Raw genomic sequence first — 144,179 nt, forward strand, 5'->3', positions numbered from 1 at the left:
GAAAGCTAAATAACAATATTCATAGCAATTTGGAAGTCTAAGTCAGGTGATGACTTTAGTTTCTAAAGATGATTTTCTGTCTTGTTCTTGCTGCTGCTCTGAATATGAGAAGTTACATTAGGGGAAAAAGAGTTCACCAGTTTTTGATATATAAACGGAAAAACTGAAATATCTTATGGTGAATCCATAAAAGAATTCTAATATTAACTGAGCAAACAAAGCTCATGGGTATGAGCCTCTGTTAGTGTTTAAATGATCATTATGTTTCAGTGTTTTAATAAGTGGAAGACGCTTCACAATGTACCTACTGTGTGAGTTAACTGTTCCAAATCTTTTTCCTGATTCAAATCAATTAAGAATATAGTGTATCAGTGAATATAATTGTGTACTTATAAATACAGTTGCAGTCTCCCTCTAGAGGGTGTATACATTAGAAGAGAAATTTTCTTGAAGGAATAGACAAAATAGAACTGGAGGGCAAGAAATTACTAGCACAGTGTTGAAAAAGTGTTTCCTACATGGAAAGTGTCTTAATTTGTATCATATCCAGTAATTATGCATTGCATTACTCAGCATGTCATGTACCTACTTGTTTTATTTCCTTATAATAAGTTGTGTTTCTATGTAATAGATTATAATTTTCTACTGGTCAAGATGAGAAAACGGGGGGAGTATAATAATATATATAAAACAAAAGTATTATTTACTTATACAGGAATGTTTCTTATCACTTATTTTTTAAAGGAGTCTCAGTGTTGGAGTGAGAGAAACCTATCTCATTATTTTAAAATCTTTTTCACATGCCTCTCAGCGTTGGAAAGAGCAGTGGATTCAAAGTAATCTTCATACTGGCTTTCGTATACAAGCAAAATATATTTAACAAGGAACATTACTCCTATTTTCTGTTGTGATTTTATTTAATGAATATTATTTTATCTGTGTACAGATGACATACTGGCTTGGGTTCATAATGTGTCTGTTATTGTGAATCCATTAACTTCAGGTGAGATACAGCGGTATGTACAAGCTGAAACCTGTTCTTTGAATCAGATTACACCCATGTGTAGCTTATTTGTATTTTTGTTAGTTTGGACCCTCTTCTCTTTCTCCTGTTTTCCCTTTCTTAAAAAAGTGAAGAAGCCTACCTAAATCTTAGAGGAAAGCTAATAAATATTATGTAAAAAACCAGTTATCTGGAAAGAAAGAAATCTGTGATACGGTTAATAGTTTTTCATCTACTTTGGATGAAAGACATGAAGTGACTGGTGCTCTCCTTGCCTTATTTGTTCTTCTGGAAGAAGCATAATAGGAGAAGGTGAGTCATTAGTATGTTATAGGAAAAATGCAGCTCAGTAGTACACTCTGTTTGTGAAGCAGACATACTGAAATGTGTACTGTTAGGAAAATACCATTGCATAGGCAGTGAAAGGTCTGAGAATACTTTTCCAGCCCCTAAATGATCAATTGTGTGTGTGTAAGTGATCGCCAATGTAGCTTTTAAGCTGAAAAGTTTTGACAGAGGTGTTCAAACGACTTCCGTGGAGCACTGCAAAGACAAATACCCTTTCTAATGTCATTGGGGGTTACAGATTGTTATTTGCTGAATGAAAATGAAAACGCTTTCACTCACACAGAACACAGAATTTCATCACATTCATATACCTCGAATAAGCTGTTGAAAAGGAAGATATTTACTGGAATTCAGAAAGAATTTTCTTGAGTTCTTATGCTGATAATAAGCCCTCTTTCTCTGATGCATCACTCAGCAGGTGTCAGCACTGAAAATGCGGGCCTAAAATTTTCGCGTGGAGTTCTCTCTGTTATATTATTACTTTTTAAGAATAATAAATAGTGTTTTTTGTTGAATCCAAGGGAGGACATTCCTTATGACTGTAGAATGTGATTCTGTAGAGGAACAATGTGTAGTAGCAAATAGCCAATGAATCATACTTTCCAAACAAAAAACAGTGTATAAAAAAGATCAAGATTTATTATGCCTCGCTTACTATCAAAGAAAAATGTACCAGCAGATGCAATGTTAGCAAATTCATGGTGCAGTGTTCACTTTTCCACATCCGATGAATGACTGTCATTGACAGACTGGTCAGACAGACGAGAACAAAATAATATTTATCTTTTACAGATCAAGGATTCACCTGCTTTCTTTTCCAAGAAAAACATGAAAGCTGGAATGAAGTTTTATTGGAAGTGATGCACCTTCATTGTCAATAGCAGGCAAATGAGTAGTGGAGTGACAGAAGGTAAGCTCAATGTTTGTGTTTAATATTTTAGAGCTAAAAGGCATGGAATTCTTCTGAGTCACTCATACTTTTAAGAGCAAGATTGAGCAAGACTCAGTGTTTAGTACCAAATGATGAGGTAAAATGATTTTGCAAAATTTACTGCGTGGAACAAAATCATTTAACTTCTCAGTATATCTCAGGGTGTGTGCCATGGAATACAGAAACTAACCGGGAGGTCGTCCTTCTACCTTCTTTTCTCCTTCTTTCTGGATGGTATTTTTCTCTATGGTATACCTAGTGACTCTTCATGGGTTTTTGAGGGACATTCCTCAGTGTGGTTAGAATAGTCTTGAAAACCACAGATTATCTTTGTACTTTAGAGAAGAAGAGCCATCCACATCGGTAGACAAGATCTTTGGTCCATGTGCCCTTCCCCCCAATTAAACTGTACCTTTTTAGTACAGGAGGAATGCCATAGTAAAATGTTAGAGTAAGGATAGTTTTTGTGGAGTTTGGTTGTCTTCCAATCCCTCATTTTCTTGACATAAAGTACCTTGCCTACATAATGTACTACTTCTAGTAGTACATCTAGATAGTACATTTACTACTGTAGTAGTAATTTACTACTGTAAAATTTGGAAACAAGGTAATTCCTAAAAAATAAATCTGAGAGTAAGGTCCCTGCTTTGGTTTGATTACAACAAAACGTTGAAAAAGATCTTTGTCTTTGAGTTCCTACCGTGCAGACTAACTCATTTCCTTGTTCACATTGGTGCATTTCTTTTATAATACTATATGTAAATAGGGGCTGGTGATAGCTCCAGTGGGTACTCACTATATTTATAGTAGGAAGAGGCAATAACTTAAAACTATGTGAAACAGCAGAAGATTAAGTTGACGGTCATATAAATCTAATTTTATCCAAAGATTTCCAATTCAAACAGGGACTTGCAGAAAAAAAACACTCTTTAAATAAATATCCATTATTCTTCAAAAAAAATTAGGGCACTTCAAAAAAAATTACAGAAAAAGGTTTTGTTTGCTGCTATGCTATCTAAAGTGCATGGCCTTTGCAATGAAGAAATCCAGTATAGAAAGCAACTTTTCTGATGAGAGCTGAATAAACAGTAAGCTAATTGTGTTTCATTTGCAGACTATTAAATTTGTGATAACCCTATTTAAACACTATGATTCTCTACTGTACTTATCTGATATAGTTCGTTCTTTGCAGTATGGCCATGTCCTTTCAATATATGTTGTTACATCTCTGACAGAATGGAGTTGAGAGTGATGACAAAACCAGAAACATCTGGGAAATGAAAACAGAAAAGCTAAGTGTCAGATAGCAATCAATGGATCACTTACGGCAATTACGCTCAGGAAGTGAAAGTAGTTCTATGATGTAATTTGCAGATGATCAGGCGGGTGAAGGGAGTCAGTGCTGCTTCCCTTAGGCTGTTACGGAGATGTCTGTGCAGATGTCTGTCCCAGAAATGCCACACATTCAGGAAAAGCTGTCAACTCCCTGAGGTACCCCCACTTCAGATGAGATAGAGGAGGGCATGTGCCCTGTGGCAGTGCCATCCATTAGAACAATCTGTGTGAGCTACACTGTAAAGAAAGGAGCAAACTGGAACAGAATGAAACATGAATTGTAAAGCATGGAGAAGTTCTTCTTCCAGTCGGTTTAAGCTTCCTGGCTCAGTCCAATCTCGACACCTTTCCAGTGACACGTAACTTACTCTGTTTTGCCAGGTCTGTCCTTTCCCATTTGTCCAAGTTTACTTTTTTTGTCATTTCAACTTAGCCCATTTTCCTTCTCTACATTTTCTAGTGCAATTAATTTAGTGATTTTGCTCCCTTCCTTTTAGCATCATGTCAACTAATCGCTTGCCTAAATTTCTCCTGCCTTGGCTAACATTTCTCCTATGCAAACATTCAGCTTTATGCTCCCCCTCCTCTTAGTCCCCCCCCCCTTATTATTTATTAATGGATTGCACAACTCTTCACCAAGAACCTTGACGTATCTTGAAGACATTCAATAATTAAGCCCCACAATAAGCCTATAAAGGATGCAATTATATTATCTGTTTACCAGATGGCTAACCAGGAACAGACAGAAGTTAGGTAAATTGCCCTGGGTTAAAAGTCGGGGAAAGGCAGCACTTGGAATAGAATCCAGAGTCAGTTGAGTTTCTTTGCCAAAAGCTTGTAGTACTACAAAGTACATACACCAGCTGTTCGGGAATCACTGTGCTGGCCCAGAATTGTCCTGTTCTAGCTTAGAGCTTAAGATCTATTATTGAATAGGTTTTCGAACTCAGTCCTTGCCCTTTTCTTTCCTAAGGGGACAACAGAAACATCTGAACTTGTAAAAAATGCCTGTGTTTTCAGGTCTTCTGTACTATAGTTGTGTAGATTGGTGAGGTCTATGCATAGCTGGATTTTTTTATTCGAAAATGTGTATTTACAGCAAAACTGTTTCAAGAAGAGAAGGTCATTGTCTGTCTGTCTATCTATCAATCTATCTATCTGCCTATCTATCTTAGTGTGAGCCAGTCAGACAGCCTGTCCATAGCATCAAAAAGCCAGGCTAGATTTGTTATCTGTGCAACCATCTGGGCTACATACTGAATTCTCTGTCACCATTAAACAGATGAATCACACTTTGTAAATAGTGACTTTAAGGGGTTTTTGCTAGAGCTACTTGTTTTGTGAGGCTGGCAAATTCTTAAGCAGTCCTTGTAAGATTAGGTCTTGATGTCCATGTTAATCCTATTATCATGTGTATGACCCTCTTCAATATGTAGAATATTGAACAGAATATAGCCTGTAGAATATTCCAGATGCAAGTTTGCAGCACGTTTACAGAAGCATTGACATGGCGCTCTAACTATTTTCATGAAATATTTTAGGATCATTTTAAGCCTTTTGGGGGGACAGTGTTACATTGCAGACTCATAGTCATTTCATGATCAGTTAATACACTGTGATCTTGAAATCTCATTTTAGAGTAGAGATTCTTAATTTTGATGCTGGGAATTAATCTACGAAGGATAATTCTTATGATGGACAAAAGGACTGATTCATTGCTGCAAGAGCTGCAGGCCAAAGCATGATCGCTTCTATAAGGTTGGTCCCATCACCAGGCATTGTGTCCCTGCTCTCACTGTCCTAAACTGCACCGCGCCTGTGGAGGCAGAGCTGGTGTGCAAAATATTGTTGTTATTCAGTTATAAGCATGAAGAAATGCCTTTTGGTCATTTTGCCTTTTGGTTTCTGGTGCCTGCCTTTTTGCGGGTTCCTGGAAGCTTTCCAGTATGAGCACTGAGGGCAGTAGTCTCCAAGCGTTTGGTATTCTCAGCACATTTCAAATTTACAGGAATTAGTACGTTCCAGTGCCCAAGGTGGCACCTTGCAGTAGGGCTAGTTGCAGTATCTTGCATAAACTCAGTGGAGTTGCAGAACATCTTTAGGGGCTGTTTGAGGTTTTGGCTTGAGAAAGATTGAATGCTGAAATATAGATTGCCTTTCTGTTTTGTGGAGGAAAAAAAAGCCCTTCCATATGAAATTGTGCTCATTACTGAGGAAAATAAATTCTTGTCTGTCAAGCAAATGTCCAGCCTTTAGAACTGGTTAGACTTGCACATCAATTACTAGGGAAAAACACCACCTGTGTACACTAATTATTTCTTTAATGGAAGGTTTTCAGATATAGGGTCAAATTCTCCACTTGCATCAATTGTATGCCAGAAAAATTCCATTGTTGTCAGTGGAATAGCTCCTGATTTACACTGGTAGGTGTTAGAGTAAATTAGGTGAATAGTATGTTATGGCACACAACAGGAGTGTCATCATAATAAGCGACAGCTTTAACTTTTAAATATATACTTTATATATTCTTACATGATCAATGTCCCTTTAAATACTGTTTGAGTTAAATTGAGTACAGTTTTGTTTCTTGTCTTTGTCTCATGTTTGTTGACTTTTTACTGTCCTTACTACTGTCAAAAACATTTTGACGCTATAAATAAGAGCATGGATTAAATACATTCTTTGTGACAAGCAATGTGCAGTGTATTCACTTTTTTCTTCTTGAAGATATATTATCTTTTTTATTATTTTGAATCTGCACTCTTCCATTATTCTGAAGATCAGTAGAAGTACATTTGAGACCCAGTTATGAAAAAATGATGCGTCTGTGTATATATATATACATATGTATATATTCTTCTTGTGACAGATATATGCTTGCACCTGAAAATATTCACAGTCATACAAACTACAAGTTGCAGGCTCTGTATTGTTGTTGTTTTTATTTACTAGAGTTGTTCCGTATGGTGCTGTGATACAAGATCTTGTGTTATGATGAGATTGCATATGATTGATAGGATAAATCAATTAGGCTTTAAGTATTCTTTCTGGCTAAAGTGTTAGGTGTACAAAGGATCAAAACTGGAGAGGTCATCATGCATTGGTCGTACCTCCCTGTGCCCAGGCACTTGAGGAGTTGTATCCTAATTCCTACCGCAGGCAAATATTCTGCAACATGTCTGATGTTCTGGCAGGTGTGTTTATGATTTATATGGATATGGCCAAATCTGTTGCAGGTGTAAGTTGACTTGAGTGAAACCGTGTTTGTTTGCATTAAAGGAAAATTTCACCTGTGATGTGCATTATAGCCATTGCACAGGGAGACTGATGCCTTTTAAAATCTGACCTTGTCATTCCCTGTGGTGCACAGTACAGTAGGAATTCACTTTAAATAAAACGCAGATACACACAGGAAGAACATCAAGGGCAATTAGGTATACATTTTAGGTGCAGACAGCAGACATTGTTATATATTTTCAGGTTGTATCTTTTCACTGAATACCATGTTAGGCCAGAGATTTGCAGGCAGGAGAAAGACAGAAAGACTCTTTCCCTGTGTAACTATCCTAGGGCTTGCAAAGTCCAGTGACTGTGAAGTCTAGTCTCATCTCAGGCAATTCTATTTTATATTTGTCTTCATTATTGAGCATGCTTCATATTCTCTTCCTCAGCTCACTGCCGTTTCATTTCTTCATTTTATGTATCAGGAAGCCGGACAAAGTCAGCTCAACTGGCAGCAGAATTTAGGCTTTTATTAAGCCAGATAGAAATCATCTCACTCAGTAATCTGGAAAGATGGTGAGAATTTGTGGGTTTGGCATGATGGTCTTTTTTAATTACTGTGGATTTCTGATCTTCTACATTTCCCTGCAGTTTAGCATGTAGTTGTGAACTTGCAACATGAATGTCGAACTCCCCTCTAGTGGTTGCTCTACACAGAGAATAAACATTAATTTAGCTTGATGACACGTATTTAACTCTGGACTAAAAAAGATGACAATTCATGTGAGATTCTGATGATTGTACATAGCAAAATTTATTTTTTGTCTGTCTTCCTCTTTTAATGATTTAGTTACTTCACATGTTGAAATACTGTAATTAAAACATGAATCATTGTCAAAGCAAACAAACAAACAAAAACAAACAAAAATAATTATGGCACTATACTCTGCAAAATGCGAATGTGCCACCTATTGGTGATGGCTTTGCACTTCTTGATCATTTGTTCCAATAGGTCAGCAGCAATGTCACGACAAACAATGCCATTTGTCCCACGCAACACAATAGAGCCACACACAGCTCTGTGCATAGTTGTATTAATGCAGTACTAGTGCTGCAATAATATAAAAGCAAGAATTGAGCAATAAGTGTGAAATAAAGAACCGAGTGTTAAAAATGTGCAAAGAATTGAGTGACTCATTAAGTGTCATTAAGATTAAAGAGTTCCATTTCTTGCTAACAGAGTTCTCAGCAGCAGATTGTGAAACCAGAAATATACTCTAGAAGGCAGAAGTTTTTTGCTATGTGTGAAGAGGAAAGATATGGTGAACTTGTATGTTTCTCAGCCATCTGAGCTGTAAATTTGCACCTCTACAATCCTCTTAGAGAATCTGTTAATAACTTTTTGGAAGCTATTCTGCTCGAATCTTTTATAAGGCAGTAAGATTGGACCCTGCCTGCACAGGGTCCGTGCATGGAAAGGAAAAAGCCTAGGGACATCTGACTTTGCAAGCTCTTTTGTGAAGGTTTTATTTCCCAGTTTTCAAAAGGAGCCTTCATTCATCTTTTATGCATATTCAGATTTATGTTTCTGTTGATTATATGTTTTACACGGGTACCTCTGGTCTTCTGTAGGCACCAGTAATTAACACTTGTGCATGCAGAAGTGGAGACTATATTTTAAAACTGTAGTTCTTCTAATTTAATTTTCTTATGGTTTATATAGCAGTTACCAATTTTGCCTCTTCTCTGGGATAATATTCAGTCACTGCTTATGGTACAGTACTACCTCTACTTCATTTTATTTAGTAGAAAAAAATTTAATAGTGATGTTATTAGTTTCCTCAGCCTCAAAAAGAGAAAGTGCTATCTAGTAAAAATTTTTGCTCATAATCTTGCTGCTTCCTCACAGCTTAGTTTTGGTGATGGTTGGGGTTTTTTGTTTGGTTGGGTTTTTTTTTTTGTGAGTGGTTCAGCTTAGTGAAAGGACAGAGTCGACCCTGACTGGCTGCAATAAGCTAAGCACTGGTGTGTGACATTAAATGTACACACTAGAATGTAAGATGTCAATGAAAACAAAACCAGTTCTGGAGAGATAAGGTAATAATGATAGCTAGCATACAGCAAGCATGATTAAAATATACCACAGTATAATATTTGACTAATCATCTAAAAATATTGTTTTTCCTTAAACTTGAGATTTGTCAAAATAACAAAACAACCCAGCAACCTAGATAAAGCTTGGAATGAAGAACCAAAAAAGTACATATGAAAATACGTGGTATGTTGTTATAGCCATAAAGATTGTAAAGCAATAGCTGTGTCAGGTCCTCTTAAAAATAATACGCTTTCATCTTATGTCTTAATGTAAGACCGTCTTTTATAGCAGATGTTCTGGGAGTGCTCCCTCCCTTACGCAATGACAGAAGCATACCAATGCTCCTAGAGAGGTTTACCTTTCAGAACTGACAAGTGTTAAAAGAAAAGGGGGGCGAGAACAGGTTTATAATCTACATCACAGATATGTGGGAAAGGGTTTTAAAATATACGGTGTAAGGGAGAGGAGAAAAACCAGACACATTAAATAAAATCTATATAAATAGTAACAGTGAAGTCATACAATGATCTTTAGCAAAATAAGCCCCGCTAAAGCAGGCCATGAGCAGTGAGAGCCTGCTATTTCTTATGGGATGCAGTGATAAAGAAATTACATACTTATTTGAGAGGAACATAAATAAAGATTAATAGGTTAATGAGTTATTTTCCTTTCATTACTATACTATTGTACTTTATTATAATTGCTTTGCACTCATTTAATTAAATTTGAACTAGGGCCAACACAAGATAATTTGTTTTCCCTGTACTAAACAATGAGTATGCAGATTGGAAGTACTGAAGCAGTAATCAGCCCTCTGTTTGCAACACTTTTCTACTCTGAGTAGACATTATAATTGATAATTTGATTGTTGCAGCACTCCGTGCAATATATTTTAAAGCAACATTAACATAATGGAAATTATGTTGTGTGCCTAATCCGAGCTTTTCACTGTGTAAGTATACGAATCCCATTCTGCAGTGAATTAGGGCACTATCCACTAAACATTTGTACAACCTTTACATGCCTCGTTTTGGAATAGAGCTATCTGCTTCTAGTCTCCATTCAATGTTTCCCTATCAAGTTATATCACTTAAGTTGTACACAAACAGAGCAAGAGTCACAAGCTAAAATAGCTAAGCTGAGCATTTCAGTAAAACCTGATTTGTTCTGACATAAATCTGTCATTAAAATTAAGTAGTTTTTGCATAGTCCCTGTGCAATTCTTGCATTGTTTCAAAGGAAGACGTTTATCCAGTCCATTAGAATTTATCTTTCCATTGTTTCTTTCCAGCTTCTGAAAACCTGGTAGCAATTGACCTAAGTAGCGAAACAATGGTGCGACTCAGATATCAAGGTAGGAATTTTCAATGTCTGTAATATAAACAAAATCACCTCAGGCTCTCTTTTTTACTTTTTTATATATATTGGACTTATTTAAGAAACAGAGAGTATCATATGTACATGTTCGACAAGAATAAAAAGAAAGGCTGGGCTTCTGTTTGATCTTTTCTTTATCCCAATCACATGCCCAAGGTGCACTTTTAATATGTTGCTTCTTGTTGCCCCCAGTACCTGCTGAGGAGTTAGCCTCTATATGTCCTGTCCGAATGAAGTCCTGAGAACTGTGGGACAGTCCTGAGCAGTTGTGTGTGACCTCAGCAGTCACCAAGGTTACCTTGCCTTTCAAGTTTGGGCCATGAAAAAGAAGTGGAAAAACAAAGTGAAGTGCGATGGCTTATAAAACTCTGCCAACATTGAACTTTATTTGTTTTCTGACAAAATAAGAGTGGCTTTGCTTGCGTAAATGTTTGAGTCACCTCACTTAATATTTGCCTATTTACTTTTATGGCCTGAAGTGTCCCTGTACTAAAAAGGTGAGTTATGGGTTTGCAAAATAAGTTCAACTTTTTTGAGGAAAGTGTTGTAGAGGAGAGTATTTCACTTGCTGTCTTTTAGGACTGAGGTTGCAAAGCCTCCTATGATCTTTCTTAGGCAAGGAATCCTACTGAAGAATAATATGATTCGTATTTCAGAGACAAGTCACGATGAGGTTAAATGTGCCTGTTCGTCTGATTGGAGAGCACTGCCAGTGAGTGTGGAGTGGTCCAGGTTGCTGCACAGGCTTCTTTTGTTCTGTACCATGTTTCCAAAGGAAGTTTTGGAAAGAGACAGGAGGCCTGACTGACAGGCTTGACTTCACTTTTTTTTTGTTCTAGCGTATCATTCTTTTTTCTTTTGCTAACAATTATGTAACTTTATTATAGAGCCCAATATGTTAGAAGAGATGCCACTATAATACTCCTGGAGCTGACAGAAATTAGAAGCAGGACAGGAGAAATGAATGGTGTTACATGTATTTAAAAAGGTGTCAGAGAATGCTCCCTGCATCACCAGCCGGCTCCAAAACGACTGATCCTCTGAGAGGTTCTCTCTGTCCCTTGCTATGATGTGAGACTACTTTGCCACACTTTGATCCTTTTGGCACCTCTACAGTTTTCCACCTACAGTGTAATAGGTGCTTGAGGAATCCTGCCCCAGATAGTCTCTCTCACATACTGAGTTTTCACTAATTTTGGTCCTCAAGATCTATTTAAAGTCCAGAAGTAATGAGGTGGACTTTGTGTCAGTGAAATGAGATGGAGCTGACTGCCCGTGGTGAGGCACTGTGCATTGGGAAGGAGCCTGGAAACCAGGCTTCCTTCTGTAAGCTGGGATGTAGGGAGCTCCTCTCTTCCTCACTCAAAGCCTGTAGACAGGTTTCTTTCCCACAGATAACAGCACAAAGCACAGGAGCCTTTGTAACTTGTCTACTGTTTGGCCTAACCAAAAAGTCTCCTGAGTCTTAATAAAGGTTGCAGTCATCCTCAGTGAAGTTCACTTCTGCAATAAAGGCTGGGGCATTTCAGCAGCTTTTGAGTTTCCCAGAGATAGGCTTTGCCTGAGCCGGGAGACATGGGATCCATGGAAGACAGGGCATCATTTAGTCTTCGTCTCGAGGAGTGGTGTGATTTTTCAACACCACCTTAGAATTTGTTACGGTGGGTTACGCCTTCAGAAAAACTCATTTGTATGTCTCAAGTAGAAAGTGGATTATAAGTGCTCTCTCTTTTTATACAAAGCCACTGCTATCAGCCCACAAGGCAAATCCAGGGAGGTTTCTGTTTTCCATTTACCGTACTTTTGGATTGATTGGTCAGTGGTGTGTATCCTTTTTCAGTTTCTTTATTCCCTCTCTTTCAGACTTGGAATATCATTGCCTGAAATCCTGAAGGTATCATTATAGATTTCTTTTTCTTTCACACAGAAACCTTTAAGCACACCACATACCTGAATTGCCCTTCCATCTAGCTTTAATTCAGTTTGGGTGTGTAGCCCAAATCACAGACTGAACACTATAATATTGGTTCTTTAGACAGTTTAAAAGGTTGGACTAAAACCAGAACAAGCCTTGTCATAGGTGTGCATAATAAATATAGCATGACTGGAGATGTAAGAATGGGACAATATCTTGATATGAGGTGTTATAACCAAGTTAGGTTTATAATTAAATCAAAAAGTGCATGAAGAAAGAAAAGCTCTAGAAAGCATGAGGATCAAGGAAAGGTACGGATGGAAAATAAAATTGGAGATTTTCAAAGCTAAAGTTTTGTAGCTAGAGAATTATACCTGCCATCCAATGTGGATATTTATTTGGGATAAATAAAATAGCAGTTGAGATATATGCTGAAATGCATATATCAATCATCTGTAAGTTCAAGCTGGTGGGGAAGATTGAAAGACAACAGAACAAAGGGAAGCGTGTAAGCAAAAGGAACAAAATAAAAGAAGTTTGTGCAAAGATAAATAAGAGATTTGCTGAATACAAAAGAAACAAGGTCACTGGAGAAAGCAGTAGAGTTTGAGACATTGCAAAGGTAACCTGCCTTTGGTTGAGAGAAATGTGTTATTCAGATGTTAAACGTTTTGACTCGGTTTTCTAAATGAAGATAAGGATAATACAAACAAGAGACAAAGAAACAGGAAAAGAATAAGGAATTAATATAGACTCCGAATACTGAGTCTGACTCAGTATCGGGTCTTCAAAATCCAGGACTTCAAAAAAATCGACCCAGTTTTCTGTGAGAAGTTAAAATACTCTGGAGGAGACATGAAGATGCTGAACATGTCATGGGAAATAGTGGCTGGCTGGAAATGCCTGATGAGTTGAAGTATAGTGAAAGACACTTAATTCTTGGCAGATTTTAGGTCATGACAGATGTTTTGGATAGTCTGTGGTTACAAAAGAATAGTTTTGCACATAGCACTTTCCGTTATCCTTGTGTACTACGTGCTTTTTTCTAGTTTGCTGTGGAGAGAAGGGCACCAAAATGGGACCAAGTTGAGGTTAGTGTGGAGGAGCAGTGATGAGAGGCCACATCCTCATTCTATTTGAGTAGGGTATTTAATGGTAAATTTAACAAGTAGAGCAGTCGAAGAGGAGAAAGTCTCCCAGTGCTTTGCTAGTGCTTGTGTTCTTCACACCATACATAATCTAGCCCAAATTCTTCTGTTATAAATACAGTAAGAAAAATTAGATATATGGAGTTTCTGTACAGGCAATTTTGGGTTGTATACGCTCTTAAATAATACGTATCCTATTCGTCATCATCCCATATAGTTCCAAACACTAGGTATATGTAAATCCTCCCTAGAAGGAGAAAACACAAAGATATGCAATGGCATTTTTAGATGGAAGTAGGGGTAATTTTCACAAGCTCACTTAAAAATCTTTTAAGACACAATGAACAGTACTTAGGAGAATAGAAAAGACCATAAGCTCGCAATCAGGTAAAGTATATATAAAATATGCTTTCAAAGACTGCGCAAACCAATGGACAGTAGTAAGGCTAAAGACTTTTCAACAACAGAAAAAGAATGAACAACAAAAAGAATCACAGCAAACTGTGAAATGCAAACACAGAGGCTTCATGTACTCTGATATCAGTGAGAGATGGCGGTATTATGGTAATGCTCAAAAGACCAGTCTCTGGTTTTAGTTATTTTTTTAAAAAGTTATTGTACAAACAGACAAGATTCAAAACCGATGCTAGTATGGTACAAGGGCAGAGAGACCTTAGTTATTTGTTAAAGTTAGAGAAAGCAGGTCTGTAGAAGAGAGGAAATTAAGAGGTCATCTATTGAGTCAGAGATCATTCTGAAGGGAATAGGTAGGATAAGTGCTACCAGGTTAGTTGAACTCTTCTGAGATGCAAGAACAAGGGAGTGTGAACTAAAAGAAATGGATGGCAAAAATATTTAGTTGGAATTTCTTACACAAATAGGGAGCAAGAGTATATATAAAATATTTCACTAATGACAGCAAGAGGAAGAAATAATTGAAACAATAATTTAAAGGGTTAGTGTGTCTAAGGTTTAAAAAATACAGACATTTAATATTAGCATTTACAGTGAGCTGTTCTCTTTGCAAATAATTACACATAATCTTTTTGCAAGGCAGCTTATTTTAATAAATAGCAAAAGAAGGCAGAAAAACTTTGAAATAAAATTTTAATTTAGAAGTGGTCATAATTCTAGTTATTGGAAAATTTTCTGCAGTGATTCCCCAGCAGCACAAGTGTGCTTTGTGGAAAGAGGGAGTAAAAATTACTCACTAAATACATTTTTGTGTCTACCATTTACCCTGTTTGAAAACATGTATAGCAGAAGGGATTGTGTGATGTATGGGTCATCAGAGGAGTTATTTGTTTCTTTTTTTCAAAAAAAAAAAAAATTTAATTTTACATCTGTGCAGAGGAGTACACAAATGCACACAGCAACTATAATGCAACTCAGGGATTTGCCTGTTGTAGCTCTGAAAAAAATTGTGAGAGCAATTCAGGGATGGGTGCTTTCCGAAAGCCTCCCTGTCTCACCAGCAGCTCCCCTTATGCTTCAGCCATGATCCTCTTCTGTAGCACAGCCCTTAATGGAAAAGTGCTAACTGAAATGTGAAGTTAAAGGGACACGTATGTGAATTTTTTAGGAGAGACAAACAGACTCCTGTTTAAATGGCAAAGTAGAGAATTCTGCCTGTAGGTGCCACAGACTAACATGTGCTCTATTTGTTGTTATAGGTAGGAGATGCTCAAAAGCTCAGATGAGGCTGTAGCCTGAAAAGGCTGCCTGGAAATGGAAGCCTTTCTGCCAGAGTGATGATGGATCATCAGATTCACTCTATCAGATAGAAATCTTAATCTTGAGTAACTGAAGCTCGGGTATCATGCAAGACCACTTCTATTCATCGAAAGATGACCGTCTGTACAGAAGCTGTCAGCAGAGGTCCCTATGGTCTGCCGAAACCTGGATCTTCCATTTTTCTTCGAGGATATGAAGATGGGCAAAAATGTAAGTTAACAGTAAGTGATGAAGCAAATTGAAGAGCAGAGAGTGGTGTATGATTGTAAAGATGATTGATTATTGAATTGCTGTACATTGAAGCAGTTAGGAACATTGATTACTGTGGATTTTAAATATTGGGGGGGGGCATCCACTATCCAGGACGTGTGCTTCTAGTACGTGTGCTTGAGAAATTGAAACATATGTGCGTAACTCTAAAAAAACCTATAGACTCAGAACCATTCCTGAAACATGCCTGGATTGGGTTTTGCTTCACTAAACTCGTAGAAAAGATATGATTCTCCCTCCTTCTCGGGCAAAGTGGGTCCCAAATTGGTTCAAATCCAGCCTGAAGATCAAAGTATTCCTGAAAAGAGGGGGTACGCTGTCTGCAGTACTGATCTGTGCCGGGGCTGCCGCTCTTACAGGCACACCCAAGCTGGCTTTAAATTAGGTTGCTCAGCTAGTAATGCAGCCACGGCAGCGCAGAGCCGGCATAGGGCAAGCTGTTTACCCAGTTTTTCAGCCATGGAACAACATTCACATCAGTGAATGCAGTGGAGACATACCCAGAATAAGAATGTGATTTATTCTTTCAACGTGAGAAGCAGCTATATGTTCAACAAAGGCTTTCCTTAGACTAATGGCCAAAGTAGGCCCCAGTGCAGCTCCTCTATAGACCGAGAAGAAAGGATTGTTTGTTGAGGCCTAACTGTCTCCAAAAACCAGTCTGCTGAGTGGATTCCGTCATGTATGAGTTCTCTGCTCGCTTCATTGTCCAAGGGTGTTTCCGCAAGCCTGCCATGCACAGCATAACTGGGGAATTTACTGCAGCAGTCGCTGATATAGCAAATAATTCAAAGTCCTGTCACAACTTGAAAAGAACAGATGACTACTGTAAACCAGTTTAATATATATAAGATGTTGTTTACCGATGGAATACGGGACAATGTGATTTTCTATAGAACCTCTCATTCTCAAGGAATGGCAAAGCATTTAATGAAGGAATGAGTTAGAGTTGTGGTTGTTCAGTCCAGAGCATGGCTGGTTTAGCGTTTCAATGCAAAACCATTATGTGCTCAGCAGTAGCTCACGGGGCCGTGGCCAGTAAGGGCTGTTGTGCTGAGACAGGGGACGCTGGCCCTGACACTTTGTCCTCTTGAACTGGTTGTGGTATTGCTTACCCTCTCCTCGGGTGGGAACCAGAGGAAGAAATAAGGAAACTTTTGTTAATTTGTAGCATCTCCCCAATGCTAGTGACAATAACTTTGACCGTGTGGCACCTTTAATAGTTAATTGCAAGGGCTGCGATTGAGTGAGCCCTCGTTTGTGTGTAGGAATCCTGTTCTCCATGACTATTTTCTTGGTCAGCGTGTGCCTCCTGTGAAACGAATATGTGCTCTCCTCTTGAGAGTGCGTAGCTACCCATCCTGAATAGTTGAAACAGCCAAGTAGTGAAGTACAGGATTTGCTTTCCGGGGCGGGGAAAGTGACTTCAGCTGAATTTGAAAGCCATTTATGCATCTAATTCATGTAAACTAATGCTCCTGAAAATGGCTGCTTTTTAAACCCAGTTTATAGTATCACTCATTTTGGACGCTACTCATTTCCAGCCTTTTGGAATACTGTTTTTGTTTGCATATCTCTAGCACTGATTTGTTTGCATATCTCTAGCACTGATTCTTGGATGTTACACTGCTGTGTTCTTTGCCTTTCTTAATATTCGGTTTAGGTTATCGCTGTGGAAAAGCAAGATCACTCTTCCCAGCAATGAGGTGTGTCTCACCAGTGTAATGCAAGAACATTCAAGCATGTGATGCAGAGCAAACGGTTGTGCTTGTACAGCTAGCTTGCATGTTTGAACTGCACATTAGCATGGTTTTGGTGCTTGCACAATTTGCAGTAAAGTTGGCTGGAAGTGTAGGGTGGGATAATTGCTCTAAAATAAAGGTGGCCAGCTGAAGGAGGCAGCTTAAGTCTGGGAAGCTTGCAGAAGAAGGGAAAAAATGTATGTATTTAGTTGTCTTAGGGTGAAGCTTGGTTATAAAGCACATGCTAGAGCAGAGACCAGTCCAAAAGGAGCTAGAGCTGAGCCAGAAGATCACACTGCTCATGTGACATGGAAAATGATTTTGCTCTGTTCTGCTGCCTGCCATCTCTGAATAGCCCATGCAAGTTTTCTATTAGTGGGGGAAATTTGTTTAGTTGGACTAATATTATTATTCTTCTGTCTGTAAATAATACCAAGATGGCGCTGAAATTACAGCTTTTAACCTTTGAGATCTATATGGCCTGAAAACAGTGGAAATAGCTTTTGTCCTATGCTGTTGTCATCAGGGACACTCAAATAGCTCTCCTTAGTCTGCAGCAGACTGTATAGTTTTTATAATACTCTGGGAACCTGAAGCACAGTGTGGGTTAAAGAAAGCCTACTAAAGCTTGCTGGGCAGATGCACAGCCTTGGATGTTGCAGGCAGTGTGGTTCATCTCTGAATTGCAAGTGCATCCTGAGCTTCGCTCTGTGGCAAATGAGGCAGAACTCGGTGTATCTGCCCATGGCTGGCCACACGGTATCCCTGTACGGGCACTTTGACTTTATGGTAGCAGCGTGCTGTAGGTAAATCTTGGGTTTCTGATGGAGGTAGCTGGAGGCAGAGTTTCATTCCAGAATGCCCTGCAGTTTCTCTTAGCGTGCAGCCCTGAGCACAGGCTGATGCCCAGCCTTTATGAGATTCTGACTTGTTTTTTGTCACATGCACGACATACTATGCAGGCCCCAGCAATGTGCAACTGGCAGGACACAAGGGTGCTGTGGAGCCATGGGCAGAAATAGATGAAATATGATGGCAAAATGCAAAAAATCTGGAAAGACCTGAGAGGATTTCTCAAGGGACAGAAAAGAGTTTATGGAAGTCACTAGCTACCTACATAGAATCATAGAATCATACAGGTTGGAAAAGACCTCTAAGATCATCGTGTCCAACCGTCAACCCAACACACCATGCCCACTACACCATGTCCCTAAGGGCCTCATCTACACGTCTTTTAAATACCTCCAGGGATGGTGCCTCAACCACTTCCCTGGGCAGCCTGTTCCAAGGCCTGACCACTCTTTCAGTAAAGAAATTTCTCCTAATGTTCAATCTAAACCTCCCTTGGTGCAACTTGAGGCCATTTCCTCTTGTCCTATCGCTAGTTACTTGGCAGAAGAGACCAACACCCACCTCGCTACAACCTCCTTTCAGGTAGTTGTAGAGCGCGATGAGGTCTCCCCTCAGCCTCCTCTTCTCCAGGCTAAACAACCCCAGTTCCCTCAGCCGTGCCTCATAAGGCTTGTGCTCCAGGCCCTTCACCAGCTTCGTTGCCCTCCTCTGGACACGCTCCAGCACCTCCATGTCCTTCTTGTAGTGAGGGGCCCAAAACTGAACGCAGTATTCGAGGTGCGGCCTCACCAGTGCTGAGTACAGGGGCACGATCACCTCCCTACTCCTGCTGGCCACACTATTTCTGATACAGGCCAGGATGCTGTTGGCCTTCTTGGCCACCTGGGCACACTGCCGGCTCATGTTCAGCCGGCTGTCAATCAGCACCCCCAGGTCCTTTTCCTCCGGGCAGCTTTCCAGCCACTCTTCCCCAAGCCTGTAGCGTTGCCTGGGGTTGTTGTGACCCAAGTGCAGGACCCGGCACTTGGCCTTGTTGAACCTCATACAGTTGGCCTTGGCCCATCGATCCAGCCTGTCCAGGTCCCTCTGCAGAGCCTTCCTACCCTCGAGTAGATCAACACTCCCGCCCAGCTTGGTGTCGTCTGCAAGTAACTACAGTAACTGCTTTGGAGCTGCCGGGGTCTTAGTGTGCATTATTAATGAGGGGCACTGAGTGCCTTTCTTCAGTGTCAATATTCTGGTAATTATTTAAATACAAATTAAAAAAAAAAAAGGGAAATTCTCCGTTCCAATTTTTCTAATATTTCCACTCGCTGATAGTTCAGGCAGCTTGCAGGTGTCTGGGAGCTTTGTCTTGAATAAATACATAACAATAGAATATTTGCAATACAGTTTTCCCCATTTAAGACATCATATATTGAGGTTGTAATAAAGCAAATGTGGGGGAGCTAATAGACTTTTCCTGAGAGCCCTGAATTTGCTCTGCCTGGAATGATACGCTTTTTAAGCTGAATTACCACAAATCCTTCAATGAGTGAGTTTCAGGACAAATATTAAACATGTGAATTTTAAGTTACTTGATGAAGAATATTCATCTAGAATTTATTCTGAGTGGATAGAAATGAGATTTTGCAGAAGTCTATCAATTATTTCCACTTATCCCTCACAAAGAAGAGGAACTATGCACACTGACTGCTGAAGCCAGTAAAAGCCAACAAAAGAAACCCAGTCTAGGCATTTCACAATAGTTATTCACAGAAATATTCACAATTTATAGGCCATTAAGGTCTCATGCTTGGAGCGTGAGACACGTTAATGGATCCCTAGCTTTGCTCTCCCTGTTCCAGCCCTTGCGTATCATGCGATGGTGGCTCAGCACGGAACCGCAGCCCCTCTCCAGCCCGGGTATTTGCTGGCCCACGCGTGGTGTGTGGAGCCCCAGAGCAGGACAGAGATCATGACTTCATGCTCCACAAAAGCCAAATTTCTTCTGGTTGGGCTCAGCTCTCAGAAGGCTGTTGTGCAGGTCTCAAATGTGGCTTGTTGTACAGGGCCTCACAGTATTTAGAAGTGCCAGTGGTCTGGTGTCAACCCGTGTGAGCAAATGCAGATTTATTGAGAAGACAATACTCTTAAGGGCTCTGATTCAATCAAACACTTAAGCATATCCCTACCTTCAGCCGTGTGAGCCATTTAGTTTTAATGATACATACCTTTGGAAAAACCACCGCCTGTTCGTGACACTTCATGAACAGGAAGGGGGGCGGTGTTCATCCACTTTTTTTCTGCTGGAAATTATTCATTCAGGTCAGCGTTTTACTGTAAAAGTATGGGAGCAGGAGTGAGTCATGGTGAATCCTTAAGGGGGTAGAGTTGCTCCATCGCATGGAGCATGTGGAAGAATCGGGGAGAGGGTGGGGAGGAAAAGGGCTGCTGCACCCTCACGCTCCTAACCCCAGAGCACTGCCGCGGTCGCAGGTCCTCCGTGTCGTGGCGTGGCGCGGGGTCTGCATTCCCGTGCTGGCCCAGCCCTGCTGCCTCCCGTGTGAGAGACTGATCTCGCAGTACCTCTCCGTGACTGCCTTCCCTCCACTGTCCCATGGCTTGGTGGCCCTGTGGGCCCTGCGGGTGGAGCTGCCCGCTCCGTCCCCGTCTCCCACTCCGTTCAGCTAGGCCGGAGAGAAACTTGCGGAGCTGAGGCCTTGACTGGCACGAAGGGCCTGGCAGTTACCTCAGCAGCGAGGTGGGTGTCACTGAAATCAAAGAAGGGAAAAACAACCAAACCCAGGTTAAGTTTTGGAAAAAAACCCTGTCGAACAATACCTGTCGTAGGAACTGCTTTCAGCGAGATACAAACGTGTTATCCTTCCATTTCTGCAACTCATTCTGAGTTGCTTCATTAATAACAGGCTTGTTTTGGAGAGTGACAGGATGGGGACCAGCACGGTAATTACACACTGCTCTTTTTGTGAGGACTGCCGTAAAAACAACTGTGTGTTCTCATTACCTCCAAAGACAAGCAGCGAAACAAATCTCTAACACCTTGCCCTCCGTTACAGCTGGACACTGTTCCAGACTGACATGAATCATTCAAAAGTGAAAATGTAACCCATAGAAACGTTATTCAGTAGACTCTGTACAAAAGAAAGCATTTCGACTTGCCTAATTAAAGGATAATGAAAAAAAATGTGTATTTGGGCAGTAGTTGTGGAAGTACATTGCTTTTTTCTCAGAAGTCAGATCATCACAGCACAACAATTTACAAAAGAAAAATGTTTCCTTTTCCTGGAGTTGGGTAATTAAAAACTTTCTCCCCGATCAATTCACTGAACACCGAAGGAGACATTCCGTGGCTCTTTAGTACCTGGAATTCCTTTTTCTTTTTTTTTTTTTTAGTTGAAAAACTGTAGTATAGTGAACTAATACACACATGGCTCACCTGTGCTCTTTAAATAAAGCGGTGATAATCTGTATCATTGCTCTCTTGACTTTGTTTCAACGTGCTTTTTAATGCAAATTTCCTAATCTAACTTGTAAAACATTTAATATTTAGAATATACTCCTTTAAGAGCCATCAAAAGAGGCAAAGCTGCATAACAATGCCTGGTGCTGGAGCATTGTGAGCCTGCTACAAAGGAATGAGGTGATTCTTTCTTTCAGGTCAGAAGGTCAGGCTTCACTGCATTAATTTTGCTGAGTCTCTTTTTTATTTATAACAAACAAGGTCATTTATTTTCATTTCCTTGTTTCTAATTGCATGCATCTCCTTTGGAGTATGAACTCGGTAAACAGGTGGCTGAAATGCTGGGGAAAATGCTTGAAGCTGTTCCAGAAAAAAGGGCATGTCCCACACTGGTAAAGCAATTTGATGAGTTAGAGATTTAGTCATAGCAGGATGTGCACCTGCTTGAAAGCAAACACGCTTCTCTTTGGCACGCACAGATACATGCAAATTAAAAGAGATTATTTCACTCTGAATGGTGGGTTGATATTTGATCAAATTTAACATTGTCTATTTTAAATAAAGCCTTGGTGTATATTAGTGAAATACAATCTCTTTTCAGCTGCTTTTGATTTTTTTCCACTTCTCCTTGATGAGTATTACAAATGAATGATATTTCTTCACTAGCTGAGCCTACAAAAAGAGTGTATCTCCGGAGAACTTTATCAGAGAATCTTTATGATGAGAACTACCTCCATGCACTGAAAAAAATGGAATAATGAAAAGCTAGGATGTTTGACTGACAAGGAATAAACCAGATCTTAAATTTTTAATTCTAAAATGAATTCCCACAAATTAAAGGGCATTCATTGGAGTGATTGTAATATGTCTTTTTAATCCAGTAAGACCCACGTTTCCAGGCAGCCCAAAAGAAACTCCTAAATATATTCATGGGCAGCTTTTGCATAGGTAGTTATTGAATTTGCATTTGAAAATACAGGCACTATATGCCTAAATCTGTGGCTGCTTTGTTCTGAAAGATGAGATGCATTATGGACTACCTTGATTTTAGGGGCAGTTCAGGACATAGCAGGAAGCAGTAATTGTCTGTCATGACTGAGCTGTTGTTGATGGTTGAGAACGGGTCCGGGGCTCAATCCATAAGGGAAAGAGAGGGAGCTTTTTTAGCAAGATCCTCTATTTCCCCAAGAATGGGAGGCACCATGACCTATGTCCATAGGCTCCGTGGAGAGCTCTGGGGCTTAAGAAACTGTCTCTGAGCAAGGGGAAAGTGTGGGAGGAAAGCTGGCGAGATGGACGTGCCATTCCAAGGGACAATTGTTTTGTCCATTTTCTAAGATTGGGCATATGGGGGGCATTTGGAGGAGGCTCTGCAAGGTCATGAATCCCCTGCTCTCCCTGTCATTTGTCTGCAGATTATTTCCTAAGAGTGGGGCAGGGAAGGCAATTTGGTTGTGAGGATTATGCTACAGCTTTCATTGTTTAGGATGCATACTGTAGCCTTTCTATGAGAAGATTACTGTCCCAGGCTTCTCTTTCCACGCATATGAAAATGCACTTTGTAATTTCAGGGAGAAAATAACTTTAAATGGTATGTTGGAGGAAAGAAAATATTTTGTATCTTTTTAAAAGATAAAAATCCAAAACCTTTCTGTAGGAAAATATTTGTTTCTTGAATGTAATTATAAATGTCATTGTACATTCTTCTTGACTTCAATGCTTATCTTGAAGAGTTCAGTGAAAATAAATTGTTTTCATGAAAGCAGAGAAGCCATTTGATAAACACACTGTCTCAGAAAATTGTTCCTGAAGCAGAGGTCGTTCTCTTACTTTAAAAGAAAGAGAATATGTTTTAGAAAACAAGCCAGGCAGCAGAAATAAGCATTTTTTGTTTCAGTCAATTCATTTTAAAAAGCAATGTGTAAATCACATGGAAAATTCTGCATTGATTATTTTGACTGCTGTAGAACCCTGGAATAAATGGAGTTGAAATGGACTTATATCAAAGAACATTGCATTTAGTAGCAAGTCGGAGTGTTATTTTAGTACTGATTTTTTAGATTTGGTTTTATGATCAGATGTTTTATTAAATATTAGCCATTCATGGAAATGAGGGCTGATTCTTTAAGAACAGCTTGGCACATACTGTTTATGAGCTTGGGGAAATAGTCTAGAGAACTGGATGCAATCTGTCTTCAACTTTTCAATGTTGAAAACTTGGCCCATTGAAGCATCGAGAGAGAGCTCAACTCTCTAAACTGAACGTAAGTCTCCTGAATGGAAGTATGGCAGTTCATTTTGGAGGTGCTACTGCGGTCCCTAGGTCACACTTCTAGAAACCTGTTTGATAATTTTTAATCTGATGAATTTATGTATGTGTCTATTACTATGTCCCAAACTTTATTGTACGAGTACTTATTAAAAAGTGTTTTATTTTTTTAATTCTCAACTAGAATTATGCTGCTATTAATACCAGAGTTATTAATATGCTCTCAGAAGACTACATCATTCATTAGGAGACCTAAAGGATAACTAATGAGTCCTTTGGAAGACTACTTCCAGTTATTGTATGGATCTGATCTATCCAAATAAAGCTGTAAGTCCTATCAAATGTGGATAAATTTTTGTATATCTTCACATATTCTCTAGCAACAGTCACTTCTTATTTTATGTTATAACCAGTGCTGGTAGAAGGTGATGTTAATATCGCGATAAGGCTCTGTACCATTTGAAAGGGACATGAGAACAAGCAACATTCTTAAATAATGATTTTTATTTTTAAGGCATGACTGTAAAACTATACATGGCTTTTTACCTTAAATCTTGGTAGTGTCTCGTCAAGTCCTTCAGTGGCTTCCAAGCGATGACCAAAAGCCCATTCTTTCCACACCCACCAACAAGAGATGTGCATTGTGGTCACTGAGAGTACGTACAACCACTTCCATGGCTTCTGGGGACAGCCAGGGCACTGCTTCCCACATCTCCCCGGGGTACCACGCAGGCTCTCAAGGGGAAGTGTGCCTTCTCTTTGGGGAAATACAGTATTATTGCATTAAACCCACAAAATCACAAGATATTTTCTTGATCACTCCAGGAACATCACCACATCCTTGTTTATAATGAAATGTATGCACCTGAAATATATCATATAGCTGTATGCTGTATATTTCTAATAATTACCTAATAGAACACTGGATGAAATTAAAATTGAAAAACATGTATGAGTGAATCTGGTGTAGATACAAGGATTAAATGTAACCTTTCTCACCTGGAAATATTCTTCACCATATCTCACTAAGACTTTTCAGCTATGTTTCATTAAAATAATTATTTCAGTAATTAGATTTGATTCTACTGTAAAATGAAAGTTTCTGCCTGACGAATTCCTTTAGACTAATAGAGAAATTTAAAGAAGTATTTGGATTGCTCATGATAAGCATGTTTTTCTTTCTGTAGACATTGTCCTTGTAAATTCCCTTAAAAAAGTAGATGCTAGCAGCTTTTTCCTCCCCTCTTTTAATAATTCTTTTAGTTTAAATTCAACAAATGTATGAATGTGGAGAGGGCCTGAGGGGGAAAACAAAGAAACAAACAGAAACATACCACACAGCTTCATAGCTTTACATCAACAGATGATATAAATGCAATATATATATACACACACACGCACGCACACAGAGAGCGCGCCATCTCTAACCAAGTTTTCCTATCTTGCTTTAAACTGGTATCCCTGGAAGAAAGGAATACATTGCAACAGTTTCTTAGTTTCAGTTAAAGCTTTTATTCTTTAATGCTATTCTAGAAACGACACTGTTCCAGTCATTGTTCTCTTAAAGAAGTTAATTTTTATATTACTGGACAGGTCCTTTTCTGTTTTCAGTACTGCAATCAGTTTGTTTTTCAACGTGGTCTTTATCTCACAATAACTGTATACTAGTATGTCAGGATACTGTAACGCTGCAGTCAATAGCAACAGGATATTCACTCTGCCAAAAAGTAATCCTATATTGTCCATTACACACAGGTTATTTTGGAGGGTTGTGGAATACTTTCTTTAAAGCGGCAGAAACCTTTTTGTTGTAACATAGTTCAACAGGATTAGTGGCTGTCTCTGCTCTGTAGACAACTTAAATAGTTGTTTTTCTGCTGGAATATGGTTAAAATTGTCGTATGTGGGTTGAGGTGGTAAAATACATCAGGTAAGATAAGATACTTCAGCAATCCACAGAAATACCAAAGCAGGCACACTGTTTGAAAAGTTTAATAATTTTGTTTTTCCCAGTTTCACAAAGTAATGCATTTCCTGACTTGGGCCTGAAAGAAATAGAATTTTCAGAAACTAAAAACTTCCAGTTGTGATTTTTTTTCCCTGCAACACTCCATACTTATATTTTGAAATAATGATTTGTATTTTTAAGGAATGACTATTAAAAAGACTTTTTTTTTTTAAAATCCTTTGATCTATAGTTTTCTAGATGCTGCAACTGAGACAAAGAGAAGGTAAATGATCATCTGCAGACAAGCACTAGATTCCAGCTCCGCCGATTATTTGGCTGCTCCCATCTGCTGGCTGACATTCCCTCCTTCACTGCAGGAAACATGGTCAGTGACTAGTAAGTGTTTGTTGATCTCTGCTTGAGATACTTGCTGAGAAATGTAGATATCAACACATATTTGATCTGAATTAATGCTAAGAACAAAAAGTTTTTTCTTTACTGCCTGATTTATGTAGGATATTCATGCCTGTACGATCACTTATAAATGCCAGCTGACTCTACAATCTGATGAGAAGGGGACTTCAGTGAGATAAACTCTCATGGATTAATATGCTGTTAATCGTACTTTTTCTTAGCCAAAAATTACCAGTGTAGTTGTTGCTTTGAGGGGTAAGTCAAAATATTATTGATTCTCAGCAGCTGTACTTGATAAGTAGAATATAGGTCTAATTCAAAGCCCATTGCAATCAATTAAAGGGATTTCCTATTGATTCTAGGAGGCTTTAGATTATTTTCTAAACCAGACCCGGTTGGTGCTCTGTCTTCCTTTTCTCCTCCTGTATTCCATCCGTTTTGTTTTGTGCCCTTTCGTCTTCTACATGGGGGGAAGGGGCTAAGGCACTATTCCTTAGCAGGTGACATCAGGGATGTTGTGTTCTCCCATCTCCTTTTGTTCCTCCCAGTTCCTATAGGAGCCAACAGATGCGGACCCTGCACCATGAAAATGAGTGTCAGGTCTTTTTTAATGTTGATGCTGCATCGTGAAACTGGAGCAAAGAGTCTCGGTCCAGCCTTAGTTTGTTCCACCCCTTCTTTCCTTTTTCCTCATTTTCCTGCCCCCTCTCATGTTTGTTGTCTTTGCCAGTGAGGGGACTGTCACGCCAGAGATGTGGGGGTTATTGAGTTGCAGTACTTGTGGAAGACTTGGCTGGCTATCTGAACATTTGGATGTTAGGGAGCCGGTGTGTCTGCTCTATCTCTGAGGTTTCTTCCTGACTCTGCTTTTTGTTGGAGTAAATCTCCTCCCAGTGCCTTTGACTTCTGCCTAGTAAAAAGAGAGAAAACGTTACTGAGCCTCTGGTACTGTGTCCATGTTACAGACTGGGAGACTGATGCAGGGTTTGCAAAGTAGTCTGCAGAGGCTGTAAGGGTACTACTTAAAGATAAAGCATATTAGCCGTAACCGTTAAAGACATTCCCTTGCTCTATGCTGGTACAAAGAAAAGGACTCACCAGGCTTGTGTGGGAATCAGCGTGGCCTGGAACATTAGTATTTACCTGTGGAGGCTGAAAGGTTTCTGGGCAGCAGTGAGAATTTGTGCATGCGCACTTTCGAGTTTGCATATGACTGATTCACTCCAATACAATTTCTGCTCTTACATCAGAAAAGCGGTTTGAGTGTTCTTAATGGCTTTTAAAATTGAATTGTGATGATGAGTCAGAAGAAAGTATAGCTGAAGATGCAACAAAGTCACGGTTTCTGTGCTACTGAATCATAATTGTTGGCATTGGTAGGCATACATTCAAATCTTTATGGAACAGTGCTTTTCAAAAAGTTTCTTCAAAATCAAGGCTACCCAGCACCAGGGAAAGTACTGAAGTACTCCACTTACTGTCGGTAGATGCTTACTTTTATTAAACCAGCAGAAAAGAAGGGAATACTTACTCAAAATTACAAATACTTTGTACTTCCAACTGTTCTGAAAGAAAAAAAAAATTAAAAGTAGAATTCCAAAGCCATAGTTTTACTGAAGGACCTTAAGGAGAATAGCTTGAGAGAAGAATTTGTTGGATTCCTTTCAAGCGGTATGTACAGAAAGATACAAATACTTTGGCTCATATTCCATCTTTAATGTACTCCTGAGATAAATACATTATTACTAACAAACGGGTTTGGTGTCATGTATATGGATTTTAAGTGTAGCAGAGATTACTCAAGTTTATTTATTTAATAAACTACATTGAAGAGGTATTGAGAAAGGAAAACACACACTTGCCTAATTTTTTAGTTTGTAAAATTCTTTCTGGCACAATATCACATAAAACGTAATATTTTGCTTAAAAAGAAGAACAAATTAGCATATATATCCCAGTTTCTCATCTGTTTTTCTTTAAATCACTCAGTAATTTCACTGCAGTCTTACTAGTTCTGCAAAAGACTTGGGCACTCAGTAGAGGTGCCAAAGCCAGGTTATAGTCAGAATTGCAATTTTTTTGGTTGGAAATATCACCAAATTTCTGTATTTCAGTTTCATAATTGTATAAATAGTATTTCAAAACTTTTCACCAAATAATATTTTGGAGATGTTTTGCCTATCTGGAATTTAATTTTTTTTTTTTTAATTCTGACTTTCTCCATTTCAATTTTATATTAACTTCCTGCATCAGTGATGTCAAGATGGAATATTTTGGGGTTTTCCTGTTGTGCCTCTTCTTTTATTTTCAGAAGAAACTATGTTGGAAACAGTATATTCCATCAGAGTACTTAAAATCATCATTATTTACACAACCATTACTTGTGTATCTTCTGAATTTAAGGCTTCTTGCCCAGAGGCGGTAGTTGCCCGCCCACCACAGCACCCCGTGTGCTTCCCGCCTGCCACCTCCTGGTCCGCAGGCCCGTGTTTCTGGCCCTGGAGCGGAGCCGTGGGACAGGGGAGGTGAGCTGGGCTGGTCACCTGGGGTGCGCCCCGTGGGCAGCCGCGCCGCCCCTTGCCAAGGCAGGGATTGCGCAGCAGCCACGGTGCTGCGTAGGCCACGTGCTGCCCAGGAGCCATTGTATACATTATATTGTATAGGTCTGCGGCCTTTCAGAGGCTCCTTTCAATATGACAACGGGACCAAATCCTAAACTTGGAATCATTTGCTCTTCCTCACTGAAGCAATTTCCCTCTGAATTCAATGGGAATATGCTTTCAGATTTCGTTCAAAGTGTAGAGAACCGGAGCAAGTCTGTAAATATCTGTATTTATAAGCAGAGCACCTCAGAAGTTGGTGCCAATGATCGGTTCCCATACCTGAGAATCGGCTTATTCTAACTTACACTGGGGTTTACAGAGATGTTTGTCACCCAGTGAATAAAACAAAGCAGGTATTACTTTATTAACCTCAGTTGAAATGTTGAAACGAGTTTGCTGTGCCTGTACACTACCACTTTTCCGTCACTGCTTTGGAGGAATGCTCTAATGCAATGTTGTGTTCTGAAACAGATTCAATGTCTTTTTTTTCCTGAACAATTTGTTTCTCTCAGGAGCATAAATAATTTTTGCCACAGGTATGGGGTTGTGCCAGTGTGAACATTCTGCGCTCTATGTTCCTCAACCATTTCTCTTCTAGGAACAGAGTAGATTTTGCAGTTTTTTCCCTTTGGTTAAAAATGGTTGACACAATTAATATGAAATTGGATTAAGTATTTGACAGAATATTCTGTTTTCTACTGAGGCATTTACCAGTTCATATACATTTTTCCTAGAAAGTTAAATTCTAAATACTTCATATAAATACCGATGTATATCTGTGCTATGTTTAATTCTGCTCTTAGTACAAAACGCCACTTTAGAGATTTTTCTTTGCTTCAAACTGTGGCACTTAAGGATCAATGCCCTGAATAAGGGTGATCCGGTGTCTCCTGTGCTAGCGGGAGCTACTTGTGCCACCATAAATATTGAAAGTAAGATTTCTAGGAATGGAGTTAGGAAGATGTTCCCTTTTTACATGTTGTCTCCCAATCTATCTAGGCAGTGCAAAGTCATGCCTGGGCACGGAGTGTGGGGCAGTAAGCCCCTGAGGCGCAGGCTTCAGGCAGAACTGGGGCTGCGGCGTAGGCCCAGGTTATCTGTCCTCGGCAGCCACAGCAGAGATGCGCAGACCTTTAGAGAAGGTCTTGCTGGTGTTGTACAGCTAAACCTTGTGTACTTGTGGTGTCATTCCTATTTTGCAACCAAATGGAGTAAACTAAAGACAGTCTGGAGTGTATTTCCAGTTGTGTTATAACTGCACAGCACTGGGCCCTAGACCTGAAGGGCAATTCTCTCCCTGTCATAGAAGCCTCGACCCACGGGCACATTTTCAACCTCCTTCTTCCTCACACCTTGCCTGCAGGGCACAGGTCATGAGGTTAAATGGCCTTTGCACTGCTTTAGTGTTTCCTCCAAAAGTTCTGGAGCGAGTTTTTGGGCCAGGAAAGCTCCACACAAGGGTAGCAGATACAGTAGCACGTATGACTGACTAAGCAAATTTGGATCGTTAGTGGATTGCTTTGAATCAGCATCCTGTGACTTTGAGAGTTCAAGAAGGTTTCTGTGGGGCAGGCTACTGTGTTTGAAAGTACTGCTCTTGACGGCACGTTAGAAAAATCTCCTTTCTTCTGCGACCAACCTCACGCAGCAAGGCAGCGGTGCCAATCACTGAAATGCATTACCAAAAAAAAAAAAGACGGAAAACTGGTGCAAGCGGTGAAAGTTTCTCACCTCGACCCTTGCAGGACAGAGGACAGCTAGGGGAAGGGCCGGCTCCCGGCCCGGGCGGGCGAGCGGCGGCGCGGCCCCGCACCGGCCGCCGGGGGCGGCAGCGGGCGGGCGGCGGGAGGGGCGGCGGCGGGGCGGGGAGGGGCGCGGGCCCCGGTCGCTCCTCCCGGGGAGCGGTGCCAGCGCGGCGCCGGCTCCTTCGGCACTTCGCCCCGGCCGGCGCAGCCCTGTTGCACCAACTCCGGGGCAGCTGCCCCCTCCCCGGCAGCCGCGGGGCGGCCGTGACAGCGCGGTGCCCCGCTCCCCGCGGGCAGGCGGCGGTGACGGGCCCCCCGCCCTTGGCGGCGGCGCGGGCAGGCTGCGGCGGGCAGCGGCGGTCGGTCCGTCCGTCCGCGCCGGGCGCGTGGCTCCTTTGTGTACAGCAGCTGCTCCTGAATGCGGAGGCAAAGCCCGTGGCTTGGCACCGAGCTTTCAAAAAACAACAGTCCTCCTTCCCTCCCTCCCTCCTCCCTCCCCTCCTCCCGCCGAGGCGGACGGGCACCCACCTGGGCTCCGCCGCCCGCCTCGCCTCTCCTCCTCTCCTCTCCTCTCCTCCGTGTTTACCTGCACTTTTCCGCCGCCTCTTTCCCTCGCTGTCCCCCGCCGCCTCCCGGCCCTCCTTCGTCCCCGCTCCTCGGGAAGGCTCGCCGCTCCGCAGCTCCGGTCCCTCGGCGGTTTGCCCGCGCCCCAGCCCCGGGGAAGGCACCTGAAGGTGGATCTATCAAACCTCCCGGCGGTTTCTCCAAGTGCACTTCTTGGACCAAAGCACCGGCATGGATGTAAGATTTTACCCGGCTGCGGCGGGCAGCTCGCTTCCCGGAGACCCCTCCAACCTGGACTTTGCCCAGTGTTTGGGTTACTACAACTACAACAAGGTGATTATTCCCGCGCGTGTTAATTCCCCGTGCCAGGGCCGGTTCCCCGCGAGCCGGAGCGCGGGCTCCCTCGGGGCGGGGAGCTCGGGGCTGGGGGTGCCCGAAAGCCCGAGGCGGCGGGGTCCGCCCGCGGGTCTCTGCGGGGCCCTGGGGCGCCCGTCCCCGCCAAGTTGGAGGCGGCGAGCGGCCGCGGGGCCGGCAGCGGGCGGGCCGGGCGCCCCGCGCCGCCTCCCTCCTCCTGCCGGCGGCCGCGGCGGGGCTGGCCCCGGGACCCGCCCGCCAGGCCGCGGCCGGCCGCCGCCTCGGCGCCGGTTCGGCCCGAAAGCCAGACGGACCCGCCGGGAACTTCGGGGTGCGAGCCGCTCTCCCCCGCGGTCGGGGAAGAAAAGACGGCTTTCCCGGCTCGGGCCGGGACTTGCTGAACTTTTCCCCGGGCTGGAGCCGCCGCGGCTGCCGGCGGGTCGGGCAGAGCCTGCGAGGGAGGGGAGGGGGCACCTCCCTCTGCCCCGCTCCTTCGGGTGATGCCGGCTCTGTTATGGCCAATCTCTAACTGAAGGATTGTACCAAGCAGGAGGTCTATCTGAAAGTACCTCAGCTGCCGGCACGGGAAGGTAACAAACGTTTTGATTTGACGAGGGTTGTCAGAGAAGTTGCAGTACCGCTTCTATCTATTCACACCTTCTCTGCGGCATGTGTAGTTTCTGGAGTTAGAAGCAATAGTCATTTCCCAGTGGCTACCTTCGTTTACAAAAATATGTTTTAATAACACGGGGATGATTTGTTTCACAAATTACCCAAATCTGGGAAAGGCAAAGTTAAGAATGACACTGTGACTCATGCTATTTTGAAAAAGACTTAGCTGTTTGCACTGTGATGTGTCAATAGCACATTGAGCTATTAGCACTGGGCCCTCACACATGCACATAAAGATCCCTTTCACACTGTGTTTTTCCTGGTGCTATGTTTGTCCAACCTCTGGGGCCTTTTGTGAGGCACTGTATGAGATGCTGGGGAAAAGAAGGGTGCTGCACGAAGTCTAAGCTTAGGTTAAAACCTGTTTTGTTTAGAATTCTTTCCAAATGAGTGGATAAAGTTTGATGAACTACGAAGATCACTTTAAGGGGGATGTTAGTAACGTGGGCTCAAATAAGGAGGTTCAGTAGCTGAAGAAAACTTTCTCCTAGAGAAATTGCTTCTAAATAGATCTCATGAGCGTACTTTTCTGTTGCTCTTTACGATAATCTCCATCTCGGCTGCTGCGATGTTCAAGTTTGTCGGTACTGATCTGGTGGCTGCCTCCCTTGTCGAGAGGCACAGATCTACTTTCACTGGAGATGCAGACCAGTGTTCCCGTGGAGCGAGCACAGCCCCTGCCTTGCGCATGCTCTCTGCGCTGAGGCTATTAGCATGCTGCTTTGTTAGTAGTTAATATAGAAAGACACAGGAGCATGAATTAAAGATGAAATGTCAACCTTAACTTTGAATGCTGCTAAGGACTTCAGGAGCTCTAAAATGCATAGTAAATGTTCACTGTTGTCTGATATGCCAACTAATTTTGGAAACTTGCAACGCTTACTGACAGACGGCATGCTTACTGTAAATTGCACTTATTCAGTAACTCTATTGTGTTATGCATGGTATGCTTTTTTTCAGGCTCTGTTACGGGTTACTGTACAGGTTCTTTTTAAACTTTTTTTTACGTCCGAAATCTTGACTGGCTTTTGAAAACCACTAGTTTATTATGTCCATTAAGTTGCCGCAAATGCGGCAGTTACATATAACCTTTCGACTGTATTTTCCTTCATCATACAATGGGAACAGAGCTCACATTCAGAAAAAGTCAAAAGTAACTAACTTTTGACCTATTCAAAAAAGCATTTCAGTTGCTGTGCTCCTGAACATAATTTTGGCAAGTATCTTGTAGGCCAGGCTTCCAATCTGCGGCAGAAAATATTTTAATTAACAGAGTACAGCTCATGATGCATGTGTCTTATAATAGATATCTTTGTGTGCAAAAGGCCTGATCCGGGTCGGACTGACACAGGCGAAGCTGTGTTGCTGTTGCTGTGAGCTCTTCTTTGGCTCGGCTGGGAAAGCAGCAACGTGGTGTACAGGTGTTTCAAGGACAGAAGAGGAATTTGTGAATGAGTTCCTAGAAAGGAGGATCTTAACTGTGTTAATCTAATCTCATTTTCCGTGTTGTTTATAATCTATAACTACAGGAATCATTGTAAGTCTCTTTTTTTTTTTTTTTTAATTATTCTGGAAAAAGAGTACATTTATTTTGAAATCTTTCCTCCCTCCCTCGCTTTCTATCCATTCTGTCCTTTTCCTTGTGTTCCTAGGGAAAAATAAATGATTACTCTGTTAGGCACTGTGATGACCAGAAGGCATAGAAAAAAAGAGTTGAAATATTTACTCTGCTGAAGTAAATGGGAGAACTGTTATTGATTTCACTGGGGACAGTATTTCACCTCGAGTCTTTCTGAAACTCATTTGAGTATCCTGCCCACCCATCCGTGCCTGCTTCATTGTTAGGAGCCGAATCCATATTCTCCTTGTGACAGTGACATTGCCTGTGACAACTGCCGGGAAGCAGGAAGCGTGATGGCAAGAGTAAACATGTTGCGTGGTTGTATGTATGTGGAAAAGCAGAATTATTTATGTGAAAATACTCTCAGGATCATTAAGACATAGGGTTGATGGCATACGGCCTACCTGTGGAAAACCGTATCTTATATCGCAATGTCTAAAAATACTGAACATAAAGCCTTTTAGTGTAAACGCATTGCACCCTGCGAGGCAATGCTGTCTTCCACCTGCATGCTTTAAGGAGGTTTTCACAGGACTGTAAGCTTTTTTCCTTTTTGTGGGTGCGGCGCTGGCAGACTGACCCAAGAGTGCCCAGGCAGGGCTGGGGACCTCGCGCTGCCCTGTCAGCAAGGGACTAGAGTGGGAGGGGGATTGCAGCGTGGGTCCTGGGCTTGTGACCATGCGTGCGTGGGAGCTGTCCTGGCCCGTACCTGCAGGTACCCTGCAGTGGGATTCCTCCTCCACAACTGCTTTTTAAGAGCAATGTCGTGCTTTTGAAATTGGTTCTGGATACTGGATAAGTAGACCTAAGGGTCAGAGATGTCATCTTGGGGTTTTTTTTGGGTGAGTTTTGAGTGTATGACAGGCATTTGAAAAGGGACTAAAGTACATAAATATTCCTGCCATTATTCGTAGTACAGCTGTTTCCAGAAGATTCCAGATTGGGATTATTTTTGTGAGATGGTGTGCAACATGGTAAACACATGTAAAGGGCAGAAGAGGAAACAAAGACACAGAAATACGGTGATTTGTCCAAGGTTACGCAGTCGGTCACTGACATAATCAGGGCCACAACCAAGGTATTCTGAGATTCAGTCCAGTGGTTTATGCTGAATCTCATTTACTCTAATAGGATTACTTACATGTTTAAAGTAAAGCATGTGCTTAAGTGCTTTGCTGGATCAGGGCCATATTTGATAAGTTTTCAGTGCTGGTGTGAGAGTACATAACTTGACCCTGCATGTGTCTGGCTGGTGGTGGTTTGGGATAACAGCGATCCACCTCTGCTTCAGGGAACTGCATGAGTGAAATCATGGTCTGCCTGCAGTGTACTAAAAAAAATTAACCAAAATATAGCTACAAAAATTACAGAAACTTGAAAGAGACCAGCTGTTGTAAAACCTTCTGCTTCTGTTTTGAGGCCTTTTACGGTTCTGCAGGTGGAGAATGATTTTGGACATTCGCTATAGTTAAGTAGTTTTTTCTAAACAAACTTTTTAACTTACTGATTAAATTACATGTCTTGTACTAAAAATATTTAGGGAATTACTATTCATCACAGTAAATACTTTTTTTTTTTTTTATTAAGGGAACCATAGTTCTTACAATGCAATTTGGAAAAGGGAAAAGAAATCTCCAAAACCTAAACACGTACAGCTCAGTGCTTGAGTTATCATTATATTAAATTCCAGAATCCTTACTTCATTATTTAGTTGTCTACGTTTTATAATGTTTATCTCTTCTACACAGATTGTCCTTGAAGGTTACAAATTTCAAACATACATACCTTAATTTAGGCACTAGCACACATATGTGAATGTCAGAGCTTGATGTTTTTGGCTGAAATATTTTGCGTTTTACAAAGGAAGCTCAGGAAGGTTATCTTGTTCTTCCAGAGGTAAAGCAAAGACAGCAGTAGTTCAGTAGCATGCTAAACTGGGGCTATAAGTCATTCCTGTTAGTGTGTGTTGTTAGGAAAAAATGGATTACAGTTATGCAAACGATTGAAAATTACTCTTCTTGCAAATCTAGTGTGGCTATATATGCATAGGTTTTTCTTTCATATAGCAGATGGTGAGAGACAATGGGTGCATGTCGGCTGTTAAGATAGAAAGCTCTATGCTCGCTCATCATCTGCCCTGCATATATGCTGGTTTTTTACGTCTGGCTCTGCTCTGATGTGGACAGGGCAGTCTCTGGTGACTGGAAGCTGATGTGTGCTGTGGTCATGCGGTACCTGCAGTCTGACCATGACAGAGGTGGCCCCAGGTGATGGGAGAGTGCCAGAAGGCACCCCAAGGAGCTCCCACAAAGTAGAGAGTAGAGATGCATAAGCAGAGACACAAGTATGAGTCTTGCTGGAGGCAATTTAAGTAAGGGATTGGGAACTTTCTGTTGCAGTATCAACTCCGTGGATGCCATTTTATCTTCAGTGTTTCCCGTTGATCCTCTGGCACTTGGGGCAACTGTGCTGAACTGCTGTTTTCCCAGAACAGCCTCCCCCCCCGCCTCTGGTATCTCAAAATCTCAGGTCTATACAGGCAACTACAGCTCGGGAGCAAAAAAGTTCTGAAAATATTTCGCTGTCCAATCCAGCACTAAAAATATTGGATATATGATTCCCAGTGCTTGGAAGAGGAGATGCAATGATCAGATGAGTATATCCACAAGAATACACATTATAATTTGTATCATCACCACGGCTTGCATTATGCTGTTTGTCAGGAGCAATCATCCCACAGGTTTCGTGACGTACTTGAAGAGCTAGCTGTGAAAGGAAACCCCTGTATGCCAAAGGCAGCAACTGTGCAAGAACCTATGTTGCTCAGAATGAGCATGTATAATGGTGATAATAATTGCATTGGGCAGTGTACCATTTTTCTGTTGCTCAAATAATGCAGCTCCTATACTGAATGTGCCATTTGTTATCAAGACATAAGGAGTTGGTTGTATACTAAGTAGAAGTCAATTTTTAAAAATATTTTTAGATGTTTTCATTACAATGGGTTACAATTGTATTAGTAAGATACTTGTAATAACGTATGGTAATATATGAAGAGTTTCAATTTAACGCTTAGAGGTAATCTGGAGTACTTATGGTATGTGTGGAAATGACTAGTGGGTGTGTTTTAAAATAATGGTAATTTGTAGCAATCACAACTCTAACGTGTGCATGCCATGGACATGGACACCCGCTACAACATCTGGTTCTAGAGTGAGGAAACACTGGCTAAATCCACTGGGATGACAAGAGCCTCATTCCCATAGCATCGCCTGCATCAAACGTTGTACTTCATGCAGAGGTACCGAGTCCAGCCTAACCCTGTAATGAATTATTATGAATTTCTAATAAAATCTAAAATAGAAACGTAGGAAATAGCAGCTTATATTCTTTGGCAGATACTTGAGATGAGAGTAGCTTGCGTCGACTGTAAGTTGTGTGACTCATTTGTTGCAGTTTTGTGCAGTGTCTGGCAAAGCGAGGCCAATCAAACTGTGACCTTTGGGTTGTGCTGCAGGCTTTTATTAAATTTACAGTTAATACATGCCTATATATTTGTTGAATTCTGACACTCCCTAAAAACCTAACTAATGCTATTGAATGATGATAATCTAATTTAAGAGGAGGAGAATTTGTACAGCACTAATCCTACCTTTTTATCTGTAATCACATTTCTACTGCCGTAAAATTGAGTGCTGTTACACAGACCTAATGGCAGGGTTGAATTTTCAAATGCTTCAAACTCTTATCTGATAGCCGTCTTCTAGACTGTTACCTGTCTGTGTGATGTATTTATAGAGTTCCAGTCACCATAGTATCTTTGCGATGATTGCTACCAAAATTGAGAACTCTGAGGTGAAAATCTAATCAGGACTTTAGATAACAATGTCACACAAGAGCCTTCTGGTCTTTGCCTCTATGCTCCGTTCAGATGAAGACTTTGATGAGATCACGCTTGCTGCCGCGTTATTCATTATTTATTTTTGTAACAAGATTTCTATTTCATATCTTTTCCACTGCATGTTAACACCTGCCAAACCAATCCAAATTCCGTTTTGAACGTATTCTCTCTGTTTGTACCTGAAACAATATATTGAAAAGCACAGTCATTACAGGGCTGCTGAACTAGCAAAACCAAAAGGGGAGACCGTCGTTATACAACTGCTTCTGCCACAGGTACCTCGGGTATCCGAACAGATGTTTTCATGAACTTTTTCAGACACTTCATGGTGATGGGCAGACAGGCTGAAAATACTATTTTCATCACATTAAAAATAACTCAGTTTTATGAGCAGAGTGCTGGAGGATATGATTGACCAGTGCTGCAGACTCGATTCTGTTGGAAAAGGTGTGCTACTAAAACTAGACAATATGAGTTTAGTATTGCAAATGAAAAGTGTTTTAAACAGTTAATCTAGTTTTCAGTTTGTTTGTACAGTTCATGTGCCAGCCATTTGGCATCACTGTTCTCTGTTTACTCCTGCATGGCCAGTTTGCCCAGCAGCCCGCATTTTGTTGAAAAGCCTTGTATAAGTACCAAGAGGAAAAAGAAAAGCAGTCCATTGTCAAAAATTGCAGGTTGAAAGTATCCCTTAATATCCCTTTAAGCTTGATTTAAAAAAAAATTATAAAAAATCATGGATAGAAGTCTACTATTCCCCCCCGGCACTTGTATCTCAGCTTTGTTTATGCTTATTGGAGACTGATTCAATGTGGGCATCTTTCACTTACTTATATGGGCATTAGATCAGGCCTGCCCTTGGCATTTCGTGGGAGAAATTGTTATCAATTCAATGTTTTATTTTTGCTGTTGTAAATTTATAGCTCTTCTTACTGTCTGGGTCACTACGACCATATATTATCATTCCTGGCCGAAGACTTGTGAGAGCTAAGACTAAATCTTATGGAAAAGAGTGGGCTGTGACATAGTGAAGTTAAAAATGAAGGGTGTGTTGGGATGAAATGCCAGGATTTGGACTGGCAACCTCTGAAGTAAGGGATCTGTTTGTCTTCTGCTTTTTTAAAATTTTTTTTTGGTGGTTGTTGGCATGACTTTATCTGCTACTGGCTGAGGTGAGAGCTGCAGAGGCAATAGCATGGATATCTCCTCACTTTCCTCATCTGCTTTACACAAAGTATGTAACTGATGATTATGTAAAATCATTATGTTAAAGCAGAATATTGCTTGAACAGATACATTTACATTTGGATTTTCTTTTCTCTGTATTTAATATTTTGAAGAGTTCTGATCAACTGGGCAACCTAACAAAGGCTGCAAATATGTAAAATTACCAGTATGGCAGGATTTGTGGAAAATGAAGTCTACATGCAGATGGTTTTGGTCACTTGAAGCGAGTTGTCTTCATCTCTCCGTTTGGTTTTCTTAACAAAATTTTCCGAGAGAAACTCTTCTGTGTTTAGCACTCAAAGTGGATATAGTTTACATTGTAATTCTGTAAACAGTTAATATGAGAGAAATTAGATAGGGATCTAAAAACTAAATAGTTTTAGATATGCAAATTAATAAAGTATTAGGTTGGGTTTGTTTTGTTTTGTTTGGGTTTTTTTTTTTTGGCAAGGAACCCATGCATGGAAACAACGTGAACTGTATGAATCATCCTTTCTATCCCAATGGGACAACTCCTATATAAAGGTTTGTAGGTTCAGGATATATTTAAACACTTTGGTATTGATTAACTGTCTCTCAATATTGATTAACAGTCTAATTTTGATATGAAAAATTGTGTTAAAACCGTGCAAAAACCAATTGCTGCGTAGTGGAGTAGCTTATTTTCAGAGCAGATCATATTTATCTGCTGGTTTTTTTATGCTACTCTTTATAGTCATATGGGTTATACAAATACTTGAATTTTGAATGGTTTAGGATACTGTATTTCAGTATTACTTTGTTATTAATAAAAGTGCTTTTGTTAAACTGTACTTTTATCAGTAAACTGTTTTACTGATAGAGGATTAGCAGTCCTCTTTTTTTTAAGCAATTTGCTTTCTTGAATAAATAAGAATTTGATTAGGCGTGGGAAAATAGTCATTCTGTTTGCTTTAGTAGGTTAATGCTGTTACTTTTGTGGGTTCTTGGTACGCGTGTGGATGAAATGATGATAATAATAGGCGGCCATGTAAATATGGGGATATCATGGTATTGATTTGTTCTAGTAAAAAACTTGATAGCTGTGGTTTCCTACCACAATCCAACATGGTTCTTTTTTCTCCTATTGTTTTGCTTGATATGGTTTGAAATACATTAACAAAAAAAAAAGCCTACTCTATACATGTGGCAAAATAAACAGAATTTTACAATGCATTTTCTGCTCTTTTTCACAGCAGAACTGTAAGTAAAAACAAGACTGATCTCAAGACTGAATGCATACCTCAAATGTAAATACCTTGTGAGGTACAAACACGGGAGCTTAAGGATTTTGCACTACAAAGTAATCATTAAAGTAAATAATGTTTATACCTATGTGAGACTCTGTGGTTTTCTGAGTGTGTCCAGTAACTGTATTTCAAATGATAAAATGAAGTAATTTGTATCAATTCATTTTGTCCTGCCAAATAATTTACAAGTGCAAGATATTATTAAGTAAAGGGATTTAACAGATGCTTCTTCTGTCCTTTCCTTCTGATGTTTTTAAAACCTACTTAGTTATCTTTATGCTCCTGTGGTGGTGCAGCTGAGACCCAAGGAGCACACGTGGAGTGGTAAATCAGACGTTATGTCCCACAAGTCAGCCTGGGTTCCTAAACGGTGGCTTGCATCGTTGCTTCCATGATAGAGATCTACCTGTTGTTTATGACATAGCAGAAGTGCTGGTAAGGAAAGCTGCCTTTGTTTTGTTCTCGTACCTTTGTCTAAGCGTTTTTTAATATAATAGCTTTGCACTGGGATCTTGGATGATGTTTGTAAGGTGCATAGGGTATTGTATGGCTTGTTGAAAATATGTAATCCTTGTTGTTTCAAGGATTTGACAAGCCGTACATGCATGCATTCTCAGTTCTGATGGTTGTCTTACCTTGGTCTTTTTAAAGTAATGTTTGAATCAGACGTGTGCATCAGTGGCTTCAGTGAAGTGTTTCGGTACCCCGTGCTCTCCCAGTCGTCATTCCTTTCGGAAATGATGACTTGCTGCCGAGATTTGGCCTTTGTGGAATCGGCTTTGTGGGTGCCTTTTCTGTGAAGGACCCTTGGAGCGTGCTCCATGTCAGCACATTCCGTGGCTTTCCCATGTCCCCTTGGCTCTGCTGCCTGCTTTGGCTTGGACTTGCTGGCTGATAGCACACAGCAAAACCCTGAAATTCTTGCAGCCACTCACAACTGGGACAGAATTTCAGTTAATGTGCAGCTCTGACTGAACAAGGTGAAAGGGACATGGTTTAGTGGGCATGGTAGGGTTGGGTAGACGGTTGGACTCGATGATCTTAGAGGTCTTTTCCAACCTTAACGATTCTATGATTCTATAAAGATTCTATGAAAGGCAGGCAGTGTAATCTAGGGCTAAATATATATATGATATAATCAAATATCATATGAAATGAAAACATAGTAGTTCTGTTCATTAAATACCTACTCAAGCAGGCAAACCAATAGCACTTCAGTATTTGTGGGATGTCCAGTGTACAGCTTAGAGATCAATCTTGCTCTTCTACCTATAATTCTTCTCAAAAAAAGCTATAAAATTGTATTGTGAGCTTCTATGTTTATTTTGCCTCAATCTGCAACTGTAGCTTGCCCAGTTTAAGTAGCAAACTGTTTTTCTAAATTTAGCCAGCAAACAACTTGTGATAGGATAGCAGCCTTTTTCTGTCTTCTCTGTTAGCAAGTGTTTGAGTAAGGATGGCGAAGATTGGCTTTGACTTCTATCAGCGCAAATATATTGCTGGCGATAACGTATCATACAAGTATGCTGCCTATCTTCCTGTGTTCTTGTCTCTAGTAAATAGCAGTTTTTCAAGGAAGGTCTCAGAATTTGCCCTTCTGTTAATAGTCTGGCAGAGAGTTTACATACCAGAAAAGAATCCCGATTCTTCACTTGATAATGTATTAAAGGGAGTTTTTTTTGAGCTTTGCGTTGGTTTTTGTAAAGAAAAATTGGCAGCTGTTAGTGGTAATACATGTCACTAATAAATGTTGAATCAAAAATGTGACTCTTGTATAGTCACACGTTTTTAAAACGCAAACAATGTGTATCGGTCTGCATCAGTTGTAACAATCTTCTACTGCTTGGAAAATGTGGGGAGAGGCTATTTGCTGCTGTACAGGACACATACGTCAGGATACGTACATCTTTGGAGATCACGGGGTTCCTTATCATTGCTTGTAGTTTTTGGATTGCTAATTAACTGAATTCCACTATAGTGCTCTCTGCATCTTATTCCATGTTATTTGTATGTTTATGCAGAATTATTTCTAAATAGAAGTTTTTAAGGTTGTTGCATCATGAGGCATAAGTGAGAGACGGTGATGATAAAGAGCTTGATTCATATTATGACTAACTGCAGGTGAACATTATGTTGTTATGCCTTGTACTCGGTGTTTCTGTGACTCAAAAATGATAATAAACTCCATTAAGATACTGTTACTTCAATAGAGTGAGTATTTAAAATGCGTATGAAAGGATAAATTCTAGAAATCATAAGAATATAATAGCTATCCATATAATTTTAGACTATATAAAGTAGTTGTAGATCTTCTGAGTTTCATTTTTTCTCTGCATGGGTGAGAACTGATACCAAGCATACATCTTGCTTTCTGCCCCCCAGACGTAACCTTTTTCTTTTAAAATAAGTGTGAAAGTAAAAAAGAAGGAACAATTTCCACGGAGGAAAATCAATTCTGGTCTTTCAGAATCATGAACTCGGATTGATACTTTGCAGCTACAGTGAGTACAAGCAATGCACCACAAATCTGGCACAGAATTTTGACAGCGAGAAATCTTCAATCTCCTCCTTCTTTTTAACTACAGTTTTTCCGTTTCTTCTTATTTTCTTGAGTCCTACTGTTTTACTTCATCTTTCACGCCGCTATGGTAGGAAGCAGTCATTACATTCTCTGTTGCCAAAGGAAATGGCCATTTGTTAATTTAGAAAAAGAAGAGAGAAGTGGCTGTGAAACACCTTAATGAGAGAGAGAGAATGGTGGCTAGGGAACATTGCTAAACATTTACAATTTGGGGATCAAGTATTTTCAGTCTACCTGAGTTCCTAAACTCCCTGCAGTTCTGGGTGTTGTTTGTTTGGGTTTTTTTTTGCTTGGGTTGTTTTTTTTGGAGGAGGGAGAAGAGGGTGAAAATACATGTTATTCACACTTAAAGATTTCCTATGCATTTTGGAGAACTGATCCTTGGTTCTCATTTGATCAAAAGAAAGAGACAGGTTCGTCTTTGCTTCTCCATTTGTTGGCTTATGGCACCCAAGCGAAGGAGCTCCTATCTGCAGCCTTCTTCCGAAACTGTAGTTGCCAGGAATCTGTGAATGTAGAAATAAGAGATAACAAGATTTTAGATGATGAATCTCAGTATGTATGCTTGAGCAAGGCCAGTTGCTTTATTGATCCCAACTACTGAAGTTTTCCCTGTGAAGATGATTTATGTTTATCTTAAAAAAAAAAAAAAAAAAAAAATCGATGAGACAAACAAACTGAACTTCATGTAAGAACTGATTTAAAACATACTCAACTTTTTCTTTCTCATCCTTACTTTCTAAAATCTTCTATGGATTCAAAAGAAATGGGTGCAATCTGCTCTTGCACTTGGTAGTATATCCTCTTTGAAGAAGAGAGATGTTTCTGCTTTTGAATTGAGCTTCATAAACTTGCTGGAAAAAATCCAGCTCGGAGGATGTATTTTGAAGTAGTAGTTTCTTGGGTACTGAACCGTTCATTTCCTAAAAGGATAAAGCCACTTCTTTACCTGCTGGCAAAACAAAGGCATCGGTACTGATAATATGTTACATGGGGACAGGCTGTGATGTTGGTAAGCGTTACTCTGGCTGCTGAATAGCACCGGTTCTATCTGGCCTCTCATCCTTACCAGAAGTAACACATCTGCCTCACTGGAAATCATAAAAATGGTCTCCAATTGGTTTTGTCTGCACTTTTACTAAATAAATGAATCATCATTATGTTTCCTCCAGCTTAGATACCAAATGAAAATGAAGCAAAATGCTACATTCAGCTGCTTCAAGTTGGGAAGGTCTAGATAATCTTCATCTCTGAAGTGTGAAAGAACTGACACACAAAATTGCAGGTCTGGCAGCAAAGATTTGTTTTTTTTTTTAAATAAGTACCTTACAGTTGGAGAATTGATTTTTCTTAAGAAAAGAAGACGTAAGAGACCCGAAGTATCTATGCTTTAACAGTAATACTGGAAACAGCAGGGTGAGAGAGAGGGGACGGTGTTGCTACAAACGTGGCTGGCTATGAGCTTAGACTGGGAATGAGAAGAAAGCCTTTGGCTTCCGGAGGAGCAAGGTGCTGGGGCACCTTCCTGTAACAGTGGGGACAAAGGAGCAGTTGTCACTTTTAAGGCTCTGATTTTATACTAGATATCATATACTGTGGTTGGCTGAAACAGGGACCATGGGGTTGATTGTACTTTTAATCTTGTTTAATGTGGTTCTTTTAGGCTTCATGTTTACATTCCCAAACATATGATATTGAAGTTTTGTTATGCACCCTGTGATCCCAAGTGAGTCTTTGATTTGGACAAGGCAACCATAGATGTGGTAGTTACTCACAGACTCAACAACAATTTTGGAGTTATGCATAAGAGCTAGTAAAGAAAACTCATGTCTGAAGTTTAATAGTGCAAAACTATTATAAATGAGATTTGTAGATGCTGGGGAGTTACCTAGTATCCGCGAACATGGAGGGATTACTTTGTTCTTGCTTCAGAAATGGTGTGCTTTTCCTTGGTGGTGGTGGGGAGGGAAAGGCCTTTAAGTCTCTGAAAGAGGTGATGGTAAAACCCACATCTTGTAGAAGTTTGACAGTCTGTAGAAGCGTGGTATCAAATTATTAGGTGGTTTGTCTTGATGTGGGTGTTTTGACAGTGCACATCAGATAATCATCTGCTTCCTTACCTCCATGCTCTGCTAACTGGTAACTGCCTAAGTTCCAAGTTTCTAAAAATAATCTAGTCTCAGGGATCTGAATGAGAACTTCATTTTCAAAAAGCGTTTGGACAACGAAACTAAGCAGCCCTTCAGAGAGGTAGATGAAACTCTTGCAAAAATTTGCAGCCTGTCTTTGTGTCCATTTGTGTTCATGATCAATGCAATTTCTCTTCTCTAGAGTCATAAAAATTGAAAATTATTATAGTGGATATCTTTATTTTGCCTTTAATCCATGAAAATAGAGTATGTTATCTTGTCTGTGTAAAAAGGGCCATCTGCCAGCGCCGTTGTAAATATTCCAGCCTAGCAAGAGCAGCTACTACAACGAGGCGGTTCTTTGCAGATCTACTCCTCCACCCCAAGTTTGGACACTTAATTACTCATAGCCCGACCCGATTGGTTTGTGTGGCAAAGGGAAAACTCCGATTCCCTCATACAGTTGGTATTTTCTGCCATTGTAGAACATAGTCTCTTCATTTTTAAATTTAAGCAAAACTGTTGACAGTAGCAGTTGTTTTTATATATAAAAGTGGAATTACAGTGGAGTAAATTAAGGATTAGAGTTATGGATTACTATTTAATATCAAAGGTACATAGGTACAGCATAATTTCATTCTTCTAAGCTTTCCTTGAGAAGTCCAGTTTATAATCCTATTTAGGTAGCAAATTGATTCATTTTATACAACTCCTTATACCATTTTATAGAGTATTTGTGCTTGCAGACATACTGATGAAATCCATATTTTTGGCTAGAGATGCAGGGATACTTGTATCTTGGCTTAACTTTACTAAATCAGTAAATTAATTTAAAAGGAATTCAGTTCTAAAAGAGCTCTTGTATCAATTTTCTGTAAGCAAATTAGAGGTTTTTGAGAATGCAGCATTCCCAGGGAATATGCTTTATGCTTTATCCTGTGATGTTTGTTTGTATTTGTTTTTAGTCCAGTGTACAAAAATAACAACATAATTTCTTACCTACTCATACAGTGAAATTTCTACTGTCCTCTATGATGATGATTATTAGTATCTCTTTCTAATTGCTCTTATGATTTTTTTGGGGGGGTATATTTCCTTTTCCTGGCCTATTATATGATAGAAAACTGTAGGTGGCATGTTTGTTCATTTTAAACAAAGATTATCTAGTGACTTCCTGAGACGGTCCTCTGGTTGGAGTATATAAAATTGAAACTTCCTCCAATTCATTTTCTTTGAAAAGTTGCATTAAATAAGGGTAAAATTGAGCAGAAGTTGTATGTCAACAAACAGTATGTTGAGAATTCTTCAACTGGGGTGGAATCAGTTTAGTTATTGTTTACAAAAGAGGTGGCCCGAATGCGTGGTACAATAGTCAAAGATCTGGTAAATCATGGATCTTTTTGAAAGCCTGCCATTTGTAGCACTGAACATAGCAGGCTGATGTTTTTGGAAGCGATCTTTCGGTTGAACTGGTTTTGAGTCTCAGACTCAAGAAATCTGTAGATTAATTTCAGAAGTCCAGAAAAATTAGCAAATATCTGCTAGTTCTGAGGTTTTAAGAATTGGATGGCTCTTTCTGGACACCAGTAGCCTCGTTGTTAGAAGTCTAATTACTTGCATTTGCAGCATGATTTCCTGGGAATTACTGAACTCTGAAATGTACTGTGAAGATTTGCTGCTTGGTTATAAGGCAGTTTGAGTGCTAAAATCTTATTGCCAAGTTTCATTGCTGCTATTTCTTAATATGTCCTGGGACAGGTACATAATTTCGTGCAATTAAAGCGCGATTAAAAACCAGTATACAATTTTTTAAAGAGGGTTCTAGCTTGGTCTTTTTTTGAAGTGTGGGTTCATTTGTTGTTGGAGTTGAACTTTGAAGCAGGTGGCTATAGCTGATGTAAAAGTTTTCTTCAAAGCCTCAATTATCCAAAGTAATGATTCTTCCTACTTCAGCTGCTTAATAGTAACAATAGGATTTTATTTATTTATGCTCGTGCATCAAGTGGGTAATTAAGTATTTCATCTGGATGAAAAAATGAAAAATAAATTACTTTTTTTTCTTCTAAAGTGGACTTTAAAAAAGGGGCTGGGAGATCTGTGAGGCTCTTTAGCATCACAGAACCCTGAAGCTCAATGTCAGTGCATTTATCTTTGGCCTAATGTATCAAAAACTTCTTGTGGCATTCTGGTTTGAGAGATATGGGCTGGGGTCTGACTGGCTGGGAAGCAGATCCGTTGAAAAGGACCAGTGGGTCCTGGTGGATAGTAACATAAATCAACAACCTGGAGTGAGTTCATGGAGGGCAGGATGGTCAGTCCCCGGCACACTTGCAAAGGCTCAGGGAGTGGACTTATCCAGCCTGGAGAAGGGAAGACTTCAGGGGACTTGACAGCAGCCCCAGTACCTGCCAAGAGATGGAGCCAGGCTCTTCACAGGGATACATGGTGGGAGGATGAGAGGCAACAGGCACAAGTTGAAATGAGAGGTTCCGACTGCATATAAGGGGAAAAAAAAAATCACTTTGAGAATAACGGGGTGTTGGGACACAAAAGTGTTATCTCTATCCTTGATGGTTTTTAAGACCAGACTGAAGAAAAGCCCCACACAATCAGTTCCTGAATTCAGCGTGGCCTGTGCTTTGAGCAGAGGCTGGATTAGAAAGCTCCTGATGTCCCTGAATGATCCTATGATTGTACAAGATGAATAGGTAGCAAAGATTAATTTGATTCTCCCTGTGCTGTTTTAGAAAAACATGGATCTGGAAGAGTGGCATTGTTTTACCCTTTGCCTGGAAGGTCCATGCAGTGGGAGAACCAAGAACTTGTTCTGTATTCAGGACAGCTATCTTAATTCTGTTAGTGAAGAGTTTGCTTTCAAGTTTCAAGACTGGGAATCCCAGTCCTGCAGGCTGTGCTTGTGCGTACTGGTGTGAGTGAGCTGATGATTGTGAGCATATGGGTGTAATACAGCTGGCTGGATACCTCTGCCTTTGTAGTTGCATGTTAACTCACGACATCCTAAAAGAAATTATTTTTGTTTAGCCCCATGTAATCTTGCTGTAAGGGATTGCTAGTTAGAGCCCATCAGTTTGGTTTGGCAGATGTAACAGTGTAGAAAATAACAGTGTGTAAAGACTTTCTTTCAAACTCCAATCTGGAATATGTGTCACTGGTACCTGTTAGCTTTTTGTATGTGTGACTGGGCTGTTGCTTCTATAATTAAGTTTTAGAGTTTCTTCCTTCTTTCTTTAGAATTATAGTCACATGATAATTCAATTTTATTTATTCTCTATAGTACTCTTTAGAAAAATTCATCCAGAGGAAGGTAGTTCAAGCACCAGAATTTCCTATTAAACCCTGTTACTTTTGACACATAGAAAAATAAATCATAGTAGTTTAGCACAAATTTGGAGATGTAAAGTAGTTTTCCTAGAAAATAAAACTTTGTTGTGCACAGCATTCATGGAAGAGTGTTTCTTGAAGGAAGCTTTTAAGTTAAGTAGGCATTCTTCATTTCTTCTTCCTCTCTAGTTTGATGCCAATTGCTGGTTGTGTGGAGGCTAAAGTGCCCGTGTGTGAGAGGAATGGGGAATATGGTGAATTTTAAAATCATAGATTGAATAATCTGATACTTTTTAAAGTCTTAGTTCCAACCTAAATCTTTGTGGTACGTAATGGTACCCAAAATGTTTGTGTGCAGTACGGTATTTTGGATTCTACATTTAAGACACTAGAAAAGTATCTGATTTTCAGAGGATGGATATTATAGTTATGAAAATGAAGCCCTTTAAAATGTCACGTGTCCAAGCCCCTCCCCCTAATCACCATCTGTATTGTAATAAATTAAGCATTGACTGTTTAGTGCAATCTGAGAATAGGAAGTGTAAGAATCATCATGGTAGTGATTCAGATCATTACTACAAGAGAGTAGCCTAATCAAATTGCTTTGTTTGGGGATGGGGGGGATGGGACCCAAACACTAAAATTGAAAAGAACTTGTGATTGTCTTCCAAAACCAAAGATTTTACTGTCATTGAGATCTACTCCAAACATTGAAAGGAGTAATAGGCTGAAAAGAAAGCATCACCACTTTTATATCTTAGTACATTTCAAAGCAGCTTTTTTTATTCTTATTAAAGTATTTTATAATTGCATCAATTTATTAATCAGAAATAATTAGCTTTTCCAGCTTTAGAGTCATTAGTCACAGAAGTCCTAGAGAATATGGACCAGGATTTCTTACATCTGGCAAAAACATGGTGCTACCTTTCTGGAAATGGAGCTTTCCCTCTGTTCTTTTGTATTAGTTAATAGAAACCCTCCTTGAAAAAGGATACTCATCAAAGAATGTTTTATGAAACAGAAAAACAGTACTCATAAACCCTGTTGGATTCCAAGAGTTATTACATTTTACATCATATACAGTTTATTTTTCCAGATGCCACATTTCAAAATAATGTATTTTTAATACTACTTGTAGAATTCTACAGATTCATAATAGCACGTGACACGTTAATATCCTCTGTGACATCCTACTGGTCATATCCAACTGTGATAAACAGTTGTATATGCTATAAAAGTGACATCTATTATAAAAATAAGGATAATGCAAAAGGATACAAACAATCCCTTAAATTTGTGAAGACTGTTACAAATCTTGAATGTTAATTTGAAGGAAAAAGTACATGCTAATGCTAAGTTTATGCCTTCAGTTAATAGTCCTTTATTCCTTCAGGAAAAAAAAATCAAGCAGCTATACTTTAAATGAATTTAATGAACTGCAAAGACTGACATTTTCACTATAAAAGTCACACTTCATTTAATGAAGTAGTTAAATATTGATGCTATATTAAAATACAAGCTGAATAAAAATGGCAATGTGGTTTTCAAAATAGGAATTTGAGCTGTTTTTTTCTTGTTATATTGAAAATTTCATGAACTGAGAAAAGGGAAATACAGCAGAATATCTCCATAATAAACAGAAAGCACTTTGTTGAAATAACATTAAAGTTGAAAGACACAAACCCGTAAAAGCAAGGAAATTAAGTCACTGTACTCTTAACTTGGCCTCTTTATGCTTAAGCACTGAATCTCTTAAACGAATGGATCCAACATTATCACCATTCGATGTACAATATTTTCTAAAATTCTTGAGAACAAAGGCAGATTGTAACCCTGTGCTACAGGTGGCACATAAAAGACCTAGCCATGTGTTTACCTGGGATGAACAGTTATATCATGATATTGTTTGATCTTAATTCAAAGTAATTGTGTTTTAAGTGCTATGAATTCGTTGGCAATATTCTGGCAAAGCTGTGTTGCCTGTCTTGTGGCTTCCGCACATTTCCATTGATATAATTTGAATTTTCAACTTCATTTATATATCTGCACTTTCACCATAACAACATAATAACGGCGGCGGATAAAGGAATATTGCTGACAAACATGGCTGAGGTTTTTCCCAGCTCCAACACCTATATGATGGTAAAGGGAAAAGAAAACAAGAATGAATCTTACCATAGATGTGAGTGGGAACAATGATTGAGTGATGATACGATCGGCTTCACTTTGATGGATTGAATTATGTTGTACTGTACTTTATAAAGCTGTACTAATTCTGACATCAGGCTTCTGTGTATAGTAAAATACTGAGGATGACATCTTTGGCCTATTGAAGTCAATGGCAAAACTCCCATTAATTTTAGCCATCTGTGATTTCATTCTTGGTGGCTGACTTGTAAAACAATGGCAAATTGATTTAGTACATCCCACGCCCCCCCCCCACCCCCCCCCACCCCCCCCCCCGCAAGATCTCTACTCCATGTAAAATGATTTGTCTTTTGACTTTCATGCTCTTACTCTGAAAATATGAATTTTAATTCAGGATAAATATAGTCTGATTTCTTTCCCATACTTATTATCGTGTAAACATCCAAGATGATGGAAGGAAGTGGAGCTATTTTGAAAGGGGTAGGTTGTATACACCGTTATATACACAATTAGTAATAGAAACCAATGATAAGGAATGCAGCTTTCCTACGGAAGACTAAGGAATCGTTTCTGTAACTAGCAGCTATCAGGTGCAGTCTCTACATGTGTTGGTGGAAATGTGGTTTAGGTGTTTGGTTTTTTTTCCCCTTATATGCAAACAGTTTTTCTTTAAAACAAGAACAAAAAAGAAAACACTGGAATCTGAAGAACTAATGATTTAAGTGTATTTGTATTTGGAAGACATGCAGTATTTGTGTTTATGATGGTGATCCTCAAACTTCTTCAAAAGGTGCTAGATCAGCATTTATTTGCGTAGTTATGTCTCCTGGTATTTTGCCACAGCAAGCACTGAAATGATCTCCTTAATAGAACATAAATTTTGTGGGGTATTATGTAAAATCACCAAAATTTCCCTAGAATTAATAGAGCGTTGAAGAATTTCTTCCTCTTCTAGACATCCTTTCAGAAAAAGGAAGAAAATGGATGTCAAATATATGTTCATGCTATTCATTGTCCTAAACTAGTTCAGGTTCTGCAACAGCCGTGGCTCTTGATTGCTGATCTGCTCTCTGCTTAAGGCAGTGGTCCCACTGAATAGAAAAGGATAAGCATAACCCAAAGAGAAACACTTGGTGACATGTTTAGCAATCTGTGTCCTTGTGTAGGTAAACCTTTAAAGAAAGGATTGCAAAAGGTTCCTGAAAAGGTATTTCTATACTGCAGATATTCAGTAGTTGCATATTAGAATGCTAATATTAAAACTGTAGCAGTGCTGCTGTCTTTAGCAGTAGTATAGGGAAAAATGTTTTATTAAACACTAATTTCACTAGTTATTTAAGAAGTAGCTGGCTTTGCACACATTAATCTCTTTTTCTTTTTAATTCAAGGTTGATGGTCTAGGTCTTACACATTGTATTTATGAATAGGGCACTCAATAACTATGCAAAATATCTATTTCTCCCATGGGAATCTGTGCTTTGATATATTCTGATCCTTATTAAATTTAAACAGGATCAAATTTATACAGCTTTGGCAGAGATTTATTAAAATACACTGAGTGGACAGCTTGTGGGAGTGCAGTGTGCTGTAATAACATATGCCTCTTACCAGAGAATAGTAATTATTGAGAATCAAATAAATCTGTAGGAGGTTAAGTATATATGGAAAAGATATCAATTGTAGTTTTCTACAACCAGGCAGAAGTACTGTCTGCAGATTTGTGGCTGTATAAAGAAATGAACCACCCTTATAAAAGCCTAAATATTCAAAATGTCATTTACCAACAAAGCTAATATTCATTCAATCTTCAAAAAATGTTAATGACATTTGCTTGGTAGCATTAAATTAATTGCTTAGTGCTCTGCATAAGCAGCTATTCATATTTATATCAAAGATTGATTAAATGTAATTGAAAACTATGTTTGTTACAAAGTTTTGTAAATGTCTTTTCTAATCAGAATCATCATGTCCTTAGAAAGGGAAATCCAAAATAATGGCTGCAGATTAACTAAAGAATTTTTTTAAAGTTAAAAATATATTATATAACGTCCATCATTCATCCAAAGTTCAGCAATGGCCTGTTTAAGATTAGATACTTTAACCTTTTAAATTATTGTATGTGGTAATTTCACTTGCGTAAGAATTGAAAAATTGATAGGTGTGTCAGTCAAAGCAGTAATTTCTGGCATAGTTGTGGTTCGGATGAAGCTTCTGTATTTTGTGACACAATTTTTTGGAATTTCAAAGCTTGAGACATGTAAAAATGGTAATTTTGTCACTAAACATGATAAAACCCAAACCATCAAAGGGTAGGTGGGGGGCAACAACATATATCCTAGCCCTGTCTCCACTGCTCCTGGCAAAAAGATGTGTGGTCGCGTGTTAAGACAGGAGGATTTGGAGGAATGCTTTCAAGTTTGGGAATCCTGGGGCGGTTGTCCTGTGCTCTCAGGGAACGCAGCAGAGACGGTTGGGTAGTTCTGGCTTTTTCGTGGTTTGGATCTTCCAAACAAATTTTCTTTGGAAGGCCGAAAAAGAGTTCTTTCAGACACCACACCGGTTCCTTCGGTTACATATGGAGTTCGCTACTTTGTTTTCCATCGGTCTTCTCTGCTGATTATTTCAATCTAAAATAGATTTGGTTTTGAAGCAGTAGTTAAAAATCTGTAATTTTTGTGCTGTAGTAATTTGTAATAAGCCATTATGATGATTTTTATGGATTAGGGACGTTTGAAAGTTTGCAGTATCCAAATAGACTACCTGTTACGTATGCGCATTGTGTGATTCAGCACTAATGTGACCTTCGGACTCTGGGCTTTGGCAGAGTGGTTTAAGCAAGTAGGACTTCATTCGGACTATTCTACTTGTGTTTCTGCCCCATTGTGTCGTGAAAGGAACGGAGTAATTTCAGCAGGAAATTTATTTCTCAGGGCTTATTGTATTAACAAAGTGACTTTTTAAAGAAAATGCATTTAGATAGAGGTTATATTTGATTTAAAATTAGTACCATCAGAATACCTCTGCATTTTATTATGAACATCTAGTGAAAGCTGTCTAGTTTCTTGGTAAGACATGTAAAAGATACTAATTTCGGTGAAAGTCTTTATGCTTAAACAATTGTATCCTTTTTAAAAGATTCACTGATTCACATTGATGTGGATGTGATACAAATCTAGTTCACTCCTTATCGAATTGGTGGCAGTTCTTCTATTAGTTTTTTGTCCTATTATTCTTCTTTCATCCTATGGTTCCAAACATAGTTCAAGATTTTTCTAAATAAACTAATGAAACCTGATTACTTCAAGCTAGCAAGTGTATTCTCTTAAAATAACATATGTTCTGTTTCTGTCCTTTATTATAAGAGAAGAAACACTGTGTATTTGTTAAAATAAAAGTCAGGGCATTTGGGTTCCAATCCCATTTCAGTTATTACATTGCTGTGTGACCTTGGGCAAGCCGTTTATTGTGCCTGTCCCTCACTGACTTTTTCTATGAAAATAGAGGTGATAATATATAGGGACCTCCTGGTAGTGCTCTGAAGCTTAATTCATTGCTATCTGTGGAGGGCTGTGGGAGACTTGCCTAGGCACTACTGCAGATATTTCTATACATTCGTGCATGTTATGACTGTGCGTTATATGAAATATATATGTATGTGTAATGTCTATCAGCATGTTTGCCTACCATCCTGTATAATTATAGCTTATATTAACGAGTCATCTTGTGACACTACTGACTTTTTTGTTTCCATCTATGATTAGTAGAATAAAGATGTAAGAAGTAGGAGGAAATTCTTTTTCTTAAATCCACAGGTGTTTTGACTCGGAATGTGTATTTCTGTGGGTGTCAGGATTTTTTTTGTTTTAAAGTAGGTATATCTTAACAATATACACACGGATTTTAATTTATGTGGGGTTAATAAAAACAGAATAATTACGCTAAAAAGAGGAATTGCAAAGTCAAATCACTAGAATAGCAGTTTGCTCACATCATTATGCAAATAGCAATACTGTATGGTAGGTAGCTGCCCAATTGTCCTAAATTTTCATGTTTAAGGCTGCATGGAATCAAGTAATTGTGGAATAAAACAGGGAATCTGATGTGCTGCAGTTCTAAGAAAATTTTCATCTCATCTGTTAAATATTTCTAGGTCATGCTTTTCATTTTCCAAGCCAATTAAAGAAAACACAATGTTTTGCAACTGATTCCTGTTGTGTTTTCTTGGGAATATGCTAATTTCCTTTGGTGCAATATAGATTAAGGAATCCTTTGCTTATAAACAGACATAAGACCGTTTCTAGTTTAAGCACAGGAAATTTATTGTTAAAAAAAGATAGCTTTATTTGTTGATGGAGACTAGCCACATTATGCTGGTTTGTGTTTACTTTTATTAAATTTGGTATGTGATAGAAAAATTGTAAATCTTCTGGGGTTTTTAAGTATTTTATAAGTACAATCATCTTTTGAAATTATTTCCTCTTTTAATGTCTCAAATCAAATGTACTGTGACAAGCTATGGGGTTATGAATTTATTCATTCATCACGGTAAATCAGGTTGGCACAGTGGCTTCTGAAAGATCATCATCTATACTGGTATCTTCAGGGTCAAACAATCACATCGCCTCTTACTTTGAATAGGTGCTACTGTCTGCATGCTTTACTACAGACCCTAATAGAGAGGAAGATTCATCACTGTGTTGAGGGGGTAATTAAGGATTTAAAAAAATAATTTTTTTTTCTTTTTTACTGAAATTTTCTCTTGGCTGCAATAGTTGGATGTTTTGTATAATGCAACAATGAAATTTGTTTGCAGATGTAAAACAATTTATGTAATAATTATGTCATGGGTTTTGCGCGTGTTCTACGAAGACAGCGTAAGCTAAAGGTAATAGCCTTGTAGTATTTGAAGACAGCTGAATAATTGTTCTAAAATGTCAGTGGTTGTGACATTCTAAAAATACTGACTCTCTTGAATGATGTCTATTTCCTCTTAGAATCACATTGATTAATTAATAATGCTCAGATAGTAAAAGTTTTAATTTGAAGATAAGGTATGAGGTACAAGATATTAATTGCACCAAAGATAACATGCTAATTAAAAGGTTCATGCACAGTTGTCTAAGGTTAACAGTGTGCATTGAAATACTTGGAAACGTAATTATAATCTAGTATCTGAATGCTGTATTTTTGCAAAGGTAGCATCTTTTGTGGTTTCTGATTTTCTTTTTCTGGGGAAGAATTCTTTGTGCAATGTTCCTTTTGCAGTGAAGGTAGTTCGATAAGAAAATTGTTGTAAGCCAATGATTTAGAGCAGTATAAATAGTTCTGCATTGAGTATTAGTTCCAAATGCAGTTGCAAAGATTGTGTCAAAACAAATGTATTTAAAGTCACAGTTTAGAAGAGAAACAAAATGCAAACCTCTCACATCTTTAAAGCAAGGAAGTTGTTTTCACCTGTTAGATGCTTCATTTTTAGATAGAGGAATGATGCACAGTGTAAGCAAGGTAATTGATAAAAGTCTTAAATATCGGTGCCTACAGTTTATGTGGCGATCTGGAGTCTGTCTCCTGGGCCAACCTCCATCTCATTCTCTCAGCAAAAATGGAAAAGAGAAAAACACAACTCCTGTGGCTCTCCTATGATTTATTCTATTGCAGTGCAATTTTCCAGCACAGCAGTTTCTACCATTCCTTCCTCTGTCCTCGGCAACCTTTCGGAAGTTTCAGCGTCACCTTATCTAGCTCACAGGAGTGAAGCAAAAGCTTCTAGCTCTGGAAGGCATTGGCTTTCATCTACAGGAAGGCTTTGGGCTCAATGAGATCGGTCTGCCACTTGTGCCACGAGTAATATGAATAAATAGCACATATAAGGCAAGTGTCACAGTTTAAGATACAAAGATTATCTCACATTGAACATTCATGACTTTTTATGCGTTCTCCATCCAGGGCTATGCAGTGGAAATATACCTTTATGTACTTCCTAGATTAAAATGAAACCAACAGCTTCATACCAGAATAAAACTAGATTAAATGGTAGTGAAGTGGGTTCTGAATTCTTACCTGCACGAAGGAATGACTCTGGACATTGACTGTGATCTCACACCAGTGTTAACATTCATTATTTTTGGCTCGGAGGGAGCAGCCATTCTTAAGCTCTATAAACCATTTATAAAAATTCACTAACTCAAAGTGCAGAGGCAGTATCACTTATATTTTAAATCATCAAGGTGAATAATGGAAAAAAGTCTCTGTGCAAGAGAATTAAGCAAATATTTAAAGAACATAAATCTTCAGTCTTGGCTTTCTCCAGTGCTCCCGTAGGCAGCAGCAGCAGTTGCTGCTCTGTGCAGTTATATGCATGTGTAGGGGGAGGTATTGAGTTGCACAAGAATACTACATGCACAGCTGAAATAGCTTCATATCACTAATATTCTGCATTGTACAGTCATCCTTGTACTAAGGAAAAAAAAAAAGAAGCCTTAAATTATTTGAGTCAGCCAGATGAGTTAGCAGAATAAAATCCATCAGTCACTTCTTATGAGTGGTTGTTTCATTCTGTGATTCTGTAGTGCCAAGAACTAATTCACCAAATAATATTTCTGTCAGTTAGAAACCTAAATGGTTTAGAAGTTTATACCCTGGTGTGTAGGGCTGAGGTCTAGACAGAAAGTGACTAAATCCGAAAGTATGAGCTTTAAAAATTTCTGCTTCAGTGTTCTTTTCCCGAAAGCCCATAGGAACCTGCAATTTTCCTCAAAAGTATTTATACCTAGAAAAAGTTCCTGTGTTTCTACAGGTAGCCAACAATGCCGCCATTTTGCAGAAAGCCTGGTAAAGGGAAGACCACAGCTTGATAAGACCTAGATCAAAGAGAAACTTTGCGATTGTGAACCCTGCTTGCATTCGGGGCTGTAGCCTCTGGAACTCGGATGCCTACAAGTTGTGTGCAGGCAAGAATCAAGACAGTGTTTTGCAGACCTAGCCCTAAGCCAACGGAAGGGGACTTTGTGTTTTAAATGGGGCACCGGTAGACTGAAGGAGCAAACAAATGCCAGGGCATCTCCAAAGACAGACCGCTAAATCTTAACTCAACCTGTGAGCATGTGGCTTTCTGTTGTTGTTTTTGGTTGTCTAACAAATGTTACATAACAGAAGTAGAAGCAAACACAACGAATTAGATTCTAATCAGCAACGTTCTGTAAATAGAGGCTGTATGAATATTACCACTTTTTTTGTCTCCTTAATTTAATACCCAACTGGGTACGACCTGGTGATTAAATTTTGGAGCCTGATTTATCCTTTATCCTTATAGATTTTTGTGCTTTTGGCTTATTCTCCTTGCCTTTGGAACAACAGTCCTTTAAGTTTTCCTACTTACATTTTAGCGTTACCTAAAATCTATACCCTGTGATGTTAGAAGTTTTATTATTTTCGTTAGACACTCAGGGCCAAGAGTTACAGAGAAGTTAAGTAACTTGGTCAAGGTCATGCAGACTCAGGTGGCAGAACTAGGAATTGTACATATCTTTTCTTAGCTGTAATTCCATCCTTCCTTTCCTAGTGAGTGTTTCTTAGTAAGATGCAGAAACCTATAGGTAACTCCCTTGAGACTGCTACCTGTGTATCAGTGGCTTCCAGGGAAGAAATTAAAAAGCTGCATTGGACTGTAATCAGTGAAAGTCCCCAGGCTGGTTACAGTTCCCTGGGCTCAGGAGATTGCACTGTAGCATTAAAACTATTTCCCCCTGCCCCTTGGCACAGGTTGGGTTTTCCTAGGTTACCCTGTTAGTGTCTCTGAGGCCTCTCTAACCCTTCAGGGAATCATGTTCAAGAAATAAATATAAGAATCTGTCTTCCAAGAGTAGTGATTCCAAATCAGCCCTAACAGATGTGAGAATAACTTCTTGTGCCAGAAAAATAAAAAATTCACAGGAATATGTTCCTGTTGGTTATTGCTCAGGGATAGAGACACTTTCAGATTTGATTCTAACTTAAATGACGCATACCATTGTTTAAAAAAAGCTCAAAATTAGTATACACAGACATACAGATTTGAGTTAGCAAAGTTACGTAGAGTTTTTCATAGGGTATTTGTACTTTTAGTAAAGTGCTTTTATTTGGACTGAACATTTTTTAGATGCTCTTAATTTTCTTTTTTTTCTTCTGCTTTCAAGAACAGACCTTACCATGCAATAAGGTGCGAATTAATTTCCTCCAAAATAAAAAGATACCTGAACTACTGGCTATTTGCTTAAGCAATAAAAGAAAAAGACATTACCCTTTGAAAATCAAATCTTCTGCTTATGTTTTTTTCTTATGTAGACTTCAAAATACACTAAGCCTTGTAAAAAAGGTAACATTTATGAATGTTTTCCTGAAAAATACTGAAGCATGCATTGCATTAAATTCTTTTCTTGGCATTCAAAATAGTGCTTTTTCAAGGCAGCTTATTTGTAGCATCTGGATTTTTGAAAATAAAGAATCCACGTTTCATAGTCAATAACATCTCAGGCTTTTTCAGCCTGTAGATGTCTGAGTAACAAAAACTTGGTATGGTTGGTGCTTCAGTTCAGCAAATGCCAGAATTCTCCATTACTCATGGTTTGGTGTGTGTGTTTTGTTTTTTTTTTTTTTTAAATGTAGTGTGGTTCCATGTAAGAAGCTGCTCTTCTATAGACAGTACTTACCATCTTCACTACAGAAATGCGTTTAATGTTCTTTGGAGCAGAGTTCTGAAAGCGCTTATTTGAGTGGAATGGGCTGAATTATCCTATCACATTGACCAAGTGATGGTTAGTACATTGCCCAGTGGTGTGACAACTTTCAGGCTTTGAAAATACAGCCTTTAGGGCAGTCTACCTAACTGTGGTAATAGCAGAAGTTAGATTAGTTATCTAAAAGCTCAGTCTTTCAGTATTTCACAGAGGTTATTATTTTGCAGTCTTTATTATTATCCCAGAGGTCATTATTTCATTGTAACAGAGGTTCACATCAGAAAATCTGGAAGATGGTGCTTCAAGGAGTTGTTGTCTTGGCAAGTCATAAACAGATGTTTTGGTTCAAAGCTGGCGAGTGTGCTGTGTGGAGACACCAGTCAAATTCCATGTTAACAGAATATTCAAGGGACAAAGGACCTTTTCTAGCACCTTTTGATCAGCTCCCTCTAAAGAGAAGTGCTATTATGAGTATTACTGAAAACAGTATGTCAGTGGCACTGTCCTGGAAATGATCATCAGCAACTCCTAGCGCAGCATGTTATGTCAGAAGTATTATAGCCAGTGTAATAGGTGTTAGGTAGAAAAAAATCTAAGAACAGTTTAAGCAAGCTGTAACAAGAACTAAGGCAGATTAAGCTACTACACTAAATGAGGAAGAGATGCTCAATGAAATTATATCCTGAGGACAACATGTGTCAGGTGCAAATATATTACTGCCTCTAAAGGAAAGCAGTGTGATTTTTTTTTTAAATTTTGTTTAAGTGTGATAAACAGTTGGCGTAACTAGCTGGTTTGATGATTCAGGGCTGATTATTGGGAAGGAAAAAAAAGGAACTTGAATTTTAAAGTATCCTAGTCAGAACTCAGCTGTGTGGACCACAGAAGCTGTGTACGTGGAATACTTAGTCATTGCTACTCTTGGGGAGTGCAGGAACGCCTGCTTGCAAGTAGTTGAAATAGTGGGCAAACAATTGTCAAAATCTGGGCTTCTCTAAGCCATACCTGTGAATGAGAATGATGCAGACCATCTGAAATCACTCTTCCCTGTAGCCCAAGTTGTGCCAGGCGTGCTGAACTTACCTTGGAAAGAATTCTTGCCTTTGCAGGAACTGGAAACATGCTAGCTAAAGCTCTCATGAAAGTCAATGACTTTCTAGGCACGGTGCTATGAAGTGCTTAAATTTTGAACCTGTGCATTGAAGTCTTTCCTTGCAAGCTTTTTTTATTAATGCACATTTCATAACTGAATGGGTTCAGTATCACAATGCAGTATCACTGTATTTGTTAAGAGAATCGATGTGTAAAAGTCCAATTTTGAACAAGGGAAGGCTGTAGCTGTGCATACATAATGGTTTGAAAGTCCAAGCCTGCATTGTGTGTGCAGTCTGTTCTGACAGCAAGTGTTATTGTTCACTAGGTGATTAGCTGGCCTTCTACCTTGAATTACTACTTATTCTTTTTAATGTTATAGTTACTATTAAATGCTCTCCTAATCACTATTTCTGATGCCCTGCTAGTATAGCAAGCAGCTCTATAGTCCACTTAAAATATAAATGAGTTTTCTGTGTTTTTTCTCCTTGATGTCAGCTCATGTATAATAATGAAAAAGAGGAAGAGAAAATCCATGCCATCTTAAGTTTTCTACTTCTTTGTACTGAACAGTGCTTAAAAAGTTTTACAGAAGGGACAAGAAAACTTACGAAGACTTTATGAAAACTTATTCCTTTATTTGTGCTTGATTTTTCTACTGGAATAGCTGTATTGGGAGGGGAGTTCAAGGGTCTTAATTTTTAATGTTTTCTCCAACAGTAAGAATGTATCTCTTTGAATTTTGTGGAACTATTATAATAACTTCACACCTTTTATAAAATTTCAGATTTTTGCCATTGTTATAACCTCTGCTAATGAAAATGTCCATTAAAGTGCCACGAATGTTTTAAATACATATTCATGCTGTGCTTGAAATCCTGCACATAATTTTCTAAGCCATTAGCATTGATAGACACTGTTATTTTGCAAATCTTCAGCAATTTGTACATGTCAAATTTAACCACTGCACAGTACCTATATAGAGTAATAAAAACATCTGAGTTTAGTGCTCTCTATACACACAGCTCTCGATATCTCTTTTGATGGTTGATAACGATGATGCTGCTAGATACGTTTTTCACTGTATAACGCAGAACACAGGTCGCTATTGGTAAACCTATTCTAATCATGGCTTCTCAGAGCACAAATCCATTAACCTGTAGCGATAACCCTGCTGTAAAGACTCGACACAAACAGTGCTGCACTACAAATGATGGAGTTCATGGCTGAACTGCATTTGAAAGGGCATTCTGAATAAAGTTAAAGTAAGGTAGAAGAAAAGTTAATGAAATTTGAGATGAGTTGCCTGCTGTCAAGGTACAACTGCTTACTGAAGTTTCTACTCGAGAAAGGCTAATTCCAATAGAATATTGCACTAATGTATGCATAGCCTAACTCAAGCAATATAGAACACTTTTGTTTCTTTTTTTCTGAAGGTGTTTAGGAAATACTTTTACAGGTTGCTTCAGTGTCACTGAGTCTTGAAGAATTGAAGAGCCACTTCATCATCAAGAGCCATAGAATAACTCTGGCATGACAGATGATGGTGATGGTAAAGCTGACATTATAACACATCGTCATCACTTTTGACGAAACGTTCCACAGCAAACATCAGCTAGCTGAGGTGAAAATCTGCTTCGCTTCTTGTTTGACTCCACTTCTTGGAATATCTGTTGTTTGCTTGTTTTTTTTTTTCCCCCTCTTTAATTCTAGTATATAGGGATGGCTTCTTGGAAGCAGATGAAATGATAGCTTTTTTTCCTCAATCAGGTCTTCTGAGACCTAAGAGTAGTTTCTCTGATACGCCTTCTTAGACTTTCATGTGACATTATATCTCTTGCTATACATAGGATCATCTTTGGGGCTGTGCCGAGATCTCTCTCACTTTTTTTTTCCCAACAGATTCCTTGAAAACTGCCTCAGGCCTTTCTTTTTCATTGTTTAGCGTTTTGATTTTTCTAGCTCCCAACCTTGGCAAAACAATTGTTTTAATCTTGTTGGAATCAGGCTTCATTCAGGAGCTGAATTCAGTAAAATATTGAAAAGTCATTGTCATCTTGTAACCAGAGACTCTGTTTAGAGCGGTTTGTTTCATCATTAACTTGATATTCATCTTTTGGAAGAAGTCACCAGAATTGGTAGATAGTGGACATGTGGCTGATTTTGAGAACCACTGGATCTACAAGCTGACCTTTCCGAGTTACTTTATGGTGAGAATCAACTCTCTGCAGCAGCTGTAGGCATGTGAAACCCACTTGTGAAGTTTTTTAATATCTCTGTCATCACAGAGACATTCGTTCATTCTTGAGAAAAATCTGTTCATACAAAGAAAATGGCCAAGGCCTATGTCGTCAGTGAAGGAAACGTGACAAACTGTGAACTTGGAATCAACGCAGAGGGCCTGAAATCTTCAGCATCTCAGACAAGCAAGTAAGAGAGAACCCATTTTTTTCTTTCCAAGGAGAGGCTCAGTGTGCATTGGCGAAGGCGTTGGCAGTCACAGGTACTCATGCAGATGTGCACATACTAATGCAGCGTAATACTGGATTGGCTCAGGTGAAACCTAATGCCACGGATGGATTTCTTGTGCATTGTCCATTGCCTTCTAAAACCCTGATGAAAACATTGCCAGGGATTGTTGTGTGATTGCTCTAATGCTGATGCAGGAACATATAATTATGATTAAAAAGAAGCTTAGATCAGCATTCCAGCTCATAGACAGCATTCCTTATGTTGTGCAGGGAAGAACGCTACCTTATCAGCGATTACTTAGTTACTACCTGTAATGCGTTCTGTAGTCAAGAAATAAATGTACCTACCATAAATACACCTATGCCAGGTCTTGATTTTAAATTGCACATCTGCTAATAATTTTTCTTGTCCACGCTTTTGGAAATGTTTTCAGTATTTCAGCATCATTTCTGATACTTGTAGAACACTGTAAAATAAGGACAGAAAATAAGATGTTCTATGTTTTCCCTTGAAGTCAGGTACAGTTTGAATGCTTTTAAAAAGAAAAGTAAAAAATTTTAGTGCTATAAATCCAACTTAGTGTGACTGAAGCATCTGTTCGTGAAACGACTCTATTTGGTTTCTGTAAAAGTCGTCTCTGGTCATTTTCTGGTGATCACAGTGAAATCCATCTTATCTCTGTATCATAGGTACGTATTTTCTGTCTCATTCTGCAGTCTTTACTTGCATTCAGCAATGTTTTCCTGGATGAGTAAGTCCCTGGCGTGCTTAGCAGCTGTATGGAACCACTCATGTAAGACCTGATCAACATGAAAAAGGGTTGAAGAACTTGCTGCCTAAAAGAAATCTGTGGGTGTATTTTAATTGCTACATTACCATGACAGTCTACAATATTTATAATTCTAAAGACTTCTTTGAAAAAAGAAAGATAAGCAGCTTGTGTGCAATAGAAAAACAGAGGCAGTACATCAGATGTTTGTCAGATAAACATTATAGGTCTACCCTAACGAAGGTATTGCAATTGCATGATAGTTTTAATGTCAAAAGCTTAATGCCTTTTGGTGCCTTTAGCCTCTGTGATTTCCCTAAGTGATCATAAAGTTATAAACAATCTTTCTAGGAGGTCTCCAAGAATCCTGTTAGGAGCTTTTTATTATACTGGCAAATTCATATTGAATTGGTATTCATTTTCACTATTACAGAATAATCAAATCAGTGCTGTTGTTATTATACTGTTGAAAAAGAAAATAATGGGGATGTAATGTAAAACTGCTAATGTGATGAAGCGCTCTTACGATGTTGGGTTAAGAATGCTATGGCTGCTTGTTCCAGCTTGCTTCAAGCAGTGATTGAGGGAGGAAATGGAGGGCGTTTCATTTGTGGCAAGAGGTTACGTACATTCTCATTTGAATGTGTAATTGTCTTTTGATGGCCGAAAGGGTGATTGCTTTGCCCACTTGTGCTTTCTGCCAGGCTGTGTTGTTGGTTCTGGACTGCAAGAACACTACTGTTCCTCCTGTCACGCGTACGGTGCTGTGATCTCCTTTTTTAGTCATGACTAGCATCTGACGGTTCTTGCTCCAGAAGAAGTGGCTCATGCACTCTTTTATGTTCATCTGAGCTTTTTTCCAAAAGGGAATAGAGCTTTTAGAGTACATTGTTAGAAAGTACAACAAGCCCCCTGAAGGTTCAAATTTGACAGGGATGTTAGGAGGCAGGTCAAGTGACTGCCTAATGAAGATGAATGGAGAAAATTGCTGGTACAAGAATCACGTGGTGGGCGCTTAGCCCAGGTTGCGGAAAGTGTGATGGAATCTCACGGCTTCATTTATCAGTGTCATATTTGGCCTAAAAGTGAGCAGTATTGTTCTCATTTCTTCCAGATGGATAGGTCAACTTTAATATTTATTGCTCTTGTAGAACATTTGTTTGATGTATTTCCATTAGCTAGGCAATAACAGAAAAGCAGTGGGGAGAAACATAAAATAGCTCCCTTCCTCTTCAGCTGAAATATGGCATACACTAATGTGTAAATATTTCTAAGACTGTCACTGAATTTTAAATTTTTTTTTGTTTGTTTGATGACATGATCATAATTATTAAGGAGTTTTATAAAAACACCTCACCTTCCACATCAAGGAAATACAAAATATTTGACTTTTGGTGTGTGATTGTTAATCTTTTAACTTTTCATGAGCTAATAGTGCTTTTCAGGAGTGGCTTTTGCTTAATAATGTCAACGAGAGAGAGAGAAGACACAATAACACTGTATTTGAAGGACTGTTTTAAGACTGGAAATATTTTAGCAAAATCAACTTAAAATTTTGGATTTCTAAAATGCAATATAAGGATGTTTGTTTCTGTCATCTTTTTTTCTTCATTTCTGTCCTTGCTAATTACTTTTTCTATGATGGGAAAAGACCACTTAATCTGGGTTGATGTAAAATTTTAAATAAATAAGGGATCTAACCGTTACAAAATAGTGGCTTGTAGCTAATAGTGGTAACCCCTGGTTACTGTTTATTAACTGATTTTTTCCCGTTTATAGGAATCAGATTCAAGGTGTTTGACATATATTATTTTATACTGTGGAAGGAAACTTAGCTGTTTGTGAAGCAGGTGTTGTGTTAAGTGCAGTGCAAACATCCTAGCCATATGTTTCTATAATTTAAATTAATTTGGTACAGTCATACTGTTAATCTTTAGTGACTTGTTGATTGGCATTTTGCAGACATATTTCTGGAAGGCACCCAATACCATTTTCTGTAGCCTTTCTGGCAGTAGCAGAGAGTAACATTTCCACAAATTGGAATCTTGTACAGCTCTGGGAAGGGAGCCAAGATTTAAATTAGACAATAACCTCTGCTCTGTATATAGCTTCTATTCTTCAGCTGTAGGGAAAGTGATTTGTTTAATACAGTCAGCTCTGTAGCACATAATAGACTGATATATGAGTCACTCCTTGGCAATGTGTGTTTCTTAAATTTATATAGATTGAACAACTAGTTGGTAATGTACTTAGTTACAGTTGTGCAAACAATAACTATTAGCAGAGCTGAACAGACCTAGAAAAAATTGCGTTTGGGTTGGTGTTTGCTAAGGATTCTGCAGAACTGTTGGATTTTAGAACAATCCTTCTCTTCAGGTGCAGAGGAAACAATTTCATAAACATGAGTATTGTTTGAGCTTTGGAAAATCAATAATAAAGCTTTTATATCATAGTTTAACGTTTCTTAGGTTTTGTATATGGACGTGTGTACACAATGTTCCTTAAAAATTAAACTTGCCATCAGTCTGTGTTGTAGCTACATAATTAGATTGCAGCTCTTTTTGTTTTGCCCTTGTATATTTTTTTCTCTCTTCATGTTAAAATCTGTTGCTGTCGATTGATATCTGTAAATGCAAAGAATTCTCTTCTTTCCAAACAGCAAGGATCTTTTCTTAAAGGAGAGCTCTTTACACCGTTTGGTTCATGTTTATTTAAAAGCTTAAAATCATTAGACCAAATCTCACTTTTTGTCCAACAGAAAATTGATTTTGCTAACAGAAATGGTGTGGGCCTGAAAGAGAATATTCAGAAATATGCAAATAAGTAGAGATAGAAATCTGTTTGAGCAGCTGAACAAAGCAATCAAATGTTTCCCATTGAAAGTTTATTTAGCTTCACTATGAACATTTTTGAACAAAATTATAAACTGCTGTTAGTGAAATACTTCTTTTTATAGGGAAAAGGGGATTCTTTTTAAGCAGAACTATTTTTAATACTCTTCATTTTTCTGCCAGGTCTTATATTTACAAAATAAAGCACATTGTAAATATTGAACAATACACAGATATATTTCCTCACAGTTTATAGTACGCTGCATATTCTGGGTGGGTTCCAAGCAGTAGTTAGTATAAATGATATGCCAATCAAAATTATTTTTCCAACTATAACCTGTTATAATGCAGTCTCTTATCTGAAGCGTCAACTTGATATAAGCCAGATCTCTTTTCTTAAGCTTTAACTCTTACATGTATAATTTCCCTTGTCCTGAACTAATCCTGCTTCTGTCCCGTAAGCTTCTCGGTAGTGTGCAACAGCAAAGCATAATTTATTTACTGGTTATATAAATTTTAATCATCACTGCTTCCATTAGGTCATGTGCATTTTATTCCTTAATCAGGAGTGAGTTGTGTACAGAATATCTGACATACTTCAATGAGTAAATAAGATTTGTAAATGTCCAGCATGTCCCTTCCAGGCCAGTTTTCTAATAATTCAGCTTCTGTGTGAAAGCTGACTTTTTAAAAAAAGTCCCCTGTAGCCAGCAAGATGATTACTGAAAATTTGACCATTTCTGTTGGTAAATAAGTGTGTGGTTTCATAATGTACCAGGTTTGTCATTATAGCTAGCTTAAGGAGTTCCTTCCTCCACTCTTCATTCCTGCCCCAGATGAAAAAGAAACTTTAATTGCATTTACCTCCGCAAGTCCTAACGAGTTCAGTGTTTCATTTTTGCAGTAGGACCTCAAAAACAGTTGTATCAGCATAAGCAAAGGGATACTGAATTATAGAGCAAATAACTAAATAAACAAGTGGGTTTGAGGCATGATGCACAACGAGCTTCTCTGGAGCTTGAGGTCACTTAACGGTGTGGCTGCAGGTGGCAGTGCTGGCATCATGACTTTGAGTCACTGGAGTGTCTTTTAGTTTGGTTCCCACTGCTGCTGCTAGCTGAAATTGAATCCTGCATATAACCATTTTGTGGAAGCCAGAGATGCTGTAAATCTCCTTCATTGTTGTTGATGAGCATTCTAAACGTTGACGACTCTGTTTAGATGACCCGGGAACTTCTGGTGTGAGGGGAGTGTGGGAAGTTGCCATTTTTAGATTCTGATAATAAAAAAAAAATCCATTAATGAGGTTGAAGCGCTGTGATATGCACAAGCTGAACACCATTCTATATCTCTGAAGGAGACGGAGGTTACTGAGCCAGCAGCATGGGTTGTGCTTCCGAGGGGATGACGAGACCGGAAAGGGGCCTGACATTCCCCAAATCTATGTTTACGGAGCAAAACATAGGAGGAGTGAACGCAGTAGAAAGAGAATTTGCATTTGAGAATGGTGAAGGGTTTATAGAGACTTGCCATATTTACAGAGATTGGATATTCTTTCAATTTAGTGTTCTGTTTATGAAGCTTCTAGTGTATACATCTCTGTAAGGAACGTAATCAATACGTGCACCCTCACTCACTCCTTATCCCCTTTTCACACGTGCATGATTAAGTATTACAACATGGCAGAAACTTTTTTCTTATCTCAGAAGATGATATATTTATATGTTGACATGAAAATTGATAGCCCTTTTATTTTTTTTATAGTAGCTAGTTTAGCTACAAGTGATAGTCCAGTTACTGGAATATAGCACACAACCGCCACCACCATCTGAATCAAATGGTACAACCTAATTTATGTTGGCAAATAACCCTTCACCATTTTTCTCCCTGGCAGGTACCACTGCAGATTTCTGGGTTTCCCAGATGACCCTTACAGAAATTATTGTTTGCATTTTGATTTTATGAGAGATGTGGGGTTTTGGTGTGTATATATATATAGAAGTGGAGGTGTTTCTTATAACCAGTAGTTTGTATATACGGTTGGATAAAGGTGAGATTATAGCACTGGAAGACATTCCTGTGTCACTTGTAATCTATCGTTGTTGGTTTCGGTGATGGTAAGGAAGGTTCCGCACAGAGATGTGTGAAGGATCATCATGGCATGTTACCCAGAGTTTCCCATGGATGTATGTGAGCTTGGACAAGGACAACTGTTCCATGCTGTTGGGAAGGCAAAAACATAAGATTGTATAGGAGACAAAGGAAAAAGACCTTTTTCTCTAGAACTATTAAGTGGTCTGGAATTATGAGATTAACTTAAATTTCGTATTCACTGTTACAAGCTGTCCATTTTTTAAAAATAGGAAAAAATGACATTTATATGAAAGTGTATGTAAATACACATGCTTTGAATTGCTTCTAGATGCTCTCAAAATCATGTTTTACAAGATATCACAGACTTCTAAATCTTTTTTCTTTTAATTTTCAATACCTCTCCTTTGCTATGTGTTAATCTTTCCTCAAAGTTTATTTTCATCCCTTTTCTCTTACCAGTTTTCAGTTCATCTTTTCTTTATCTATCTGATAAGCTAATTTTTATTATCCTGCTCTGATAATCATTGTCTTACTATACCTTTCTATGGGCCTTTCTTCCACCCTTTCTCTGCCTCCTAGTACCCCGCACTTGTATATCATTTTATAGCAGTTGTATATAATTTTATTCCTCTCAAAACCAGCCTATGTATATCATATTTGAAAACTCAGTTCTTCCATTAAAATACACATATATATTCTTAGGTTGTTCTTAACAAGTTTTGAAAATACCATTGAGCAACCTTGTTTTGATTAGCAAAGGAAATCTCTTTCACTGGAGAAGTGTTGTAATAATTCCAGGGCAGACCAGGCAAGCGATTATAAAACCATTATCTTGAGAATGGTTTGGTTTGGGTTTGGGGTTTTTAAAGTCTAAAGATTATTGGATAATAAAATATTCTCAGAAACTATTCTAGATGCTTATACAAATGAAGAGAAAGTCATGATTTATAATACTGCTTAGTTTTTACTATGACCAATTAGTTATTTTCCCACCCTTCGTGGGTATTTTCCTCTTTTGGTGGCAAGAGAGCTGCCAGAACATCACGTGCATTCCTCTGTTCCTGCCTTCTTTGTTGCGTTCACACTAACAGTGTGCAGTGTCCCAATTCAGGTAGAAAAAATGACTGAGAAATTTTACGGTAGAGCAAAATCTCCCATTTTGCAGATGATGAAGTAACCAACCTTATGTGTTTCCTGTGATTTGTTCTTATTGTAAACATATAAAGCGATTTTCATGTTTATGCTCCCTTGCGTGGTTTTGCATCATTTCACTTGCTTACCAGAACTGGATGGTGGGATTAGTAGTTCTCAGCTCTTACGCAGCTTTGATATCGCAGAAACATAATCTGTCTGTGTCACAAAACTTGGCTGAAGTGATCCAAATGTTATATAGTAATGAGACAGCTTTAGCCCTGGGTATTGGGAACTAAACCCCCAAATATATAGGATTTTCTGAGAGTGCACTGAGTCCAGGTCTCACTTTTACTACGCAAAGATGTCTGATCTCTGGGAAATTTTCTATTCTAAAGGTGGGATGGAATGATAAGGTTCAAGATATAAAATAAAGATGAGAGAACTTCCAGTAGTTTGCAGCTAGTTGTAGCCTACCAGAAGCACACGGTTATGGCATAAAGTATTAATTTGGTTCCACCAGAATGGTTTCTGTATCAAAAATACTGTCTCAGAGACACCCGAAGAGATGTTTCTGTAGAGCTCAGATCAGCATCATGCCATCAGCTGATAAGGAAATCTTGAGTGTGCTACATGAATATAAGCTTGTGACTTTTCCCATTTGACCTCCAATTATTAACCTGCTTGTAATTAACAGGTATTCTTAGAATATCTTGCATAGTTTCTGAACATTCAGACAAAGAAAGTTCATGAAGAGATTAGAGCTAATTCATACATCTAGTTTGAATTCATACTAAAGCTAAATCTTATTATTTTAAATTCAACTAAGAAGTATTCAACTCCTTGCACATCTTTGGTGTGAATAGCATAAGACGCTGAATTGTCTCAGTCCACTAAATTAGGAGAATATTTTCAGAGCATGAGTTGTGAGCTGTGGAACAGCTTGACAGCAGAAATGCCACTAGGATCTGGTGTCTCTTATACTTCAAGAAAAGAAACTCAAGAATTTGCATGTATCAAAGCTCAGGCTTGCTTACATCAAGACATGAAGGGTAGTACTTGAGTATTCAAGAGAGCTTTTATTACCATTTTTAGTCTTACATTAAAAAACATTTTTTTTTTCTGTGGCATCTGAAAATTATGAGGACAAATTACATTACTGAGGTGCCTGGTGTGCTTTTTAATATGCACTTAATTCTAACGCTAATTAGTCGTTAGAATTTTGAAACATCAGTGCTGAAGATCTCCTGAAGACTTGAGAGGCCTGGTTTTCATATGGTGCTGGACATTTCCAGCCCTGCATGTGTGAGGCTATTGGTCAGGTTGCATTTGAAATAAAATTTTAAACAGAGCAACCTGATTTTTCTTAACTGGCATTAATTTGCTTAATGTAAGATTTCAATATTTTAACATTGGGGTTTTCATGGGGTTTTTTTATTACTGGGAGTGAAGGTTTTGCGTGAAACTTGATTCATTTCACTCGTCATAAATGGAATTTGCCGTGTACCCTTTGTGTGTCCTCAAGTCTCGGCAGAACCTCAGGGGCTGCAATCAATATCAGAAGTAATTTCTGTGCCCACTTACAAGAAGAAATACAGTGACCCAATTAAGTGAAGAAAATGCTAGGCAGTAGTAATGGATGAAAATGCAATTAAAGTAGGTTACTCACCTACAAAATAAAGTTTCTGCTGCCCAAAATGTTGCCTTTAGGTTGAAATTAAACAGTGGGAGGCTAAAGATAGATAAATTAAGCCTAATTAGTCTCAGTGGCATGAATTAGGAATACAAGCTAGCATGAGGGATTGTTCCACACTTAAATTTAATTCTCCTCTACTGTTATGGCAGAGCATTGCATCCAATTCAATCTTGCATGTTTAAATAAAGTTAGTTGTTGCTGAAGACTCTCCAGAGGCCTCCCTGCTGGGGGATTTGTAATCCAGCCCTGACTAAAAATAGTGGAGAAATCCTCCAGGTTTAAGGTTGATGTAAGATAAAGAAACAGAGGAAGCGGTGTGTTATGTGCCTGGTTCCAAAATGCATCCATAATCTATATTATATTGACATACATAATTTTTCCAAATTGGAAAATGTCTTCACCTGAGGGAAAACTCCCAAATCTTGTGCCTGTCAGTCATTTTCTTGTACAAGCCCTGTCCTTACAAGGTTAGCGTATGAAATCCCTGAGCCTCATCTGTGCTTTCCTGTTCTTCCCACATAGACGGGCATTGCTTATTGCCTGCTGCTGATTAGAGCTTTGGTTGAGGGTAACCATCACTGACTCTGGCGCCGGAGTTGGTGTATTTTCTCTGTTTCTCCTTCGGATATGTGTGTTATAAGAGCAGAGTTACATCCCTCAGGCTGTTTTTGCAATAGACGGCTTGCTTTGTACAGCCTTGCATATAATGAAGTGGGGTTAATACAGACTTTAAAAAAATGCTATTTTTCTATTTGATTATGATTAGTATTTCTAAAGTGGAAAGTATTTAATTTCAGAAAAAATCGCAGGAACCCATGGTGTCAACATGACTGAGAGTTGAGATATTTAAGATTTTATGCATGTACTGATTTTAGCCTGAAAGTGTCTTGACTGATCCTCCATTATGATTATTACAAAATGTCTACATCTGCTTCACCCTTTCTCTATCAATTTTATATTTAAAACTTGATATGATTTGCTAATATAGTAGAGCTGGATCACAGTCTAGAATGGAATTTACAATTTTTTGCTGGAGTGAGTGAAATTTGATATAAGATTCTAAGAAAAGCTACTTACAGCCCAATTGCAGTATAATCACATCACTTTAAATTCGTGTGAGAAAATGTTACAGTAATCTTGAATATAGTGATATAAAACTATTTCTTGGGATTCTAAGAATAAAATGCTGTCATTATGTTAAGAAATTCTTAGACTCAATGCCTAGACAGTTTATATAAAATAAATAGGGGGTTAGACATGATTAACACTTTGGTTGTATGAACTTAATGCCTCGAAGAGGAAGGTGAAACAGAAATGTTTATATGGCAAAAATAGTTCTGTATTCATGCATTTTCCCCTGAAAAAAACTGTAAAAATATCCCTTACAGCAGTTAAAAATAAAGTTGGGGGTAAAAGGATACTCAAATAGAGGTGTAGAGTTGTCTTACACCCCTGCTGAGGGGGAGTTAAAGAAGGGCCCTTAGTATTGACCTTGGTGTACTAGGGCAGGAGGGGACATGGTGCTGCTCGCTCTCAGGACCTCGCTGGCTGGCATGTCCTATGTGCGCTGGAGGACCCCTGTCCCCGAGCCGGGCACGAGCTAGCAGCCTCCAGTCATGGCATCGGTGCTCCTGTCGCAGCCCGGAGGGGCGTGGGTAGGTAGATTGGAGGGGCAGCCCCGGAATCAGGTCAACAGATTTGCTTTGGGTCTTTCTTGCAAGTTATTTACGTGTTGAGGCCATTCTGAGAGGCTGTTGATCTTCTTCCATTTGGTAAATGTCATGGAGAATAGAGACATTTCCGCTCTCTCACAGGGCCGTGGGAAGGGAGTAATTGTGCTTTACCCTTGCTTCAGTTCTTTAGAGCAGTTGTGGGGAAAAAAGTGTAATTTAACCGCCATCTGTCCTCTGATGTCATCAGAAATAAGATCTTATGTACAATTTGAGCTGTTCAGAGAAACGTAACTTGTAAAATACATACATTGAATGGATGCTGTGAAACTGCATATTTGAGAAGACCTTTCTCATGTGGAATCCAAATTGCCACAAAGTTGTAGAAAAATGTTATGTAAACAAGAGACCCAGCCATATAAGTAAGGTTTTTTTGCATTTCAGCAATATATTCCTTCCATGACATTTATGTCTAATCTGGTTTATTCCAGCAACAATTATGTGTTCATGAGAAGAGTGATCACGAAAATAATTTTGTAGTTCATCACCGCAAACGTCTCTAGGTTAGAAAGCAAAGAAAGAAAATATGTTCTTTAAATATTCATATATTTTTAAACAAATACTTAAACTACAGTGGCTTCTCCTTGGCTTTGTTACTGAATGTGTTTATCTTAACATTTGGTCTCTTCCCATGTTTTAAGCTTCAGGCGACAACAGGGTGTGATGATAGTGAATGTACTTCAGAACTCTTTGAAGTAACATCTGTAGATCTTGTGGCGTCTTTTTTATGTGACTTAGTGGGTTGGCTTAAGTTTGATATTTGTATTAGCCTTGTACAGAGGAAAAGTAGTTCTTAGTATGTGTAGGTGGATGCAGAGATATACCCAGAATCCGTGTTTGATTCTCCATTTTACTACCTTTGAAGGCAATGTGGGCAGAATGGAAAATCCATTCTTGTCTACAAAGAGCCAAAATGGTAAATTGAAACTCTTTGAATATGTGACAGCAAAATATTTGGTATGCTTGTCTTGGAGAGAACTTTCAAGATTCAGACTAATTTTATAACACCTTAATCTCATATAAATATTAGGACCAGGACTGTACTTTGGACCACCTTTTAATATTTATGCATTTAAATATGGAATAAGTAGCATTAAAAATCTGACATATATTGAATTGCCTTGATTGTCAGTCAACAGAATAATAATACTGTGCGTATTCATACAAAGTTACTTCTTGCATATAACAACTTTTATAGACTGTATCCTTCTTAAGAGATCTGAAAATGTCTAACATGAGACCATTAAATATTCCTTTCATTACTGTTCCTAAGACTTGCATAGTCTCACACTTGGCAAAATATCATTCAGTTACTGCTTGTGGCCATGCAATTCACTGAAGGAGTTCATATTAAAGAGTTTGGCTGGAATTAGAGAGATTAAGGCAGTGCTTTTTATTGTTATTGTCGAAGTTTTTATTTGCTGGCTGAAAGCTTTTAAAGTAACTTCAAATATTTTCATTCTAATTGCTTTCCTAAAACTTTTAAATCTGTACTATCTGCAAACAGTGTGTCTGATGGAGATTTGAGGATATATGAATAAAATATAAATGTCTATTTTTCTTTAGGATCTAGCTCAAGTATTTTGTCCCACTGAGATTTTTTTGGCTCTAAGCAAAGAATAGAGAATGTGTGTGTATACCTATATACATGCATAGACACACGTATATAAACATATATGTAACAATTAGCGTGGCAGATGTTTAAGACTCAAAAATTGGAATCTAAATGGTCCCCTGAATTAAAGGCTTTTAAGATTTTAAATATCAAAAGACTGTCAAATGTATGATTGTACAGATACTTAAGTACAGATTCAATAATTAACGAACCACTAATGAGATTATTCATTTGCCTAAAATTCAGCACTGGGGATGTGACTGCAAAACTGGGTACTTAGATACATTTATCGTAACATTTTGTGCTCCTGTCTGTTGTTGGCTAGTTGCTCATCAGTGGTGCGTTCTTAAGCAAATAAAGCTTTCTAATGTGACGTCCCCTATAGGAACTCCTTTTGTGTTTAATGAGGCCAGCATTTCCTCCTGATTATTGCAGGAGCCTGATATATGTGTTAGAGAATCCTGATGTGGAAGAAACCGAGAGAAGTAACTGTCGTGTAGTAAGTTCTGGTGGCCAAAGTCACCAAGGCTAACGCTTCCCGGGTAGTTTTTCACACGTAGATGAAGATCTTTCCTAGAAAATTTGTAGGCAGAACCTAGCAGAAATTGAACCCACTTCCAGAAGATATTATCTACTGAAAATAATAACAACACTGTAATCTGTCTCAGAAAGCTGATTTCTATTGTACTGTCCTATAATAATCACTAATTGTAAATTTGCTGTAAGAATATGAGTGGAAAGGCTCTAGTATAAACTTGGCATATATAATACATGTTACCTAGTGGTCCAGTACTTCATGAAATTCTTCAAAAATTGTATCTTTTGCTGACAAAAGCATTGTCTCTGTGCATGTATCCATACCCTCGTGCACACACCCTCGCAGTGGATTGATGTAACTGGGATATGTTATCTGCTTACTGACGTTTGGTCAAAGGCTGACCCGAGTGGACAGCCGTTTGACTGCACCTGGCCCAACCCTCCATCTCCTTTATACTTAGTGACTCAATCCTTAACCTCCAATAGCTGCATGTTGTCTACGGCAAATAATACTTCTTGCATCTGGTAGTGCATGCTATTTCTTCCAAAATGTTAGCATCCTGCCAGAGGAGTACAGAAATTTCTCCGGGTAGCTATGTAGTGTCAAAATCGAAGATACCATTTTGCATTCATTCTGAGAGAAAATTACTACTTTATTTACAAGGTTTTAAAATTCAGATTTTAAAAGATGCGTCATTCACTTATAATGGTATAAATCCCTAACAACTTTAGTGGTATTGCATCCGTGAACTGGCTACTAAAATCTGCCTCGTGGTTTCTAGTAGCAAAAATAAAATAGAATACTTGTATTTTATAAAATAATATAAATACCACCTACTGTTTCTGAAGTATGGAAACTGTCATGAAGGACTTGCTTTTCCAGAAAAGAACACTCTGCTCCTGCTATGAACACTTCATACTTAAAAGTAAAGCCTCTACAGAGATTTAGCTGGATATCCATCTAGAACAGAAATGATTGGAGAATTCTCATCTGTTATTTTTGTGTTCATTGAGAAAATAAATCGTGTTTCCTGATGAGAAAAAAACCAATATTTAATTTAATACATCTGGTGAGGACACTGCTGTTCATAGACGGTAGTAGTTGATACTATTTAAAAAGAAAAAGCCCCCTCTCCCAACCCTCCTCCCACTCCATCTACTTCTGTTGCCAGAATAATTTTAGTGTATATTGTTTTGTTTGGAGTAATCAGGCTGAAGTAGCATTAGTCCAGCTTCTCATCTTTTAATTACAGACAGTTTATTGTCTATGCTGTCCCACTTTCTGCATGGTTCCCCACCAGCCAGCTAGACTTAGCAATCTCCATTAATTTAATTTGGCATTTCATTCAATCAGACAGGCTGTGAACATGATGAATTTTTTTTTTTTAAATAACACAATGCTCATTCTTAATTGATGTCCTTATCAGACATTGTATTTGCCAGAGCTGTAATTATTGGTCAGGCAGCAAAATCAAATCTGCCCAAATGCAGTGAAGATGTTCTCCGGTGAAATTATTAAGATTCAGTACTTAGACCTGCAAAGTAATTTAGTTTTGGTCTGTAATTACATCTTTTGGGATCGTTATCTTTCTTTTTACTCATAAGGATAGTGTAACCTCTGAGGAATTAATTTGCCAAATATGAAGATAGAACTGAGATCCTTGCCATAATATATATTTGTGCAAGTAGATATTATTCTATATAACAAATCTGAGCATGCTCACACCATAAAAGAATGAGTTTATTAATGGCGATATTTTAAAAAATATGACTTCTAATTTTATTGCAGAAATACTAAAAGTGTGATCAGTTGAGGCTGCCATTTTCCATAAGCAATAAATTGGCATCAGAAATGATAGAATTTTGATGTGTGTAACTATCTAAAATACACATGCAAGCGGATATGTGGTACTGTGACAGAACTAGTTCAGAGCTAATTCCACAGGCAGTAGCTCAGCATCAAGCCAGTGAGAATTTGTCTGGAGATACTATCCCGAGAAACTTTAAATGTGTATTTTGACTAAACATTAACTAATAATTATGAAAGGACTGTCAGTGTCATGATAACTAAGTCTGAATTCTGTTTTGCAGTAAGGGTTGGGATAGGGCTTTCTTTGATTAAAAAAAAGTGTGGGGGGAGTGGATTCTGTAATAACTCTATTTATTTATTCTCAGATATATGATATGTAGTCTTTGAGTACAGAATTGCAATCATTGCTTTTAAGCAAAATGTAAGTCTTCGGATTAGTTATGAGAAGATGATAAAATGTGTTTCATTCCTGTTCTGGATGTATTTTGTTTGAATTTTTCATTTGCGATATTTATTCACATTCCATGGTTTTGGTGGTATTCTGTGCTGCAACAATAACCCTTCCAATGGTTTCTTCTTCCTTGTGCTTGCACTATTAAATTAAACAGCAATATTATAAAAAGAATTATTTAGAAAATCTAATGTTTTTGCCTGATTAATCTAATTTTACTGTTGAGCATAAAAATACTACCATTTTAAAAATTCATTTTTGTTCCATTGAGATGCTCAGATAAAAGTCTGGGCTCCTCAATGTCTGGTTTTAAGTTACTTATGTATTTCTGTATTTGTACTTTTTTGGACGTGAATAGTGGGTGTGAGTTCTAATGTTTTTCAGATTAGAGTTGCACCACACTTGAGTTGATCGAAAGACAGAAGTGTAGAAAGTTGTAATAAATACTAATGACTGAATGTTGTAAGTAAAATAATTTCTCCATTAAAATCAGTAGAAAAATTTCCATTAACTTTTATAGGTTAAAAATGTTATTCTGTGTGTCCATAATACCTTCAAAATTAGTTATTGGCTTTACTTCTTATGGTTTTTTTTTTTTTTAATACTATGGTTTTGTGGTGTAAACTTCTCTTTTGCTTGTTTTATTTCTTGCTGCGGCTTTTGGCTCATCACAGCTGCAAAAGAAGAGCCCAGACAGTAGCCTTTTGAAATTTTCTGAAGATTTTTTTCAGTAGGAATTCAGACTCTGTGGACACTTAATCACTGATTTTTATCCCAAACTGCCAAGGTTTTCTGTGATGTTCATCATATCAGACTTCTTTCTTAAAACAACCATTCATTATCTCAGCCTTCATAACCAACCAATTTTTAAGCTCTGGTGAGTGCAAAGGGTAGCTTGAAAACCCAAGTAGCGTTGTGCTGTGCTGATTCAGAGTGGCTAATCCCTTGATGATACAGATTTATATCCCCAGTCCTGGGCAGAAGCTGATTTGGCCTTCCTGAAGGCATGCGTTGGGGAAGGAATAGAGGGCATGAATTCTCCCTTAGCATTGCAAATATAGACCCTTCCTAGAACAGGTGGATAAGGCTAGATGTTGGGCTTCAGGTTTGGTAGTCAAAGTTAAGAGAAGAGCTTCCACAGGCTATTTTAGAAATAATCAATTTTCTTGACATTTTTTATACAAGGTATTAGTAAGCAAAGATCCAGTCTCTCTCCTTATAGTCTTCATGTCAGTTGTTGCGGATTTCGGTAGGGCCAAGATTCAAGTGCCCTTGTAACATAAAAGAGTAGAGGACTGAGCTGTCGTAGTTTTAATGCAATGATTTGCATGAAGAATGAAAGCTGTGATTCACAACAAGTTCAGAAGAGGTTTTGTTTGTCCGCAATCCATTTCAGGAAATCAGCGTATGCGTGTGGTTTCCTTTGGTTTGTTGTGGCAGGAAGTTGTGGTACTCATGCTTAATATGTTTATCAAAACTTAAGATGGAGTTTGTTGAACTCCTGAAATCGAAGGAAACAAATAGTAGTTTGTAACGCAATGGTATGTGTTGCCAAAGGAAGCTGAAAAGATTTTATTCTTTTGTAGTTATAGAGCGAGGGTGCTCTGAGATATTCAGATGCAAAAGTTTATCCAAAACCTTGCTGCTTGCTATGGCTAAGTAATTTGCAAAGCATCCCAACACCAGCACGGAACAAAAAGATAGCTGGACTAGGTGCTGCATCTTTACTCTCTTTCTGTCCCAGGGAAGTCCAACAGGTGGGACCCCACAGGAGTATGCCTGGGCAGACCAAATTGCTGGATCTTGCCTTTGATTTGAATGCCTGCTGTCAACTATAGGAATGCTCCGAGATGTGTGTGAGGGGTCTGAGCAAGGGATCCTTTAGAAAATAAATGGAGAAAAATGTTGACTGCAACCAGCAAGAGTCATTTCACAAAAAACATCTTTCCCAAATTATTTTACTAAAATAGACAAGAACCCCTTGTTCTATTTAGAATGATTTATAACTGTTCCCAGCTGATCACAAAGTGTTTCTAAATTAAAAGCCATTAATTATAGCCTTATATAGATACAAAGATATGCAAGAAGTGCTTTGTAATTCCAGCTCTGCACTTCAGGTGAGAGCTTTTTAAATTACTTGGACCATTGGAGCCACCTGCTTGACTAAATGCTGAGGGCCCTGTGTTTCAGTACTCATCAGTGCATTGCAGTGTTAACATTGTTACTGATTTTTCTCATTTCTCCAGGGCAAATACTAATTAATGGATACAATTCACAGCTGATTAGCTGTAGTTTCTTCAGTAATTACATTCGCAGACTAACTGTTCAGAAGAGGATTTCTAACCCAGTTCTTATTTCACTCTAAGCTTAATTTGTTTTTTGAATTGTTTAGGTCCTTAAGATAATAACCATTTTATTTTCTTTTGTTGCTATAGGTACCATTAGATAATAGGGAAGTTTAATCTGAGAAATACTCACTGATAATTGTTGTGTGCCTTCAATGGATTTCTAATTCAGAGACAAAAAATAAATTTAAATAATATTAGTTATGATCCATACTAACAAAAGCCTAAATATGCCAGGTTCTGACATCAGTGCCTGAGTCATACACAATAGGGTCTTAAATATTGTAGCCTAAGAACAGCATGAATCTAAGGATATGTACTTGTAACTTTTAGCTTTGACGTTCCTCGTTAGGTCATTTGCTTCCACAGTCTTAATAAAATGGAAAATTATGTTGTCACTTTCCCCTTTTTTTTACTTTAATAAAACAAAAAGGAGCAAACCCACTTGGCAATCAGAACAGCAGTAGCTGTGGTGTGAGGAATACATGTAGATCAAAACAATGTAGGATTTTCCTCTTCAAGGTAAAAATCAGCTACATTTCCATTTTGAGGCACTGGAGCCCCTAGGATGCTAAGCTCATTAAAATAGGATAGGGTTTGTTCCCACTAATTTATCCAATGTTAGCGCTACACTCACCTATTGTACCTTTGCACTTAGGTGTAATTTGAAAACCTGATTTCTTTTTTTTTTGTTTGCTACTGCAGAAAGAACAGCTCTATTGGAGCCATTTGAGTTTTTCACGTAAATCCTTCTTAGTTTGCCACTAACTGACATGAAAAAAATCTATCTTGTCGATCTCACTGTTGAGCTGAAGTACTATGTCTTTGTGCAACAAATCCACGCGCACACATCCTTATGTGCCAAAACAGTAATTTGAATGTGCAATTTTATTTGAATTTTGTAATCTCCAAAAATCGGTGACATCTGGGCTTTTAAAAAATGGATGACATTACTTGGTATCTGCATAGCTGGGGATAACAGAGGTTTAATAGCTATGGGCAGCCTGCATATTGTGTTAAGGCCTCTGTTACTTAACGTGTTATAAGTTGAAAGATTCAGCATGTTAAGTACACAAATGGAATTCCATACTTCAGAATGAGGAGTCTGATCTCATTTTCCTTCCTCCCCATGATTGTCTTCTGATTTTGTTGATGTCCTGTTTTGTCAATTAGACAATTCATCAGTACACGAGGCTCCAATCCTTTGTGTCCATCTTCCTTTTTTAATCCTCTGTCACTATAGTTTCCTCCTCTCCTTCCCCCCTCCCCCTCCCCCCCCCCCCCCCCCCCCCCTTTTAACTTTTGGTCTTATTCTCAGAAATGGATTTTGGAGTTTTCAGAGAAAGAGCCTTTCTCGAAAGGATCGCTCTGGCCCCTCCACTGCTCTGGGATGCTGGAGGAACTGGAGAGAGTCAGAGTCTGAAACACTTCCCTGCTAAAAGGAGTCGGGCACCAAGTACTGCAGTAGCGAATTGAGCTGGAGCAAACTGGTTTTCCTTTCAGGACAGGTTCAGCTGCTCTGAAAGCACAACAGAGTTTCTTGCTTGGAAAGAACAACCTGTGCAAGTGCATGGTTACCCATCCTCATCCACTTGTTGCAGAGCTTGTGGTGGTGGTGGTTGCTGTTGTGGTTTGGGGGCGGGGGGGAGGTCCTCCATGATCTGGCAAGATAAAACAAAGCCTTTCTGAAAAAATTTGCGTTACAGAACTCGAAAATGGGAGTTAAGGGGAGAAAGCTTAGCGTGGCTTTAGCACAGTGGTGTGGCAGAGCATCGTAGGGGCAGCACGGGGACTTTTCTCTCATTTGATACTCGGCCGCGTGCACTGTGCCTGGTAATAGAAAGATGAAAATGTGAAAGCCTGTGATTTAGCGTTTTAGTGGTAGCTGCATGACGCGTGCGGTATCTGTTCCTTGAGGCAAAGGCTCTCGACGCCCGCCTGCTCCGGGAACGCCTGCAGGAATAGTTACCAGACTGCCTGCTTTTTGGAAGTGCTCCTTAAGGGAATGAGGCACGCCGAGTGCCAGCTAACGAAATGCTGATAATCTCTTTCTTTTCTGTGCTCAGTCGGTAAAAGAAAAAGTATTTATCTTCTTCAATAAATGTTCACACTTGAGAATTTGGAGGAAATGACTCTGTGGCATCCGAGAGGATCCTTCCAGATCACTCGTGTGTGAGAGGGGTTGCCCTCAGTGGGAGCAAGTGGGCACTCGGCCCGTTGCGCCCTGGGTAGATCGCAAGGCCTCGGTGTGATACGGTTTCTCTGAATTGCAAAATCTTCTGGTGATAACGTTCGCTGGGGGCATGGGAGCTCAACTGGAATGAAGGAGAGACAAAGGGGGATTGTTTGGCTTTTTAATTTTATGGAAAGAATGGGATTTTAAGAACAACGCTGCAGATTCTTATTCTTGCCCTTATTGACCTTCATCTCTTTAAAACCGGGTCTACCTGCAATAGTAATACGCCAGCTACTCCTAGCTGCAGCAATCCTCCGGATCAGGATCATCTGCAGAAATATTATAATGCATGTCGGGAAAGATGTAGCAGAGCCGAAAGGTCTTTTCTGGAGAATGGTCTCTTTCTAATGGACACTTAATTTCCAAAGTCACCTCTAGGTCTGTGGGGTGGCTTTGCTACATGGACAAAGGAAGTTGAGGAGATACACTTGGATATCTTCCATGTACAGACCTGGGGATGCAGAGTATGTAATAATAATAATGTTGAATCCAATCTAATTCTGACTTCAAAGAACATCTGCAAAATTACATCTTATCTGTTTGTTGTTTTGGTTTTGTTGGGGTTTTTTCAACTTTTTCTATGCCAGTGATGGGGTAAAGAAAAGTTTATCATGGCATGCATTAAAATCCAAATATTTATTTTTCTTTCAGTTTGGAAACAATAACAACTACATGAACATGGCAGAGGCAAATAATGCATTTCTTGCTGCAAATGAGGTAGATGTTTTTCTTTTTTGTCTATGCTAATATTCTGCTGTTTGCTGTGATAATTTAACAGACTTTGAATGGATGAAGAGTGAAGTGCCGAATTTCTGTGTGTTTTATGGAGCACAAAATAAAGACTTTAATGAGAAAGAAAATAACCTGACAACTCTCCATTACTAGTCAATTTAGCTGTCCATAAGGCTGTTACTTACATAGCATGTCAATAGATATAAATCTGCTTTATGTATGAAAAAAATTATAAACAGAAGGAAACAAATAAAAAGCACAGTAGGAGTACACTTTGAAAGCAAGCTTAGTAATAGTCATTACTAGCTAATGTGCTAATTTCTGTTATAGATACAAACATTTTAATTTGGGTCCTTAATACTCATATAAGTTAGAAAACCAAAACCAACTTTGTTGCCTGAAGTGTATGTGCTGCATGAAGGAAACTTCTGACCAGGATCAAGAACAAACCCAAGGGCTGGGCTGGAGGGGGCTCGCTGGGTTGTGGAGGGGATGTATTTGATCACTGCTTTGAGATTGGAAACAGGAGAAAAGTATGGCAGCTACGGTCTCCATGTATTTGTTACAGTGGTGCCACCTTACAGGCAGTTAATAGACTATCAACATGCTAATACTGACCCCAGCTCCAGACAGAAACACCTTTTGCTCATCACGAAAAACCAACAGCTCTTATTCCAAAGCGAAGGATGGAAAGTGCAAGATGCACTGACTAGTAATGTGCATATCAATGTGGAGAACAAAAAATAAGTATTTATATAGGGTGCATGCCATAAATGATCTTCCCAACATGAGAAAGGTTAGAAAACTGGGCAGCCTTGATTTTACATGTTGTAAGTCGTGATTCAGTCGCAGGTATTCTTGTGCGCTTATGAAAAAGCGATCTCGGAGAAAATAAGCAGAAAGGTGTAACAATAAATATGAAGGTTAGAATTAAGAGTCGTATTTTATGGATCATTTATAGAATGGTCACCATCTCTTTTTACCCAGCAAGACTGCTTAGATAAGGGAATATTGTTTGGCACTAGCTCCAGTGTTATTTGTGATAATGAACACAAACCCCATCTGTAATGACAACATGATGTTTCTTTCTGTAGAATTTCTTTCCTACATTTGAATCAAACATTGATGAAAGCTCTGCTGCCAGCAGCTGTTCAGAGACAATTTAATTCCAGCTGTGATAATTCACCGTGTCAGACATTGGCTGTTATATGTTGATACAACAGTTCTCCAGATTTGCATTTTTATCAAAAGGAACAAATGTTTTGAACATTTCAGTACAGATGGCATTTAACCATGCACACAGTTTTTTTAAAAATGTGTAAGATATAAATATTTGAAAAGTTAATAACTTTAAAAAATGTGATTGGTAAGATAAATCCCACAAATGTTATACCATCTTTTGGTCATAACAGCACCTTTCTGCAATCCCAAATTGCATACTATTGACGCTCTTTTTGCAGACTGAATAGCCCAGTGATTTGGATTTAAGACTACTTCACTAAGGGGCTTTCTTTCTTCTTAGATTACGTCTATTTTATTCTCAATCTTAGGTCCGTTATATGCCTTTAAAAGAAGATATGTACGTATTTGGACAAGTTATATTGTGAGAATTAAATTTACATTTAAAAAATGTTAAGATGTTCATCAATTTACTCTCCCATTTGTAGTAAGCTATAAGTATTAAGATGAACGCTACTTTTCTAAGTAAAATATTGTATTATTATCTAGCTGTGTTATATATTTATACAGCTGTCCTAGAGCTGTTCTGTTACATGGGGAAAAAAGATCCAGTTCTTATAATTACTACTATCTCATAAATACGTCAAGTAAAGAGAGGTTCAAACGTCCTATAATAATATGGATTTCACTGAACCCTTTTGCTTGAACAAGGAATAAAAATATGATTAAGAGTTAGTGTTTGCATTGAAGCGTGAACCTAACTTTGCAATTATTACATTACAATGTATTTAATTATAGTTTTTTTACGTTAACATGAATGTAGCTTTCTCGCTATGATTTTGGGCCTGAGCACTGCTGAGCTAGAAGCCCATTTTATTCCTGTAAATAATGCCTTAAGAGTGTAATCCTAGAGCACATTCAGGCTTAGAAGCCAGACATTTGCTTTATGTTTTCTGTCTCTATGTCATGATTACTACGACCCGTTTTAAAGCACCTTAAATATTTATTGAAATAATATTTCAAGTGTTAATTACAGTGGTAATGAAAACAGCCAAATGCCACATATCAAGAATGAGTGTTTATCCGTATTGTTAATGTGATATGTTAGATTTCATTAAGCAGTAATGGGGTAGCAAATGAGTCACAAATTACAGTTGCATCTGTTACTAGACCACATTAGTGCCAAAATAACTGCAAATGCAGCCATAGGGTTATGTTCATTAGCCAACCACTTCTCCTGGCCGATCCATCCTTTGTGTTTGTGAACTACGGGGTCCACAGGAAGAAGAATTCACACCTTTTGTAATATAGCAGCGGGGAAGTCAAACATCTCCCTAATCCAGGCCCAGCTTTCACATCCAGAATTAAGTTACAGTCTTGCAGTTCGAGCGAGATGGGCAGAGTCTCAGCAGACTCTGACGGTGCTGCAGACTGCAGCAATCTGGGACCTCATCATTTCTGGTGTGAGACCAATAATGACAGCTGACAGGTTCTATATGCAAGCAAAGGTTTTCCTTGTGTTTCAGTTTCCATCTTCTCTCAAGCGGTTATTAATTTATATCATCATTAGCAGTTTGAGGGATGACAATTTGCAGCAGTTAATGAGATCTTTCACTGAACATATCATTTTTAAATTAACTGGCATTAAGTCACTCTTTCAAACAATGTAAATAATACATAAAACATCCCCCCCCCCCCCAACTTGAATCCTGAACTAATGCAAACAAACAAATCCCAGAGCAGCCTTGCATGTCCAGAACAAGACAAGAGTGCCTATTTTAGGATTGCCAACTGCCCAATTTGATCAAGACAGTCCTGATTTGGGTACATTTAAAATGGCCTAATTTCAAGCACTGAATTTCTATTATTAAGTAGCAGTGGACCTGAAATAATATATGAAAGTTCATTTAACTCGCAAGAAATTTGAATAAGCATAGCTCATTTGTTTCCCAAATAAAAGTCAGCAATGTTGAAGCCAGATACAGACTCCACTTGAATAAAGATTATCTTTGACAGACACATGCACACGTACCAACACGCACAAACCCTGAAGATAACTGGCAGTAAATGTTTTGCTCAAGGCATCTTAACAGGTGTTTAGTCCATAACAAACCTACTGCTCAAACAAAGCTGGCTTGCTTCAGAAGGCACTGGAAGCTGCTGTAATCACCCTCGCTCTTTTATATGAGTCTCTCCTCCAAATTACAACCCTTGTTTAAAAGGGTGCATTGTACTTTTGGGATGGGAAAAAAAAAAGAAAGACCAAAATTATAATATTTCATGTTTATTAGTGGATAAAAACGAAACAAAAGATGTGAAATGGTCAGTGCTGAATTAATTATGTGTGTGTGCTACAAAATTGTCAGTATTTTATGAAGCACGAGAGTAATGTAAGCTGTTTGTGCTATTTTACTAACATATCAATAAAGTGGCAATTTGTTATACAGCCAAATCCAATGTAGCTGATATTCAGACTAACAACAAAGACAGATGTTACTAATTAAGTACGCATTAAAAAACTGTTAATACTGATACTCCATTAAAGCCATATGATAATGAGACTTAAATCTTTAATCAGAATGATCCACAAACCCCGTCAGTATACGAAACTTTAAAATGTTGTTGCATATAGAGTTTGCATTTGAGAACAAAACAAGATATGGACTGCAGGTCCGGAGGTGGTTGCCGAGAGCAGCGTGCCCTAATGCTTGTCCTGTCCTTTTCTAGCAGACGTTCCATACGCCGAGCCTTGGGGACGAGGAGTTTGAAATCCCACCCATTACCCCCCCGCCCGAGTCAGACCCTGCACTGGGGATGGCAGATATACTGCTGCCCTTTCAGGGCCTTGGTGACCAGCTGCCCGCACAAGGAAATGAATTTACACCTCAGTTTCCCCCCCAGAGCTTGGATCTTCCCTCTATTACAATATCCCGGAATCTCGTGGAGCAAGACGGCGTCATCCACAGCAATGGATTGCATATGGTAGGTCCGGTTCTTTCTGTGTTTCCGTTGCCTAATATTGTCTGTCAAAGCATAGTAATGTAGATTTGTATCATCTGTCAGTTTTAATTGACCTCTCGGAAGATCCATATGATTTCTTGGTGTTGTAGCCTGACCAATCATTTGCCAATGTTCTGTATCATGTGCAGACGTATTCTGTATGAACGATGACATGTGTTGTCAGTGTTACACAGCAAACAATGATATGCTATTATTCAGTTCCCTAAGGCAGTTGGCAAATGGTTAAGGGTTTAATATTGGTGGATTCAGGAAGATAAACATAGTTGTTAATGTACAGTGCAATGCTGTACTGTGTGTGAACAGATCTCTTGTGAAGAAGCAGTCAGGCTTAATAAACACAGAATTTTAATTTTGGGAATGGACTTGGAAGCCCGTATCCATTGGCATCAAGTGCATCCCAAGTGCTGCTAAAGTTCAAAAATGTGTTATATGGTTGACGTTGGCATCAAGAGTTGAAAGACCATTGGGTTGGCCAGGGTGAACTACAGCAATTAGAAGGAACTGCTTGTCTGTATTTCACGTATAGGACCCACATCCGACAGCCATGAGGGTGTTTTGAACATGCAGTATTGAGAGTAGTTCAGAAAGGGAGCTAGACATTGTATACCAGCAGAAAAAAACCATATATTTCCCTATATTCTGTGTATTGCGTGGCCTAAATCTTTATAAATGGAAATTGATTCCTTTTTTTTTTTTTAAACTCATAATAGAAGTGATACAGGTGTATTACCTTGACCATACTCAGAAATACAGGGCCATAAAAAGACTTTGTTCTGTCCAGTGCTCTTGTTGACCACGGAGGCTGGGGCAGGTTGGGCCTGTTCTCCTGTTCCTGGGCTGTTTCCGAGCCCTCCGGAATGGGGAGGGACGATCCGGGTGCGCGGAAGGGCTGAGTGACGGGGACTGTTAGGCTAATTCCAGTGATCATTCCTGTTAATTAAAACAATCAAAACCAAGGCTGTATGGAGTCGTCTCCAGAATCGATACGCGCTGTATGCTGTGACCTCAGCGGGAGGGTATACGGGGCAGGTTCCACTTTCTTCTTGTATTCCCGTTCAGTGTTGGGGGATCTCCCTGCTTGGGTTCCTCTAAGCTTTGTGCAGTACCATTCATACTCGCAGTGATGAGGCACAGCTGTGAGTCAGTTTATCATGCTTAGCATTTTAAACTCAGTGGTTACAATTAGAATTAGTTTCTGTATTGCATATTGAAGAGTGAATGTTTAGCTTGATATTTTTTCTGATTAGCTGTTTTATATAGGACCTTTTGCTAAACTTGGTGTAGTGAAAACATAGATTTACTGCTGGACTGTAATAAAGGTCATTGTGTTGTCATGTTATGATTTAATGTAAATCTTTTTTCTTTTTTATTATTCTGGCAAGCAAAAATTAATTAAAGATTTACAAATCAACACGCAGCAAATAATTCTCTGGAATTCTGCAGGCTGCTGGCTTCGTTGCAAATTTTAATATTTCCTTGGAGCTCATGAAGAGTAGCTAGCACTGACACAGAATTAAGCACAAACTGCTTTCTACTTAGGAGGTACAAAATTCAGTAATTCCATAGATAGAAAGCAGGGACTGCCTAAAACAGGCCTTGAAGGATATGATACTTCTTTTCAGCTCCCATTTTGCATGGGATTTTGCGTGCATTGGACATGTTGGGTGACTACTAAAGAAAGATCAGTTTAATAAAACCTGAGAGTCAGGAATGTTATGCCTGAAAACTAAAGTAATGGAGCGTGTGTACACTGAATACGATGAAACTTGCTCAGAAATATGTAATAAGTATCATGAGCTGGATCAGTGTTGTGTTACATGTGTGAGTATCCCTCAATGTTATCAAGTGGTTTGTAACCTGACCCAGTTTTGCCTTTTAATTTTACATCCTTTCACTGAACGTGTTTCTTCCGTGAGTAAATGCTGTCACCTTAACGGTTCCCACCAGAAGAGGCCTCCTGGTTAGATATCTCTTCTCTCACCTCTTCTTGCACTGGATGAGAGTATTTACATCTTTTCCTTTTTTTTTAGACCGTGCAATGTAGAAATTAATGGTATAGTTTACCTTGACTTCAGTGGTAAGAATTTGTTCCCGTGTAGGTCAAAGAGAAGATCTAGAGAGGCTCGTGCCGCCTTATCCCAGTAGTCCAGTGGTATTTTCTAGGGTGATTGCCAGTTCAAAGCTGTGGGTTGGGAACTTGTGTGTAGTTTTGCTGCAGAGGATTGATGAGGAATTGCGTGATTTGATATGGAGGAGCCACATAGGGAGGTTCCTGTGTCAGACACTTCCCCACAAGTGCTTGATTTGTTTTATGCTGTGAGGTGGAGTGGCCCCTGCCATTGTATTTTAGTCAGTAGTCGTCTTCCCTTCTGCTCATAAATGCTGGGTAGCTTCAGGAAGTTTAAAAACATTAACAGAGGGTCCTTGCATAGGTTTCCCGTGAACTCACATAGCTCTCTTTAGTACTCAAATTTTCCAGCAGTTAATCTGTATTTCAAAAATAGAAAATGAAAACATTATATCATATTTTATGTGAAAAATGTGCACTTTATTAAACTGGTAAATATTTATTAATAATATTAGAATTCATCTTTAAATTAGACATTTCATGAATTACCTTGCCTTGGAGCTATAAAAACTTTATTGCAGCAATAAAAAAAATGTAAAGGAGGCATTTTGACTATGAAATTTCATTTCATGGTCAATTGAATTTACTATATCTGAAAGAACTAAAGATGGGGTTGTAAAATAATTATGATGTTCGTATACACTTACAGAACAATGTTCTTATCCAGCGATACTAGGATAGTCTTATTTGAAGGCTGTATTAATAGTCTGTTGCTAATCACTAAAGCTTCTTTAGCTGAATACAAACTTAAATTATTTTAATATGAACTGCACTGAGTTTATTGGTTATCTTGTGAAGCATTAGAGAGCTTTACTGTAAGCAATATTTAATTTAGATAAACGTAGTCCTACTCTGTTGAAAAGTCCGGTAGAAGAATTTCACCTTGAAAAAATGTCATGAGATTTTAAATCACGAATGTTGAAAAAATAAAATGGGCTTGGACAGAATTATGATTAATACTGTGTGTCTTTGGCTTTTTCCTATGTACTACCTGACATGTTCACCTACAAACTCGAACGCAGAATCGCCAGAGGCATGGTTAAAAATAGGTTATGTCAAGGTTTTCCTATGTCTCCCTTAGGGTATGGAGTTGGCTAGCTACCTCGTAATACTTCTGCAAGTATCTCACATATTTCCCACAGGAAGAAAAAAAGAAAAAATAAAAAAGAAACAATTCTCTTTTTAACATATTCTTTGTGTATTATTATATTGAAAAAACCATTCATGGTGCAAGATAGATATTTATTCTCAGCATAAATGTGGCCTGGCAATTATTAGAAGATCACATTGATGAGTTAACAATTGTTCATGCTATTAAGATATACTACGGAAAGAGTGACAATTTGTCACAATGCTGATTAACTTCATTATTATTGGCAACAAACACAACACATTTATCTAACTTAACAGCATTTTTCTACATTTAAAAACAGACAACAGCAACAAAAAGAAGAGATAAAATGGAGGCAGTTTGATTAATTTTAATATTTTAATAATATGCAAATAAAATCCTGATGCTCAAAAATGAGTCACTGAAAAATGGAGTGTTGATGTACATTTGACTTCAAAGAACACATGGATTTACATGATGCAAATATTCTCCCTATAAATGCTTGAATGTAAATACGTGGAAATCAACAGCGATACCCTCATTAAAAATCAACCCCCAATATTTTATATTAATGCTCTGTTTTGTGTTGAACTGCCCATAGAAAAATTATTTTAATCTGCAAGCTGTGGCAATTCTATAAAACTACAACTTGTGCTCCTGAGGGTTCCTTTTTTAACACCTCTCTATAATCTGCCCAGCCTGCTGAGTAGCATTGACATCAGTAGTACATCAATTTCAGAAAGTGGATTATTTTTACTAGACAGCTATTGTGACATATTGGGTCAGTCATAAATGAAAGATATTCATGCAAGCATGCAATACTTGTAATGAAGTCTCACTCTGACCTTCTGTATGATTGATTCTGTAATTTAGTTTTCTCAGGCAGTGCCTGAAATGAAATGAAATCATGTTGAACAAGTTTTGAATACCCACAGTGCACCAGGAGAAGAAAAATCTGCAGCCCCAGAGGCTTGAGAGAGAGCAGCTGAACGATTTATCTCCATGCTATTATAGCCTTTGCCAGCATTCAACATTTCTTTTTTTTTTTTTTTTTTTTCTTATTTGGCTTAAGTACTTAATTCTGCAGGTAGCTGTAAATGGGAAAATAAAATGCTGTTCAGATTTAAAATGACAGGACAGGAGTATGTGCAGGGGACTGATAAAATATCTTGAATAGAACTGACCTTTCATGTAGCTGAAAGTTACTGGGGGATTCATCCTCATAATTACCATATAGATTATTTTTATTTCTTTCCTGCAATGAAACATTTCAGAGAGCAGTAGTGCTGATTGAATGAAAATTGAACTTGTTAACATTCTTTTCAGCTTAGCCTGTTGTACATAACAGAAGGTTAGCTTTGATGAATTTCAAAATTCTCCTTCTGATAGCTAAGAAACAGACAGTAAAATAATTGTCTCTTTCAGTCTGATTTTTTTTCTTTTATTCAGAAAAGTACAGATGTTACAAAAACAGACTGATAATTTTACATATATTGCTCCCTATATTACTTATGCTGCTAGAGAAAATGTGTTTCCTATTTGGTGAAGATTTGAGCCTGTTTATATTTTATAACTTGCAGCGCTGTCAGTGCATTCAGGATTCTGCACAGATAAGGCTAATTCATAGCGGAATACGCTCATCTTTAATTACATTACTACTTAGGAGTGGCACTGCGCTCAAAGCAAAGACATGATGGTGACTATTGCTTTTGTTTCAAGAGGAGACCTTTTAAATAAACAGCTCAATGATGTGGCTTTAAAGAGCTGAGTTGCAAATTTGAGTTTACTAAAGGCTGCATACCACAGAAATATTATTAATGTTTCAGAACAGTGGTGCCTTTTACTTAAAGGTCTAAATCTTTTTTAGTAATTTAAATTCCCAAATTACTAATTAACTTTACATGAATAGATTAACAGAAGATTGCAAGAATAAAACCTAAAAAAGTTGCTTTAAAATTGACAAAAGACAGTTATTTCACTACTCACCTGACTGCGTGCCTCTAATTTATATGTTTAATTTTCCTTTACAAAGAAACTTATTTGTAAATCTCTCTTTTAATACCCAGTCTGTTATCTCCTATCTAGAGAGAATGGAGTACGTTTTCAATTAATACAGTGTTATAACAACATTGTTTAATGTGTTGCAGATGAAACAGTTATTTCATGGGTCATTAATGTGTTTAACGCCTGGAACGGTCTATTAAAACAAGCCCTTGTTATTGTTATGAACATGTTTATTGTCATCTTTAATACAAAACATACAACTAATTCCGGAAGGTTATAATTATTCATTTATAGGAGTAGCAACTATTCTTACTAGAAAGAGAGATTCTCTTCAGAGTTTTCTTATTTCTATTTTTTCTTTGATTGCTATGGTGGATTCCTAAACTCAAGTTTTAAATCAGCGCTGTTAGTCTGGTTTGTATTGGACTTCCCCAGCAGAGATGGTAGCTGTTACCACCACTGTTCTTAATAATTTGTGGTACCAAGAAAAAATAATCTCAAAATTAAGTAATACCAAATTAAATGATGCTCTGGTGGCTCGGATCAGTGACATTTGGCCATATACAGAACCTTTCAAATGGTGGCGGATGCTTTGCAAAAGGAGACCTTTCGGACTCAGTTGGGATTTTGCGGTGCCCACTATCAGTCCAGCGCTGTGATGGTCTGGTTTCTGCCCACGGATCTGAGCTGTGCTTTGCTGATGAACTTTCAACCCTTTACAGAGTTGGTTTTTTTTTTTTTTGATTGGTGTATAGTTAAATATTTTATTTTACGTCTAATGACATAGTTGTGCATTTTTTAGTTACCTTTCAGAGAGCGTGTGTGCACCGCTCGTGGAGCCCTGGGGGAAGGTGGACCATGGGCTGAAAACCCTGGAGGCAACAGACAGCAGTGGCTTCTGCACAGAAGCTACATGCTATGACTTTAACGTGATACGAAGACGGTGCTAGCCTGATGATGTACTAAATAACAGGGTTTTAATAGTGTGTAGATTTTCATGTCCTCAGTGACATTGTAATACTCTGTGTGGATAATATAGTCGCTTTTCTGAGAGATGTGCTCTTCCCTCCTTTCTCATGGATACAAACACAATGGGCCGTCTGTTAATGAGTTGTTATGGTTGGAGAAGGAAAGGTGTTCTTTTCAAAAATAGGCAACTCATAGTAACAGCAAGAAAGGACCTGTCCATAGGAAACAAAGTGGCGGCAGTTGCCAAAGACACCTATCTGAATAGCAGGTACTGCTGGTGCTAAAAAAAATAATTAAAAAAAGATGCAAGTAGGTTTTTACCTATTGAGATGGATGAGGGAGTTCACAAAAAAGAAGAGAAACACAGTAACATTGGCAGAACAGTCTGGGAAAAAAGACTGTGACTATTTTATGTTAATAATGCCTAAATCAAGATCCATCAGTTCCAGAAAATATTGTGAGGTGCCATATGAATATGTGGAAAATGATAGACCCCGCTGGGAAAGCTGTCAGGAATTGGAGTAGAAGCTGAATCTCTGATATTCCTAAGAACTGAGCTCAGAAGGAATGCAGACGCGTATGACCGTGGCCCGTGGCTTTAAACTATTCTGCCTCCTGAGTTTAAACTCTAAAATCAGATGCTGCTTTCTTAAGCCAGCCAAATGAGGCAGATGCTGCAGCTGGTCTGGATATGTTGTACCTGGCCAAAGGCTTTGTTGGGTCCAGCCACCCTCGTTCTTGGGTCATTTGAAAACTTCCTTTGCAATTCCTGCTATTCTCTGCTGTTACCACCTGTGTTTCCCCTTGGACAGCTTAGCCGATACTCAACTTCCACTTCAAGTTCTCAAGCTATAAAGAAATGCTAAGTCTCTGTAGAGTTTTAAATTATTCTATGTTGTCAGGTACCTGGAAAAAAAACCACCTGGCTCTAGTAAGACAAAAGATAATGAGACCTACTTTTCTGATTTGCTTTAAAAACCAACAACAAACAAAGAAAACCCAAACAAAAAATGCCACCCACCCCAAAACCCAAAGAAAAAATACTGCCCCCCCCCGAACATAGCTACCAACACTTGCAGCAATTTTTAAAGAAACAAATGCCATGTAACCCCCAGATGTGTCTGCCCCAATTCCTTGCACAATTTTTGTTACCTTTGATAATGTTTGTTAGTTGTCATGCTTCCTTGCAGTCTCTCCCCGCATTGCTTACTGCATAATAAGGACCTTTGAAGTTGCCTTTGATTTGGTAGCTGAAGCACCTGAAGTTGCAGAGGTTGTAACAAAACTGCTAACAGCATTTATTTGACATTCTGGGACTTAATTTTCACTATCCAGGGTTTGTTTGCAATGTGCCTTCGCTGTTTGCATACAGCAGACCTAAGCTTGTACTGCTAATTTGGAGAGAAGCTCCTCATGCCAACAGACTCATGAGATCAGAGCCCAGACCTGTGATCTGAGTCACACACGTATTGTGATCATGCTGTTGGGTACCTTGTCCAAAAGGAGTGTGATTCAATATGCTTTAAAGTATGGTAGGTGTTTGGGAAGAAGAGCGTGGAGAATCTGTTTTTAAATGCATCTACAAAATGGTGTAAAAGTTAAATTAGAAAGAAGTTGTGAATTAGGTGATGCTAAAGCATCAGTAGCAGCCACTGAGGATGGGTGGAGGGCTATAGCAAGCCTACGGTGCCGTCGTCTGCAGCAGCAGAAGCCTTTCCAGAGCAGAAGGACTCAGTAGCAGCCGAGACAACCAAGAAGCATTACCCCTTCAGCCCACTTTGGGGACTGCATGAGGAACCTACGGGGTGACAGGAAAGTAAATGGGTAAGAACAAAGTTCCCAAACAGCAAACACCCCATGCTAGGGTGGTGGGGCCTCCTGGGTAAGAATTATAAGCATTTCAGAGAAAAGCCTTTGTCTCTTAGTTTGGTAGTTGTGTGATTTTGGCCTAGCTGCGAGCTTTTGGTATTTCTTCACCATGTAATGCAGCATTTTAGTAGAGATAGCCGAGTATGCTGTGAATGAGCTGGTACCAGCAGAGGCCACAGAGCAGCGTTGCAGAGGTGCCTAGTCCTGGGACCCGGAGCAGTGTTGGTCTTGCAGGTGCCCAGGCTGGTTGGCCCTGTCCCTTGGCACCTTTTTGCTTGGAATCACATCTCTGAGGTGCTGCTTGTCGTGGTTTAACCCCAGCCGCAGCTAAACACCACACAGCTGCTCGCTCACTCCCTGCCCCCCCAGTGGGACGGGGGAGAGAATCAGAAGAAAAAGTAAAATTTGTGGATTGAGATAAAGACAGTTTAATAGAACAGAAAAAGAAGGGGAAAATAATAATAATAATAATAATGATGATAGAATATACAAAGTAAATGACGCACAATACAATTGCTCATCACCCGCCGACTGATGCCCAGCCAGTCCCCGAGCAGTGGTCACTGCTCCCCAGCCCACCCCCCAGTTTATATACTGAGCATGGCATCATATGGTACGGAATACCCCGTTGGCCAGTTGGGTCAGCTGTCCTGGCTGTGCCCCCTCCCAGCCTCTGTGCGCCTGGCAGAGCATGGGAAGCTGAAAAGTCCTTGACGAGGGTAAGCACTACTTAGCAACAGCTAAAAACATCAGTGTGTTATCAACATTCTTCTCATACTAAATCCAAAACACAGCTCTAGGAAGAAAATTAACTCTATCCCAGCCAAGGTGTCGGTGTGCTCCTACTGCCTAATCCCTGGATGTGGTTCCGTAGAAGAAATGGTTTTAACTTGTGATTTGGTGGTTTCACAGCACTCTTACCAGCCCATGGGCGGGTCAGGCTGCCTGCTCTGAAGGAGCTCTGCGCTGCACAGGGGAGTATGAGGAACACCAGCCATGCGAGGCGTCACTGCAAACGTGGTTGCAGATCAGAGCCCAAAGAAAAGCACGGGACAGTAAATCAGAAAGATTCCAATAAAACATATTTAACTTGGAGGTTGCAGCCGTGTAAGAAAATTCTATCATATAGCAGGAGATTAATTTCTAGAGATATCTGAGATTGCCAGAACAAAAGGAGATGGTTGCTCAGTTTTGAGAAATAAATCAGTGGGCCCTCATGTTTGTTGCTTTTGGGTTGATTCCCCCCGCCCCTTCTCTGGCTTATGTGCTCTGTGTGAACAGAAAAGAGTAATTTCTGCTGTAGTGGGACTGGGGGAGCACACAGACCAAGAAATTGCGTATTCTTCATGTTCTTCAGGCAGCAGAATGTGCGTAAGCCTCCTGTCACCAACCGATCTTTTAGACCCAGCCACAGACATAATTTTTGCCGAACTGACGTGTACAGTTTGTTGTAACCTTTATTTGGGAATTAAATTAGGTAAGGTTTACTTTTCTACAGAGACGTGAAGCAAAACATGGGAGTTTTCTCATTGCCAGAGAGAAGCTGCTGCTGCTTGCAGTGGATCTTCTGATAACTGCAGTTTGACAGATCTATTACTGACGGCAGTATCTGAGGGGGGGAGAGGAAGGACACTTCTTCAGTGGTGGCAGTACCAAGTGCAACTGTTTTGTATTCTATTAAGTAAGGATTTAATCTCTGACAGAGAAAAGCATCCTGTTAGTTTGATTTGTTTTGATTGGCAGTGAATTCCAATCTTGTAAAAATTTAGATTAATGGATTCTTTTATCTGTACTTTACTTGCGGAGAAAAAGAGTGTTGAGGATTTCTTCTAGAGATACGCTGACTTGCCCAAAAGTAAAGGGAGTCATTTACAGACAGGGACAACTGAGGATTTCACTCTTTACATTGCAGTGCATTTGCTTCAACTTAAATATATCCTTTAAAATATTACATCAGCTTATGTTACATTGACAGTGACAGCTTCCTAAGGCAATAGAATATATAATGTTTTAAGTCAACTTCTGAAACCAGGGCACAGTGAGCATAACCGTAAGTGTTGGGTTTTCCATAGCTGTTTTTGCTGGCAGATTTCTCACTTTCCTGAAGAAACTAGCTCCTGCAGTACAGGGTCAGACCCCAGCCCTACATCTTCCTGTGGGCGCTTCCGTGGGCTCAGTCCTGGCGTGGCTGAAAGAGCCTTACTGGAGGTGTTGCCTGTTTAAATGAGTGAAGGCTGTAGACATTGATTTTAATCAAGACTTCAGTATTACTCAAAATGTTCTAAAAGGTAAGTTCCTTGTTATATTTTTAAATATCATGTTGAATGTTCCTACAGATTAAAATTATATCAGGGTAGAAATCCAGGAGACTTGGATGTAAATGCTTCTCAAAATGCAGGGTAAGTGGAAATTGGGGCATCTTTCAATGTAATGGCTGGATGCATTTATCTGTCAAAATAAATACTAGCTGTATTACGAGCTGTATTAACTACTGGATGCTTAATGAATTGATAACAGAAGAACAAACTATCTTTTATTACCTTAATTTTTCTCTTAGTACTCAGTATGTTTCGCTTTCGCTGGCTCAGGTACAGTAATTGTTGAAAAACACCTTTGATAATACTGTATAAATTAAAGCATGGAAGTTCATACATTCCTCCTTTTAAAGTCTCATTACTCTGTTGTTTGCTTCCCAGTGGCTGTTGAGGAATTGGTATTTTATCAATTTTTAAGAACTTATACTTTTACAAATCAAAGTAAAATAGCTCTATATTTGGCATATGCCGTGAGACATGTGTCCTCTGGCAATATGATGAAATATGACGACTTTGGCACGACTGTCTAAATAGATCAGACTAGTTGAGAGTAGGATAGTTTGGTGGACGGATATCCTTATGGTTCCTTTGATGAGGCCTTCTATGCGTCAAATGCTGAACGTCTTTATAATGTGTGCTATTGGAGCTGTGCAAGAGAGTGGTGACAGAAAGCCAATGTGCCTAGATACAGTCACCATAAGAGAAGGGGGGAACATTTTGGACCATATTTTGTGTTTTTTAATCCATGTGTGTAACTGAAGAGACCGGAGAGGTGGCTGGCATTCCCCTCAGTAAATGTCTCTGTACGGTAGGGTTTTTGTAGCGCTCATGTAGGGTAACAACAGAGAGATCTGAGACAAAGTCGTTTCAGTCTGCAGAGGAATCACACAAGTTATTTCCCTTTGGTTTTCCGTTTTGCACGTTACGTCCTTGTTTGACTGTCACGCTGAGTAAACCAGTGGTTGAGTTTTGCCTGACTTGTGCTAAAATCACCAAGTTTTGCCTAGCTTCAGTCCAAGACTGTAAAGCGGATCAGGCTCAATGAAAACTTGATTCTGTCCGCTTGAGAAGTTCATGAATTTTTGTCAGAACTAATCTGTCATTTTTGCATAATGTTACAAAAATCCCGACTGCTCATAATACTTGTGTATCACTTTTACTTCTGGTTAAGTTTATGTAAAAGAGCTTGTGATATTCTCTAAAATTTTCACAGTGTTCTCAGTGGATTATTTTAAATACATGAGCTTTTCAGTTTTCATGTAGTAATGTGATCCAGGATGTCATGTGGATGTTTTAGTGCACTTGTATTTCCATGTGTGCTGATATAAGATGATTTTTGTTGTTAAACATTTCTCTGATAAACATTTTGTGCATAATGAAATGCTGCTGATCCTTTTGGTTCAGTATCGGTCCCTTCAGTATAAGGGAAAAAATAAGAGTTAAGATAATTGATGGAAATTTTTTCTTGATTATAGATTCCTCCTTAGAAGATTTTGTTTGCTCAAGAGCTATATACACATGCTGTGGCCTTTAATGTTGCTCTTGACTAGCTCCCCTACCTTCTTGCTACTTGCCAAACCACTGTACGAACATAAAAAATGGTTTATGCTTCCTTGTCTGAAAGCTCTTCTGTAAGTACTATAGGTTGTTGAGGCCCCTAAGCACTGTACCACAAAGCAAAAAATGAAATTCCCATTCCTTTCTTTGTCATTTTTTTTTTAAATATTGATTAGCCATATAACTTAAATTCAAAGTGCAGAAAATATAGTTTGTTGTTATCATATGTACGTACGATGTAAATGATAAAAGATTGGAAATGATACAAAATATTTTCTGTTATATAATATGTCTTACCTGTTTGGTGCTAGATAGGCAGTTACAAAATATTGTTGTTTCCACTTCTAGCTTTTACTGAAGTTTTTAAGATTAAAAAAAAAGTTTAAAAAATTAGGAAAAGATACAGAAAAGAAAAACTGGAATTAAATAAAATGTAAAATGTAAAAAACTACACAAGCATCAAATACTATCAGAAAAAGGGACAGTTAAGAATTCATGGGCTTGTGTATAAAATTAGATTCTGGGTCAGTGCGAGTCAAGAGAATTTAGTCTCAATAAAATCATAGATGCAACCGAAATGACAAGACTTGGAGTAAATGGTTTGTAACCCATGTCATCACATTTTGTTGCCTAGGTGTAAAGGCCAGAAGGGTCTGTATTGTGTAACAAGAAAGAGGGAACAAAAGCTAGCCTTTTCGGTGTGGAACACCTCCACGGAAGTACTGTCTGCAAAATAAGGGGGAAAGTTAATTTCTATGAGAGAAGGTCATTCTGATGATCTCCACCTTTGCTTTACCAGCAGAGTTTTTCTTCATGCAATAAAGTCATGTCTGTAAACTAAAATGAATGGAGTAATATGCAGAAAGTGATATCCTTTTACAAAAGACTTGAATGACTTCCAGATGTCACTGCCAATACAAGTCACCATCAAAATGACCCTATAGTTAACGGTGGTAAATTTTCACAGAAAGGTGCCCTGAAGCAAATGGGTATTTCAGCCAATAAGTCTGATGTTTTGATCTTTCTGTATCAAGGGCTCCACTTTTGGCACGTACGTTCATCTGTAAGGAACTACACTCCTTTACTGGAAATATTAAAAGATTTTAAGAAGCAGGAAAAGCAGCGTGGTGCGGTATGGATAAGCCAAGCTGGCAATGGCTTGGAAAGCATGGGGAAAATGAGGGTGAGACCTAGGGTATAGGATCTGGATCAGGAGCTTGTTGGGTTAACTTCCTCTGTACTGGATCCAGGTGCAACACTACACGTACTTCTATGCTAAGAAGGATTTCTTTTTTCTGGATAGGCTTCAGCAGAAAGACACATGAGTTCCAAATTCAGAATTAATATGATTTATTGCTATAGGGAAGCAGTGTGCTGCAGCACTTGTACGTAAGATGGATGAAGCAGGGTGTGCATCTTCTCTAACACACGTATTGCTGCTCTAACACATGGCTGCACTTGTCCCTTCCGAGGAAAGGTTGTCAGGAGCACAGAGCCACTGCCTCTGTTGAGGGAAGAGTCGTAAAAAGTAAGAGCAAAGCCACGTGGGCTAAACTTACCTCCATGCTGACACAGATTTTTGAAAACTGGCTTGGGCTTATCCACACTTAGTAAGAGAGCACTGGGAAGGTCCAACTCCGTTGTGGAAATCCGGTGGGCGGTACGCTGGGCTCCCAGCTTTGCTGTTTTGTTCTGCGTCATTTCATTAAGGATCACTGCACCTGCTACTAATTGTGGTGTAGGTTATTAATAATGAAAGAGTTTTCAAAATCTAATTTATTTCTCATGTTTCTGTCTGTTCAAACAATGGCAATAGATTAATCTGGTTGCTGAATCAATGTGTGAACTGTTTATTCTTTTCATTTATTAGCTGTTTTAAAAAAAATCTTCTTTTCTGTTTAAATGTTCCTTCATTGTGTATTGATCCATGTGTGGTTAAAAATGACAAAACTGAGTTGTTCATAGGCAGATTCCAGTTGACTTTACCTTCAGGGTCTCGCTTCTTTTTATTTACAAATGTGGTAAGTGTTGTGCAGCTGTAGAAGAAGACACAGTTTGTGCCCTCAAGAAACAGTAGAAACAAAACCATGCAAGCACTTGAGTTTGAAACCTGAAGTACAAGAAAAATAAAGTCAGTGATTGGTACCATAGCCTGCTACTTCCACATGTGTTTGATCGTTGGATTAAAGATAAAAATGTGTAGTTTTGTGTGGTACTTGTGAACAAGGATTTTTAGGAGTGATGAGGATTACTCGAGCGGTTCTCCAGCGTCCGCACTCCAGACCTGGCAGGGCAGCGTTCTTTATTTAAAACAACTTCAAAATCCCACTCAGACAGGGTGGTTTTATACCTGCTACTGTTACTAGTAACAGCTAAGAATAATTGAATGTCAGTAAAGGAAGATGCTTTTCTCTCTATATATATATCCCCCCCGCCCCGGTTTTGTTTACTTTCTGCATTTGACAGCAGTTTGTGTCTTCTCAGTTGCAATGTTTTCCCTGTCTCGTCAGCCTGCTTCCCTGTTGTTTAGGTGGGTATTTCACACCGCATCAAGAGAAGAAATGTTTAAAAATGGGGAAATGCAATTTTTATTCCACAAAAAACCCCACCCACAAGTGGGAAGTGAAGTCCAGGGCAAGTGTGGTAACTGTTGCTGCATTTAATTTATTAAAAATGCATTTAATTCATTAAAAAGAAGCGAAACAAACTGCAAGTTGACAGTGTCAGTTCTATAAGCCTGTGAAAATAACTTTACCTGGTAATGCTATAGGGTAACTGCTAACGACTAAATAATGTTTCAATCTCTTTTAGGATCAGAGTCACTCACAAATTTCCCAGTATCGCCAGGATCACTCTCTGATTATGAGATCTATTGTCCATATGACTGATGCTGCTCATTCGGGAATTATGCCTCCTTCTCAGCTAACCACCATTAACCAGTCTCAGCTAAGTGCGCAGCTGGGGCTAAATTTAGGAGGCACTAATTTGCCACACACTTCTCCCTCCCCTCCTGCAAGTAAATCAGCCACTCCTTCCCCATCCAGCTCTATAAATGAAGAAGATGCAGATGAATCAAACAGAGTAAGTTATTCCATGCACTGTAGTGAGTAAGCTTCACATGTCTATATGCTATATTTTCATGAATGTGGCAGTATCATCTCAGCTGCAATGTGGTCATGTAAAATACAAATGTTACAGTACAGTGGAATATGATTCATTTGCTGTTTAGCTGCTTTACTTAAGAAGTTTCCATAATACTTCCATAATAATAAACGTGAGAATACACACACACAAACACACACACACACATATATATATTTGGTCTAGTACATTCATAATTCGTTTCAGATTTTATAGATCTGGTGAATCTCTTTACTCATCAGCTTTGGACAGTTTTGTCATTTCAGTATTTTCTGGAGTCATATAAAACATAGATGCATTTAGATAGAAATAAAATAAGCTTTCTTCTAACTGAAAGCTTAGTTAATTTACATTTGGCTTTAAATAAATCTGTTATAAAAGGAAAATCTTATCAACAAAATAAAGCACAAATGTTATTATAGCGGTATATTTAAAGGGCCTAATTTAGACTGTTCCATGAAAGGTTTTCTCATTAAGTTAATGGAAGTTGTGCATATGGAAAGAGCATTGTACAGGATCCTCAAAATAGCAAAGTAAAACGACTATCATAGAGGTATATTTAGAGCCACTTTATCCCCTTGCTGCAATAATCTGTGCATAGCTCAACAAAAGAGGGTACAGGACACGAGGAGCATGCAGGGACCAGCGTTACCTGCGGTGCTGGGTGTGCTGCTCTGGGGGTTCCCCATCCCAGGGGCAAGAGGGGGACGCGGGCGCAGGGCTGGTGCCTGGCAATGGCACCGAGCCGCCAGCGCTACTGCACCAGCGCCTGATCCTGCGCGAGGGGCGGCCGAGGTGGGTGGTGGACGCAGCGGGTGTTGGCTGCAGGTGGATAGAAACTGCAGAGTTGCTACTGCTTTTTGCCTGGGGGGTGGGCTTTTTAACCCCTGACCCATGTCGAAGTTGATAGTCTGAGTCTGGGAGTCAGGAAATGCCTCCAAGCTCTTGTCTTTTGAGTCTCTAATGGAAAAACATAGATTGCCTATTCAAAATGTACTATAGATTAAATCTTAATTTTTTAAAATACAAATTAGCATTGGGGTGTACTTTTTCAGGTCAGGCTCATAGGATTTGACTCTCTGAGCCATGCTTACAATGAGCAGTAACTATTCACGCATTTAGTTCCAGTAGATCTGATGAGATTGAGCTGAGACTAAGTTCTATTTGGTAGGAGAAAGGCTTGCACAACAGGGCTCTCCAAAACGTTGCCTACAGAGTAGCTTTACCCATATATTATTAAGCCAGACTGTCAATAGTTTTTTGGAATTAATCTGACTTATTCATGCTTATATTGACTGTTGTTATTACTGTTTCTTAGGCTACTGGAGAGAAAAGAGCTGCCCCAGATTCTGGCAAGAAGCCCAAGACTCCAAAGAAGAAGAAAAAGAAAGATCCCAACGAGCCACAGAAGCCAGTGTCAGCATATGCCCTTTTCTTCAGGGATACGCAAGCTGCAATTAAAGGGCAGAACCCGAATGCTACATTTGGAGAGGTTTCAAAAATAGTGGCATCTATGTGGGACAGTTTAGGAGAAGAACAAAAACAGGTAAAAAACTGATGCAGGGCTGTTTCACAAGAAGTAAAATAGTAATCATTGTAAAAAAATCCTCCTACCTCTGCTCCGAGTGGACCACGCTACTTGCTGATGTAGACCTCTTACTCTGTAGAGCTACACTGACTTTTGAACTTGCTGAAGACCTGGCATCTGAAAAGAGCCAATAGGTAGAATTAAATGGCTGTATTTGTCTTTAAAGTTTAAAGGGCAGTTTGTAAAAAAAGCTCAGGTGATATTGTCCTAGAGTCCTGTTAAGACCACCTTTTGATGATTCCTATTTCAAAGCTCTTGTTCCTTGTTAATCAGAAGTTAGAAGAGAAAAGGGGAAGGTACAGCACATTTACCACTTTCCTTTGATCTGCCTTATGAATTTGTTACAAAGCGTGTTGATTTCCAACCTTTGAAGCCAATCCTCTGTGCCTCGTTACAACGTCGTGTGTGAAATGTTACCTCCAACTCAAACTTGGTACAGAATGATGAGTTTTGTTCTTCCTTGAGGGTTATTCTTCTTTCTATACACGTGTAACTCCTACACACAGATTGAAGGGGGGGGGGGGGAATCCTTTGAGGCTGTTTGCCTGTTGATACTCCGTGCAGCTCCAAGTGAGTTAGTGGAAGCTGCGATGGAAGAATAGATTCCCGTATAGGACACATCTTCTGGCAAGATATGAATGATACTTGATTGTGAAATAATACATTTGGAAACTTTTAGTCTGATCTAACAGATGATGGTGAACATGATTTAAAGGTGAACTTTAAATTTACTTATGATTAAAAATACAGATTAATTCATTTTTGCCTAACTTGTTTAATGGGATTCTCTCATACTGACTGTGGGGAAAGTGAATTGTCCAAGCTATATGAACTACCTTTTCTAAAGGTACAAACGTATACGTAGTTCGAATATTTGTTAAAAAAAAAATTGCATAGTCATTTTTTGCTATTTTATACTACTGCAGAAACTTTTTAGCATCTGAAATACTCAGTGTTCTAATATCCCTGTTATTTAGAGTCATTAAAATATCATTTCCTAGGGAGGTAAAGTGTGCATAGGTAGTCTTGTCAAACAGTTGGCTGCTCTAGCAGCTTTTTTTATTCAAGATAAATCAACATAAATTGTGGTGCAAGTCCAGCGAGTAGACCTGAAAGTCTGTAACCACCTGCAATAATATTTAGATCTTTCAGGGCAGAAAAGGCACATCTAACAGTAGAGTGTTTTCAGGTTTTTTGGTCTGTGTTTTTTGGTTTTTTGCAAGTGATTTTGAGAGCATTCTGGCAAAAACGTCTTAATAATTGAAGTTGGTGAAATTGTGGTCTCTTTTAATAGGTATATAAAAGAAAAACTGAAGCTGCCAAAAAAGAATACCTAAAGGCACTTGCTGCCTATAGAGCAAGCCTTGTTTCTAAGGTAAGCCTAATAATGCCTTCAATGTAATGCAAGTTAGCTTTCGGCAATGGTGCTTAAATATGGGGGTGGGGGGGTGATGTTACGTAAAATAAAAGCAGAATCCTAGGATTTCTGTAATACAGCTCTACAAGATGTTCTGCTGCTGCTTGAACCCCGCTTAGTCTCTGCAAAAAAAACTTCATCTCCTAATGGCACGGTAATGATTACCACACAGTAACTTCGTAAATGTACATCTTCCTTTACCTATGGAGGCAAAATAATGCACTTCACTACAAAAGTAAAATTCAGTCATGAAAAATATACTGACCTTTTGACATTAACATTTGCGAGCTATTCGCAGAGTTTTGTTTTTCCTCAAGTGCTACTTCTGGAAAGACAGACTTGTTTTGCGTGGAGCTGGAGAGCAGTTATTGTGTGACAAAGCTTAAGTATTTCTTGCAGGTGAGGGGAAAAAAAATGCGTGGTGGCTCTGAATTTGGAGAGTACTTACAAATGGACGAGCTGGCAGTGAGCCACGTGGAGTATTTTAGTGGATCCCGAGTTAAAATAAAACTCGTGAAGAAAACAGAGCTCTGCTGTCTTATTTGAGAATTTACCTTTTTAACCGGCAGCATTACCCTGGTTGTAGATCTGTTGCATCTGAATACCATAAATGGTAATATACTTATGGCCATCTAAAATATGGGTAAAAATTAATCCAGGTGGTTATTTCTCTAATAGTATTTCATAAAGATCAATTACAAAAATATCTTTGATCACAAGAAAGCAACAGAAGAAAGTGATGATATCTAACTCCTGAGAATACTTATTTGGACGTCCAACTGCAGAGCATTAGTAAATCACACAGAAAGTTGCTATGTATTTTAATTAATGCTTAGAAATACCACAGCAGAAATTAGACACATGCGTTCTTGAACACTGGAAGATTTCTTCTCCTTGTGTTGAGAAGCTGCGTTTTTCTGTTGCCTCTAGGACTTGGATAATATTCTCAAAGCCTTTAGTATCACAATGCTAAGTTCAGTGGCAGCTGGAATTGTAAATATCTTTGAGGGAATTTATTTTGTCAGTCCTAAGTTCCCTCTTCAAAAACATCAGAAATCATATTTTCTCCCCAAATCCATGGGACCTGGGCTGCCAAGTAACTTGTGGGAAGACTGTGAGTGGAAATTACGCTCTAAGTCCAGAATTCGTCTGCCTTAACTTAAGACGTCCTTGCTGTAGCTTTTTCTGAGGTTGTTGCTGAGACTAGGGATGGAATAGACACTTCTGCAGCATAATTTCACACATTCTAAAGTAAATGTCTAAAATATGTCAGTTAGTTGTGCTGGCAGGGACTTTTTCTCTCCATTGTCTTTACACAGGGATTCTAGGCAGCTATTCTACCTGTCGTGTACGATGCAGGTGTGTAAAACTGAGAGATGAATCCTACCTTTGGTGCTTAAATATATCTAATTTAAATATGCACAATATATTTAAATATACCTAATAAAACTATGCCTGCAAAGGCACCAGAACGCTTCATTCATTGCAGTAGGCCTCTTTGGACTGTAGTTTTCCTGCAGGCGTTTCTCATCAGAAACCTGCAGGACACTGGGAGCAGGCAGGATTCCCTACAGGGCACCCCGCCGACGCAACTGTCCTGCTTCCAGAGTATTCAGTTGGGAGCCTTGACAATGTTCCCTTAGACTTTTGTCTGTTGTAGGTACCTGGGACTTGATGCCTTAGACGTGAAGAACTGCAACAAGCAAATTAAAAAAGTTGTTTGAGAAGTTTCGTTGTTTGTCCGCTACTCTTATGCCGTGATAACTGGTGCGGGGGGACATGCTTCTGTGCAGATTTGTCTCCCAAAGAACAGGGGTTTTTTGAAAACATATGACTATGGAAAGTGTGAGGCCCTTTTTAGCTTTTTCAGCCACACAATGTGCGTGACATCTGTGACTTTCTGGTGTTGAACAAGGGCACGAGTTAGTTTTTCGTCCAAGTAAGAACTGGAGGTACCGCATACAGAGACAGATGAAGAGGTGATGTAATGGATCGGTGGATCAGTGATCTTCTTCAGATTGCTGGTTGATCTTTTCTGATAGAAAACAAAAGGTGAAAAAGTCTCCCTGAGTAGCTGTGACTGTTATTTCTATGTAAACAGTAACACTGTTTTTTCTGTTAAAAATACAATGAATTTCTTTTCCAAACGCAGGCTGCTGCAGAATCTGCTGAGGCCCAGACAATTCGTTCTGTTCAGCAAACGTTGGCATCCACAAATCTGTCTTCCTCCCTTATTCTGAATACTTCTCTTTCTCAACACGCGACAGTATCGGCATCTCCTCAAACTCTTCAACAGTCCCTTCCCAGAGCAATCGCTCCAAAACCTTTAACCATGAGACTGCCGATGAATCAGATTGTAGCTTCTGTTACCATTGCACCAAACATGCCAACAAACATTGCAGCTCCCTTGATAAGCTCTATGGGAACAAGTATGGTGGCAACGCCATCTTCATCTCAAGTAAGTCCCTCAATGCAAAGCCAGCAGCACCAGATACAGCAGCTCCAGCAGCACCAGATGCAGCAGATGCAACAGCAGCAACTACATCAGCATCAAATGCATCAGCAAATACAACAACAAATGCAGCAGCAGCATTTTCAGCACCACATGCAACAACATTTGCAGCAGCAGCAGCAGCATCTTCAGCAGCAAATGAATCAACAGCAAATGCAACAGCAACTGCAGCACATACAGCTTCAGCAAATGCAGCAGCAGCAAATGCAGCATATGCAACACCAGTCACAGCCTTCTCCTCAGCAGCATTCTCCGGTAGCCTCTCAGATCACTTCTCCCATCCCTGCCATTGGGAGCCCTCAGCCAGCACCTCAGCAGCACCAGGCACAAATACAATCTCAGACACAGACTCAAGTTTTATCACAGGTCAGTATTTTCTGAAGATAAATGATCTTGCAACATGGCTTTGTGTTGATGGAGGGGGGTAGGGGTAAACCATATTTGGCTGAAAACTGTAAATTGTTGATGGTAGTTATGCAGGGATGCATAACAGATCAAATGATCCTCTAAAGTGTCTATTAGATAGGCAATAAAGAACTACAATGTAGCTGTGTATCATCTTTTAGCTGACTATAAATCATTTTGTTTAAAAAAAAAAAAAGCTGTGCTCTTTTTCATGTGATGCCTTTTTAATTTATTTAAGCTTTACCTACAATATGTGAATCAAATGGCCTAATAAATACCTGGACCTTATGACTGCAAAACGGCCTTTCAGAGTTATATGATATGACCCTTCTTTCTCTAAAAGTGAATAATGCACTTCGAGGCAGTATGAACCCATGAAGCCCTTAAAGCACAGTTGTAACTACCTGTAAAATGGTGATTGGATTTCATACAATCATACTTGTATGACATGAGTTAGTTGATGGCATTTTTTGTCATGAAAAAATAGAGTAAATAACAGATTTTTGCCAAAGCTCTTAATTTTTTTCTCTCCTAAATGTCTTCAGAAAAACAAATGCAAGTAACTGAACTTAAATGTTTGACCCAACCCTTCACTTCATTTCTCCAAATAAACCTACCATAGTTTGTAAGAAAATATATATTGACATCTACCCTCTTACGTTAATTCCAATTACAGAACAAATGTGAATATTATATTCTGTGTCGAAGTGATGAGTTTCAGATTTAATACACTGTATTTTTAAAAGGGAAATGCACTTAAATAAAACTGTTATTACAGAAAGCTAAGATGAAAAATGCAAGAGTTTTTAATACGCTGTAAAACCAGTAGAATATTTAAATGAAACTCCACAATCGAATAATCAATGTAAATATTTTCTTTAAAAGTTGTAAGTTTTCATATCATGTGTTGTAAAGTTTTCATAAATGAGGCTTTAATGTAAACACTGGTAACATGAATTATTAATTGCTACATTGCTTATTGTGTTTTTATGCTGTTTTATACTTTTTTATGAGTTATGATAGCAGCAATTAAGTTGTTTGTATTTTGCTTATCTAAAATAAATGCTTTTATCTTGCTATAGAATAAACACATTTCAGTAAAACCGATGGGCATAAGTCTTTGATACAAAACCCAGAAATGTTTCCTTATGAAAACACTTTCTTGGAAAATTTATTTAGCTTTATATCTTATCAAACATACTGGGTAAATAGGTACCCATGGGAACCGAGGGGGCGATCAGCTCTTGTATCCCCAAAGATGCGCTGCCGAGAGTCGCGTGCAACTTCCCCGGGGTTTCCACGCCTGACTCCGGAGAGGGCAAGCGGGCGGTCGGGCTACAAAGCCTTTGCGGTGCCCCGCGTTACGTTTATCCGCAGGACCAGGACAGCGAACCTGCCTCTCAGCAGTAGCGTTCAGAGATGCAAATAAGCACAAATTGTGGTTTTCTTTGTATCTTTGAGTTGCAGATGTAAACGCAGCTACTGCCGTGGGCTCCCCACCTGTAAGCCCCTGACTCTGATCCCGAGTTGTCTGAGTTATATTTTATCATAAAAGTAGGAGGTGATAGAGGAGGGGTGGAGAGGGCAGGTATTTCATATGAAGGGTTTGGAGACATCCACTCCCAATGTGTTGTCAGGATATTAGTGCTGTTTATACGTTTTTACTCTTGACAGAGAGGAGAAATCCTTTATTTTCCTCTTCCCCCTCTTTGCCTGCAATAGCTGTACTGCGAGCGCAGTCTGACCACTATCCCCAGTTGTCTTGCATGATTAATTACAGCATCTGTCCTGTCAGAAGCTATAATGAAGAGGTCTTGATAAAAATTGCAAATTACCACTGGCAACAATCTTAACCTGCTTATGATAAAATGAAAATTAAAAACAGCAAGTGTCAAACCTGAGCAGAATCCTAATCCTGTTTGAGGCGGTGTCCATGGCTACCACGCGCAGGCCACAACCAAAAAATAATGGAATACAGATCCCCAAAAAGTTGCAGCCAGACTTGAGGGAAGAGGTACTATACCGTCTGAGTTTATTAATAATGAATTCAGCTTTCAATATTTCATCGTCCTCAGGTACTCTGTTTATTATGTACAAATATTGAACAGCAAGAGATTCTAATTATAAATTTATAGATTTCTTGGAGCAGAAAAAAACCATGTATAAATTGAAGGTTTTCGTAATAGGTGTTAGTTGACAGCTACCCATGCTCATAATAGCCTTAGTATGATATCTAATAAGGTCTGGGACGGCGGATGTTTATGCCAAGCGCGAGGAAGCCTGCCTGCATTAGGAATGGCCCGGCGGAGGCTGCTTGGGAGAGATTTTTGTGTGTGTCGGGTTTAAGCAATGTTACATAACAAAGGGAACCATTTTATAGTCGTTTTGAAACCTTTAGACAAACGTCTTCAGAAATAATTGCTAAACTGCATGTGACAGTAATTGTGTATTAGTTCTGTAATTGTCATTTTGAAGACCTATGAAGTATCGTTGGAAAAATGTCACTAGTGATAAGAGTTAATTACAACTGAAGTCTGTTTTCAACTATTTGCAGCGAGAAGCAGGTGTTATTACACTCATTAAATGATTTCATAAATCCTGGCTTTTATCACATTTGATTAAGAGCTGCTGAACTACTGATGGTCAATTCCAGGAAAAATAGTTTTAATTGCTGCAGCTAAAAAAAATTAATCATCAAGCAGGACTGTACATTTGAAATATCAAAATCTGAATCTTGAAAAACTGGAGCATCCCCCTGCTTGCTACAAAATTATATTTTACATTGCCCGCAACAGCATATTGCAGAACATCTTGTGTTTCAAACTGTGCAAGTTGGTGTTCGTATTCCCTGAGTCTAAGTGAATAACTTTGCTATCATAGGTCATAAATAAAACCGTTAATTTAAATCGCTTAATATGCAGTTTATACCAGAAAAATGCAGCATCCATATGATTTCAGTGTTGTGCACGGTTTAAAGAATGTTTTCCTTCATCTCATTTACAAGGACTTAACTGCTCCCTTCTTTTCCCGAGGTTTCAGATGCTTTATCACCCCGGTTAACCACATTCTACTTTCACATTAACCCAGGTTGACACATGATGAAAGAACATAAGGAGGTTTAATTTTTAGCTGACACAGGGTCATTAGTTTTTAACTTGGAGAACAAAGGCTTTGAATACCTCCATGCGACATAATCTCAATTTTATATTATCACCTGACCATTGTGGTTTGCAGGACAGATGGATTAAATATCTCAAGTTTAACCAGAAGTCTTGCGCTGACTCTTTTCAATGGGGACTGGCTGTTTGAATGGCTCCTTTTCCATTTCTCACTTCATGGAGTGTTTTGCAGCACTGGACTTCATTCTAACCTTTCCCTCCCCCCTTTGTTTGGCTTTTGTTTTGCAACAGCTGTTATTATCGTTTTTGGTCAGCTGTGATTGCTAGAGGCAAAATAGGACCAGATGGTGTTTTGCTATGCATGAATGGCGAGTTAGAGGAGTTTAGATTGAATAGGCCAAGTTTGAATGGTGTCTATGCACCACCTGCCCTCTTCAGCAGCAGCGTACACATCATAGGAGCATGATCTGTCTCAGACCTACTAGAATTGGATGGGAATGGAGAGAGCCTCGTTGGATTTTCTCCATATTTATTGATCTTCCATGCACTAACAGCATAATGCAGTACACAGTCAATTTGAGTTAATTGGATATGACACAGCATGTACATGTAATCTATCACTGGAGTCTCCTGGTACACTTTAGGTTTTGCTGCCACAAGAACACGCAGTATTAGCCTGCATTAATAGGCTAAGTGGGTGGAAGTAAAACAGGATCATTGTAGGGCTTGATTTAACAAAATATACTGGAGTTTTAAAATGATACCCTTGAAACTGCCAGAGATGCAGTTAAATACGAACATTTTGGATTTGATAGACTGGACTGAGTGTTTTGGCACAGAACAAAATATACCTCATTCTCATACTTCTCTGAGAGGTTTGCCAGTGAAATTTAAATGAACGGTTGACTAAAAGTAGGGAGCAGCGTCGGTAGTGATGAGCCGCTGCCGTTCAGAAAGGGACGTGTGTTTATGTGGAGGAATCTACTTTGTAGCTGAAGGGATATTATATTAAGCAAATTCTGATTACCAGCCCCTAAAACACAGAAGTTAAAATTAGGCATCCAAATTGGGCTTAGAGGAGCAAAGGGCTGCTTCGGTACCCTACAGCTGGTCATAGAGGTAGAATTTAAATGTTACAGAAATCTAAGATCTGTTGTATCCTCCGTTAAGGTTGACTGAAAGACATGGGCTATGCAAGAGTTGTGTCTGGACGTTATGGAATAAAATACATATGTTACAAATAATGAATAGAAGATATAACAATAACATACAATACATAAATTACTTGAATTGTTACAGCAATTGGATGTTTAAAAGCCTACCTACGTGTAACTGGGGGGTGCGATCGTGCTCTGCCTCAGTTGGCAGGAGCTGCTCCCTCGGTGTCTTTGTCTTGGTGTCAGGTAGCCGAGTGAGCTACTTTATTATGAAAATTGCATTCAACTGAAAAAATGCTAAATATTTTCAAGTGCCTGTGGGAAAAGCTAGGTTTGTATTAAAGGATTTGGTTCTTAAAGTCACCAGAAGTTAATGCTTCTCAGGTGCATCCGAGGGAGAGAATTTTCGATTATAATACTGAAATCTTTCAGAAGAGAATGTATTGCTCTGAATGAGCTGTTCTGACACTTCAGCAGGCTATGCTGGAGAGTTACAATGTACTCTGTTTACCTCAGTTAAAAAGTAGAAGTGGTATTTTAAATAGTGGTTTTTGTCCAAGTTCTTGGAGCATTATCATCTTCAGCCCCTACACAAACCAAAGTAGTGCAGAGTTTTCTTACAAGGTTTGAAATGAAATTTATTTGAATCATCTAGGTAAAAGAAGTTGAATGGATAATTACACTTGATGTGGGGTAGTTACATGGGCACTTCCTACAGGTAGCACTTACTCTCTTTCCCCGCTGGGAATATCTTTATTGATACAGCCACCTTTGGTCTGTTGTTTTCTCCAAACTGGAGTTGTTACATTACTTTAACTCTGCAGCTCTAATTGAAACAGAAAGGCTTTGATCCAGCAAATCACTTAAAACGAGTGGGTAATTCATGTATGTAAGTAGTAATTTCATTAAAGTGACTACTCATATGCTCCGTTATACAGTTGCTCAAGTGCTTTCATAGATCAGGGGTCTAATTGCAAAATGTTGTATTTGTTTTCCAAACAATTCCAAGTAGCGATAATAAGAATAATCAGAACCTAAAAGTAACATGACCTAACTTACATTTTCTGCGTTTTCTTTTATTAAATTCTATTCTGAACAAGTCACAGGTCTGATTTTCAAGTACAGGTATCTAACCTTGTGCTGGTTCAGTGACTGTACATCATCATAAATGTGTAAAGAATTAACCACCTGACTGGTGATTTGTATACTCGCTCATTGAGACCTGTGCACAGGTCTGGAAACCTGTCCCTGGCTCAGCAGTCACAGCTCTTGGCTGAGCAGATGCCTTGACCGAATATTTGTGTTTACAAAACAGAGACTAAATGAAGGCAAACAAAGCACCATTATACCTCTGGCAATATTTGTGAAACCTAAAGGGTGTAGTTACTGCAGGCGGGGTTATTTTTAATGCTATATCCCATAGTGTACTGGTAACAAACATATACGTTGTATTAGCATAAAGTACATAAATAATAAGTCCCATGTGTGACACTTTTCTCGCTGGTGGTTGTAGGTGCTTAATTTTGGAATTGGTTTTGGTGTTCCACGAATTGTGAGAATTGACCATACAGCATGGATATTTGAAAACTAAGTAGCTGTACCATTGCTTAATTTCTTTCCTGTTCCTGGTTCTGGAAGTGCTGAAAATCATAGGTCACTTTTGAAAATTCTGCCGTGTCAGCTGTTGATCAGGGGATTCTCACTGCTGCACTGATGTATGTATGTATGTGTGCATATGTAAGTATAAACTGGTAGTAGTGAGCAATGCACGCATGTGCCCCAGCCTTACACAAAAGCCCTTCCGTGGGTGCCCTTAGCCCGGGGTGGCGAGCGTTTTGCTACCGACTTCAGCGATACGGGGCCAAAGAGCTGTGGAGCTGCGCTGTGGCATCAACCGGATCATATTCCCTGTCCCTCCCAGCTGCTTCTCACTTCTCCTATTGTCTCTTCCCGCATTTCTCTCTGCTCTGCTAATCACAGTAGCAGCCAGGGCTGACCTGCCCCACGCCAGGTCTTGCCCCCTGCCCCTACCTGCCCACCACCCGTGGAAAGCTCCTCCTGAAGAGCTTCTCCTCTTCCAGACCCTTCTTGTTCCTCCTATTGCTGATGATCACAAAGAAACGAATAAATAGTCCACATACGTGATACATATTTGTTGCAATAAGGAGATGTCCAGATGTGTGCACTTAATTTTATGTGGAAAATGTCTAAAATGTATGTAAAAACGAGGCACGCATTTGGGGACTTTTTGGGTAATGCTCTAGGTGCTTTGCAGCACGGGCTGCCGGGGGATTTGGTTACTGCTCAGCGTACTGTGGCACTAGCAGAATATAGATGAAGCTAGTGATAATTATCATCCGTGTATAAACAGGCTTTCCCCCTTATAATATTGTGGCAGATAAATCTGTAAGTGTTTTGGTCATTTACAGCAGATAGATAGCGCATTCTGGCAGATCTTGAGCTCCTGGTGGAACACGCGTAATTCCAAGTGTCAATTTAGAGACACTTGTGTTTCCATAAGGAGTGAGCAGCCTTTCTTTTTTTCTTCCTTTTCTTTTTGTCCCAATGCAAATGAAATCCTTATCCTTCGCTTCAGAAAATGGCCAGAGCTTGCTAGCAGACTTGGACAAATTAAACATCTTTGAACAAAAATAGTAATAAAAATATATTATTCTCAGATTCACTTCTGTTGAAGTCTGCTGAAGCCGTACTTGGCTTTAAACCCAAGGCTGAGTTTGTTCTGATTATTTCTTTCCATTTTCAAAGCTGCTGATCAGCACAAATTAATTGACACGTGATTCTGCGTCGCTGCCAGTTCAGCTGCGGGACGGGCAGATCCGCGCTGGGAGTCCACGCCCGGCCGGTGCCCGCCGCGCGGCTGGTGGACACGGCAGGCCGAGGGTGCGGGTCCATCGGCGCGGGCGCCGTTCTCATCTCATTTCGCATCATTTTAGTGTTAAAAGTCAATGCTGATATACATATGTGATATATAACTGATAATTTCAGTAATCTTCTTGGCCCTGTCGCGGTCGGTTGTGTAACTCAGTCACTTCAGCGGGGCAGGAGATCACTCTATGCCATTAGGCCAAATTCTCCACATAAGCAACTCCACTGAGCACTGGACCTATTAAAAATTAAAACCAACTTTGCAGCGTACTCGGGGCTAAATAAGAGGTCGTGAAGGCAGTGGAAACAATCCCAGTGATTTCAGGGGACTTTGGGCCAGGGCTTGGCTGAAGATGGGCACAAAAATGCAGCCATTATGAGCTTGTAATTTTTTCAGATGATGTAGGAATAATTCTTGCAGAAAGAGAGATAATTTGAAGGAGAGGGAGGAACAGCAATTTTCCTCCTGAATTGAGAAAATGAAAACTGTTGGGTACGTGTTGCTATCACAGCGAAGTGTTTCTATCCAGGCTCAGTGCTTCAGCGTGTAAACAGCTTCCATGGAAATCTGCAAAGTGACTGTGCAGAGCAACTGGGAAAATATTCGTGATTTAAATGCATTAAGCAAAATGATAATGTTATTTGACTTTGGTTAATCAATAACAGAGGAGAAATGTAACACTTTAGTTTGATTAACCTTCTGCCATACCACACAAAGTCAATGAAATCAGAAATACTTTGTTCTTTTTTTAAATTTGCATAAATTATAGTGGGGTTTCATTTTCTGGAAGTGTGGTTTTTTCCCCCTATGGTTATCTGTATATTTTATCTGAAGTTTGTTTGTTGCTTTAGAACAACGTGTTTGTCCACTGTAGACAAAATATGCACTTTGTTCAATTCCTTACTTGAGGTCAAATTCTCTTGAGGAGAACAAGTGTGGGTTGTGTAGCTGTCAAAGGAGGGTTTAGTGCTTGACCCTAAGAAGCATTCAAAGCCCAGATCTCTCTTTTTTTATTGCTTTTCATTTTCATTGTTTGTACTTTATCCTTAGGAAGGGGCCCCCGCCGAAGGGAAAGCCCCTGCTTTGGTATTCACCACTAGCAGCCTTCTACCGAAACACCTCAAAAGCTTTTCACGGCAAGAATTTGGAAACCACTGCTGGGTGTCAACCGCCGGTGCATAATCCCACCCGCGCCCGGAGGGGCCGGGGCAGGCCGCGGGGGCCCACGCGCCGGGCGGAGCCCGGGGGGGCTGGGTGGAGGTGAAGGCAGGGATTCAGGGCATACGCGTAGCTGTTCTTGCAATAAACAGAAAGCGCTGGAGGTATGCAAGGAAGCGGGAGTGTGAATCCAAAAGGGTGAGTTGCTGAATTAATGTAGTTTAGACGAGGGTACAGACAATAGCTGTTTAACTGGAAGCTCGCTGAAAAGATGGTATGGTTTTATATGTCCGTGCTCAAACAGAAGTTGTGTCTTACATTCTCTACAGATGGTGTTTATATAGTGTACACAAACTCAGTGTTAGAAATAGCCATAAAAAAGCCCGAGATTTTGTATAATTATTCACAATTGCTATTGTATAATTGGAAAGTGTAAGTATTATATTACGTTTTATTTTATAGAACTACAATGCAATTATACTTGGCAATAGCTGTTAACAGTATGAGGTGCCTCATTTGTAAAAAATGCAAAATACTTGTAGTAATCCTAACCGAACATGAGCTTTGGCTAACATACAAATGTAGTAAAGGTGGATTTCAAGTCCTTTCCGTCCCGGTTGGCAAGACTGTTGGCCTTATCTTTTTTATCTCGGGTAGTAACTCACAGTTCTCCAGGGCCATTCCAAGGGGGCCAGGAGCACAAGAGGACCAAACAAACAGATGGACTGAGATAACACGAACCTGGGCAGCAAGGAAGGTCACCTCTTTGGAGAGTTACACAATTCTTGTGCGAGCCTGTCCGTGGCAGGGCCGTGGCTCTCGTGTGGGGTAATTTCGGGTGCTGCCAGGTGGGAGGGTGGGGACTGCAGAGCCCTCCCCTCTGCTGGTACAGGCATGAAATGGAAGCAACCTTTGGAAAGGGAAATGACTAGATATTTTCCCATCTACATATCTTGGGATAGACCACATATACTATGTATTCTGGGATAATTTGCACCCTTAAGAAACCCCAACAAGGAGCAGTTGCTGCCCTACTTGGAGCAAAGACTCCAAATAATTTGGAGCTCCGCTTCCCCCATTTGTATGGGGAAGCATGATTTTAGTTGCACAGATCTCCGGCCAACATCTGGGAGCCAAGGAAACGCAAGGGTACATGAGCACTCCGTATCAGCATCATCTGGCTCAGCAAACCAGAAGCATTTCACACGGTGCTGTCTCGACAGAGAACACAGGCAAATAAGTCAAGAAACCATACAAAGAAGAAATAAAATAGCTTTCGGGTTCTTTGAACGTACCAAAAAAATGAAATTTTTTTTCTCTCAAAATTATGGACTGCATGGGCTTTTATGTGCAGTAAAAATTCCTCCAGAACTGTATTTGTTGCTCCTCATACTCAACTGGGAATAACACGACGGACTTGCAGGGTCCCTGCAGGGCGCAGTGCACGCGTAGGCACTATCCAAGCTGTGCTTTTCAGGGAAAATGTTACTTTCTGCTTGTTACCGCTGGGTCAGCACTCTCGTTTTTATGCAGACTTGAGGCCATATCATTAAGTCTCTGAAGACTGTTCTCAACAGCCGGCTGGTCCCAGCCAGGCAACGCTGATGGTAAAGTGACTTCCAGGCCCATCATAGGAAGCCCCTGAGATGTGAGGGAACCTTCCCTGCGAAACGGGGCGCGTGGGCTCCTGCTGGCCCTGCCGCGGGTTAAGGGCATTTTGGCTGCTGGCTGCATCGGGAGGGGGGAAAACAGGGGGGCGCTTGGAGATGCACCCGCTTTGCAGGTCTCCTCTGAGCCGGGAGGTCATTCCAAGCTCTCTGCCCTGCTGACGTAAGGTGCCCCTGCATTAGACACCTGCGTCTGCTGTGCTGGTGCTGGAGGGTGCTGGTGGCCTCCAGGGCACTGCTGGCCAGGAGGGGCCCTGCCGCGGCCGCCGTGCTGGCTCGGGCACGGGCGCTGCTGGCAGCCCAACGGAGGCGGGCAGAAAGCGTGCAAGCTGGGAACCGTGCGGCAGCGCCAGTAGATAAGCAGAAAGAAACAAGTGATAGTCGATGATTTTTTTTGCCTTCGAACACCTTCACTAGAGGATCCAGAGCTACGGCCAATACGAACTTACTGGGAAGGACTAGCTTAATGCACATGCAGAAAGTGTTATGTGTCCCTTGTAAGATTAAAAGCCCGGGGAGGAGGAGGGAGAGGAGAGAGAGAATTTCCAGCCTGTAATCCTGCACTTCTGATTGATGTTTTTCTGTTTCTGTTGCAAAGCATTAGGTGTTCAAATTGCAGCGTCTTGGGGTCAAGGGTAGTTTGTTCTTGGGATGGTAGATTCTGTAACGTGGCACTGATCTGTCCAGTGGCCGTGTACGCTACTGAAAAACAATTGGTAACAAGGCACCGAGGAGAAAGGTGGGATGGGTGTAACGGGTCGGAAGTGCCTCCAAAGGAAAACGGTTCCAGGGGGTTCACTGCCGCCCTCCCGGTCGGTGCGGTTTGGTTAGCGAGAAGAGCAGCGTTACCAAACGCACGTTCGGCTGGCGGATTCCGTGTCGGGTGTTGGGACTGGGATCGGGAATGGGGCAGTAACCCCCGCGGGCTGCCCTGATTGTATTTCAGCCCTGACTGCGCAGTGCAAAGGGATGTGTTCAAGCCTGTGGATATTGAGGTGACACTGATTCGGCGTGCGCTTCGATGTCAAAATCTGCTTCAATTTCAAAGATTTTAATTACAGAAAAATTATAAACACTAGTGAAAGCCCTGAGCAAATCAAACCAGTCTAGGTCTCCCACAGGCACCAATGGCCTCTGTCGCCCTTTGAACCTGGAGATAAGCTCATGGTATCTGTGGCCTGCTAAGAGACCATTTCTGGTTGCCAGCGTCCTGATTCTACCTTGTTCCTCTTGGATTCAATGACTCTTAAGCACATGCTTAAAGTTAAGCTCCTTATGAAGTATGTTCCTGAGTAGGAAACATAATTAAGTTTTAAGAACAGTAGAAAAGCCTGTAACTGCTCATAATCCATCTCATCTTTTTCTAGGCCTTGGAAATAGAAATAATGAGAATTCCCAAAGGATTTGTGTTTTACTTTCATTTTAGTTTTTGGTTCTGTTGAGGATTTCATTCTATGAAAGTGAAGTGAGCAAAAAAGTTTGTTAAGGAGGTTTTTGTTAAAACTGATAAAATAGGTGACTTCATGAAGAGCTGAACCAGGACACTATTATTCTTGGTGGTTAATTAAAGTCTGGGATGTTTAAGTGCTGATAACTGTGCCTGTTTCTTTAAAACATCCTCCTGGGTTTCCGTGGAAAAGCACAGGGTGAGTGGCTGATCGTCTGCAGCTCAGGGCAAACATTGCTGTGGCTGAGATTTGCTGGTCAGGTACTGAAAGAAGCTGAGTCCTAGGACCGGAGTAGATAGATGATTCCTCTGTGAATTAAACAGCACTTGAATAAAGATTCGTTAACCCATTATAGTATCATATATAGCATTTCCATCCCATGGTTTTAGTTTAGTGCCAGTGGGCTTTTAGCCACCACCTCTTGAAATCAATTGTAAAGCTCACAATGGCTTTGGTGCTACTGGATCAAACCTTGACAACGCAGCTTCAATACTTTTATTAAGTAAAAGAATTATTGTAACTCAGATCTGTGCTTAAATGCCCGCTGTAAGCGAGGTGAAGGCCATTTGACTCAGAGCCCAGTGCAGCCCTGCTTAGCTTTGCAGCCCTGCATGAATGATTGGGAGCTTGGGAAAAAACTGGGGATGGAGTTGGTGGTGAAAGAGTTGATATCGTTTCCCCTTGAAGTACGGTTTTATTCACATATTTGTGAGTGCGGCATCTCGCCTTCCACACCTAGGCAATTAAGCAGCTAGTCATTACAAAAACAGATGCTGTCTCTACTGTCCCGATATTTGGTCACAAAACCAAATCAATCTTGCTATTTTTTTTGTCTTCACTTAGCGGTGGGATTAGATTCTCTTCCCTACTTCTCCTCCCACTTTTGGTCCTTATACAGCTCTTTAAAGCAATACAGGTTTGCTAAAAAAAACCCCCAGCAGCATAAACCAAAACCAACTGTTTTCACTGAAGTGTTTTGTACATCATAGCTGCTACTTACCATTTTTATTCATCTTGCGTTTATAGAGAAAGCCTGTCTTGATATCTTGAAGGCATTTTTAATGAGTACACATCATGAATTTTCCAACTGCTTTTAGATTGAAAATGATTTCCTTTCTATTTGTCACAGAATCATGTTATTTTACATTTAAAAAGGTTCTTGCACACCTCCCCGGCACCTGGATTGGAAGCGATTATTGGCTATTGGCGTTTGAAAATGAAAGTCGGTAGAGTTTACTTCAAGCCTGTTCAACTAAATAAAAAAGTTAACTTTTGCTTAAAAAAAAAAAAAGAACAAAACTGCCACATAGTGACTGTACTCTCAGTTAAAGACCTGCTCTTTATGAAGAGTTTATCCATGAAAAAGTTTAAATCCTCCACTCCCTGCCTGTAAAGCACCTGTACCGGCCACCCCATAGCTCTTGCAGAACATGTGATCAAACTGTGGGAGAGGATGCTAAACGTTTATGTGGGTTCAAAGGATGGAGAGGTCAAACTTGTCAAGGAAAATCCATTCAGGTTTATTCAACACAAAGACACCACTTCTGGTTCGGGAAGCCCCCTGGATAAGATTTGTTGGAGACTGGAAGGCAATCTGGGAAAATACCGTGTTGTGTGTGTCTTGTGCTTACCCCCCTCCCACAGCAGCTGGTTTTGGACACTGGAGAATGGGCTGGGTAAACCTTTGCTATGCCTTTTTTTAGGTCTTATGTGTAAAGGACTAATTTTAAAAACCACTGCAAAGGTTACTCCGGCTTTGGGAAGTTTCAGAATGGGGAAGGCAAAGCTGAGTTTCATGAACAAACTCTATAGGCAAAATCTGTGAAAATGGGAGGCTAAGAAGATGAGCAAATTTACTATATGGAGTTAAGGTAGTCTTTTCCAAGCCTTAAGCCTAATTGTCGGGCTCTGAACAGTAACTGCTAATTTTCTTTTTTAACCAAACTGTAAGTAAATTAGGAGTTTTTTTCTTATTTTATTTTTCAAATATTACTAAAGTTGAGTACCACTCAGCTTTGACCTAGCCCTGCTCTGTCGAACTGGCCGAGTAACTCTCAGTTTCGATGGGAACAGATGGAGGCGCCTGCCTGTAAGACTGTGGCTGCTGTTTGATCACCACTAATCGGATGACTTTACTGACCTTCTGTCGTGGTTTAACCCCTGCAGGCAACTAAGCACCACCCAGCCGCTCACTCACTCCCCTGCAGTGGGATGGGGGAGAGAACCAGAAGAATAAAAGTGAAAAAACTCATGGGTTGAGATAAAGACAGTTTAATAGGGAAAGCAAAAGCCGTGCACGGAAGCAAAGCAAAACAAGGGATTCATTCACTGCTTCCCATCGGCAGGCAGGTGTTCAGCCATCTCCAGGAAAGCAGGGCTCCATCACGCGTAACGGTTACTTGGGAAGACAAACACCATCACCCCAAATGTCCCGCCTTCCTCCTTCTTCCCCCAGCTTTATGTGCTGGGCATGATGCCATATGGTATGGAATATCCTTTTGGTCAGTTGGGGTCAGCTGTCCCGGCCGTGTCCCCTCCCAACTCCTTGTGCACCCCCAGCCTGCTCGCTGGTGGGGTGGGGCGAGGAGCAGAAAAGGCCTTGACTGTGTGTAAGCACTGCTCAGCAGGAACGAAAACATCCCTGTGCTATCAACACTGTTTCCAGCACAAATCCAAACCACAGCCCCATACCAGCTACTGTGAAGAAAATTAACTCTACCCCAGCCAAAACCAGCACACCTTCACTATTCACTGTAAGAAAATAATGCATGTTTTGGTCATAACCCTGTAAAACTTCAGTTTGCGTTTAAAAATATTTGGAGTGAAGAGGAATAATGAACTTTCACTACCCACATTAAATAGATAATTAAGAATATGAATATTAAGAAGCCCAGTTTAAAGTGCTACTGATTGATTTGCTGCAAGGGAATGTGAATAAGGTCTGCAAGGAGAAAAACAAGATTACAATGTAAAGATTGTAATTAAATGGGTTAGAATTTGTACCATTTCCCATTCTCATTACGTTTGCAGGAATAAAGGACTTCTGTCACACAATTTAGAAATGACTATGGTAAAAGAGATTTATCTTCTCTGTTGTTAGTTATTTTGACGATCATACTGTCAATGACAGAAAGCCGCCAAAACCATTGTTATTTTTAATGTAGGTTGATGACATGCTTTATTGTCTGGGCAAACATGGCATAGAGTGGCAAGGACCATGTCCCATGGAGGGCATGAAATGAAAGTCTTGTTTCCATGATTTAACAAAATTAAGCAAGAAATCTGCTGGAGGGCAGCATGCTTCCCATGGTGATCCCTGGAGAGTGCAAATACTTCCAGCATCGCAGGGGTGACATCGTTAAGGGCTGCTGGTGTTCTGTGGTGTGGTTCCCCACACTTTGAGCACTTTTCAAGTGAATGAACTCTGAATCCAGTTGGGTGGGTTTGTGGTCAGACCATTAATAGTGGCCCTTGAAAGGATTCCTTGAAACGGGAGGCTCGGCAGACTCCTGGCAGTTCTTCGGGCTTAAGCAATTTAATGCTGATGCCTGACGCCTGGGATCTAACATACAGTCTGCTCAGTCTTCATATTTAAGGACAAATTTGCAGACAGGGAGCAGAGAAATGACTTGTTTTTTAGCTAGCTATCACATATGGCTGTTCAGTTTTTGTGTGAGGTCTTTACAGAGAGATCTAAGACTTGTTTTCCAAAACTCACCAGCAGAGAATATGATGGCAGTTCTTATTAGGAAACAAACACAGCTCTATTTATGCAGAAAAGCTGTCTGTTCGTTAACGATCTTATGTAGGTAATAGCAAGCAGTAGTGATGGTAATTCATTGCCTGGAACACATTTACCCAAAATACTCGTATTTCTTTTCAGAGAAGATGACATATACTGACTTGTTCAATACAGATATAAAGAAATATCTGTGTTTTACAGAACAACTGTCTTTATTCTGTTTTTTCCTTTGTCCCTTGAGTTTTAGAGTATGACTATTTAATTAAAGATTGAATGAGAGACCAAGTTTAATTTTTTCTAAACAATAAACTCCAACATATTCAACAATGTCTCATGCCTTCCTGGCATTTTGACGTACGCCTGCAGCAGAGAGTCTATTGAATTTGGTATGTGACTAAAATCTAACAAAGAACACTGTCTACTGAACTCTAAATCTGCTTGGTTAAATCATTCAATGTGCTGTACAAGTTGTACAGCTGAAACTGAAAATAAGCAGAGCCCTTACAGAACACAGCCAAGAAGCAGCTTAGCTAAAATTCTCAAGACACGACTTAGCAGCTTTGGGTAGTTTTGACAGCACAAAAACCCACCAAAATTGTTACTTTATATGAATTCATCTTTTCTTTTTCTTGTTACTTATCACTACTCCATTACTACTTAAATTAAAACCAGAAGAAATGTGTTTGGTTGGATCCTTGCAACCAATTGCCACAACGCTTGTTATTTGGGTAAATACATTATTGTAGTAAGAACCCTGTCCGGCTGGGACATGGAATTGGCTCAGCATTGACATCCACACAGTTAAGCAATAAATCCTTATTGTGCAGGATGTAAAAAAAAAGCCCTCTACTGAAAAATAAAAGTCCTCTTTTGCACCTCCAGTACATTTTTCTGTCAGACTGTACTCTGCAGGGGAGACACTTCCATGTATTGGCACATTGTAAATAATAAAAATAACAATAAGACAGTACATTATCACATTTAAATCACAAATAAAGAAAATAGGAGGCAACACCCACTGAACTTTGAGAGATCTCTAAAGACTACATTTCACACTAGATAGGGCCTAGAGGAATGGGCAAAAGAAGATGAGAACACTCTTAGAAATCTGATGAAACACTGTTTGTTATAAATCCCGGGCTAAGGATTCATCTTTGGTCAAACTCTGTTGAAAACAGTGACTGGAAATAAAAAGTGAGGATATTTATGAGCTGTTTAATACAGTAATCTGAAGCCATGCCAAATCTAAATGACCTGTTCCACGTGGAGATTGCACCCTGAATCATATTGGGGCAGTTATAATGAAAATAGCAGGTGTCCTATTGCTTTTTTGTCAATTACCATAGTTAATGAATGAAGCTTTTTTTTTATTACAATTTAATTACCCGAGATTGTTCAGCTCACTTGCAGCATCTGTTTTTCTGCAAGGGCCTACATTTGAACCCAATTTTTTTACAAGTAGGTCATCGAGAGCACAAAGATCTTGGTCCACACCATGCATGTGAACTTCTGTACCCAGAAGGATCGGAGAGGAGCCCCAAGGTCAGGGACCGCATCCTCTCGTGTTTCAGACTGGAACTATCGCATCCACCTCGGAGCTGAAGTCTTCCCAAATCCTCACATTTTGCCAGAGCCGTGTTTCTCAGCACTCTGTCTTGCAACACCATGTTCTTTCCACTGATGACCGTCACCACCAGCAGCAGAAGGATGGGATTAATATAAATACAGTCGCTGGTTTCCGGCTGTGACTTCTGCACGTTTACACGTGTTACACGTTTACAGTTGCCTTAACCATCGAAGAAGGAGTTCCTCTTAACAAGTACTTTCCTTGGATGGCTCTCCTGACCGCTGTTTCTGTTGCTGTACCCCAGCCAAAATGCTAAAGCCATTAGCCTGAGCGCTCCCAGCCTGGTGGGATCGAGCCCAAACACAAGGGACCCAGCTCTTCCAAATGGGACGTGGGGACACCACAAGAGCGCTTCACTGCACTGTGTAGCCTTGGCATATTCCTTGCAAATATCCTGATGGCTCACTGCGCAGGAGACACCTGTGGTACTGAGGTGCACTCCTGCTACCAGAAGACATCAGCTCGATAAACGAATGACAGAGTAAAACTCTGGTCAGAGCAGGTAATCACAGTGATCCCTTCTGGCCTTAAAATCTATTATCTTAATTCTCATTTACCCTAAGGCCATTTTACCCCCCTCTAGCAATATAAATGGGCCTTAAGGTTTGAATATTTATATCCCCTTGGAGGTATCTTTATGTTGCCAGAGTGATGCCTCAGTAACCTTTGTGTGAACGAGAATGAGGAGCTCCGAGTCTCTCAATTGCCATGTTGGAAGCTGGCTCAGGGGCTGGGTTTTTGCTTCTTTCTGTGGTTTTCCTTGTCTGATCAATACATGTAGACTGCTTGGGAGTCCTTGTTTTAATATTTTATTAACATTGATTCATGTAACTTTGCTTATGCATTTTGTGCTGGGGATTGACTAATTAGTGACATAACCAATAGATGCACCTGCCTTTGGCGTAGTGCTCAAATTGAGGTGTACACATTTCCCAGATGTGATGTGGAATAACACCAACTTGTGGAGAAGTGGAAAGAAACCAAACAGTAAATCTAAAACGGTCTGGGCTATAAGCTTGGAAACGAGTCCTAATGACCCACAGCTGGACATCAGATGTCTCTGTAGTGTTGGTGAAACTCAGCTGGTGCAAATCTGGGTGGCACCAGGAGCTCAGTGTGAACGTAAACTGCTTGACCTAAGGGCTACCTATTAATGTTATTGTGGCTGTACCTCCAGGATTGGGTTTTCTGCATCAAAACCTGCAATAGGATGGCCCTGATGAGCAACACATGCATCCACGCTTTAGGAGCAGCCTCATTTTTCTTGTGATCTAAACATGATCTAATAATAAACAAAAATTCATGGTGGATGCTCGGATTAGATGAACATCTGCTTACTAATCTGTTATTAAACTGCACGGTGGCTCTTCCCTGTAAGCTTTTCACTTGGATGAAAAGATAGTAAAGAAAAAAAAAAACCACAAAACCAAAAGAGAAATTCAGATGCTCCAGATTCCTGCTGGATAAACACCGGCATTCAGCGCTTCCTGGAGCACAGCACACTGCTCCCCGCACGGAGCCCTTTGCGCGGCTAACGTCGTCCCAAATCCTCCTACGGAGAGGGGCTCTTCTTGTTTCATTGGGTTTGGACGCAGCGTTACAAGCCACGACTTATGGCAGGAGAAGAGCAGACACCCGAGGACAGATTCCTCTGTTGCATAATTCCACAGCTGAGAAATGTGCCAGGGAATGCAGAATTATGACCGAGACTTTTCCAACTTTCCTTCTCATTGTATTCATGGCCCAGTAGAAAATTGTGACAGCTGGAAGTGAGGAAAAAAATGGAGCTTTATTGCTTTCCAGACTAGTCGGATGGCCTTCAGCAAGTATTTTAAGAAGTGACAACCGGTCCTCTTCATGGATCTGTCGCAAATCTGTGGACTTGGTCTGCATGTCTTGTTCTCCTAGTCCCAAAGGGCTCCCCAGGGGTGTCTGAATGGTAAATGCCTCCAAGATCTTCCCACTTGCAAATCCACAACGGCAGCTACTTCCTGCAAGTGTTCAAACCGTCGCTCTGCCTCCTCTGTGCAAGGGTCAGCAAAGTGGGACAAGCTAAGCTTAAAACTACATGTCTGGCAAAGCGCCATTCGTTTTCAACCCAAAAGTGGAAGCTGTTCAAAGTAAACAGCAGGGAATAACTTTTGTTGCTGCTGGTTTTGGGTTGGTTTTTTTATTTTTATTTTGAAATATGGGAACTGTCAGCAGGTCTGTGCTAGGGTACATCCCGGGCACTCCAGCCGCTCCCTCTGCCCACGGCTGTTGCGGGCAGTGGTTGCAGCGTGGTCTGGCCACCCAGTGTGGGGACCGGTGCGGGGTCCTGTGCTGACCCTGCTCGAAGCGGGGTGCAGGGCTCAGCAGACCGAGAGTATCGATCGCGGCAGCACCCAGCCTTGTAGCACAAGTGCTTTAATGAGGCAACGGGCTCTTTCAAGCTTATTGCTTTGGATTACACCGTGTCGCCTTCTGTTACACTGCTTGAAGCCCTAAGCTGGGCTGACATGGTGTAACTCAGGGGACCTTGATGCGGAATGACATTACATGATGCAGTGTGTGAGAAAATCAAAGTTTGTCTCTCCTGGCATCGACTACTTGCTCCCTGTTTCCGCAGCGGCCGTGCAGTCCAGCTTTCAGCAGGTGGTCGGCAGGGTAGGTGTTTGGAGGCACTGGGATATTTTCATTAAGCAATTTCAAATCTCATTAGCAAATTTTCATAAAGTGATAATGCAGTGGCAATATTAGCCTTATTAATCCAATATGAAAGTCACTCTCATGATAGAGAAAAGTGCCAATAAAAGCCTTTCATTTTGTACAGGCTAACAGCACATGCACCAGTGTGTTCTCAATGAAATGATGCAGAATTTTAATCCCCCAGAATCAGTTCAAAGCTTTGGAGTACAGTGAATTAATACCAATGGAAACAGTTTTAAGGGTTCATTTTTACCTTCATAACAACTGCTAGTACTTGCTCAAATCAAGAATCATTTGGTTTAAAAAACCCCACAAAACTAAACAAAACCCCAAAAACTTTCCATTTAAGCCTGACAGGCAGAAGAGATTTGTGTTGTCATACAGCTCCAGATAAAAGCAGCATCTAGAACTGTGTTGCAGTTGCTAGGACGACTAACCACTGCCACACACTCAGCCCTGCTGACTGCGACGGGGAGATCAGTGTGTGATGGATCAGCTCAGCCATCAGCTTCGGTAGCAAAATAAAATAGCAGGGCTATGGTGATTTCTGGACTGTGCTCATACTTGGCCAATACTTGATCTGAAGAGGAAAAAACCAGTGCCGCTGTCTATTTCTAATTTCATCTTCAGATCTTAAAGCTTTACGTAAGGACATTTACAAAATAAGTCCAAAGGTTTCTGCCTTTTGCAAGCCACTGGCTTTCTTCTGGCTCAGTCATTTTGCTCATGGTATGAAATCTGTTTTGTAGACTACCCCATCCAAAGCCCATCTGAAATCAGAAACCATGTCTTGCCCTACGACTGATTGCACAGGGCGGAGGGAATAGGTGCAGGGCAGCGCTTGCCCTTCTCCCATCTCCCAGCTGGTCCCGTCCTGGTGGGTCCCAGCGAGATGGACCAGCCCTGTCAGCAAGTAGGTGAACCCCCTCTGCCACAGCATGCTTGTTCACGCTGTCCCCAGTACAGATATCTTGCCATAAACTCAAGCTCGTGTCCAAGCAGACACTTTGAGGAAGGTATAAAATCAACTGTATTTAATTCCAGGCTCAGACCTGTGTCCCCTCCGTGTCGGGAGCATCAGCTGGTGCTGCGGCACGGTGCAGAGCTGTGCCGGGGCCGAGGGGGGTCAGTAATTAATTCCAGCAGCAGTTACTGGTACAGACGAGGACTAGTTTATGCACAACAAATTTAATTAGGTGCTGGTTTCTCTTTACTATTTCATCAATTAGTGGGAGCACATAGTGGTTTGTAAAAAGATCAATAGGGTGCGGTTTTAATTACTTAGAGCACATTATTTACGTTATTTATCCCATGGTCAGTCGGGTGGTTTGTGTTTATAAAAGGGACTTGGAAGTTGCAGGGGTGCTGCTGCTGCAGCCCCAGTGGGGCTGGTTAACCTCTCATCGTGTAAGGGGTGCTGCTCACATGAGTAAGGGCTCTGCAGTTTTGTCAAAAGATATAGACAAATGCGTCCTAGAAGTAATCAGTTTCTTTAGTTTCATACTGTATAAAGAGTTTCTAACTTTAAAGACTCTTTTCATGAATGGGAAAATATGAAATCAATCCCATTTATCTGGATGAATCTTTCAGCAAGCTCAGGGTTTAGTGTGGGGGCACTGCAGGCAAAATGTAACATGCAGGAGCATAAAAATGATTAAAACATGATGAGCAAGGTTATAGAGATAAAAAATGAAAGGGAAAGAGTTGGAAAAGTGAAAACAAGGAATCTGTGTGATACTAAAGGGTTTGTCTATTTTTCATGTTTACTTCTTCTGTGTTCATAATTTTTTGGTCCATCATCAATCACTGTCAATTTGAAAAAGTGCTATACTTAAGGTCATTTATCCAGGGCTATTGGAGGCTAAAATTATGCAGTTTCAGTCAAATATACATGAATAAAGACTGTCATTTCTGATTAATGGCATGTGACTTCAGTGTCTTACAGAATCATCTTGCCATCCAAGCTTTACAAAAAGGTTATTATGTAAGGCCTTTTCCATAATATATCTACTTTTCCTCTAAGAACACTGCAGAAGCCATTTCGCTCACATTAAAATCAGTGCTGATACCCCTTATTATGCCGGTGGTAATTGCTCCGCAGATTTTGAGTTGCCAGAATAAGTAAATTTTTGTGCGACTTGAAATTACATTACTGAGGATGGTTACCAAGCTTGTGGGTTTGGTGCTGTTTCGTAGTTTGCTCTTTATTTTAGTTGTAAGAGAAAGCCTAGTCTTTCATTGGAAAAAAAAAATCCATATAAAATACTAATCTCATGCAATATATTCAAAAAAGTGCCGCATATGGCATTTCAGCATTAATTACTGTTTTTCATGATTCATCATTTCCCTTATCTCCCTGTGCATAATGCAGCCCTTATATGCATTTGTCTAAAAAGGCGAGTTTAGAAACTTAAGGGAAATGTCACAAAAAGAGAGAAAAGGGGAGAGCAGAGAAAGGAGGGGAGAGGCGCTCGTGCCAGGGGCTGCAAGAACTTCCCTGCAGCCCCTTTGTGCGTACGTTAGTGCTCACAGGGAAAATCTCGTGGCTGCCTCTGAAGCAGCGCCGGGAAGCGCAGCCCGCAGCGTGCCGCACGTCCTGCTACAGCCTCTCGGCTGCTTCTCACTCCGGAAAGCGGGCTGCATGGAGTGACCATCATATGGGCTCTCTCCTTCCAAAGGTGTTTTTTCACTCCAGGACAGATCGTTCCTCTTGCAGGAAAGCTTCGCTTTGAGGGGAAAAAGGGGGAGCTTCTCTTTGCCATTTTGCCTCCCATTTCTTATGGCAGGGGCAGAGTTTACAGTCTCGCTAGAGACCTTGGTGTCTCTGGGTACCCACAGAGGATGCTGCAGGAACCCCCCGTGCTGCTGCCTCACTGTGAGGGCCCCCCTCTTCAGCTCTTCATGGTACCAACAGCAACATTAGTGGTCGCGGCCCTCCAAATTCCCATTTCTACATCAGATGTGATAGTGGTTAGGCTGCAGCTGTATTTGTCGGCCATTGTAACTTTTTTTTTCCTGGCACTGTTGCTGGTACCAAGTGCTGCTCCATCAAAATATATAAGGGCTTCTCTGAAGTCTGGTTCTCACATAGAAACCTGAATATTTTTTTTCCTCTTCCCTGAATGCCATTAGCAAGACACATCTCTTCACTTGGGAGGCCATAAAAGAGAGGAAAGTTTGAAGGACAGAAGGAGTATCAGAGGAACTGGGGTGCCTGCTGAGAGCCCGGTTGCCCGTAGAGCTGAGCAGGCAGTAGTGCAACTCCTGCCCTGGCTCATCCTTTAAAATCATCTTTTACTCCCCCCGCTCCTTAGACAAAAAGTGCAGTGAGCAAATATTCCTGCCAAAGACCCTTCCCCGACCCTTCTTTTCTCTGTATACCCTACATATATGACTTGATACCAAATTAGATGATGCCAGGTGCTGTATTTGGGAGGCAGGTTGCTCAGAGGGCTCCCGGGTCCGTTGCTGCTGGTGCGCCTCTCCCCAAGCCGCAAAACCTTCTTCCCACCCTGAGCCATCACCTCCGTGCAGGCTGGGACTCCACATCCCTACTATTTGCTAATTGTGCTAAAACCTGCGGTATAGCTCCATGTGTCTGTGCACACAGTAATAAGACCAGACTGGGATAATCCAGTAGAAAAGCCTGAGAGTCAGATGAATCGAGATTTATCATATCATCTCAGACCAGAGCTATCGGTCCAGATCGTCCCCTTGAAACCTCCCAGTTTTACTACTTATTGTTCTTTTTACTGCAGTTTATAAAGCTGGAATTTGTAATTCATATGAATTCCATACAATGTATGAGAGGAATGGCAATAGCAAGAAGTATAAAAACTAACACGTGGAAAATTATTAAGAAAAAAAAAAATTCATTCTTCCTCTAAGGCATATAATTTTTTATACTTCTTAAGGAGATTAAGGTAGAAGTTTGTGTTGCTGTGTAGGTGCACAACACATTTTATACTTTTACCATTTTATTTTGTTTGTTCAGATTACTTAACTTTGTTGGGAATCTCCTTTGACCGAAATGGAAACACATTTTTCAGATTAAACGTGGAGATAGACAGAGTGCTCCTTGGGAACCGTATTTCCAGCCCCGCGAGGTGCCACTGTGGTGAATGTGCTGTGAACTGAGGAATGCCCCTCGGCAAGTGACTGATTCCTGGTCCATGACAAATCCACACTGGAAGAAGCAAGCAGCTTTGGGGTGGGATAAGTTTGAAGCCCACAGCATCTCCAGCAGGCCCTATTAGCTAATCTCTTAGTTGTTCTTTTGTTTCTAGGTGCTGCCTTTCTGTTGTTCTGCTTCCTGCAATGTTTGAGAAGTTGCAGAGGTGCTGTTCTTTGCTTCCCCCTCTCAACCCAATTGAAGGTTCCAGTATTATCCCCAGTATGTTGCAAATTTTGATCATTATTCAAATGGTCAAACAGACTAAGTTTAAAGGAAACTTCCCTTAACTGAACCGCCATTTGTCTGAAAGTAAAATGTTATTTTCTTCCATTTCTTTTGTATTTATTGTTCATGGTACTGTTAGTAGAGAAAGGCCTGTACGTTTGGCTGTGATAATTTACGTAGTGTTTAGTGGCTAAGAGCTACAGACATGGTCAATAAGCTAATTCAATAATCTCTCACTCTCTGCTGAGTAAGTGATGAGTTACGGGAACGCGTTTGTACAGGTCCTAAATGGCAGCAGAACTTCACATCATGAAGCATCGTTCTGCTAGGACATAGCAGCGGCTCCAAGGGTGGGCATGCGTTTTGAGAGATCCCCTACGTAGTAACTGTGTTGAGACTTTGATGCTGTCACCACTTAAATCTACGACTCTGTTTCTTGTAAATTAGCCTACGTGATGTACATAGAATCAGCATTTGCTAATATATGTATATGTGTATCAATGTCTATGAAATGTGTAGGTGCACACAAACACACACACGTATGATGTTTATTATATGCATTAGTGTTCAATTGCTAGCAGTATTAATGGATAAATTTACCTACTGCAGAAAAGGGTAGTGCTCAAATATGAAGGTCTTGCTGGGGAAACAACTTACATGAAGGAGGAGAAAATAAGAACAAGAGGAAAAACCCAAGATCACAAGCCAAAGGAAAAAGATTTTGGGTGATCAAGAGACAACAACAGTAAGAGTAGTGAGGAATGTGCAAAACCTCCTATTTGCATTGCATAGTGCAACATTGTCCTATTTTATGCTTTTTTTTCCTCTGCAAATCAAATGGTATCCAGAATCATGGCATGATATAGTTGAATCAGCTCTCATCCATTATGTTTAAAGACCACAACACAGGGCATCTGTATTATAGGACTGTACATATTTCTTGTGGTTCTGATACTATTAAAGCTACTTAAGTGTCATGACGTGTTTATTTATGAGATCATCAAAGCCACTTAATAACTTTCTCTTGGTTACTTGTTTACATCTGTGTAATACAGAGCCAGATTGTGCAGCCTACAGTCACATCAGTGAGCTCTTACTCATGCAAGTTGTGCCACTGACATGAGGGTTTCACAATCTGGCCCATAATGTATCAAAATACATGAGGCCAAGATCTTATCACTTACAATCATGTAAATCTGGCTTTAATCCATTTAAGCTCTGAGTTAGGTACCTAGATATAAATCAGTGAAATTTCGTTGGCTTCAGTATTTGATTCAGTGGAGCTACTCTGATTTACGCTGAGAAGATCAGGTCCATTAGATTTGCAATTTAGAATTGCATTTGCTCCACTGCATGTATAAACGTTAGGATAGCTGAAATTAATATCACCACAAAAAAGATTATTTTCAACACTGGCTATTTAAAATATCTCTTTGCACAATATAAACATAGAGAATTATGTCAGAGTTAGAAGCAAGAAGGTTTAAGAGTCACATATGTCTTAACCTTTACACTGGCTATGAGTACATCAGTTCCTACAAGATGAACTGCATTATAAAGTAAATAGATCTGCCTTAAAGAAAGGTCAGGACACATGTTCTGCTAAAATCTAATTTCAGTCTATTGCCCTATAACCTACTGCTCTCTGGAATACAACAGATATAATAGTAAAGAGCCTGCATTTAATTATCTGTGATATAAAGCCTCCTTATCCCCCTGAGAATATTCACAAGAATAATAGAAGGTATTCTCAAAATACTGTATTTACTTCTGTAGAGTGATTGCATTCTGTTTTAACTGTCTTCCCTGCTTTCTGGAAATATTATTGTAGCACCTCTTGTACCCTTAATCCAATGTTATTCCTTTTATGTCCTGAAAGACTAGATTGTTTTACAGATCCATCAAACTGCATTGCATACCATTAGCTAGTGGTAGGTTCCTGCGAGCGTATTAAGAGCAAGTTTTATTATAAAATCATAGAATGGTTTGGGTTGGAAGGGACCTTAAAGATCATCTAGTTCCAACCCCCTGCCAGGGGGAGGGACACCTTCCACTAGACCAGTTTGCTCAAAGCTCCATCCAACCTGGCCTTGAACACTTCCAGGGATGGGGCATCCACAACTTGTCTGGGCAACCTGTTCCAGTGCCTCACCACCCTCACAGTGAAGAATTTCTTCCTTATATCTAATCTAAATCTCCCCTCTTTCAGTTTAAAGCCATTACCCTTTGTTCTATCATCACATGCCCTTTTAAAAAGTCCCTCTCCAGCTTTCTTGTAGGCCCCCTTCAGGTACTGGAAGGCTGCTATAAGGTCTCCCCAGAGCCTTCTCTTCTCCAGGCTGAACAATCCCAACTCTCTCAGCCTATCTTCACAGGAGAGGTGCTCCAGCTCTCTGATCATCTTCGTGGCCCTCTTCTGGATTTGATCCAACAGGTCCGCAGTACTCCAGGTGGGGTCTCACGAGAGCGGAGTAGAGAGGGAAAATCACCTCCCTCGACCTGCTGGCCACACTTCTTTTGATGCAGCCCAGGATATGTTTGGCTTTCTGGGCTGCAAGCGCGCATTGCTGGGTCATTAACTCTGTTGTAGAAGGCCACCAAATTTGTCAGGCATGACTTGCCCTTAGTGAAGCCATGTTGGCTGTCACCAATCACATCGTTATTTTCCATGTGCTTTAGCATAGTTTCCAGAAGGATCTGTTCCATTATCTTCTCAGGCACAGAAGGTGAGACTGACTGGCCTGTAGTTCCCCAGGTCTTCCTCTTTTCCCTTTTCCCTTTTTAAAAATGGGGGTTATGTTTCCCCTTTTCCAGTCAGTGGGAACTTCACCGGACTGCCACGACTTCTCAAATATGATGGATAGTGGTTTAGCAACTTCATCTGCCAGTTCCTTCAGGACCCATGGATGGATCTCATCAGGTCCCATGGACTTGTGCACTTCCAGGTTCCTTAGATCAGGTCTCCTGCAGTGGGCGGTTCTCCATTCTCCCAGTCCCTGCCTTTGCCTTCTGCGACTTGGGCGGTGTGGCTTGAGTACTTGCCAGTGAAGACTGAGGCAAAAAACTCATTGAGTACCTCCGCCTTCTCCGTGTCCCAGGTAAGCAGGTCTCCTGTTTGCTTCCCTAGTCTTCCTTTTATCCCTGATGTACCTAGAGAAGCTTTTCTTGTTGCCCTTGATGTCCCTGGCCAGATTTAGTTCTATCAGGGCTTTAGCTTTCCTAACCTGATCCCTGCCTGCTTGGACAGTTTCTCTGTATTTCTCTCAGGATACCTGTCCTTGCATCCACCCTCTGTAGGGTTCCTTTTTGTGTTTGAGTGTGTCCAGGAGCTCCTTGTTTATCCATGCAGGCCTCCTGGCGTTTTTGCCTGACTTCCTCTTTGTTGGGATGCATCGCTCCTGAGCTTGGGGGAGGTGATCCTTGAATATTAACCAGCTTTCTTGGGCCCCTCTTCCCTCCATGGGAAGGGTTTTATGCCATGGTACTCTACCAAACAGATCCCTGAAAAGGCCAAAGTCTGCTCTCCTGAAGTCCAGGGTAGTGAGCTTGCTGTGCCTCTTCCTTGGTGCCCTAAGGATCTTGAACTCCACCGTTTCATGGTCACTGCAGCCAAGGCTGCCCTTGAGCTTCACATTCCCCACCAGCCCCTCCTTGTTGGCGAGAATAAGATCCAGCATAGCACCTCTCCTCTTTGGCTCCTCTATCACTTGGAGAAGGAAGTTATCATCAACGCATTCCAGGAACCTCTCGGATTGCTTATGCCCTCCTGTGTGGTCCCTCCAACAGATATTGGGGTGGTTGAAGTCCCCCATGAGGACTAGCGCTTGTGAACATGAGGCTGCTCCTATCTCTATAGAGGGCCTCATCTGCTCGGTCTTCCTGGTCGGGTGGCCTGTAGCAGACCTCCACTATAATGTCAGCTGTCCCTGTCCTCCCTTTAATCCTGACCTATAAGCTCTCGGTCGGCTCCTCATCCATCCCCAGGCACAGCTCCATGTGCTCCAGCTGGTCATTGACATAGAGGGCAACACCCCCTCCTCCTCTCCCCTGCCTGTCCTTCCTAAAGAGCCTGTATCCCTCCATTCCAACTCTCGTAGGAGCCATCCCACCACATCTCCGGGATGCCAGTAAGATCGTAGCCCTGCAGGCGTGCGCACGTCTCTAACTCCTCTTATTTATTCCCCGTGCTACGTGCGTTTGCATAGAGGCATTTAAGTTGGGCCCCGATGAAGCTGACTTGCTGGCTGGAGTTCCTTTGTGCTGCTCCTCAGGTGTCCTCCTGCTGACCTGAGATCATTCTCCAGGCTCTGGGCATCTATTGCTGGCACTGGCATCAAACTGGTAGGAGTAGGATGGATGGAGGTTCCCCTCATCATGCTCATCATCCTTATGCATTAACTGTTTGCTGCTGCCTGTTTTTAAGATTAATTACATTAGGATTCAACAGCTTAATAATAACATTAATTTTGCCTGATGCAAGCCAGAAGAATTTTAAAGTGAAGGGTACTTGCCACAATCTCAGTGTTAGGCTGGCAGAGAAACACCTAAAGGTAATGTATAGACTTAAATAAAAGAATAACTAAGGTGAGCTTAGTCATGTTATAACTGATGTGCCATGCAGTCCTAAATCAACATGTCATTTAGAACGGAGATAGGTGGTAAGTTAGCTTTTAATGGTGACCATTCAAGCACCTGCCTGAAATATTTGAACAATTTTCAGGAAACAAAAACCACCTGTCTACGGCTTAGATCTAAATGAGGAAATTTTTATCTTGTATTTGACATGCATATATCATTGCAAACAGGCATGTACAAACTATATTCTGAACTGATATCAACTGGCCTAATTACTGAATAAACTCCATCAAAATACAACAGCTGAGGATCAGGTCTGAACCAGCCATAACAATCCATCTCACCTGGGTCCCAGGAAGGACTGTCCTGGAGGCTGCTTTGAAAGTAAACGCCCCCTAAGAATTAGCATTTTAGCAGAGTTTAAAAGGTTTCTAATTTAATTTTTGCAGATGGGTAAGGATCGTTTTCCTATAGTTTGACTCCAGAAAATGACCAAGCTGACCGTATTCATAGTGCACACTTCTGCCATCATTCCTCCATCCATCACCAACTCCATTATCTTAAGATGATTGTTCAATATGTAGTTGAATTAAAACTTTATATATTTATACATATACTTCCCTGGAGTCTTTTCCATGAAGGACAGTGATAGTCATTTAAGATAGTATTCTGTCATCATTTGAAACTTATCATTCCCATTGAAGTCCAGGGTGTTCTGAGAAAAGAAAGAAAATGACGGGAAAGGAAGGAAAAAAAGGAAAGGGAAGAAAAGGAAACAGGATGGCTCCTAAAACTGTCCCAGGAAAACAAATAGCCTGGATTCTTACATCTGTGAGTAACTTGGGAATTATACTACGAAATTGTTACACAAAAAGATGTGACATTCACTTTTCTTATGAAACATCTCACTATGTTATTGTCTTGTTGGAACGTGCTGCTTTGGTAGAGTTTATGGCAGAAGCTCCTCGTAAGAAGCACACGGCGTTTGGTACCACTGTGCAGAGGCAGTTGACGTTACATCCATGAAGGTCCTCCCTCCTGCCAATCCCCCAGCAGCTGAAGCACATGGAAAGTCTTGCAAGAACCAGGTGATTAAATGTTTTGCTAAAGGCTCTGCCAGGCACTGCATGGTGATGGGCTCAATAGCGCTCTTTGAATCTTTCAAGAAAAAAAAAAAAAAAAATCACAAAATGGTAAATACTTACCTTATGTCAACTGTTTCAGTCTTGCTGCTTATCAATTTCCTGGCCACATATCTCCAAAAGACCTTCACGCCTGGTGAAAAGCCACAGTACAAAATGAGTTACTGGGCCACTGGTAAGTGCAGACTTATTTTTTTATTTTTTCCTGTGTCTCTTTCAGGGATCACTACGGGGCCTACTTTCGGTCTGGGATTGCTCTAGCACGGCTTCTTTGTGGAGGAAAAGGGCTGACATGACACATTGGGGAGGTGGGGGGCTCTGAGTGACCTCCCTTGCAGCATTTTCTTGTCTTGTTTGGTAAGGCCATAAAACTGTTGCCATCTGATGCACTTTAGAAGTATAAAAGATGTTAAGGCATGTGACTGTGCTGGTGAAGCTGGTTTAATCGTACCCAAAGGAGACCAACAAATTCCACCTAGAAGCAAGAAAAATGCCTCTAATTCTCCTTTAGGGAGCATCTATATAACTAACTTTCCTATTCCAGTGCACTGAGACCGAGTAGTCTCTGCAGAGACTCCTGGTTTTACTGTTTCAAGTTTTCCTAGAGACCTTAGTATTTCCACACAGGAGAGTTCCTTCTGGGGCATTAAAATACAGATCCCTAGGACCTCTCTTCCATTACTTGCAAAATTAATGGTAATTACCAAGAATGATTAGCAGGTTCAGTGCTTATTAGTCTTACTTTTCAAGATTCTGAAACAAATGTTTTTTCTTTCACTGTAACTGATCATTTTAATTTCCCTTCTTTGTCTGTAATAAAAATTGACGTTAAAGGATGCCCGAGGCAGTGTAATGAGAAAATGAAATTAGTTTTTCAGTTGGCTGGTCAAAAGCATTTTATACACGATAATAAACAGTTTATTTTACCCTTTTGCTTACAACATAATAAATGATAAAAACATTTTCTTGAAACAGATATTGCCCACTTTGCTACAGAGAGCTCAGGCTGGGATCTTTTCCATTCATGGGGTGACATAACAACTCTGAGGAATGTTTGCCGCCTTGATCCGCTTTTTTTAACCTTTTTTGCGTTCTACGCAAGTCGCTCTCCACACTGAGCGTGACCAAAAATTTAGGGCTTTTTTTCTTCCTTCCTGAAGGCCTTTCTCAGAAATGCAGGGTCAATTACACTGTGTAACCTAGGAGTAAATCTGTGACAAGGCATCTCTAAAGAGTTGCTCAGAATTTTATATAGTAACCTTAAAGCCAAGCCAAACCGTATATTTAAAACAAATCACGCTGTTTCATTTGCAAACCATTCAGCAGCAGAGCAAGCCCGAGCAGAAGCACCGCGCAGCCAAGCAATCCCACTGCACTGGATGAGCCCGTTTCTTCCTCTCTGTCTTTAAACTTGGCGGGGGCAACTGGGGTTGTTAATGATCTGTGTAAACTCTTGATTGTCAAACTATCCACTGATTTCTGAGGCCGTATTGAGAAGGTTTGCAGATAAGGGGGGAAAAAGAGGCTTAGATATCTATTCTGAAGAACCATTCAGGATTCAGTGCAAGTCTGTGGCCACTTTGGGATTTGTCCCATTTCAGCTACCTACCCCTGCATTCATATTTTGCATGAATTGTAAAAGCCTTTTCTTCACAGAAGCTTTTTCTGAAGTGAACATATGAGACTCCTTGAATTGTTTAGATTGATTATAGCAGCTTCTTCAAAGCAAGAAATCAAAATAGGCTAGTGGTGAGATGAACACATAACATATTGATAAATGTGGTTACATATATGAAATGGGCAAGAAAAAGAGAGAAAAGCTGAGTTTCTCGCATATGATTCTTACAGTTCTTGACAGCTCGAACTCCCACATGCTTGAATAGTTCAATACCAGATTAGTGTGATGCCTGCTTGGCGGATCCTGTGGGGCATAGACTCAGCAAGAAACACATCATTCAGGATTTTGGGGACAGCTTGTAAACTGTCCAACACTACTGGCAATCCCACTCCAATCAAAGTCAAACCTGAAGATGGAACGAGTGCGGGGAAAAGAGACGCTCTCTTATTCATACTCCCGTAATTTATGTTCTAAATTGCGATTAGTCCATTTCTGTAGAATAGTGCCAATGAAAGATTTATTTGTAAAATAATAAGAACTGCATTGAGCAAGCTAGGGCATGCTTAATTACAAAAGCAAGAAGGAAAAGCAAAATGGACATGTAAGGACTGAACTGAAATCCTGATTATTTATTTGCCCATGGCAAAACTGTCATTATATTTAATAAAGCCAGGGGGTTACCTATTAACATCAGGACCTGATTTTTTTCTGTGCTTTGGGAAAAGGAAAATTCTCACTAAAGTACATGCACAGTTTGCTTGTGAATGGCAAGCGATTGTGTTGAATTATACCCTTCTGGTGGAAAAAAACCTACTCCATTGTTAAAAAACTATTGAAACCTTTGGGTTAACAACTGCACCAGTAATATTAATATTCCTGTCAACATGTTAATAACACCACTTTTATTATGTGCCAAGATAGTTTTCAGTAGAATAATCAATATTTAAGAACAAAGAACCTATTTGCATATTCCTACTCATATACGTTTTCCCATTGACATTACTAGGAGTGTTCATGAAAGTGAAGATTGCATTTTTGGTAAGACTAGCCTAAGGTAAGACACGCTGCATCTGTATGATGAGTGAAAATCTTAAATTAAAATGTGGGTATGGGTACGTATTAGAAACAGAGACCTGACACTACGGTGCTCGTGAATCCAGCAAACAAACCCAAGTCATAATGCAATAGTGGACAATGACCATCAAGATTCAAAATAAAGAATGCCATAAGTTTGTGTTGGAAAGACTCCTCAAGTGGTCACCTGCTCCACTTCCTGAGGGCAGACTCGCTATGCCAAGGTTTTATTTTTTTGACAGATGTTTTGAATCTGTCCTCAAAAACCTCAGCAGGGAGAGCTGTTGCAGCTTCCACTCCTCAAGGAGCTGCCCAGAGTATCTGCTGCACGAGGCAGCCCAGTGCTCCCCACCGCAACGATGACGCATGATTCCTTTCCTCTGTGCCAACGCCTTCTACAAACTTTTGAAGACTCCTGCTGATCTCCCCTCAGTATTCCCCCCACCTCCTTTCTGCTAAACAGTGCGAGTTTAGTTTAATTTTTCTTCTTGAAGCGAGTGGAATTCAAACCCAGCTGAGGTGCCACTCAGGCAGGATATGATAAGGACAATTAAACAGCAGAAATGATTAACAAGGAATATGGTAATCTGTCCATTCTTTAACGTTGTTAAATCACAGTGTATCTGCTGGTACAAATGCAAACTACTTGGGTGGATTATTGGGTGAGATTTGGTGGCCTCTGCTCACAATTATAAAATTTGTTTGGAAACGTTAGCTATAGATACTTCACAACTTTTAGGAAGCAGCTTACTTGCTATCCAGATAACTCTGTCACTCTTCATATATGTGTACATGAGGAAGCCCCAGGAAGATGAAGAGAAATGTGACCCTTACATCCAAGGTCCATTTTCCCAGCTGAATAACGGATATTCCGGTTTTCAGTGCTATCCCTGCTGGGATGGGGCTGTGCAGAGTCTGACCATAGCCGTGCTTCCCCAGCTGTAAATCCAAATCCAAAAAGGTCTTTCCTTGTCTTGGCTCCAATGCAGACCTAGAAATGGTGGAGGAAGGCAGGAATATGAAATTTCAAATCAAGACTGATTACCTAACTTATACCTTGAAATTTACTCCATCAAACTGCAAATGAATTATTTTTTGTCGTTCCAGATATATTTCCTGAGAGCCATCTAATTTTGGAGGCGGTGAATTCTCCCTCTTAAATTTCTCAAGATTACATAATTATCTAGGAATTTCCTGCAGATACCCAGAAAACATTTTAGCAAACATGAACATTGTGGCAGCAATAGCAAACTTGAAGCCATATAGAGCTATAATTAAAATAGGGATTGTTCCACAGATATTCCAGTTCTTTTTTCTCCCATGATGAAAATTGAGTGAATTTCTGAGGAAAACTTCATTCATGTTATGTATGCCTTGCTTTTATAAGACCTTAAATAAACTCTAAATTCCTGAAGGTTGGCTTTTTTTCTATGCAAAAAATGCAACTGTTTCCTAGCTCATTTTCTTGAGAATGAGCAAATCGATATGTTAGCTAAAATAACATCTACCTCTGCTTAGCATTTGATATCAAAATTTCATTTTAGAGATATTATCCCCAAAATATTTTATTTAATTCAAGTGTTTGTCATAAGTTAGATGATGACAAATTGGGTTAAGAATTTCACCTGGCTGCCCCTTCATGGGGTGTGCAGAAGAGGTCATGATAACTTCCACATGTCTCTGACTTTCAATAATTTTCCAGGAAGCCCAAGGACAAGCAGAGTGACCTCCCTTTGATTTTAAAACTCAATTATAGAAAACAGAAATGTGGGAGGAAAAAATCAAACTTTTTTTGGAGAGGCAGCAACCACTTTTTGGCACTCAGTGTTGCTTCTCCCTTTCCGGCTCAGCCCCCACTCATGTGCGGTGTCCAGATGGATGAGGTTTATGGGTATATATGCCCTTCTAACATAGCAAAATATTTACCTTGTGCATTTCAGTACAACATCATTAATTCTCCTATCCTCCTATTCTCAGTAAGTGCCAGCTGTCTTTGGGTTTCCAAGGCACTCGGATCTGGTAAGTGAGCTCTTGTGTTAGCACTGTGACGGTCAAAGGTCCATGTCAGGTCAGGACCTCTGCTCTGTGGGAGAGATAAACTGATTTAAAACTACCAGAGGAAACAAGTAAAGGGAAAAATGGAATTTATAAAGCTTATGAAATGTCATGAGACGTGTTGCAGCCTTTCGGACAAATGCTGAATGCAGTTAACTTGGAGGAAAAAGGGGGATATCAAAAGATCACCTGCTACTAGAAAAAGACCTGGTGCTAAGGATGAGTGGGACATAATGAAATCTTTTTTGGCTGTTTCGGCAATGATGCTTCGATTTCCTTGTAAGAGACTGGAAAGGTATAATTAGGAACAATTTGTTTTCCTCCACAGATTCAGCTTGTGAGCTTTATTTAGTACAATAAAAAATCCAGAGATATAAAACCATCATATTTAATTTGAGTTCACAGTATAACATTTGTTAATATTTGTCTATTTTTGGTTAAGTGGATAAATCACGTAACTATTAAATATGCAAGATATAAACCACAGTCAATTAAATGATAGCTAAGGTACTGTGGCAGACCTGATTAAATTGGTGTGTTATTAAGATTATATACACAACATCCGTGGAACAACGTCTCGGATATGTGCTGTGAAATTGAAAAAGAAGTTTGCTGGAGTCCCAGCCACCCAGACGTGGCTCCCCTGTGCTGAATACAATCCATGAACCTTCGGACTGTCTGGTCTGAACGAGTCCTGCAGGTTGTCCCACCTACGTACAAAGGTGATCTTCATCTTCTCGTATTTATTTCCACCAGCTGCCACTAAGAGAAGCAGCAGGAGACCCGGGTGGAAGGTGCTTAGGTGCGCTGATCCCCCTTTCCTCATCAAAAGGTTGTGCCCCGGGGGGGGTTCTCACTGGAGACAGGGCAAAGGCAACAGCATTTGAAATCAGTGTTTGCTGTATTTCGGAGCAGGATTTAGCCCTGCACGTCCAGGGGTTCACAAGCATGAGCGCCTCTTCTCTTCTCTCTTTTCCCAAGTTGGAAGCGCTTACCATTGAAGTTCAAATGTAACTTTTAAAATATTTAGTCAAATTCTGTAGTTAAGATTCAATGGAAAGATTCATGCTGGAAATAGTTTTTTTTTCAGCTGTCAAATCTGGAACAACATTAAATGTGTCACAGCAGAATTAGAATTCTGTCTTCTCAAAATTTTTTCCTAAGGTTTTTTGATGTGAACAAGTGAAGGTATTAGGGAAAAGTGAACTAGTTAAGAAAATGTAACTGAATTGTGGATCAATTTAGGACTAAATCAGCAATAATTTTATTTTATATACTGTAATAATAAATTTATATCACCTTTTTTCAGTTTTGCATTTTGAGACATCTGTTAACATCAGCAGGAAGAGTTATAATACTGTGCAGCAAATAATTCTTGCGGGGTTTCCATCCACCTGAAAAAATGGATCAAAATAAGATCATTCTTTTTCCTTGTCTTTTCCTAATAAAATTTTGCATATTTGGATTAGTAGGAGACTGATTCTGCAAAACCTAAACTAAATCAAATGTAAAGAAAATGCTTGTGTTTGAAATTGTAACCAGACTCAGTGAATTCAATAGTTGTTCTGTCTTCAAGCATTTTCTGAGATCTTTTGAGATAGTATTGTAAGATTTGCAGAATTTTTTTTTGAATTAATGCAAAGATTTTGATTTGGTTTTTTGCTCTTCTGTAAGATATTTGCACAGGAATAGAATTGCTGGGAAATACAGCCCAAGGATTGCATAACTCACCATTTCTGAAACAGATACAAGAGTCTCACAGTTGCAGCACCTCCCCAGGTACACCACGCGTGGATGGCTTTTGTTTCTGCTCTGCCAGCCTTTCCAGCATATACAAAGTAAAATTGCATTATCTTGGCACTTCCTATTTTAATTTCTGCATGGCTAGATTGCTTTTCTCCTCCATTTTTGTTAAGAAGGGCAAGAATGGTGCAGGGCTTTGCTAAGCTTTGCCAGGAGATGTTTCTTGCCTATCAAGGAAATTGGGCAAAAGCATGATCAGACAAGTGTGCACATTTGCCATCTTGCTCTGCTCTTGCAGTGCTGACTCCTTTGTCAGGGATAATAACATCAGGGAGATGACCTTGTGAGGTAAACCACACGTTTATTTAGTCTCTAAGCTCTGCTAGCA

The 144,179-nt window shown here is 39.8% G+C and overlaps 1 protein-coding gene across 2 annotated transcripts; it reads left to right on the forward strand.

The window, feature by feature from the left end:
* The first annotated feature begins 31,015 nt into the window (after positions 1-31,015).
* On the forward strand, positions 31,016-107,875 carry TOX3 (TOX high mobility group box family member 3). 2 transcript variants are annotated; one of them, XM_075161165.1, is made up of 7 exons: positions 31,016-31,311; positions 82,396-82,461; positions 86,383-86,637; positions 101,441-101,710; positions 103,089-103,316; positions 104,653-104,733; positions 106,928-107,875. In XM_075161165.1, exons 1-7 carry the CDS (start codon positions 31,210-31,212, stop codon positions 107,666-107,668), a joined length of 1,743 nt encoding a protein of 580 aa, XP_075017266.1. In that variant the 5' UTR covers positions 31,016-31,209; the 3' UTR covers positions 107,669-107,875. The 2 variants fall into 2 exon arrangements, with proteins under 2 accessions (XP_075017266.1, XP_075017267.1); XM_075161166.1 differs by having other exon boundaries at positions 31,189-31,311; positions 86,386-86,637.
* Positions 107,876-144,179: the final 36,304 nt, after the last annotated feature.

The sequence above is a fragment of the Calonectris borealis genome, chromosome 12, assembly GCF_964195595.1.
Source record: "Calonectris borealis chromosome 12, bCalBor7.hap1.2, whole genome shotgun sequence".
Lineage (NCBI taxonomy): Eukaryota > Metazoa > Chordata > Aves > Procellariiformes > Procellariidae > Calonectris > Calonectris borealis.

What these genes read in the sequence shown, in the direction of transcription:
- TOX3 (XM_075161165.1), top strand. Translation starts at nt 31,210, where the DNA reads ATGGATGTAAGATTTTACCCGGCTGCGGCGGGCAGCTCGCTTCCCGGA. An exon ending in CATTTCTTGCTGCAAATGAG is followed by an intron (nt 82,462 to 86,382) that starts GTAGATGTTTTT and finishes GTCCTTTTCTAG; the next exon opens with CAGACGTTCCATACGCCGAG. An exon ending in TAGGAGAAGAACAAAAACAG is followed by an intron (nt 103,317 to 104,652) that starts GTAAAAAACTGA and finishes CTCTTTTAATAG; the next exon opens with GTATATAAAAGAAAAACTGA.